This window comes from Falco cherrug, chromosome 6, assembly GCF_023634085.1.
Source record: "Falco cherrug isolate bFalChe1 chromosome 6, bFalChe1.pri, whole genome shotgun sequence".
Classification (NCBI taxonomy): domain Eukaryota; kingdom Metazoa; phylum Chordata; class Aves; order Falconiformes; family Falconidae; genus Falco; species Falco cherrug.
The window spans coordinates 42515482-42625078 of NC_073702.1; the positions used below are offsets into that span (position 1 = coordinate 42515482).

The following is a 109597-nucleotide window of genomic DNA, read 5'->3' on the forward strand; positions in this document are numbered from 1 at the left end:
ATACAGGAAATCTCATCTAAACAAAAGAGAAAAAAATTATTGTGGTATGGTGGTTAAACACTGGCCCAGGTTGCCAGAAAGACTGTGGAGTTTCCATCCTGGGAGGTATTTAAAACACGAGAGGACATGGTCCTGAGTAACCTGCTGTAGCTGACCCTGTTTTCAGCAGAGAGGATTGGACTAGGTGATCCTCAGAGGTCCCTTCCCATCTCAGCCATTCTGTGCATCTATGATCATTTTTGTCAAATAAATAAATAAATCCACTGTGAAAATTTCCTGGAGTTTGCATTTTGCTTCTGTGAAATTTTGGTTCTGGTTTTGTCTGGCTGCATGATGCAGTGATTGATGTTACTCACAGACTTGTATGCTTCTTCAGGTTGGAACAACCTTTGGAAGTCAGGTCCAACACACTGCTCAAAGCAAGGCCCACATCAAAGCTAGATCAGGGTGCTCGTGTCCCTCCCCAGGCCAGTTAGGAGCGCTTTCAGGGATGAAGTTTTCCACACCTCTCTGGGCTGCTGTCCCTGTGCTTGATCACCCCCATGATAAAAACGTTTTCTTGATATTTCATTGGAATTTCCTGTGTGGCACTTTGTGTCCATTGCCCTTCATCTTTTCACTGTGAGTGTCTCAGAAAAGTGTGGTTCTGTCTTCTTTACAATCCCATTAGGTTGTTGAAGGTATCAGTCAGATCCACCACTGCAAGCCAAGCCTTCCCTCCCCGAGGCTGAAGAAACTGAGCGCTCGAGTCCTTGTACATCCTGTGCACCAGTCTCCTAACCACTGTGGTCACCCTCTCCTTGATCCACTCCAGCTTGCCTTGTACTTGCCAATAGCACTCCACGTGCAGGCTCACCTGCGATGAAGTGCGAAGTACATCACTGAGCCCACTGACTGTGCCCTTCCTGATGCAGCTCAGTCTGTGGCTGACCTTCATTGCTGCAGGTATGCGCTTCCTCGGCACCTGCCATGTGGAGGTTCCCCCAGCTCTTCTTCTGCTGGTCAGGTTGCGTTTGGAGCTGGGTGACACAACTGGCACTGAGGAGTTACGGCAGCTGTTAGCACCCCAGGACCCGGCCCCCAGGCTGCTGCCTTTGACACAACTTCCCAATGCTGACACCATGATTATCACACTCAGCTATGATTCTGGCCTTACGCTGCTCTGGGTGCTCATTCCCACCAGGGCCACACTTTTCACTGACTTTGTGGCGCAGCTGGCAGGGTGATTGGCACAAGTCCTGCGGGAGTGCTTCCTGCTTTATGTGACATAGAAGCATGATGAGAATAGGAGCAGCAGTACAAGGCATGGCTTTGTTTTCAAAACCAGCTAAGGGCCCTCAGGCAGACTGGCTGCTCTCCAGGGGTGGGAGTTTTTAGACATCGTGGATGTCAGCTTCGCCTTAGGAAGGAGAACCGGGCTGCTGCAGCATTTACCTCATTCCCTTCTGCATTTACCTCATTCTCTTCTGCTGGAGGGAGGCAGCTCTTCACACGAATAACATCTGCCTGGTGAGAAAAAAGGACATCGGTTTTGGGGACAGAAACCATATAGCTTCTTGTAGGGAGGAACCACAAGAAGCATTTCACATTGTTCAGTGGGTTGGGTTACCTCCCGCAAAGGCCTTCAATTATCTTTCCAAGCAACACCCAGTGCTTCCTTCATCACCAAAGAGCTCTTCTGTTCGCATCCTGGGTCCACATGCTGGGCTTTGGCTGCCCCCGCGAGCCCTTGGCATTTCTCACATGCTGGCAATTGTTCCTGCTGCCTTTGAGGCAGAAATCCCAGTTCTCACAAAAATATGGTACAGTGATCAGAGATTAGCATCTGGAACTGACCAGGGCCAGACAATGCTTCAAGCGACTTCTTCGTCTGTCTTTTCCTCCCCACCCCTTCCCCTGTTGTGTTTTTCTCCCTTTCTTTTTCAGCTCTGTACAATTCCCCACCAGGCAGGACCCTGGCATCCCTCCGCCCTGGAGAGGCTTGGACCAGAAGCAATGCAGGCACAAGCTGTGCAGATTGTCCCTCTGTGGGGATCCGCCCTCTCCTCCATACCATTCCCTCAAGGATCACTCCAACAAGAAAGGAGGGTTGGTGCAACACCCCTCAGTGTCTGAACGGACACAGCATTCTCCAAGCTGGCACCAGGGGCTTGCCAGATGAAGATGTGGCTTTGCCAGCTAGGGGGGCATGGGAGGAGAGCTGACAGGCGGAAAGACCCGTCCCTCTCCCTTTAGCACCATGCAGAGCCACATGATGTCCCCTGGTACACAGCACAGTCACAAAGCTGTACAGCTATTTCAGTGAAGATGGGGTTTACCTCCAAGCAGGCACGCTGCTTCTCCTGTGGTGGCACAGCAGGACCACTGTGTCGTAGGGACAGCAGGGAAAGGGGGAAGGAAAGGAGAGGGTAGCCCATTGGTCAGGGCACTGCCAGGGCCTTGGAGAGAGGATCTCGATGGGAATAGCTTTCCTGACCCACAAGGCCTTAGTTCCCTCTTTAATCCCACCACTCTTAGATAAACAAAGAGCAAAAATAGTATCATCTCTTCAATGAACCACCTATTACCATGATAATGTGTTATCCTGCGCATGGGGCAAAGGACGCAAATGTGTCAATCAGATCACCTCAGACAGCACAGAGGACTTGCCCAGCCCAAGCGAAGGGAACAGACTGCACACCATTGTATTTCATGTGTTCCCCTGTTGTATCCTACTGCTGACTCTGCCCTGGCTCAGTTTAGCCTCAGCGAAGATTTACACTGGAGGAGAACAATGTGCAGTGCCCTCCACCTCTGCCCCCAGCACCCCCTAGCTGAGGCTGCAGAAAAAACGATGTCCTCCGCTCTTCACCCATGGTGACATCCTTGAATGGCACTGTCCCACCCCAAGGGTATTTCCAGCAGGGAACGAAGGAACCACGTCTCTGCAGATGAACAAATCAAAACCCACCTGTGGTGTCTGAACGTGAAAATGCATAATGCATTGGCCGTGGAGAAGGAACACCCATCTTTAAGCAGTAGGCTAAACCATGACTGGTGAAACCAGGCCCTGCTTTACAGCGTCAGTGGCACAAGTTCCACTCACATGTGTTAAATACTGAGCTCTGGACCAAGGCGTGTCTTTGATTCAGTAAAAGAAAAAACCCCATTTTATTATTGGATGCCTCCCCTAGAATCATAAAAAGTCACTGAATAATTTAGGTTGGAATGGATCTCTGGAATGCTCACATTCAATCTGTTGTTCACAAGGATTTCCAAGTCCTCTCATGCAAAGGTGCTCTCTGGACAGTCACCCCAGCCTGCACTGCTGCAAGGGGCTATTCCATCCCATGTGTGGGACTTCTCACCCCTTTGCTGAACTGCATGAGGTTCCTGACAGCTCATTTCTCCTGCCTATAATGCTCTGATGAGCAGCTCTGCCCTCCAGCACATCAACCACTCCCCAGCCCCCATTTAGTATCAGCCACAAGTTTGCTGATGGTGCACTCTATCCATGCACTCAATCCCATCGTCCAAGCCGTTAGATAGTATTGGCCCCAGTACTGGCCCCTGGGGTGGCTTGTAACCAGCTGTCATTTGGACTTTGCACTGTTTTTGATCACAACCATTTGAGCCTCACGACACAGCTGATTTTGCATCCACCTTCAAGTCCAGCCATCCAAGCCATATCCCACCAGTTTCGCTACTGGTTTCACTAGTGGGAGAACACACCAAGAGACTTAACGCAAGGCAAAGTCAATGATATCCACTTTTCTCCCCTGGTGTACAGAGCCATCCATCTCAACAAAGAATGTGATCAGGCTGGTCAGGCATGATTTGCCCTTGTTAATTCCACACTACCTGCTAACCACCTTCAAAAGGGAACAACACACTCACATACTTCCAAACCCTTAGAAAAAGTCGATACCTGCTCCTTTCCCAAGGAAGACTTTTTGAAAGCTAGCAATTAATCACTTTGTCAATTTACTTGACACAGATGACCAGAAAGGATGAAATAGAAATGGCACCATGTATCATAGGTTTATTAGGGAAAAAAGTTATACTTCGAGACCATATATTTGGCACTGTACTGAAGCAAAAGTATGTGAGAACAATTAAAATGTTAAAAACCAAATTACCATGAAAAATAAAATGCTCTTTTAATCACTTTAGTTCCTTTTTTGTCCCCAGACAATTAACAATAACTACAGGAAGCAACTGAAAAGGTATTAGACCTGTACTACACGTGAGCTGGAATGAGAGTGAGAGGATGGAGCAGAGACTGGATCTGTCCCCCAGGTATACTGCTACTCTTCCAGGCCGTCAGAATGGGGGAGTCTTACTAACAGGCGCAAAGGCTGTTGAGATGTTGCCATGAAACAGTAAGACCATGAAAATTACTAAGTAAACATTAACGCTAGATTGCCCAGAAGGACTACTAAAATCCTATGTTATCGTAAGCTTCCAAAAAAGGTTGCTAAAAATTATCATCATACCTTTCACCCATGTCAGCTTTTGCTTTCTGGTCTGGATAGAAGACATTTCGGTAGTATTTTAGAGGAAGTGTATCCCGATTTGTCTTCAGGACGGATCAAAGTCAAATGAGTTTCCTACTAGCTGACTCTTGCATTGGTGGCTTGGGTTTCTTTTTGGAGGGAAAATAAGTTAAAAGCAGTTTCTAATTTGCAAGTTACTTATCCCATGCCTCCACACAGTGAAGTGAAAGATACTGACAAGGAATAAATAACATACCAAATAAGATGTAATGGATTGAAGAAAAGCTCCACTAAAACTTTTAACTAGTAAAGGATAGAAAGTTTAACTGATGCTGATAAACTGCTGAATATGTGTTTTTGCTGGACTTCACAGTGCCACTCTAACATGGATAGAGGGGAAAATTCCCATTGAACGTCCAGTCCAAAGGCTGTCAAGGAAGTGGGACACAGGTCTTTGATCAACAATTCAAATGTTAGACCAACAGTACTCACAAGAAGAATACAGCTCTTTCCTTGGTTAATATATTGTGCATAGCAATATCTCAAAGAATTAACAGCACCTTTTACATAAAAATTCCAAACATATTTATCTAGTGAACAAGAAAATCTCAGCATCCCTAAGCAGTACTTCTGCAGATGTACAGTACTGTATTTATATAGATATAGATATAGATATCTCAAAGTGAATTTACACTGTGACCTGGTGATTAGTCCAGCAGTGGGTGAACCCACAGGGGAAGTCTTCAGGAGAGTATATTGCCTTTGGTGGGCGGCCAGTTACACAGCACAATTGCATAGGGGAGCCCCGGCAGGCAGCAAAGGGCAGTTTAGTATCCCATTAAGCAAGCACAGCATGCTTAGGTCATTCCTGCAAGATATAAGAAACTTCCAAATTTTCATGGCTAGTAACAGTTCTAGTTTTCACAGGTTGTACACACTGCAACTGCCTCTCTGTGCCTTAAGGACCCAGAGGAGGAAGGTAGGACACCAAACTTATACCCTGTCCCTGCTTCCAAGCAGAAATCAAGCAGCACCACAGATCTAGGCTGGTAAAGGAACCATGTTTGGCTTCATGAGGGTTTCTTGAGCAGCTGGTTTCCACTGGTTTGCCTCATTTTTTATTTTTTATTTTCTTTTCCAAATCAGTTGCTCACAGTCCTCTGGTAGGAATCATTTGAAAAGCATGGTCTGCCTAAGACAGGAAAGCAGACTGCTACCATTTCCCTGGGATGGGCACACCGCACTCATACCAGCCCACGTAGTAGTAGGGTGTTGTGTATCCAATGCGCCCAAATGATACAGGCTCCTGACGGTACTGGCGGTAATATCCTGTTGGGAGAAAAACACCCGTTTGCATTTCAAACCAAAGACCTAGTAATTTAACAAAAGTAACAGATGCAGCAAGAGTCAATCCCACAGCCCAAATGAAAATTTAGAAGCTGTCTGGTAGGGAGTTCTTTCAAAAGGGTATTTGCTAGCCATGGTATTTGGCCTAGATCTTTCCTGAATGATTTACTACTGGTTCTTTATATTTCTTATAGTTTTCCTTGGGTTTACTGTTCAAAATCTCTTGAACTATTCTGTAATGTTGTGGTCTGCCAGAGCACTTCTGCATTTCCCTCCAAAAGGTGGGTATATTTCAGCTGTGTTTATGAAGTTTGCACGTCAGTTTAAATATACAGATGACTCCGGAGCAAAAATTGTATTATAGGGCTCAAGAGACTATCAACAAAAAACAGCTTTGCACAAAACAAAAAGGTATCATTTCATGCAGTAAATATGGAGTTAAGCCTTTCTCCCCCTTTTTCTTCATCTGCAGAAAGAATGTGACTGCTTAAAGCATTAGGAGAGGTGCAGCATTCTTCTCTGCATAGCTCGTGCATTGGAATATCTGAAACGCTCACGTCTTATGCCAAGAATACAATTTCTGTGTGCTCTCTATCTCTGTCTCCTAGACCTAGTAATACACATCTGGATTAATCATCCCTCTTTTGAACTGAGAAATGCAGTGCTTCCCAGTGATGTATAAATATTAGTGACTATTTCAGTTTCTTCCTGGTAACGCCACCATGAAATGAATATCAACAAATAATTTGACCTAGAAACCTTTAAAGCTAACTGAATTATTTAAATCAATAGACTTATTGAAAAGATTGGCTGACTTTCATGATTGGGTTCATTTTGCGAAGCAAGCCGTCCCCCTCTTGGCTTATGTGAGCTGAGGAGTTTACTCAAAGGAACTCCTTCAAGGTGAAAATTTTTACTCAGTGAGATATTGACCAGGCCAGAATAAAAGTCCTGCAGTCCGACCTTACATCACTAGACATACTCCTATGTGTTTTTCATTGAATGAACTGGTCAGAAACTGTCCGCAAAAGCCATATGTGCAAAGATGTAGCTGGACCTTTGCGGCATGTGGAAGAGTTTTTGCACCTTGATTCAATGAGGCAGGTCTTATAATTAAGAGAAAGGTTTCATAAACCTATACAATTTTTTTCTTTCTGTTTTTTGCATTTTGTTCCTGTAAATTATTTGTATTATATGCCCCTCTCTTTCATTCTGTCTTCTTCTCTCTATCAACACCCACAAGCCCTTCTGGGACTTTCATAACCTGTTCAGCTAGGCCTGAGCACCACATCACCTCATTGCCTACTGCATCAGCCGGACACCTCAGAGAGCTGCCAGCCGCTGGGACAAAGAGCCCCAGTCTGCGCTCCGCTCCCTACCCCTTAATCCTACAGCTGGGCTGACAGGCACCTGGCCAGCATCCCGCTCCCCCACTGCCGTACCCTGCCGTACCTCGGATAGTGGGCAGGGCTTCAATGTACGACTGAGGTCCTGTTCTTCCATCCAGGTGTGAATCCACAAACTGACAGTGGTCCTCGCCCCTTCCCCAGCTATCCCCAATGCTGTAGAAGGTGTCTGAAAAGTGATACAGACAGATTATGTGACTCAGTATTACTTTTGTTTGGGACGCACTTTACCACCAAGAAAATAGATGTGGGAGAAAGCAGAAGAAATCTTACATTGACAAACACAGTGTTTATTACCAATTAACAAACTGTGGCTGGAAAGAGGGAGAATGCTACCTTGGCAGTATGGAAGGACAAATTATGGAAAACAGAAATGGGTTACAGCTCCGTAAACAAAAATCCCCATTTTGCAAGTCCATGGGCACTGCACCGCAGGTGACAGGCGGAAGGACTTCCAACTACACCAGTCATTTCAATATGTCATGAGAAAGTAAGAAATGCTCTGATTGTCAATACCATTGGTTTGATTGCAGTCTCAAATGAAAACTAAAAACTGTGGAGCTCTCCTTCTCTAACAGAGAAGGTCAGTCCTTGTTTGTTTCTTATTGCATATTCAAACACTATCTTTAAACTATACCAATGCACTGCAATAAGAATTAACAAATCAGCATAATCTGAAAAGCCATTGAGATAATCCCAGTACCACAGATCAACAATATGGAAAATTTTGTTCACTATCTCTCAGCAAATACATCTATATATGAGCTGCTGTTAACTCTTAGGAGTAGTGCTCACCCAGCTGCTGTAATACCAGCCTTCCCTTCACTGTTCCCCACTTCAGCCCACCCTAGGGATCCCTAGGGTGTATTGCTCTGTCTGACCATGCATAGCTGGGGCTCACCAACCCTTGGAGCAAGCGTAGGACTTCCCACAGAGACGTGTGGGGAGCAGCACTCTGTTATCACAGTACAAAGCACACACAGGCTTTTCAAGGGAAACTTCCTCCTGTTCTCTGTCTAAAGAGTTCTGCTTGAAAGCTAATGTCCAGGGTGTGAGCATAACACAAAAGCAGGGCAGTTCAGCTATCACATCAGACTTTCTCGAGAGGACTCCCAGATAGCTGTCACACAATTCTTCCACAGATGAGGTGAAGAAAGAAAGAAGATGGAGATCACAAATAATCATATATCAGGAAATGAATCTTGATGCCTACCTTTCAAGTCATCACTGAGGTAAATCTTGTACCTTAAGGAGTTGCAGAGAACCACTCCTACAAACTTGCGGTACCAAGTCCGTTTCACATACTGCTTGCCACTGCAGTCTGAATAGGTGGGGTCGTATTTAAAAGTGAATGGGATCCAGATAGGCTCACCACCTTGAAGGAAAAAAATAAATCAACATTAAGGACAGACTTCAGCATTTCAGTCTAGAGTTTTGCTAAGGTTAACATCTGAAAATATGTTTTAAAAGATGTGCTGCAGCAGATTAATGCCTGACTTTTTGACACCTGGAAATACTAATTCAAGCACAAATACAAAATAAAAATTAAAAAACAAGGGACTTGATTAAATCCCTTCTAGGCAGTAGACAATAACTGTAAAATTATGATTTCATGTACTGAACCCCAGTTTTAAGTAAACAATCTCACTGGTTTTAGTAAGACATCTTCTCTAACTAGTGACTCAGTTTCTTTTCTCAACAGAGCCTGATCTTAAGTCTGACAGTGACACCACCTAAATACCATCACTTGCATTTTAACACTAAGCACAATACTTAACTCTTTTGCTAAAGAATAGATGTTAAGAATTCTGTGGTGACTAACAGCCTGTAACGTGAAGTGAAGTCTATCCTTGCTATTTGGTTAAAAAGATCAAATAAGAAATGTACTTTTCTGTTCTCTTTTCCCACATCGCATCAAACCAGACAGAGTTTCCAATTGAGACCTTTCCTGGGGAACTCCATCCAGAGCACTACCGCAGAGGAAACTGTTTAATTGTATTGCAAAAGACTAAATGTTCCTACTGGCTAACCTAAATGTTTGCTTTATACTAACCAGGACAATATAATTCCTCTTGAAATTGCTGTTGTAGTAATGCACACAGAATCACGCAAAAAGCTTCCAGTGTGGTAACTGGTGTTTTCCTCTCTAGCTACAGCACAAAGCCCTGTTTTTACTGCGCTCTTTTGAGGTGGTTTACAAACAAGATTGAAAGTTTTTTCTGTTAGTCTTTTTTCCTTCCTCTCACTAGGGACATGGACCAAATCCTACAAACACTTGCACATGAGAAGCAGTCACTTAGCAGCACTCCTCAAAACTCCACCAGTATGGACACAAATGTAACCAGGCTGACTTTACTCAATTTAGTCACATGGTGAAAGGATTGCAGGATTTTGGCCATTGTTTTCTCTTTAGAATAAAACAATAAACTACCTATGTCTTGAATGCAGTTTTACTGCTGTGCATAGTCTGCTTTTGTCCATCACTTTTGCCCACCTCCAAAAGTCCTGAAGGAAAAACTTAGCATGTCCTGTAAGAGGACATGCTGGATGTTCAGAAGCTTTTCATTTCCACAAGTTCCCAGAGCTCTGCCACCTCTCCTTGGTCTATCCTATCGCTGCTACTGCAGCCACACAAAAATAGTTTCTTTTTGTCCATTCAAAGCAGAAACTACAAGCGCAAAAGCTATCACCTTCCAACACCTCCTTTCCATGAACAGACCCACAAAATAACTGACAGCAGAAAACCTGAAGGTGACCGGGGACATGGGAAGGCCACCACCCTGAGAGGCCTCCCACAGTGACTGCCAGAGACACAGTGTGCTCTGCAGTACCTGCATCACCAGAGACATCTGAGGGGACATGGAAAAAAAGACTAACAAGCATAATAAACACAGAAGGGAGGGACATACTGGACGCTGTTTTCATGAACCATGTAGTCAAAAAGCCCCAGAACCAATGATTTGAACTGCTTAGGAAAGCTGACAGAGAGTAATAACCATGAGGTCTTTTTTCCTGCATCTCTTTCAAGAGCACGTACTGCCTGGGGTTGCCCTACCAATGTACATGTCAGCAAGGTTGGTCCCAGCACCAGGAAATCAGCTCTTCTGGTTAGGGGCTGAACTGGTTTATTGCAAATTTGGAAATGCAAAGCAAGCTCAACAGCTTCATGGCATATCATTCAGGTCAATAACAAGTCGTTGATTTTTTTTAGTATTTATAAAGGCGATCATCAATACAGATGAGCTGGAGACAGGAAAGCCTGATCCCACTGTTCAAGCAATGCTCAGGCAACTGAAGGACACAGAGAAGCAATATATAGTGCTTACTACTCAGCAATTAAAGCTGTTGTACCAAGCAAAAGATGGGCCAAAATCAAGTGCTTCTTCTAACATATCTCTACAAGATATATTTTGAAAGACCAGAATAAGGAGTCCTAAGACAGAAAATGTTTTTTGCATTATCACAATTAATTATACTACCTGTTCCTGCTTAGAACTGTTAATTCAAACTGCATGTTACAATGCTTCTAACATCTATATTGTAACTGTTTTGCCCAGGTTTTATGCAATTCACAAAAGGAACAGCAGAATAAGACTTACCAGGTGGTCTGACAATGAGGAGTGGATTGTCTAGAAGAATGAAATAAATAAAAAACTTAGTATTTTGTTCCAAACCTTGTTTTAGCATATGAAACATACAGTGTCACTCGAGAATGCCAGTTGCAGAGTAACTGCCTTTAGTTACATTATGAACACGGGATTTACACGTCTCATCAATTTGCTGAGCTAATGAGTGTTTATTATCTCACTGTTTTTCTCAGTTGATGAAGCTTGCCACAGGATTGTATTCTGATACTGTAAAACTCTGCTGAGATTAGTACCATAGTTCAAAGCGAGCTTTTAAACAGATTTCCTTTTCTCAGAAGGTTTTCAGAGTAGGAGGATAGTTTGACCGTACACTTCCGAATATATAGTGTAAGTTATACCTGCAGGCCTACCTTCCAAAAGGAAACATAGCCTAGCTCTTGTATGCAAATCTCGGTCTCAGACATCCACCATGCTTAGCACAGTTATTTAATGCTATTCATAAATATGTGAGATTTTTGTCATAGTGGCAGAACTTTTGCAGGAGTACCCTGGGCAGCACAAGGAGCACTGCCCACTACCTCAGGAGCTTCTTCTTGTATGAAATACTCTCTTTTTTAATTCAGAAGGATGAAATATGTGTGGAGTAAGGATAACAGAACAACATGATCTAATGCATTAGTTTGTCTGTGTTCATTACACTGCAGTTCCTCTCATCTCTTAGCTAGTCCTTATTGTACACAAAATAACGTGACAACAAAGCATGGTGCTTGTCTACCAATGGGAAAGAAAACTTCCAGGGAGTTTTATAGTTTGATGAAAAAGAACAACCGTTTTCTGTTCTCTTCAGTGAGTTACCAGGGGTAAGATTGAACATTTTCAATAAGCTGCTTGATCCTACAATAGCATTCTTTATTGACATAAGCTCAAACCTTTCAGTTGCACTAGAACGCTCTGAACTGGTAATTTTTATCTTTTCTAACCTATTCCATCACTGTAACTATACAATCTGGCTTCAGATTTAGTAACCGCTTTTGTACTTCTGGTAGCTGGAAGGTCACCTCTGATCACATGACAAACAAAAGATCTGTGCTGAAAATAAAACTCTAAATTTGGTGGATGTAACCTGTAATACAGAGTTCACAAGGCAGCTGATTTTGGATGGGAAAAGTAGGTATTCAGGGCCATATACTGGGAGCCAGCTGATCAGCAAAACTCCCTGCGAGATACAGCGTAGAATCACAGAATAGTTTAGGTTGGAAAAAAACTTGAAGATCACCGAGTCCAACCGTTAACCCAGGCCTGCCAGGTCCACCACTAAACTACGTCCCTAAGTGCCACTTCTACACGGTTTTTTAAATAGCTTCAGGAATGTAAAGTCAACCACTTCCCTGGGCAGCCTGTTCCAATGATTGACAACTCTTCGGGTGAAGAAGTTTTTCCTAGTATCCAATCTGAATCTCCCCTGGCACAACTTGAGGCCATTTCCTCTTGTCCTGTTGCTTGTTACTTGGGAGAAAAGACCGACACCCACTGCGCTACAACGTCCTTTCAGGTAGTTGCAGAAAGCAAGAAGGTGCCCCCTGAGCCTCCTTTTCTCCAGGCTAAACACCCCCAGCTCCCTCAGCCGCTCCCCATCAGACTTGTGCTCCAGACCCTTCCCCAGCTCCGTTGCCCGTCTCTGGACACGCTCCAGCACCTCAGTGTCTGCCTTGCAGTGAGGGGCCCCCACCTGAACACAGGGTTCCAGGTGCGGCCTCACCGGTGCCGGGTACAGGGGGGCGATCACTGCCCTCGTCCTGCTGGCCACGCTGGTTTGGATACAGGCCAGGATGCTGTTGGCATTCTTGGCCACCTGGGCACACTGCCATATTTGTCCAATGTTAAATATTATGCTTAGATTTATACTTGAGCTTCTTACTTCTTTAGAAAAAATCTGAGTATGTTATGCAGGACCATTTACTTATCTTGCATTTTTGTCTCCCTTCTGTGAAGACTTATTTCCATGGTTCTTAACAGAGCTGCTGAAGCAAGCACTACAGGGTGAAGTCAAATGAGCAAAGGCAGAGACTGCATAAACCCCATGTCATCAAAAGGGCAAAGTTTCAAGAGACAACGAATCTTCGCTCAAGTAAAGACTGAAAAATTCGTTCTTTATTATTCAGTGGAGTCATTGGCCTCTGGCTCAATGGAACAAGAAGAAGAAGAAGTAGAAGACGACGACATGGGTAAATATAGCTCATTTAACATACTATTTTTAGAAGAGGGTGTTGCTCTTGAATGCACTATTAGCCCTATGAAAGAGCAGCATGCCTTGTCAAAAACGGAACGGAGAACTTTGCCCGTCTGATGGAACAATTGTTTCCTATATTTGTTCCAGAGACAACCGCTTCCAACTGTTCAGCTGTTCACAATTATGAAGCTAATTTACTAACTGTTTGGTCAATCTACCAAAGACATTAAACTTCCCATTGCTTCTGTATTGTTGAACATTAATAGTCTTTTGTACTTCAAATTCAACTTCCTGTTCCCCTGAAGCTCACTTTAATGTCACTTATATTTTCACAGTGGCATTAGGATTGCATATTATTTTCCTACCATTACAGAAAACAAATAATTAACCATAAAAAAAGAAATCTCAAAGCAGCAAGTTCAGGATAATCACCACTATTACTGTGCCGGTTTCAGTCATTGCCCTGCCACATCTATTATTAGGAATTCAGTTTTGAGATGAAAATAAAAAGCAAAGCATACCAGATTCTGTGATAAACGAGACTGAAGAGCTAACAGGTCCATAACCAAAGGGATTCTTTGCTTGAACTTTAAAATAATATCTGAAAAGAAAAAGAGGGGGAAAATAAGATTAAAACATTGATTCCAATGCAATGACTAATTTATAAATAATACTAAGACCAGGTGAGAACCAAACCAGCAGAATTTCGCTGAGTTCAGGTGTCCTTTGCGTTAAATGGAGTTGGATACTGAGCCAGGTATGAGCTGGCTGTTACAGATAAATTTCTTCTTTTTGCAATTGCTCCCATGCATATTTTTGGATCATTCATTTGTATCATCCCTGTCCACAAACCACACACAACTACACCTACTTTATATAAAACAACCAATAGCAATAGACTAAAATAAAAAGTTGCAAGGAAATTAAATTCTGATCTCACAAACTGTTTTAAACCACGTTAACTCCTATGAAAGCAGTGGTGTAAACTGCAAACTAAAAGCGGATCAGATTTATATGAGATCAGAAGCTAAGCTTTTGACCTTTCTAGCAGCATTTGACCTCTAGCAGCATTAATATCACAGTACTTGAGTAGTATGAGAAAGCTTCGCATGTAGCCTTATTGATTCCCCCAAAGTATTTCAATCACAAGCTTAACTCGAAGCACATGACTCATGACTTGCCACTAGAACTCCATTATTTGCTCGACAGAAGCAAAATTATCCTCACCCCTAGAGAAGAATATGTGTAAGCACATATTTTGTTCATTTCAAATACAATGATTTCTAGTTGATGCCTACCCTGACATATTTTTTCCCCAGATTAATGTTTTCTTCTTTCCCTTTCATCTTTGTATCCAGTCCAGCAGAAACCAATTAGAATGGAAGATTACTGTAAAAATTTCCAGCACAGCATTTTTAAAGTGCCTGAGTTTAGGTTTGTTTTGGATTTTTTTGCCTGCTTGCTAAATTCCATTCTTGTAAAGAAATTAATAAAAAAAAAAAATTACTGCGCCTCTGTAATATCAACATAGAATTTAGATCCTGATTGAGCCTCTCATCCCAAAAGCAGATATCTCCAAAACATCCAAATCATCCAACATCTCCATAGACAATTCACATAACAAAGCAAGCGCTTACTTGCAGCGATGGTTGGCACTGGGCACAGAATTACCTCCCACGGCCATGCCCCATCCGAGTGGCAGGCCTGATGCTCCTCAGCTGGTGAAAGTGAGCCTGCCCCATTAAAAACATCAGGCTTCTCTTGGTGGCAAAAGTCTCCCTATCCTGCGCAGAAACTTGCCGGTGTTGCTCTGCTTGCATGGCTCATGCTGGGCTGAGAGAGTGTGGTTCATAGCAAAGGTGGTCTGATGTCCCTGGCAGCTATTGTCACCTGGTGCAGTTTTTGCACCAAGTGTGGACACCATCCACATTAAAAACTTCACTCCCCTGTCTTCTCTCTGTCCACAAGAGCTGACAGTGGCCCTTGCAACGTAAGTTGTTGCAAGTGCGTAACGTGGTTTAATGTCACATAAGATGCTCGTGCTTTACAGCCTACCAGGCAGAAGGAAAATTCAATGCAATCCTGTTGCAAGAACTTTGTTGTGGTTTAGTCTGCCACTCAATTTCTATTGTGTCCACTGTCCTGTACCATGAGATGTATCTGTTCCCCAAGGACTTAGCCACAGAGCAGATCCTGGAGGTTGCTCCTGAAAGGACCCTCTTTGGCCTAAGCACACCTAAGCACATACAAAGCTATTCACTACAACAAACCAGAGGGGGGCTGGTCGAACCAGCCCTTTGGCAAAGGTGACTACCTTTTTTCATTAAAAGGAATGCCTTTTTTCCATGCAAAGTGATCTGCTTTGCCTTGAAATCCAACCAATCACTATGAAAAGGCTGAAAAGGCATGCGAATAACATCCATTTCTTCAGCAGGAGGGTGTCAGTCATGTGAACACGAGGTTTTGCTGTGAAGCAAGACTGTTATCTCCAGGGTACATGCCAGGACATCTTCTTGTTCACTCCAAAACAATTACAGACGGGTCCTCTTGGTGAGATCAATGTGGAAACTACAGGAATCGAAATATTCTGGGCTTCATCCATGGCATGAGATTTACCTCCTATCTGTGCCAGACCTGGAGCACTTGCATGCATGGTCAGACCCTCTGTGGGACACATTCCCACCCCTGCAGGGGGAACATGTCCCCTGTCCCTGCTGTGTCCCACAGCTGACACCAGAAACCAGCTTCACTCCTGCTTTCTGCAGCCAATTCTGCCTGTAATTAATGACTACACAACGTTCACAAATGACTCACAGCTTTTTTTAAAAGATACACACTGTGGCAAAAAGAAACCACATTAAGTAGCGCAATTTAGCAAGGCTATGCTTTTTGCTCATGCCTAGCACAATCCTCTTGCTCTTGACCACAGCTTCTGAGTGTTTAGCGTGAGTGGAGAAAGAGGACAGGGGAGGCAAAAAGCCTCCCGTATGCTCCTCTACTTCTGGCCACCTGAGCAGAGCACGGCAGCCTGAGAACTGCTTTAATCCCCTGAGTTGCCAATGCTCCCATGGGACACCTGCATCCATCCACACCTCTGTCACCCACTTGCACCTTCACCTGCATCAAGGCAGGGGCCAGTGGCACAAGCCTGACCACAGGGCAGCGATTCCTCATGCTGGCTCCTGAAACAGCCACAACACAGTACGAAGCTGTACTAACTTAGCCCAGCACTTGGTCTAACTACTTCAGAAGAGCAGGAGAAAAATCTTTACAGCCCACATCTTTTCCATAATGCTTTAAAGCACAGTGAAAACATCCCTATAGATGCCTGTCTTCACACTGCTTCCAAAGAGGTATAATTAAGACACAGTTGCACCTTCTGAAAAACCCTTTCAATGCACTTAATCTGTGTGCATTAATGCTAGCTTCAGAACATTCCCGTGAGATACGTAAGTGCGATGATCCACATCTGAAATAGAAGAGAGCAGCCCAAGAACATCGCGCACCTATTTAAGCGGGGAAAAACATGCAGGTTTTTCTAATGCAAAAAGCAGGAACTGATAACCTATGCAATCAGGTCAACCACGTGTGCAGGTGACCTGATACATACATAGAAGCCCGCCTGGGACACATCTTTGTTCAAGTTGCCTGTCTGAAAAAAACAGGGATGAAGTTATGAGTACATTTTTCTTTGCTAAACTGGAAAATTAATTCCTAAGCTTTTATATACACAAGAAGCTTCTAGCTGTGCCAGAAAGAGAGCCAGGTCTCATGACTTGCTGACCTGTGATTTAAACATAGATGATGCTATGATTGCTGTATTAAGAATGTCAATAAAACAATGCAGTCAGGATATATTTTTTCTCAGACATGACAAACAAAAAAGAAATTGCCAAAGCCTTTCTAGGTCCAAACATCTGACGTTTTCATTAGTCAGAATCCTTCAGCTGATGAATTTGCCAGAAAATCTCAAATCAGTATAACTAAACTGTTCTTCATCACATAAATACATGAACAAAAATGGAAAAAAAAGTAATTTATAAATTCATCATGCTTTGAGTACCCTTTTTTCTGCATTGCAGAATTGCAATGAATTGTTACTGACAGGCACAGAAGGCAACAGATGCAATACTGTTCACTGTTCGTTTTCAATACACACAAGAAAAAAGCTTTTCCACCTAAGAATAAACCTCCTTTGAGATTTTATATACCACTGCTCCTGACATGACAAGAAAGGACATAGTAGACTCTAATGGGGCAATGACTATGTAATATTTTTATTCACTTAGACTTTATGACTAATTGTATCACCATACCTGTCACTTAGAGCAAAATGATTTTATGACTTAATTCAAGTTGTCTCCTTTCTGTTTGAATTAAATAGCTCGTACTCACAGCCACAAATTGAGATAATCACTCAGCATACTAATTAGGGAAGCAGCTGGTTTTTTTAAAAAAAATTAGCTGTAAAATCCTTTTTCCAGCCTCTCCAAAGGCATGCCTGCACGGACCCCCGGCCCCACACCCTGTCCAGTGGCAGGCTGAGATGGTGGCATGCCAGCCAGCTGTGGGACGCACAGCGGCACCATCTGCATGCGCTGCAGGTGGCAGGGCAGGAGCCATAGCACCGCAACCACAAGCCAGCCACGGGAATGGTGCAATGCCTGCTGCTGCACCTCCATCAGCACTGGCTGAGAGCCAGGATGGGTGTGCAGAGGGTACAGGCTGCTGCCTGCAGGAGGGGAACTGGCCTGCCTGACCTGGTGTCTGGGAGGGAGACACACACGCTGTCCAGGAAGGGGAGGAGATGAGCTGATCCAGCAGGATCAGTGGATGAGGGGAATAAAAGGCTGGAAGGGGTTGGGAAGGACAGGCAGGTTTCCTCCCATGAGCACATGGAGAGGGCAGCAGGGGCTGAAACTCTCCTCCTACAACTGCACCATCCCTTCAGAAGAAAAACACGTAATTTAGCTGCCTGCAGATTCACAGGCTAGTGCAAAGTGTCTCCCTCCATCAAAAATGGCTTAGCACTACATCCATCATGAATACTTACAACAAATATAGTAAGACACTAGCGCAGAGCTGGAAAAGGAGCTTCCTCCACAGCTGGTGTGAGGTAGGTATGGACCACACAGGTCTACCACTTGCACAGAACAAAGGTTTCATTGACATCTTACCTCTTTTGTGCTGCTCTGGTGATACACAGCAGCCAGCTGCGGCTGATGCTGCTTGTTGGACAATACGGCAGCTTTGCTTTAATGGAGATACACAAAGGAAATAGAAATTTTCAGTGTATCTGGCCCCCAGAGCTAGAAGATCCAGTCATGAGCCCTGAGCAATTATTTGGGAGCCACCTATGAAATGCTTTTGTCATGGTTTAACCCCGCACAGCAAGTAAGCCCCACACAGCTGCTCGCTCACTCCCCCGCGTCAGGATAGAGGAGAGGATCGGAAAAGGAAAAATGAGAAAATTCATGGAGTTGAGATAAAGACAGTTTAACAGGTAAAGCAAAAGCCACACACACAAACAAAGCAAATCAAGGAATTAATCCACCACTTCCCATGGGCAGGCAGGGGTTCAGCCATCCCCGGGAGAGCCGGGCTCCGTCACCCGTAACCGTTACTTGGGAAAACAAACAGAGTCACTCCAAATATCCCCCCACTTCCTTCCTCTTCCCCCAGGTTATATACTCAGCATGATGTCCCATGGTATGGAATATCCCTTTGGCCAGCTGGGGTCAGCTGTCCTGGCTGTGTCCCCTCCCAATTCCCCATGCCCCTCCAGCCCTCTCGCTGGCAGGGCCTGAGAAACTGAAAAGTTGTTAACTTAGTATAAACACGACCCAGCAACAGCCGAACCCATCAGTGTGCCACCAACAGTGTTCTCACACCAAATCCAAAACGCAGCACTGCACCAGCCACTAAGAAGAAAATTAACTCTGTCCCAGCTGAAACCAGAACGGCTCTGTATAACAATGGAATTGGTAGCAGGCACCGTGGGATCAAAATATCCCTGGAGGGAACAAAACTCAAATGGACAGGGAAGAAGATTTGATGACACATGGAGACATGGTGCTAAAGGACAGGGTTTTTTTAAATTATGAGACTATCCAGGCACTCCCATCAGGCACTGACACAGCTTTCCTGTAAAAAGGCAGGAAAAAGCCTACCCATGCTCAAGAAGGAGACTGAAATATTTACAATTAGGCTTATAATGTTTGTGACTGCAGGAGACTGGATTTAGTGGTTGAGCAGATGCTGTCCAGCTCTTTCCATCAGTTTTCTATGATGGCTGAGAATTAAGGTTAGGGAAGGGACATTGTCAGGTCTGCTGTTTTTAAGATTTAGTAAGGTTCAAGTTAATTTTAGCATTTACATTCACATGTCACAAGGAAGCAGCTCCTGTGCCCATTGAAGCTGACCAGAGTTTTCCAAATGGAAAAACACTTCTCAAATGAGGTTAGACCTGGCCTTGGAAGAAAACTTATGACACGGGTTAAACATAGACTTCCATTTTGTTTGTAAAACCTAAACACCAAGCAGATGTTTTCCAGGATATGTTGACAGCTTCAAATCTTCTCTGGGGCTACTTCTGCCAAGATGCCAACCCATTTCTGATACGCTGTGCATGCCGCAAGATTACACCACCAATAGCCCCTCATGGGACACCCAGAAATCAATAGCATCTGCATACAGTAAATCCAACTTAGAGATTTCTCATAAAATGCACTAACAACTCAAACACACAATTTTTAGACTAACTTCAGATTTCACGCCATATTTTCTTAGTTAGGCATGGGTCTTTTCCCAGTGGTTAGGGAGTTACTTTTAAGACAAAAAATATGCAACCAACTCAGTCTGTGGATTTGGAGAATGTAAATGAGACTGGCCAATAGAAACATTTCCTCTGTTGTAAAGAACCCTCCCTCTCTAATACAGACCCCACATGAAGCTTTTATTGCCTCCACAGAACATACAACAAAGGCCAATGGATTATACCATTCTTCAGTAAATTGCTGGGGAAATAATATGCTTGAAACAGACAGCACTTGCTTGAACTTCCCTGCTTGAAAACAGAACCTTAATATTCAGCATTCGACTTACTAGGTTCGTGGAGATGCATGAATCTATAACCTTACTGTTCCTACAGAAGTCCATTCAAATACAGATAAACTGTGACCTTCTGAAGCCTGGAGTTAATGTACGTCTCAGCAGAGGTATCACAGGTTGGCAGCTCAGTTCCCACCAACTCCCCTGCACCGAGCGTGGCCAGCACAGTGGCAGCAGGGCTCCTGGGGGCTTTCACTGCAATGACCTGGAGCCCTGGAGATGCTGGGCACAAGAAGTGGAGAGCTATCACTATCACCGGCCTTCAACACTGTTCTTGGGGCAGCAGGAGAGGGAGACATGACTGAAAACAGTGAAGAGGTGAGGAGCTTGAAGGTGGAAGTGGCAGAGAAACAAGAGACGGAGGACCTCAGCCAGGGGAAGCTGAGGCATACAGGCAATGCCTTCCCAGCCTGCATGTGGGACAGGGTGAGAGTGGAGGAGCAAAAAGTGGTGTGGGGGAAAAGGGCTGGGGATATACAGGAGTCTGGGATGTGGGGACAGGAACTGGGAGTAGTAGCAGGTGGAGAGAGATTTAAGGAAAGAGTGTCTTCAGGTCACAAGGACATGGACATACAAAGGCAGGAGGGTCTGCACCCGCTTCCCTGACTATCTAGGAACAGAGTTTAGGAAAACTCAGACCTCTTCCATCTTGTTATAACAGGTGAAACTCACAGATATGGTGTCTCATACCTCCCTTCATACATTTGTAACAATGATGTTTTATAACAAGGGCACTAACAGATGCAAAGCATACAACTGCAGTTCTCTACTGTGCAAGTAATATTGCTTTAACATGTCATGAACCACTCTAATGGACTTGCACTGAATTTTAGACTATTAATCTTCAGAACAGGTTGCCTTTTTTATCTCTTGGATATGTAAGAAAAAGCCTCATGAAGTGTGTGACTGACAGCATTGTAGACACAATAGGAGAGGATAAGATGGCACAAAGTTTCTCCTGTAACATCTTATTTCTGGGGGTTTAACTCTTTGGGTGTCCTGTATGTGCTTGCCCTGCCTCTCCATATCCTTTCTGCTTGCTGATTTCCTGTATCTTTGGCACTGCAGGTGTCCTCTGGTGGACACGTCCATGGTGCACCTGCCTAAGGAACTGGTGCTAAAGTTGATCCAGTGCTGGCTCTCCCAAAGAGATGCCATGTCCTCAGAACTCTTTGGCCAGAGGGAAATCTGTGGAGAGGAGACAGGGCAGCAGCATCCCCTTTTCCCTTCTTGGTGCCTGGATATCTCAGGATATCAGCAGGAGCAGCTGCAGGGGCAAAGTGTGGGTGAGTCTATGCTATAGTCAAGGCTGTGTGGAGAAGCACTGCAATGAAGTCAGAAAAAATAATGTCTGGTTATATTTAAGACCCAAATGCTATCTATACTCACTTTTCACGATTTATTTATCTTGTTTTGTTATTTAATCTGTTAAGATTTTAGATAAAGGTCATACGCAATTGTCTGTTTTCTAGGTTGAGGCTCTCAATCAACTGCTTTTAATCCACAGAACCTTCATTTTTTCTTTAAATCATCTTGGAAAGAAAAGGTACTTTAGGTGGCACCATTTCTCTCTTCTGTGTTGCCCTGGCACAATCCCTATGTGCCTGTCCTAGGAGGGGATGCTCTGATCTGTAGCTTGTCATCAAGTGAGGTATGCTAGTCCCAGCCCAAAACCCTGGTGCACCTCCCGTGTTACCAAATATGTGAGCAACACTTGTCACCAGTGTCTAAGAGACTGTAGTCATGCAAGTGAAGAGCAATCACCCAACCCAAGGCAGCACCAAAAGTATTTTGGACTCAGAATTCGGGAGGAAACTATGAGATGCACTGAGCATCTGTCAAAAGAAGTAATTTAAATGTACTCCCTTTGTGGCCATTTACTTCCCACCCAATTGCCATTAATTATTCTAATATCACGCAAAGCATGCATTCTTGTTCTGCCATTTCAGTGAGATTTTTTGCAAGCTAAAGATCTAAAGCTCCTGCCAAACTGACTTCTGAGCAACTGCCACAGCCTCATCATATACCACCAAGCCTTCTCTTCCAGCACAAGTCATGTGAACACACAGCAAAAACAGACCAGAGAGTGGCACATCTCCCCACCAGCCTTAGGTGTCAAATCTTGGCCACACCATTACGTGGGAATGGCCACATCACATCATACCAAACATACACTTTAGTATATTCTTCCCCTCTAAATTTGATTCAGTTATGCTAAGACTAGAAAAATGCATTTTAAAAATAAGATTTTCTCTGTTACTGATATGTGGTTTAATATACAAAAAGACTGTATGCATGTACACACAGTCATCTGCTCCAGGGTTAATAGGGTAAAGATATAATGTAAGCAAGCTTTGTGGTTTATAAAACAATTTGCTGCCAAACAGAATTAGTAAAATCTAGATCAGATGTAAACATTTATACTAAGGCCAAGAAAAACAACTGACAATTCTCAAAATTTGCTTTAGTTCCCTAACAGAACTGAAGGAGAGCAGATCAAATCTTTACCGTGTGTTTGGTTTCAGGTTCTCAATTGGCAAATGAGTAGACCCTGCAGTCCTGGTTGACCACTTATTCTTCAAAAAGTCATCATAGGAGGCACTGTAAACCAGATAGCCTGCAAACAGGAATAAAAAAATCATTGTGACAATCCTAAATAAATTTTAAATAAATTATATCCCTAGGTATTGTAGTAGATTTTATTAGTTTAAAGGAGTGGAAGCAGCTTTGAATATGAAAGATTTGATGCCTAACTCTCCCAGAAAATCCCATTAGATAATAATGATGAAGCATTACATCAGAGAATGGTACTGAGGTGCAAATTCCGACTTAAAACACAGTGAAGGCAAGAAGATGATAGAGGCAACCCATTCATTGTTTTAAGTGGTACACTGGGCAGAAATTAAAATAGTTAGAAATACCAGGATAATTTTTGGGAAAAAAAAGTAAAGTTATGAACTGTGTTCAGTAAGGTACTGGATCAACAGCTGTGAAGAATCAAATGCTATGGGACAGACATGACATAGCCTGTTCAAGCGCTACCTTCTCCCTTCCCAACCATTATCGCTGCTTTGGCTCCACCATCTCCCCACCCTGCTGCCAAGGCTATCAGCTGCAGAGCTGGGCGAGGCTCCTCAAAAACTGGACGTTAGCACCAAGCAGTGGCCTTTTCCAATGCTTACTTCAGATCTTTCAGGTCCACTGACAAACAGGGGTTGATTAATTTCTAAAATATTTTGGTTATTTACTCCAGTGGTTTTGCAGCAACTTTTGAGATTCATTCTCAAAGTCACTTGGGCTTCTCTCTGGCTCTCAAAAGGTCTAAAGACATTAGAGGAGATCTAATTTAATACATTTGTTCAACATCCTACCCATCCCTGAACCTCGCTTGTCAGACTGATATTTGAGCAAAATTTCAGTTAAAAAAGGTAAGCGTAGCCTGGGCCACAGACTCCACTGGAGATAATGAGCTCATACATTCTTTTCCTACAAAAAAAGTGGACTGCCAAGCCAGAAGCCCCTCTATAGGCAGATAGCTCCTGTAGCCACGCTCACAGCCAGGCGGGACCTAGACCAGGTCCAGCCATGCAGCCGCCTTTGCTCGGAGCAGACTGAAGGTGATGTGACAGATGCTCCAAAGGCAGGCTTTGGAGGTGCCTGTGGTAGAGCTTGGGGTACTACCTGGCAGCAGAAGAGCTGAGTTGAGCAAAGCGCTTTCACAGTTACTACCCAGGCAAGAAGCGGTGCCTTCAGAACCACTGGCACAAAATCAGTGCCAAAATTTTGAGATATCTGGACCAACATGGGCTGGTCAGTCTGGCACTGAGGGATGACAGAGGGACCTTTCTCACTCCCTCAGAAAATTGTAGAAATTGTAGAGGAGTGAGAACTACAGGCACTGTTGGCTCAGTTTAAGGTAAAAAAGGTCATTTAAGAAAACTTCCCCCTTCCCCACTGCCCCATCAGGTGGGCAACCCTCGGGAGAGTACCTGTTACCATGTCTCCTCGAGCAGGTTTGGCCCAGTCCACAATGACAAAGGAGTGACAGCCTTCGACTGCCACAACAGTGATGTTGTGAGGGGCTTTCAGGGGACGCAGATCTTTCTCTCTGAGGTCATTAGGGATGATTTCATCAAGGCTGTCCACTTGGAAGTGCTCCAGGGCCTCTGTCAAGGAGCAGGGGGCTGCTGGATCTTTATTGAGATAGGTCACATAAGGAGCTGGAAAAGACAGGGACGGGTGATGTTTAGTTAGCAGTTTGGAGGTACTGCAGAGTAGCACGCAGGCTGGCAATTTCCTGAAAAGAAGAGTCAAGTTTTGTGATGCATTTTAAAATTCCTCACCTTCCAGCTCAGAGACAGTTCATTGCTGGCAACAAATCATGTAACACTCAATTTGATTGATAAGCAGGGGGAATGGGATACCCCACACTCCCACCTGTACTCAATTATGCAAAGACAGAAGGATCGTCTTTGCTATGAGAGGCAGAAGAGCGTGGTCTGACTGCAGGACCCCCTGCATGCTACCTCCAGCTGCTCTGGAAGGTGGGCTGAAAATGTCACCCAAACTCTGCCTTTCCACATGTGGGAACAGATCCCTGCCAGGGCCTTAGATTGCCTAAGACTTTACAGGTCTAAGTGGTTTGTTCTTACACAAATATCCTGAAACTGGAGTGAAACAACAGAGGGAACAAGAAGAGTAATTCCAAGGTGAAGTCCAAACAGGTTAAACAAAGGGATTATTGCTGTGGTCCCCTGGGTACTAAGGTACCAGGAGTCATGAGTCCCCTACCTTATAGGCATGTGCTCCCAACCTGTAACTTCTATTTTTAAAAGCTTTTACTGACTGGAATTGCACTTCAGTTCAGGAAAAGATTAAACCATCTTTTTATTGCCTTAAAAGTTACTGTAACATTCAAAGGACTATAAAACTTGCTTTGGAAATGTTTATTCAGTTGCAATAATACAATTCATTGAATGGTAATATTATTTCCCTAGTGCCTTGAAATGTTCATAAACCAACATTTCTTGGTTTATCTTATTGGATTTCATGCCCTAAAGGGATTCTTTCCAGATCTTGCAATGAAGTTAATTTTAGCCTTTCCAGCTAAATGAATCAAGGAGCACTGTCAGTGAGAGAGGCGAATAGAAACATCATGAAATTGTTTGGACAGGGAAACTGAAGATGCACTGGAAAGTCTTGGCATATATAAAACCAATTTTTTACTCAGCAGCAGAACTCCACACTAAGCCACGTGAAGCTTGTGGATATTGGAAGGGAAGGCAAGACATGAGTCAAAGCTGACTCTCCATCCCCTGAACTCCCATCTGAAATGCCAGGTGAGCCAGCAGCTGACCTGACCTCGGTTCAAATGCCAGAGGTTTGTAAAGGGCTGCAGGGGAGGCACTAGTCTGGGGTGAAGGCTGGAATGTGTTGCCCTGCCACCTCCAAATCCCTCTGGTCTGGCCCCCAGTTGCTTCTCTGACAAAGAAGCAGAGCAGCAATAAAGTCAGAGCTGCAACACCCACCTACACGCTTGAATGGCTCACATACACAGGGGCCAGCCTCATGGCTCATGTCAATGTATTGGGAATTCCTTCACCAAGCTCCTTCTACAGAGCAAAGATACAGATAGCAAAGTCAAATTTATCTTTATTGGGTTTACCTTTTGGAAAGTTCATACCCAAAATACTATGCATTCCTTGACCTTGAAGCACACCCTTGACATATATACTTGCACAAGGTGGGTAAAACCACTGGGGTTGCAAAGGTCAGTGGAAAAGAATCGAGTCTCCCAGAGGAAGACTCACACCTGCATGGAGACGCACTGATTGAACTACTGGTACAAACTTAAAATGATGCAGTTGAGCCGAACTGAGCACCAGAGCAGATACTCTTACTCTCTTAATGACTTCAACTAAACCAAACACAATGCAGAATACCCAGCAGAACACTTACACTGACAGAGTACACAGAGGTTTGCACTGCTTCAGTAAAATCAGTGTTGGTCCACACACAGAAATGCAAGCACTGGAACCAGAAACAAAGTCCTGCTGTTTGGGTTTCCCAGGTGGCAGCCTTTACAAGGACCACACACTACTCTGTTGGACATATTTGCATAACAGTCTCAGCTTAAGGGCTGACCTTGCTAGAAAAAGAATTCTTTGCAGCACAAGTAGTAAGCTACATAAAACAAAGGACATCCTCACCAGTGAATCGCTTCTTCCCAGCAATATCATATTCTGACACAGGGCCGGTGCCAACAACGCTAGTCTCCGGATAGTCAACTTCCAATTCTGTTGTAGTAGAAGCGGTTGTGGTGGTGACAGTGGTGGTAGTTGGGGGCAAAGTGCTCTCAAAAAATTCGTAGTCTTCAGAGGAAACAGAAGATTAAAATGTTAGCTTGTTTCATGCTATTTTTGCTTAACTATAAGAAGGGAAATATTTCTGTCACCAGCCATAGTCCCAAAGGAGTGCCATGCACCCTGCCCTAGCTGCCACACACTCCTAAGTCAGGGCTGGTCACACCTCAGTCTTGCAAGGGTTTCTACCAAACTGATGGACAGTGAGCACAAAGTCTTTGCCTTAGAATACTAAAGTTGTTGCATAGACCTCACTCACACAGTTAAAAAGGATGGCAATGAACAAATGTATTCATACAGCAATATCCCGAATGGGCTTTATTTGTCACCTCCCCTCACAACCCCCAAGAGAAGACAGCACAGTAACTGACTATTCAGCCATAGCCCTCAGATGCCAAAGGAAGGAGATAAGAGAGTGAAAAAACCACCTTTTTAAGAAATCTCTGTGTTATTATTCAAAAATGTTGGAGCTGGTTCACACTACTGTCAAACTTTCCTGCAACTTAAGAGGCATGGAGTCTTGTACGTGCCACTCATGGTTCCATTAGCACCATGAGGGAAGGAAAACTAGCCCACATAAACCTCCTGATATTCAGTCCTCCTTGACATTCAGTCCTACTAAATCCAGTGCTGTTTGAAAAACTACTGCACTGCCAGACTGACACAAAATTAAGGGAAAGAAGCACTTGACATCCCTGCTGTGTCCTCCTGCAGGTTGTGGGACTCGGCTCATGGCTTTGAGTGTTTTTTTGCTTGAAGTGCTGAAGCATTTGTCTTCTGCAGGTCACCTGCACCTAAGGGGAGGCCTGGGAAAAGATCTGTGCACTAAGGATATTCCGTTTTTATGGAGATGTAGAGAACATGGGATGTAGGACCTGTGCAGTTTTCAGTTCATCCTCTCCTCTCCACATTCTAAATGGTGGCCTTAGTAAGAAGTGATCAGAATAAAAAGCACAGAAGTCTATGATATCTTTCTCTCAGCTGCTGCACTCTCTTTTTAAATGCTTTTCTGTTGTTTGTTTGACTGAAGATCCCAGCACTGTATCCACAAAAAAAATTGCCTTTTATTATTCTAGAGCCATAGATTCTACTAAAAAGCTTTGAGTTTAACAGAGTTCCGTACTTATCCGCTTAATATGCGGGGGCAGGAGTAGGAATCTGAGGATTAAAAGGAGCAGAACATCAGAAGTCACTGATGGCAGAAAGTGAATGCTAGTTCCAGTAACTGAGAATTTGCATTCCCTATGAAAACTTATAATTAAATGCTGGGACTTGAGGCTTCCTCTTCAGCCAAGTTTTGTGTGTCCTGGATTATAATATCAAAATGGCATGAATATAACTCTGCAAAACCCCTTTTTAAATTCCACATGAATTCAGCAGATCATTTATTTTATATGTAGGTGATCTCATTCAGTATGAGCACGTTTTATAGTCTAAATGCAGACTACACATCAAAAAAAAAAAAAAAAAAGACAAACAAATACATTCACACTGCTGTAGAGTGCTAAAAATTACAGTATTTCAAGTTTCCAGGGCACAGTTATTATTTGGATTTTCTATTTTAGAAGAGGTCATTGACTTTGACTGGGCTGGAGTTAGAAACTGTGCTGGAGAAAGTAAATCTAGTAAATCTAGGCTTGAAGCAGTGACTGTATGACCAAGCTCTGAATGTAATTTATTTCTGCAGTAGGTTCATGTTAGATTGCAGGACCGATAGAAAGGGACTTTCATGCCCAGAAACAGTTGCCTTTGCTCTTCAAATGTGATGCAGGACTCTGGAAAGCTTTTTCAGCTCACCACTGCTTGCTTAAGCTCTCATTCTCCAACCCTACCCCTTGAACCAAATTCCAAGGAAAGAAGACAGGGAAAAAACCAACCCCAAACATGCCACTTGCAATAGACTTTTAAAGTTAAACAGTACCATCATCATATATCACATATGCCTCTGGAGTAGCTGTCACATCTGAATCCAGTCCTGAGAACGTATCTATTGAAGGAGAAAGAAAAAACTGCTATAAGAATTCAATGGTCTCATGTCCACCCTCCCAGTAAAATACTTCTGGAATAAAGCTTAAAATTAAAATCTTTAGCCCGTTGACTTGTAAAGAAATAACTGCCTAGTTTTCAGATAACACAGTGACAGTCCTCTCAACATATTCAGAATAACAGGTGAGTAGCTAACTGCAGTAGTGAGTTTTTCTGGAGGAAAATGGGTTCAGGGCTTGTAGAGGAATGAAGCTGGGTTAATTACCATTGATAATACACAGCTGTGGGCTGGCTTCAGGGGTGGCGGGTTGGCCGATGTAGATAAGGTGCAGCTGAGGCTGGTTAAGTTAAGTGGTTGAGAGGCAATGAAGAGAGAGCAGCTGAGGAAGAAGCAAGAGAAGAGGGAGCGTGCCCTGGCTGGGGTGAGGAGACGTAGCAGAGTGGAAGGTATGAAGAGTGTGCTGGTGTGAGATGTTAAATGACCTTGTTGCAGCTGGCTAGTTTGGAGAGTGCTGTGATAAGGGCTGCTACTCAAAATCAAGAGTAATGCACCTTTCAGGAGCTCCGTCCCAGGCCCGAGCAGCTCTGGAGCAAAAGCAGGCTGCTAGCAACCATGATACACTCAGGTCAGGATTTGACAACTTTATAGTCTCAGGAGCAGCAAATATGAGAAATCTATATGCAAAAAACCAACCAAGCAATTCCAATAAACTAAACACTTCTATTCAAATATTTTTGCAGGGGAATAAAAATCAAACAACCCACAGAGCCATGACATTTACAGACTACATCTATGCTAGCAAGTAATGCAGCCCAAAAGAAATGGATTTAGAGAATGAAGTAACTGGTGCTGGATTTTTTCGGGCTTTTATTTAGCTCTAGTCTGATCCTGAGGACTGAATGCCCATTACAGGTTGGTGCACATACATGTCATCCTGAAGAACTGCTTCTGCTTTAGTTTTATCCAACAGGAATTCAGTTTGTCCACACCGAGATTGCTCTGCGATGCAAACAAAGTATAGCAAGAAGAGATGATTGTGTGGTGCACATCGAAAACACTCTCCTGATTCACCCCAAAAACCAACGCAAATGCATCCACAGACTTCCCAGGTGCCTATCCCTACATATTATCTCAGTATCTCTACAGGTCACACACACAGCACCAGATACATCCACTATCAAGTACCTCATCTTGTGAATCCTGGACTTCCCTGCATGCTCCGAGAAATGCATTTCTCCACATGCTATTCAGAGAAGCCAAAGAGTACACAAAGCTCAGATTAGCCATGAAAAGCAATGCAAACAAAGCAAAAGCATTGTGCTGGAACCCACTGCAGGTACAATCAGAAGTCTTCAATTAAATGCTGGGAGAGAGGCCAGTGTGTGAACAAAAGACAAGAGAAAGACAGCTTTGACCTCAGGATACTAGACGGAAGCTGGGAAGTTCCTGTAACACCTGATATGAATGCAATAACGTTATTTTTACTCAGTCAGTAACAATGCAAAATTTCAATTGCCAATGTCAAACGGTTCACAAATATAATCCGAATGACATTTTCATTTTGGAGGATTTTTTTTGTTTAGAAACAACAATTATTGTACAAGATTGATGTTTTTCTACTACAATAAGTTTCTTTTAAATACACAGTAGTGATTTTAATGGCAAAATAAGCTTTGAAAACACAGGAAATAGGTTAATTCTTCAGACTGTCATATAGCAAAACCTGACATTTTCCCATGGTAGACTTCTGCAGCCACTCTTCAGATGATCCCTTGGAAGCTACTTGACTTATCTGAGGGTAGTCAGTGACAAAGCAGATCCTTTGCTGAATTCTGCAGATCTCACCATAGTTGGCCAGCACCAACTAACATCTATAATGTATGCATTTACCTTGGACTACATACAAGTAAACAAAAGGCTCAGATGCACAGAAATCTCAAGTCTTTCATGGGCAGATATCAGCTCATTCACACCTAATAGCTAGTCAGCCTTTGGCCTACTACGATCTAGCAAAACCAAATTTTATTTTCTGTTTTTGTACTTGTTTCTCCTCTACTTCACTGTCTGTGATTTTTTAGCATCAGCTGTGGCTTGGCGACGATGGGGTACTTCCCAAAAGTTCTCTCACTTTATAATTTTCTGTACGCACACCAGCTGCAGTTCTCCAGCTTGCTCCATCACCCTTTGCTGCAGCTCTTCAGTGAACCCTGCCTGTATCAAATGAGGTTGTCTTGCTATGACTGCTTGCCATAGTCTTTTGACATCTGTAAGGACAGCAGACTGTACAACCATCACTCAATTTTATCACACATAACATGTAGTTAAGACTTCACCTTCTTTTTCCTTGTGAGTTCATGATAAAAGTTTAGCTGATTTCACTGACAAATCATGCTTATGTGGCCAAACTCCTTCTTGAAAGTTAAAGACTGCTGAATCTAGTGAAATGTTGACAATAAATTCTGCTGGGTCGAGCAAAAATCCTGCCAGAGAGTAAGCGAATTTGCCAAAGCCTAAGTAAAACATTTGGCGGTGAGTTTTGGCGCTTGCAGCCCGCAGCTGTTTGTGAGTAAAGCACTTAGCAACAAATATCAAGCTTTGGCAGAAAAACTATTTCATTAAATGATCTGGAGTGTTTTCCAGATTCAGATTAAAGGGAAAGACAACATAAAAATATGATTTGGAAACGGTCAAGGGAAAACTGCATTAAATGCTTTGATAGTTCAAGTAGTAGTTGTTTATTCCTCTTGAAATAGACGCTGCACTTGTCAAACAAAACCAGCCATCATTAAATAAATACCACCAAGATGCTCCCTTTTCAAGCAAGTTCCTCTGTGGAACAGGCAGGTTGTTTTGCTGTGTTTGTCAAATGTTGAGGCCAGTCACCAGGTTGAAAAAAAAAACAAACAAACAAAAAAACGCAATCAAGAAAATCCTAATAATTACTCTTCAGAGAAACTTTCATAATTGCCAGGTAGAGACTAATACTGCTCAAGCTATATAGCAGGTGAGAAGTAGAAATCCAGCCTCATCTTTGTCTTTTCAGTCTTCCACTGTGATGCATTTGCAGACAGTGTCAAAATGTCATACAGTTCAGGAGTGACTTAAGGGCCATTCTCATTGAACACGCAGCCTGTGTAAAAAACTAGTTTTCATTCAAGCCTCAAAGTTCAAGGACTCAGCAAGACCATCTGGTTGAAGGCAAAAAACCCAAGCAGAGAGTTTTTAAATGTCCATAAAATCACATGAAAATTCCCCAGCCCACAGCTCTGCTAAAAATAATACTGCAAAGCTTTTTGCTGTCCAGCTTCTGGAGCCTATGCTCAGATTAACCCCAGCCATATTTCATGAACTCTTACTCTTCTTTTAATATGTATTCTCAGAAGAAAACCTTCAGGCATCAAATCGCACAGGTCAAAGAGGAAACACTACAGGATATAAGCAACATTTAACTGTAACATAAGTTACATTAAGAAGTAACTAAAAGGAACTGGAGTGATTGGAAAGGACTCTTAACTCTACCAAAAATCATGGTCCCTTTTAGGCAACTTTGAAAATACCAGGGTAGCCATATGTAACAATATTTGTAACACTTTTGTAAATACAATTAAGAAACAATGAAAGCACCAAAGGGAAAATAAAAAATCTTCAAAAAAATATTTACCGATGACAGTCATTGTTATATACATATGTTTATGTGTGCATATATCCATGAATATTGTAGATATGCAAGCACGCTTCTATAAATACACACTGTCAAAGATGGGTCTAATTGCTCAGTAAATATTAACACCTGTACAAAAATTCCACCTGGACAAGGCACTGACATCTCTGGTTCGTTACTTACCCAGGGTAGCTGGTAAGGGAATTTTCAGTCTTCTGCTTCTGAGATCCTTTCCAAAGACGCCATCCTTAGACTCCCTGTCAGTTGCTGAAGCCACATCTTTCCATATCTCTGCACTCTTCAAAGTGATAGCTCAGCTTCCTAGGCCATGGTTACATGGCCTACTTGGAAATCTACACTTCGGCTTCAGAGATACAGGTGCATGGGGGGAAAGTAAGGGCGTTTCATTACCCATTAAAACTGGCTACTGCAGTTAGCAGATGTCTCACTGCCAACTTGTTGTTTTAAGTCATGGCCATGCTGCTACTTCCCATTTGTAGACTCACTTGGGAATTACCTACAAATGGAAAGGATAAGGACTACCATGGTGTTCCCTGATCTGGGCTTGCAAAATAAGCAGCTAACTGGTTTCCAATGCAACATTCAAGAGATGAAAGGGTAAAATGTGGTAGGAACAGGCTCAACGCCAAAAGACTCTAGTGCATTTATATTTGTTTACTTTGGATTTCATTTTGGCACCACATCCTAAATTTGTATAACTGCAACAGGGAAATAATGACAGGCACCAACACTGTTTTACATTTTCAGACGAGAAAGAAATTAGTGTACAGCCCTCTGCCCTATCTATGCAGAGCCAGGGTTCTCTTTCCCGAGCTTCATCCGTGCTGTGCTACATTCCTGCTACACAATCTCTGTCTCCGAGGGCTGGCAAGAGAACAAGAATCTCAGTTTGCAAAAGCTGGTTCCACCATGGCTCAAAAGACAGTTTTTTCAGAATTTATTGTGAGAAATGAACACAAAATAGACAAAATATATAGCGCTTTAAGGTCCTTCCCTGGCCTGAACTGCAGTGAAGACTTCCTTATATGTGAGTGCTTTGACCACAAAACCACTGCCTATACTTGTGTTCACATGCGTGAATATATGTGACAAGACTGGATACAATAGAAGGTAAGAATTTTTCTGAAATCAACATATTTCCACAAAAAAAAATTCAGCTTTGGGGAAAGTTGACATTTTCCAATGGAAAAAACATGTAACACCCAAACACTTCTCCAGCTGCTCTAATCTTAGCTCCTACCTTATCACATGGACCAAAATCTTCAGAGGCAGATTCTTTGCTGCTTTATATTTGCATAACCACGCTGTACAAACAGCACAACCAAAGAAGCTCAAACAGCACAAAAGGAAGTTACCTTCTGCATTGCACTCTGGCAGGCCATCGAATCCCAACAGCAGGTTGCCCTCATCATCATACTGTCCATAGGTGCCTGGAGGACAGGTAGGGGGGGGTTTCTCGGTGGGTGGTTCAGTGGTGGTTGGTTCAGGAGTGGTGGTGGTAGTTGTAGCAACAGTTGTTGTAGTGGTTGTAGTAGTTGTGGTAGTTGTTGGTGGTATTGTTGTAGTAGTAGTTGAGGGAGTGGTTGTTTTCTTAATCATTTCAAGACCAATCAGAGGTTTCCCTCCAAGGCTTATTATTGGTTTATCTTGTGCACTTGCTACAGGTTTACTAAATCTGCCATGTCCAAACAAAGGTAATCCATCAGGACTCACCATTGGGGCACCCTTTTCATCTAGAAGAGAAGAACAAAACCAAAAAATCTCACCATTAATCCATTTCAGGCTTTTAGCATCGTATTTATCAACAGTAGATAGATAGAAAGTGTGACTACAGCCTCCTGTAACTAAGCTGAAGGAGAAGAAGGTTGTTATCTAGGAAAGAGCCATGACTAAGGAAGATGGGAAATGCTTCAGAAGAACCTCAGATAAACCACAGCAGTGTTCACTTATCAACTGTTTGATAAACATTTCTTAGGAGGACTTCAGGGAGGTTTCGCTTCAGGGTCACAACATGCAGACAGTACCTGCACTCTGAGTCAGTCTCATAAATGTTGATGAAAGGTATGATGAATCCATATTCTACTCCCTAAAGTCAAACATGTGCAAGGGAAAACTGGGATAAGCTGGTGAGATGCTGTCACTGCAGATAAACTTTTGTGCCAGATTCTGGATACTTCAAATATTCATGGCAACCAGTTTAATTCAAGAGATCTATACAGATGGACTGATACGCAAACAGCAGTGTTTTCACAGATCACACACAGGGGTTTTTACTATTTGTGGTTGGTTTCAGAAAAAAAATAATCACATGTATATGGCTGGTACAGTGCTAGTGGTGAGGAATAATTATTTCTATGTATACAAATACATAAACCAGCATCAATCCTTATTCCGGCTCAGTCCTGCAGCCTGCTCTAATGCTGATACAAGTGAGATGGACACGGGGTGATTCTTGCTGCCTCATACTCCAGAGCCCCACAGGATGCCCCAAAGTCTCCCAAGGTCCTGCAGTGTGCTGACTGGCTGATGGAGACCTGGGGTAGAAGCAGCTCCAGGTGACTTGCATGGAACCTGGGGATGCCTGAAGCATTCAACAGCTCTAAGACTTGTACCATATGCACAAAAACTGACACTTTTTTTCTATAAGAAGGAAGTTGTCACTTACCAACAATTGTACGTCCATCCCCTCCTAATTTCACTCGGAGAGGGTTGCCTTGGGAATCTTGGAGGTATTTTCCTTCAACATTTAACACTAGCCCTCGGTCAAGATCTACAATCTAAAAACAACAGATGGACTCAAGTTCAGCTAACACAAGAGGAGGTGAAATGAAATTTCACAGCAACAGAAATCCTAGGGGAATTCAGAAGCCAAGTGTGATAGAAAGAGCTACAACACCCACAGATTTTTAAAAGTGAGTTACTAACTGTCTAGCAATCACTGAAAAATCACTGCTGCAAAAAGTAAATCCCCAAGAGCTGGGCTCCAGAGTTGCACAACCGTATTGATAATGCCTCCCGTAGCTTTCATATGCAAAGGAGCAGATCCCTTGATTTTCCTGGGCTGTGCAACTCCTAAGGTAGATTCCTGTAATATTGCTTTGAGTGTGACCCTGAGTCCCTTTGAAGACAGGATTTTTTAAAAGTATGTCTACTAACCAAAGGAAAAGGAAAAATTAAACCAGTTAATTTAGATTGAAACAGCAGTGAAAACTAAGTAGCTAGGACTTTAATCGGGGTAGGAGAAAAGACTCGGTCTCATAAAACAAATCTGACAGCTTGGATTGAATTCAAGAGGTAACCGCAGTTAAAATCCAGTTCTCATTGCTATGTCAACCCAAAATGCAATTCAGAATTGCATGCTGTTTTAACCTGAGGTAACAGACAGGAACACTGAATACCGAATGCAAAAGTTGTTAAGTGCCGGGAGGAAACTGGGAAGAGGATGTGAGCATCAGTTCCAGGCTGGCAAGACAGACTTACATTTGGTACTGGGGAAAAGACTGCAGCAGGAGGCCCCAGATGTTGACACAGATCCTCTTGCTTTACAAGGTGTTCATCCTGCTTGCAGCAATGCCCTCCTCTCATGAGGCAGAGAGAGCTGTGCTACAGCCTCACAAGGACCTTTCTAGCCCACTTTCTGGAAGTCTATTGAAAGGGCTTTGGGCATACTTTTCAGAATGGCTGCCTTCAATGTGACATACCTGATGCACCTTTTCATGTTCCCCTAATGCAAATGGTAAGACTGAAGTGGCCATAAAATAAATGTCTTTTATGTGTCACGCCATGTGTGAGCAGCTGTAGTGATTCCTGAGAGGCTGTTCACAGTCTCCTCCAGCTCAGCATTTGGGCAAACATGCAGGAAACACCAGTTCCTTCCCTGCATTGATTGGTTATAAACTCACTGGAAAGGATTTTAAACTACAAGGTCTGGGCATGTAGGCACCTAGTGGGGCTTTCCTATCAATGGCATCTGAGCTCTTCTGAAAATACCAGTAGAAACATGTCTGTACAAATGGCGAAATGCTTAAAGATACCTGTGTATGTGCTTTTAAAGCACTGTGACACCTATGCAGTAACTTTTTATTTTGATACTCTTGCTCATGAGCTTCTCCCTGGAGTGTAAGTCTGGGAGAAGCCCTGCTGAAGACAGCTTTCACAGCAGCTATCCTGAGCAGTCCTCACTCACACTGCACAGCAGAGAAGCCCTGAGTCACTGGGGAGTGTAAGTCCCACTGACTTCGAGGAAAAAATGTTATACTAAGTTTATGGAAGTATTGCTATATTTGAAAATTCAAGCCATCAGGGTTTAAACCAGACATTTAAAACATTCTAATAAGGAAATGCAGAATCTGTCATTAGATTTCAATGGAACAGTGGAAAATAGTTCACTAAGTATGACCTCACTTTTACAGCTTCATTGACTGAGGCTACTGTTCTCTTTCCTTAATGAAAATGTAAGTACAATAAAGGCCACAGCATCTTGAATTTGGAGAGAAGGTCACCCTACCCACTTTGTTCCTTGTGGGCCATTGATTACTCTCTGTCCACTTGGTTTTCCATTATTACCAGGCATTATTTTTCCATTTCCGTTTCCATTTTTCGTTGTAAGATTAGGTCTGCCATTGTAACCTGAACAGAGAAGAAAACACACTATCCTGAAGAAAGCTGTGCAACCTACAAACCACATTTTAAAATGCAAAGAAATGCATTTTCTGACCAATCTGGACATAAATGAGAGCAGAAAAAGCCCTCACCACACTCAGCACACCAGGCATTTTATTTCTGCTTGGAGAAACTGTGGTGACACTGTTAGATCCCCACAGCTGACATAAGCATCTGGAATGGTTTCTTCTGAAGACGTTGAACACTCATGGTTTGTTTCTACCATGTTTGCTTGGTCTCTTTATTCCCTCTTAGTTTTTTTTAAGAAAGCAGGGCAACATTTCTAGATGGTACTACAGCCATTAAGATGTTTGTGACTTTTGTAAACATTCAAAGAGTGGGGTGAGGGAGAAGACCATTATTAAACAAAACCACTTGTTCATTTCTATCCTTAAATAAAGCTGAAGTGACAAACTGAAAGGAGAGGGGATGGGAATTGCCTTCTTTTTATTTTTTTAACCTGTAAAAGGAAGGATTCTCCTTCTCTAGTTGAAAAAAACACTGCTACACAGAGGCAAACTCATCTCAGAAGTAGAGAAGCAGTAGCGCTGAGCTGCAGGCCCCCCAGCTCAGAAAGGGCAGCAATTTTCACATCCTATCTGAGAGACTTGCCTCCAGAAAAACAGATATTAACTTAAAAATAATAATTACATAAATCTATTAACAGAACATTCTTTGGCTATTAACTTCCCAACGGCATGGCTAGCAGTAAGCTGGTATATAAACTCCACAGAGAAACCTAGAGAAACCTGTTATTCTGTCATGCCATGCATCTCATCCTCCATGGTATTATTTAAGGTCCACTCCCATCTTAAAGCTCTGCAAGCTGGTGGACCTCTACACATAGCAAATACAATAGCCCAGCTGCATGGTCCTCACTGTATAACAATGAGACCACACTGAACAAAACATTGTTATCTACATATAGCACAGAAGTTATTTACTAAACCACTCAGGTTACTCAATACTGTTTTGGATGTCCATGCACTGGAGGGAGAAGAAATAATTCTACCTGGCAAAGTCACTGGTACTGTCTGGGATTTTCCATGAGGAATCAATAGGTGACACGCCCTGATGTGTAGCGGACGCTCTCTTCCACTACTTAGGGTCAGCAGACATTCTGCCAGAAAGCAAGCCTCTAATATTTGTGGTAAATCACAGCCACAAAGGAATTAGAGGGCCTGACTGTGATGTGAGCAGTTCCTCAATAGGAACACGCAACCCTGAGCTGTCACTTAGAAAAACGAGGAAAGTGGCTTAAAAACTAATTAAAGAAAACAACGCCAGGACATCATGAGAAAACACCTTACTGCCTAGGCATGGGCAAGGTAGCACTATATAACCTACAAAAGCATTTCAGTAATTGGTACGATGAAAAGCAATATACGTGAGAGGTTGTCATATTCTGAGTACAAATGTGCTTTCATTGAGCTTTCAGTGAAGACACCACTCAGTAAGGAATGTCACCCTTTTTCCAAGTTAGTACCTAACTCTGTCATCTCCTGTGCGCATCATGGGATCCTGTCCGGATCAGGCCACAGGACCAAAGGTCTGGGGCACCACATTGCACTGATTAGGCAACATCCTCAAAAACTGGGCTTCCTGAGAACAACCAAAACAAAAAGTAATGCATGACACTAAAAAACTGAACCTGCATTCTGATGGAGGACTTTTCATCTAACTGCTGATCTTAGAAAAAACACATTTCAGTGAGATCACTACAACAAAGACAAGATACCTTGTCTATAAGGAGGTCTAACAACTTGCCGCTGGGAAGGGCTCCGTAGCCTAGAGTTCAATAGTCGCTGGCGAGGGGACAAAGTGGAGGAAGAAACTGTTGGAGAAACAGTGCGTGCGGTGGTAGATGCAGAAGAATGTGGCCAGACAAAGCTGGGTTTAGATGGGGTATGCTTGTTAGAGGACTGAGTAATCCGTGATACTATGGCAGAGCTTCCTGGCGATTCAGCAGAAGACATTTTTAGTGTTGGAGTTTCTTCCTTCTCTTCCTCTTCAGAGCTTACTTTGTGAGGTAGAATAGTGTCCATAGATTTCCTTTTATTGCCAGTAGTGTCATCATATGTGTTTTTGTTACCTCTAGAAAGAGAAGGGGACCATTTTGCTGCCAAAGATGTGGTTTTCTCTTCCACTTCTTTCTGATCATATTCACTGTAATCATCATCCTCTTCATTAGAAACTGACTGATGAGATTTAGATGAAGAGGAGGAAGAAACTTTTCGGGGAAGTTCGGCTTTGGACATTTTTGAGGGCAACAGGCCATGCTTTTTCTCTGTTTGGGACACTGTTCTTGTAGCAACCCTTGAGCGAGTAGGTAATGAAGGACGAGCTTGTCTTGAAGAAGTGGATGACAACCTTGGATTATACTGCTTGTCTTTTGCTGTATCACTGGCAGAACTGGAGGCTGGTTGAGTAAGTTTTGGTTTGTAGGAAGGTACCTGAGAACCTGGTTGCTGTTGCTTTGATAGAGATGAACTTGAGCTTCCCTGAGAGAAAGATGCAGGTAATCCCCTAGAAGAGAACACTTCTTTAGGAAACACAGAACGGCTGCTTGCTCTGTCATTGCCTTCTGTTACATCCTCATCATCGTCTTCCTGCAATTCTTCGTTACTCTGGGATGAGACAGGAGACGGGAGGCGCCGGCCCCTTGAATGCAGTAAGGAAGGACTTGTTTGTGCCCTCTGTGGAGGATCTGAGTGGGAGGTCTTCTCCAGTGGAAGATGAGAGGGGAATGTCTTTTTAGGCAAAGATGCACTCGGTTTTGATCGAGCAAGCATTTCTTTTACCTCTTGACTGTCCTGCTCTTCAGGCTTATGTTTGGAAAGAGAAGACTGCAAAAGAGAATGCTTTTCTGGAGCCGCCACTCGACTTCGTTGTTCTTCTGAGTCAGAGTGGGGTGACTTTTCGCTATGTGTCCCTCTGAGCTGAGAATCAGAATCGGCATGAGGATTTCTTCTCTTGGAATAAATTGCTGAAGAAGACTGCCTGGAAGAGGGTAGAGAATGAAATAAGGGGTTTGCACCTTGTGAGTCCTCCCTAGAATTTTTATCAACATCCTTTCCATCAGATCTGGCACTGGTGGAGGAATGAGAGTGAGGTGAAGTGTGACCAGAAACAGCAGACCTCGATGAGACGGCCACTGCAGCTAACTTCAAATCCTTCCATGTGCGAGAACTGGAGCCTGGCGGAAGCCTTGTTTGCTGTGACCTAGAACTGGGCTGTCCTGCTCTGTCCTCTGCTTCTTCACTATTAAACTCATTATGACTGTCACGAGCATGGGATTCTGCTGATTTGGAAGATGATTGATGTGAATGACCCAGAGATCCAGACCTACTGGGATGGCTTGGGACAACCTCATGAGAGACAGCAGACTGACGATTTGATGGCAAAGCTAGGTGACTAGGCTCTGAAGTTTTAGAAGACACTTTCACCAGCATGGGGTCTGGCTTTCCTTCCACATTATCCACAAGATCATTATTTTTGGATGGCAGAGGACGGGAAGAGGTTTTAGAAGGCACATTAGCGTTGCTGTGTCTCAGTTGCTTTGTTTCATTATCTGTGTATTTAGGAACAGACGAAGTAGAAGAGTGTTGTGCTGCCGATGGTAACAGTGCTGGTGGCTCACGTTTCTCTGTGCTCATCTGCCGTGACACCTCTGATGTGTGGGTTCGAACAGAGGTCCTTCCTGAGGCAAGGACAGGGTGGACTGGCCGACTAGGGGACAAGGGTCTAACATTCCTCCTCTGATCCTGGGCTTTTGGTGGCGTCGTTGGAGCTTCTTGGGAGGAATCGTGATCATGTGTCACTTCAGTGGATTGGAGATCAGGTTCCAGCTCTCCTGTCTTTCTAGAAGGTAACTGAGATTTACTTAGGACCCCTCGAGTCAATATTTTATTCTTATATTCAGAAAGAAGATTCTTTTTATCACTAACATTAGGTGAACGAACAGACGACTGCTTAGAGGAAAGCGAAGGCTGGACTTTTGAAGAAACAGACAAAGTTTGAGAAGGAGATGAGCCAGCGTTCCCATTTTTTTTAGCCTCTGAATTATCTTGAACATTTGTTTGTTGCTGAGCAACTGAATCCTCATGAGCGGCTGAGGGGAAAAAAACATTGTTTATTCACAACCACAGAAGCACAAAAAACTGACCAAGAGAAGAAAACAGCCAGGTAGCAAGAACAAATCAACTTATGAGAATATGACATAATAATTATTTCTGTATTAACCAGCCTGTGGAGTCCAGCTGAGTAAGTTTTGGTTAGTAGGTAGGTACCTATATGGAATTATTGTAGCTTGGGTAGAAGTTAGAGCAATTAAAATCAAGTATCTAAAAGCAGGAACTGCATCATCCTATCAGTGGAACCAGATCTGCAGCAGAACTTAAGTCATGTTGATGGAATGGCGCTGCATTATCCCATCTGAGGCTGTGGCCCACATTTTTAGTTAACTCAGCAAATCTCTTGTCCTCACAACAGCATCTTTTTGGCAAGAAGCAAATGCAAGTAGTATCTGAGTAAGTCGTTCTAAGTGACTTTCAAGAGCAGGATTTGTCAGGAATAGTGCAATCAAAGACCCAAAGCACTGTATTCTTTGGCCTTTGGATAAAAAAAAGCACATACTGTTTTCATGTAGGAAACAGTACAGTATGTATTTATTTAAGATGTTAAAATGTCTGTAAAATGTTCTTTTGCATGCTGCAGAGTGACAACCACTTATCTACAAGCATCTCTTTGGACAACACAGTGATGAAAAGAGCCAACAGAAACAGTATTAGGGAAGTAAAATCCTACAGGTTAGATGGAGTGCAGAGGAAGTTAAGCCAGTAAGAATTAACACCAATGGGACAAAGGCAAGAATGGGCAGACTATGCAATCAGTGCATGTCTTGGTGCTCACCTGCTGGGATCGCAACGCTGAAGGCTTTGGACTGAGGACCTGGTCCCCTCCTGTTTGCTGCACGAATTTTGAAAATATAGCGCTCCCCGGCCTGCAGACCATCTATTATGGCTGATGTTGTAGCTCCAGAGTAGGTGATGGACTTTGCTCCAAATGGCTTGAGAGCCGGGGCGTATGAAAGAATGTATTCTGAAATGATTTGGCAGACGGTTGGAAGGAGGAAACTGAAAACAGTCCTGTTTCCAGCGGACAGACTGTATGGGTAGGATGAATTAGAACGTGCATTACTAAAATTAATACACTAGCAATGCACACTGAGTCAACAGCTGGAGTATAAAGACACGAGAGAGAGAGAGAGACATATAGATATATATATATATGAAGGTAAGTGGAACATTTGCTCATCTTAACAGACAAAGCCAAATCACATCAATAACCTAATGACTGAGACAAATTATGTTATCTATACCTTTGTAAAAATACATAAGCAACAATGCCCATCAGAGTGAAGTGTCACCAACAGGAGCTGGACAACAGTTGTGCGCACTTCCAGAGAAGGTGTGAAGGACGTAAGAAAATTACAGCACCAACTACTGTGTGGTTTGGTGTGCTGCACTAGGAGGCCTTTTTTGTTTCTGGACACCAACTAATAAAGGGGAAAAAAATGAGTCCTCTGAAAAAAATTAACCGCCCTAAATCAGAAATAACAGAGGAACCCTACAAAGAGAAAATGCACTGGAGGCAGAAAACATAAATGAACATTGCCAGGAAAACATGTCCTGTCCCACTGCTTGTGGAAACATAGACTGAAAGACTGTGCAAATGTTAGGTAGTGCGGATTGCTACGATCAGAATACCTGTGTTGTTTCAGCTGATGAATCATGAGAAGATTTTACACTTCACAAGAGAAAGAGAGATTTTGAACTTACTGATTAGCTACCAAGATATTTGCAATCGATAACACATGATCCAGAGAATATTCTTCCAAAGCATAACTTGCTCACAATGGTGGACAACACACAGTTGTGTTGCTGACTGTAGCTATGTCCACAGCAAGTAAGAATGTTAAAAAATTTTCTTTCCCACAGAAACTATTTGGAAGAAGAACAAAATGGTGTATTCACATAATCATCGTTCAAGACATCAGTATTAAAATCAGGTGACATTATTCAATACTATTATTTACTTACTTATCCTATGTTTCCAACAGAGCCTTGGCATAGCTGTAACTGCACTGTACTTTAAGACCCTAGTCACGCAAAGGCCACTGTGCCAGTCTGCTGTGGTGAAACTCTACCAGCTCCAAAGGCCATATACTCATTCCTCACCAGTGCTGGAGCCTGAGGAGCATCCCCATGAAAACACCAAAGCACTTACTTTAGTCTTGGAAACAATATTACTGCAGTCAAACATGTTTCCAGCTGAGTCTTTGCTTAGAGGGGTTTTAGCTGCAATCTACAGGCCAGTAGGTAAAATTCATGCCTGGATGATTGAGGTTCTTACACAGAAAAGATACTTCTACCAGGAAATATCAGCACTGCATATTGCCAAATGGTAGAAATAGCACATCTGTCCAACAAAATCAAAATCTGACACATTGTGCTTAACTATAGCCAGGGCCAACCACCACTGCAGTGAGCAAAGCAAGGTCTTGCTGCCACTTCAGAAACTCACCCTGCTCTCACCTTTCGGTTTAGGATTACTGTGGCACCTGTGCTCTGCATTAGCCCTCTGTATTGAGAGAAATTTCACCCCTATAGGAGAAGTTGTATGCATGAAGTGGAGCTTCCCACTACGCTCCCAAGGATTGCAGATAAGATCTCAGCCATGGGCAGGCTTCCTTTTCTTTTCAATCCTCTGTAAGAGGCATGGGTATCAGACACAAACAGGGTTTTGAAAATAAATTCCAATTGGGTTAAGAAATAAGCCATGCATAGGTCATCAAAATCAATAAAAAAATATTTCATCAATATTTTATATGCAAATGCATTTAATGCCCAGTGGAAAAAGATTTATTAGAAGGCGTGGTAAGCTTTGGATTGTTTTCTTTTTGTTTTAAGATGCACAGGAGTTGCTTTAATCGCAGTGGCACTGGTGTAACTTCTGGTAGCTCCCAAACAGCTACTGGAGGACATTTTCTCCCATTACTTTAATATGTGGCATAAATATACAAACGGACAGGGTTGAAAAATAGAAGGATCAAAAGACCAAAATTCCTGATTACCATGTGCTATCAAAACAACTGTGAAGTGCTAATTCAGTGATTTCATTTAGCCAGTATAAATATATTTTTTGTCATGTATTTAGTTTAAAAATAAGACCTCTTCTGTACTACTTCATACTCAAGAAAAACAATGATATATTAGACACATGTAAGTGTTCAGCCCTTGAATATCAGGTATCTTTAAAATGCTTGCCTTGGATGAATCATCTAAAGATCAGCAGACAAAAAAGGACAAAGGGCTACAGACTGCTCAAAATTACGAGCAGATTTGAAATTTCTGATAATGTCCCTGCATGACCCTGCTTGAAGAAATAATAATTCTTGGACACAATTGTAGTTCCATTGAAGCAACTGGCAAGACTCCTAGTGACTTCAAAGAGGATGGAATTCCACCAGTGCCCTGAAGAACACATAATGTAGGTCTTGTATGCAAACATGGTATACTTCCCTCCTGGCCAAAGGTTTTTTAAATCCTGAGATGCTATAGTGCTGATAAGGCACCTCCAGAAACTTGTGTAACTTGAGTACACAATCCTGTCAACCACTGGAAAATGGAAGCAGCCCAAAGAATCAGCCTGTTCATTTTGAGATAGAAATAGGAGAAAAAAAAAATCCCAGGAAGATATTTTTCAAAATCTTACGCAAGTAAATAGCCACTGACAAATTAGCTTTATAACCATGTACAGTAACGCTATAGTAGACAAGGCTTCTATGTGGTATCTGTTGCAATCAGAACTTGTGCATGCTTCTTAAGCTGAGGCTTTCCTTCCACAATAAACTAGAAATAAAACACATGATAAACCCACTCACTTTCTTGGCAACTACCTAACTTTTCCTTCTTCACCTAATTGTTACAAATCCTTTGGGAAACTTCCTTCTTGAGCTCTGTTTTGACCTGCTTATTAATGGAAGAAGAGGTAAGCGTGCACTCCGGGAAGCTCTGTGACATCCCAGGCACACGGTGACAATGGCTTCCCAGCGGTGGTGCGGAGATACTGGGCTGGAAACAAGAAAATTTTGCTCAGGTATAAGCCATTAACAAGTGAAAAAATCCTGGCAGTCAGTGGTTCCAGCCTACTGTGGAGCAGCAGTCTGGCTTTGAGAAGACCAGCCCCTTGAGGGGATTAAAAATTGACAGTGATGACTTACCTTTGACTTTTCCTTCACTCTCTGGGAGAGCATCCCAGGATGCTGCTACAGAGGTTGGTTTCCCCTTTAGCGGCCAAACATCCAAATTTTCAGGTGCACTGGCAGGAGCTGTGAGGAGAAGAGGCAGGTAAGAAAAGCTGACCTACATAGCATACACCTTTTGTTCCTTCTTCTCAGAGCAGAAATTCTTCTACAGCCATTTCAAAGATAAATGGGAAGAGCACACATGGCTCAGGTCCGTGCATGCCTGTATTACATGTCTCTATCAGTCTCCTGTGGTGAATTTTTATTCCTCACTTTTAGGAACAGGCTGTCTGCACGAGACTGCTTACTATGGCTTAGCTGGAATGATGTGGTAATTTGGGTTTTATGGACCACTTCCCTGTACCAAAGGGGCCCCACACCTTCTCCATGGTGGATGCAGGATTTAAATTTGCTGCCCACAGAGAGGGACAGCAGCCATGCTGCTGCTCCCAAAGGAAGGGGCACACACAGCTGCAGGGATCCCAGGTGCTGACCAGTCCCCCAGAAATACCCAAACCACCTCCTCCCAGCCTCATTGCACCACAAGAGCAGCCCTGGTGTGCTCTCCAGAGCACTGCTGCAGGGACGCAGGCAGCAGCATGAGGCTTTTCCCAGGTTCCCAACCTTCTGCTGCCTCAGGCAACCACTTATTCTGGCTTTCCCTCAAGTCAGCTCTATTTCACAGCTCAAGCCCTAAGACTTGTGTTACCCTAAGGACCCTTTGAATACATACCTGCCTCTGGGGTCCGTTGGTAAACAGACACGCTCCATTTGCCTTCCTTTTCTCCCTCCAGGATTTGGACGGCAAACTCATACATGGTGTCTGGCACCAGATTCTCCACCAGCGCCCTCCGGTTGGACACCTGCTTGTAATCCCACCTTGCTGATTCCCCCTTTTCCCGATAGCGAACACTGTATTGCCTGAGATCAGAAACACAGGAAAATAAAAATTCACTTGTCAAAACCTAGTATTAGCAGAATCAGAAAGGGACAGGGCTGCTTTCCCCTCAGCTAGCCTGCTGGAGCTTACTGGGAAACCTACCAAACTGTAAACAACAAAGTAGCACCCCATCAAGACCCAGTGTCTTTTAAGCAAGTATTTGTGCCTTCTGCTAATGTCTGATTGCTTTCACCCCAGGGGACAGACTGCCCTTTCCAGCCTCTTACTCAAAACACCGACTGTCCCAAGGGGAAGCTGCAGGGCTTTCCAACCCGAGCCAGGCGCCCCATGCCACCACCTCCCTGCCCCATGGCTGTGAGCATGGCCGGACAGCTGGGAGCCCCTTGCTCCCAGAGCAGCACCAGCAGCTCAGTTCCCATGTGTCTGCCCAGATAACTGCTTCCACAAGGAAACTGAGAAAACTGGAACAGCTAAAATTGCCACTTCTCCTGCTGTGCCCCTCGGGGTCTTTCAGCACTGGGTTACAGAGCTTTTTGGTGTTCCCAGGCTGAGCAGCATAATCCATGCTTTCAGACCTTTGGCTGTTTCCAGCCCATTTCTCTGTTTATTTTGGTCTCCAACTGCTGCAGCATGCTGCAAACTCTCCCACTCACAGAAGCCCCTGACCTGCTCAGCCTCAGCTGCAAGGTGTTTCTGGTGGGTCAGTAGATGCAGGGGGCACTGACAGGCATCTTTCCCATTGCAGCAATGCTTCCTTCCGCTGCCATATGGTCGTCTCAAAGTTGTAGTCTGTTCTGACAACCCAACTCAATGTCTCACCTCTGTGGGCTGTGCCCTGTCCCCCGCCCCTTCTTTCTTCATGCACACATGGGGATTTGCTGACTGTAGTGATATACCAGCATTTGAATAGCAAAATATCCCAGTTGGTGCTGACAACATTTCAGAAGGGATGTAAAAAGCTGTAGTCCAGCACTTACACAGACCTCTAAATACTAGAGACCAGGGCACTGGGAGGCAAGGAGGGTACATCACCCCACATCGGGTTTCAAACAGCTGCTCTGAAGCATCCCCTACCAGCCACTGTCATAGGTATGGATATGCAAATTTCTATGCCCTAAGCTAAATAATTCTCATAAGCAACTGTAATTAAATAAATGCAAAAGCAGTAAGTAGTGTGTTGGCAGCAGTTCACCTTCAGTATGCATTCTGAAAAGAAAACATGGCACAGGGGTAACTACCTATTTGCTGCAACCTTCTGTTTTTCATGCAGTGGGTCTGTCCAAGCAACAAGCACAGACTGAGAGGACATAACTCGAACGGTTATGTCTTGTGCCACCTCCACCTCTTCCTCCTCTGAAATGGCGAAACAAAATAGCGTATCATTAACAACATAGAGTTCTCATAAAAAACAGTAACTGTCCAACTGACAGTAAAATAGGCATGCAGCAGAGATGAATAACAAATACAGTAGTAGTGGAAAACCAAGTACATTGGTTACTGATGGTACTCCATGGAAGCATCATTTCTTCTGTTGGTTGTCTGCTTACCAGACCAGAGCACTACTATAGTCTACAGTCCTTCAATATTCTATCAGTCCCCAAACTGTCACTTACAGCAAATGTCTTATTAACGTATTGACATTCACAGTCTCTGGCAAACTCATTGCTAGAGCTGCCTGCAGAGCAGAAGTTTTAACTTATGAAAAAATTTGAGATTCTAAAATTTGTTTCATTTTGTAGGACAATAAAACCAGGGACTGTCAAAAATTCCTCACAAGAATTCCTGCATATTTTACATTTTTGAGTGCTTCAAAGAGGTTGTTTCAGTTCCGCTTTTCATTTTTTATGGTATATAAGGCAAAAATAATTTAAAATTTGAATGAAAAAACCAAAATCATTGAAGTGGGCTGTTTTGACATACCAGAATTTCTTTTGCAAGTAGTTTAAAAATTTACAAATTAAGTGAAACTAACTTGCTCTTTGAGGTTTTTCATTTTGATGATGCTCCTTTTTCTCTGTCCATCAGTTTTTCCAGTCTAGTCTATCTACCACGCCATGAAAGATTTATTACTCTTCCTGTTAGTGACCATTCCCAAGTCTCCCAAAGGCACAGAATGCACGAAGTGCAACCTTCCAGCCCAAGATTTACAGAAGAGTAACACTGGAAAAATATTGATGTGTCAGGAAAGACAAGGGGCCAGTAAAGTCTGGAGTATGATTTCATCCTCTAGGGACCTTACTGATGTATGACTGAAGTCCAGGGAAAGATTGCCCTTCTCTTCAGCAGGTGGCATGTTACACTGAAACCCAGCACTGCCCACACAGAAGGCAGGCAGCAGGAAAGCACATATCACTTCTTCCAATCAAGTTCTTAATGTAGAGGGTTCTCATAAAATTTCAGGTTTTCCAAGGCAAACAGTTACTACGCAAAAGTGGCTGAGAGGACCCATCTACTGCTCACAAGTGGCTTAGTGGACCTATTCACAAAGTTTTGCAATGGGAGCACCTGAAGAGAGAAAGTGAACATGAGAAATGGATGGTATCACCTCCACAGAGAAGGTGTGAGGTGGGATTTCAGTATATCATAGTTCTCAGTTCTGACAAGGGTGTTCTCCATCACCATCAAAATATCCAAACCACTCTGCCACCCCCACGATATTCTGATCGCTGTGCAAGGGGATGACAAAGTGGTGCTGGCATGGAGATGACTCAGAATGCTTTTTAATCTTGGCAGCAGTATGTTCCAAAAGAAAGTGAAAACTTCTGCTGACCAGGTTTAGGCTTCTGGAAATCAACCCTTCAGAAAAGGGGGTGAAGATCTGACAAGAACGCATACCATTGTGGAGGTCCTAGCTTTGATTTAATCAAGTCTTCTCATGTGGTTATTGCAGTGGATAACATTTCCCAATAGCTAGAGAGGAGGACATTAAAAAAAACCAACAAACCAACAACAAAAAAAACCCAAAACCAAAGAACAAAACCAAACAAAACAAAACCCCCAAACCCAGAAACCCAACCAATCATGGTGCAGAGCTGTATCATTTTATTAACTTTGCTTGAATTAGAGAAGCCATTGGAGACACCTATCAAGCTCTAACAGAGAGAAAAACCTAACCGTTCCAGCAACAAAAGACTGCAGTCTAAAATCACAAAGCTATCTCACTGCATTCAAATGTCTCCATGAACTGACAGCAGATGTGAAAGAAACATACCTGTGATTTTTCTTTTAGTTAAGGATGACCTGTAGACAGGTTGGCTCCGTCCTTGGGAACTCCTTGATGGCAGCGAAACCACATGAACTGACTCAGAGGCTGTACATGCGGGGGGAAAAACACACTGTAACCTTTTTCACTGAAAAAAAGTTTTGCTCTTTTCTGGTTTATTCTCTTCTGAGATACAAAAGGAGAAGCTTATTTGAAAGTTAATTTACCTAGAGTCAAAGCACTTACATCAGAGGGTTCTATATGCATGCAGTAAGAACAGTAAATTTGGTATTTTAGAAACAGGAAAGCAAATTATTAACATGAAAAGACCATTACAGGAGTCCTATATTCTAGGATTGAGTTTTTCTCCTGATAAATTTATTATTTAAACATTTGTTCTCCTTCTTAAAAAAAACATATTATAAAAGTAATGACAACAAGAAGCAGATGCTCCAAATCATGTTTCACAGTATTTCTCATCAAGATTAACTTAATTACTGAACTTCCACAAAGTCTGTGACAAGATTTCCATTGCTTTTTGTACTGCCTGGACAGGCTCTCAACCTGCAGAGCAGTGGTACAAGCTGGGCATCAGACAAGAGTGTTCCCTCTGTGAGCGGTGCACAGAAAGGTGAAAAGGTGAATACCACAGAAGGGATGAGAAGTAAGAGATTCCTTTTAGGAAAAGGGGGAGTAACTGATAAAGGTGACTGAGGAGTTCCCTCTCTTTGGAGAAACAGAGATAAAGATATGCATTTCATACAAAACCTGCAAAGCAGAAGGGGAAACTACATTGCAAAGCTAGGAATTGTGGCAGCTATGTGGAATTTTGCAATCATCACCCATTTTGTAACCCAAGACCAGACTACCTGTGGTACAGGCTTTCAGCCTACAGGAGAGATTTTGAGAGAAAGAAGCCTAACCTCGAGCAAACACACCCAAACAGTACAGGAGCAAAGTAAGACTCAGGAGTGCAGACCTAGTGCCCGCTCAGGCGAGAGGAGCTCAGGCAGCAGGACAGGGACAGGTCAGCCACAACACAGGCAGTGACACAAACAGAGCAAAGGGAAATGCTCAGCCTCTGGGGATATAAAACTGTTGCAAACCCCACTGACACCATTAGATGGGAATTCCTTCAAACCAAGGGCAGGTGATCTAGGGCACGAGTGCAAACCATCACAGCACAGCAGGCCAGCGAGCACAGAAGAGGCCAACCTGATGATCTCAAGAGCCCTTAGTGACCACGACCTCACGAAGGAACTGGAGAGAACATGGATGCATGAGTGTTAACACTCTAGTATGGGGCACATGAAACAGTTTTAATGGTAAGTATGGATAGATTTAATTAAAGCATTATTATTTTTCTCCACTGGCTTGAAATAACATATGGACACAAAGAATAAGAAGGGGACAAGAAACAACAGACTTTAAAGAGGTCCCACCACATGCAAGGAGAATCAGCTATGGCTCTTCTCCCCAGCCCCTCCCTCTGCTGTTAATATGAGTACTTGCACATGGTGTCTTTAACACAGCATCAAGTTCTGCTACACTTTCTACCCTGGTCATCCTATTTTTCTGTTAAGAACATGTTACAGAATGCAATTATAGTGAGCATTTTCATTTATAGAAAGAAGTAATTTTGATGGCTACAACATGTGATCTGTGATCACCTAGCGGCCACAGGGGATTACAGAAGTGTGCTAGACCAGCGAGTTGCTATCAGGGAAATCTGACTCACCTAGTTTTCTCGCTTCCTGGTTTTGTCGCTCCTGCAGCAGCGGAGCATAGCTCATCCTTCGGCTGCTCTCTCCATACCCACGCAGGTAACCTTGGGATCTGCTGCGTGGACCCCTGAAGCCTGCTCCATAAGGTGGCTTCCACCGAAAAGGTAACTTGCCATCTGGAGACTGGGCACGCATTCTCAGAGGTCTGTTTGGCATGTCCTTCTCTTCAAAAAATAAGCAAACACACACAAACCCCATCACAGTTATTATGAAGCACATGACATGTATAGCAGCCCAATATGTCTGTTGCAAGCACATCTATTAAATAACATGAGGATAAAGGGCATAATTTTATAGGCATCTATAGGCATAATTATAAAAATAATTTTGCTATAAAACCCAACCACAGTAACAAGTTTTCTAAGTGGGATATATAACACTCAATAGTGTCTTTTCCCAGGCTCTTCAGACAGACTGGTGCAAGACACCAACAGTGAAAACATATCGTAATACAAGGACTCCTGCCAGAAACTGGGGATGTCTCGTAGCTTTCCTGTTTAATCTTTTCCTTTAAAAAATAAAAATAAAAATCCCCTTTCTCCAATTCAGTCATACCAGTACATTAGTTTGTTGGCAAGTGCTAAAGGTCAGTGTAAAATGAAGCACAGAATAGTTTCACTACATTTAAACTTTCTTTTAGAACCAATCCACATTAAAAGCAGGTTCTTCCCTAAACCCATCATTAACGCTTCTGCTCTTGTATTTAACAGGTCTGTTCTGCACATGCTTCAACTCTTGACTTCCCAAGCTCCCATTATACAATCCCTTGAGCATCCAGCACTCTAACAGGTACCTTACACAAGTCATTCATTTTTACATTTGCTGGCAAGTTGGCAGTGTTCTTTTAAGAAGTGATACTGACGCAACAGATTACTCAAGCAACCAGTCTGGTTGCTCTGAATGGCATTTACAGTTTGTGTGGCATTCTCCATTGCATATGACCTGCCCTCTGCTACTGCACAGTCTGCAAGCAGAGCAGACAGAAGGAAGCAAGGTGCTGGTGGCACCAGACAAGACTGAGATCTCCCACACTTGTAGCAAATTTCGCCTCTCATCTTTTACATTTTGCACTCAAAGCAGGTCTCAGTCTCCTCTAGCAATGTCATGCCACCAAGCACAAGGTTGTGTGAACCTGCCAGCACAGAGGTTACACACTATATTCAAACCCTCTCACTCTCTGGCTAAGCCAGTCATTGCAATCACAGCAATGTCAAGGGAACAAGAGACTGGGACAGCAACAGCTGCCAGACACCTGGAAGGACAGTGAGAGGTTCTTTTCAGCACCAGTTCAGGAGCTCATATTTATTCAGGAAAGCACTTAAACTTGATACTTTAAGTATGTATTGATGTCTGCATGTCCTCATATACACCAAAAGCAGGTCCTTTCCCATTATTTCTGCTCAGTGACACCTTCTTTAACCAAACTGCTCACTGATCCTGATCTGCTGACAAGGTTGCATCTTCTGATGCAGTCCCAACAAGCATTCTTCTGTTAAATTACACTTTGGAAGGGATCACAGTGACTCTCAAAAGCTGTTTGCAGAGCTTCTCTTGAAATCCATATGAGAAATGCAATGTTTCAGTGCTGATGAGCTGTACAACATATGCAGAGAACCACACACTCCCAGGGAATTCTGCTTTTCTACTGAAACACTGGCCAGCAGCTCAGCACAGTAAATCTTGCCTTTTTATTTTGCCTACAGAGAGACAGACCATCAGTTTAATTACATGGACTTCACCAGCTTCTCTCTTCTGGCTGCTCTTCACCACCCCAGCAAAATGAAGCAGCTCTATACCAGATTAATCAGCCAATTAAGCTGGTTTTACAGACACCTTGTGCTGCCAGATCAGTGTATACTAGCTGGATCACAGCAGTAGATCTGGTTCTAAGTGTTTAACAAACAATAAATGCTTTTTGCTATACAATGAATATGGTTGCTTTCATAAGGCTCCATGACCACTTTCCAAGGAACATTCAGTCATGCACTCTATTAAAAAAAAAACACCTGCTCCCCATGGTTTCTTTTTCTTGCTCAACACAGATTTCAAAAGCCTATTAGTTGTTGATCTTGTAGACCAGGGGTCCTCAAACTTTTTAAACAGGGGGCCGGTGCGCAGATGAAGTGGCAGGAGGTCATCTGCGGCTGCTTGGTTTCCCCCCCCAACACCCGGCGGGGGTGTGTGTGTGTGTCTGTAAATACCGGGGGCCGGATTGAGGACCCTGGGGGGACTGTATCCAGCCTGCGGGCGGTAGTTTGAGGACCCCTGATGTAGACACACAGCCTTCATTCACAGCACCACCATGGAGAAATGAAAGAGGGCAAAATTCAAGCTGGATGGGACACCTGGAGGTTTCTTCTCAACTTCTTCCTCAAAGACAAACTATCTCCAACAGTGCATGAGGCCAGCCTTGGTTTTCCCTAACTCAGTCTTCAAAACCTCCCACGACGGACATCACACAGCCTCCCTGTGGACCTACTTCAGTGCTGCACCAGCTGCCCAGGGCAAAAGCTTTTATCACAGAATCATAGAATAGTTTAGATTGGAAAAGAACTTTAGTATCATCTAGTCCAACCATTAAGCTAGCACTGCCAAGTCCACTACTAAACCATGTCTCTAAATGCCACATCTACACAACTGATACTTCCAGGGACAGTGACTCAACCACTTCCCTGGGCAGCCTGTTCCAATGCTTGGCAACCCTTCGGGTGAAGAAGTTTTTCCTAGTATCCAATCTGAATCTCCCCTGGCCCAACTTGAGGCCATTTCCTCTTTTGCTTGTTACTTGGGAGAAGAGACCGACACCCACTGCACTACAACGTCCTTTCAGGTAGTTGCAGAAAGCAAGAAGGTCCCCCCTGAGCCTCCTTTTCTCCAGGTTAGACACCCCCAGCTCCCTCAGCCGCTCCCCATCAGACTTGTGCTCCAGACCCTTCCCCAGCTCCGTTGCCCGTCTCTGGACACGCTCCAGCACCTCAGTGTCTGCCTTGCAGTGAGGGGCCCCAACCTGAACACAGGGTTCCAGGTGCGGCCTCACCGGTGCCGGGTACAGGGGGGCGATCACTGCCCTCGTCCTGCTGGTCACACTGCTTCTGATACATTTTCCTAATGTCCAGTCCAAACCTCCCAGACAGCAACTCGTGGCTGCTGCCCAGCATTACGGCATTACACACGGTGTGCCACCACCAAGAAGTGGCTTCCTTGCAGCCCCCAAGCAAGTAGCCACTGGCTGCTGTGCGATGCTGCCCTCTCCTCCCGTTTGTCAGACTGGGCCAGCCCCGCTGCTGCAGCCTCTCCTTGTAGCCCATGGGCCATAGGTAGCCACCACCTCCCCGGATCTCAGCATCTCTACACAGCAGCCCAGCCCTGGCCGGACGGGAGGAACGCCTCCCCCAGAGCAGCCAGCTCTCCCAGATCTGCGGCTGGCCAGCCGCGGTGCAAGCACACCCTTTGGGATTCCTCCCGATGGCCCATATGCCCACGGGCCCGGGGTGGCCAGGAGGGACAGTGAAGCCCATCAGCTCTGCTCCCCCAATCAAAGCCACAGCTTCCAACTGGAATTAAAATAGACAGTTGTAAGGGACAAAGGATACAAAAGGAACCAGCCCAGCCAGAAAGCCATATGGAAAGTATTCAAGCTAAAACAAATGTGGCTTTAGGCAAGGAGAAGTTGATCGACCCTGATGCTGAATGCAGGGGATTAGCTGAGATTTTAAACCCAGGGCTTTCTAAGGCTTCGATTACTTTCCTCACAGTAGCACTTCATATGAAGTTTGTGCCAGGCTTGACAGAAAGAGATTTCTCATTGAAAACAAAGAGCAGCGGGAGGAGCTGGCCCATCCTGCTGTAGCCCACAGCCCGGGAGCCACCAGCCTGGGCTGGGCTGAGGCTGAAGGCCCTGACCCCCACCACAGAGAGGAAGGAGAAGCTGGGCTCACGCCACCTCGTATGAGCACCCACAGGGCTGCTGTCCTGCCAGGCTCAGCTGCATCGTAAGGCCAGCACTCCCCAATCAGGGCATTTGCCACTCCTCAAGTGTCCCACGGGACAGCAAGTCACTGGCTCCTGCCATCACAGCCCCTGCACCTGGGCACGCTCCTGCCCTGGTCTCCTGCTCACATCTTGGCTCCAGGAAATAGACGGGACTCCCACAGGGAGGATAACCCTGGGGCTGTGGAGGCTGAGCAATGAGAAAAGCTCACTGTGTCCTAAGGACCAGAGTCTGGTCCTGCTGACCAGGCTCATTCATCTTCAAAAAAACCAAAAACATTGTACCAAACAAGCTACGCTCATCAGGGAAGGGGTGGGAGGAGGAACACATAAATCCCATGCATCATTTAAGTTATTCAATTCCCAAAGTAGACCCTTTTTGTGGGGACACTGAACTGTCCAGGAACAACAGTCTTGAATAGCTCACAGCTAACAAGAAAAGAATTGGATGATGCTGTCAGCACAGGTCAAGCAGTAGGAGGACACATCCCATCACCTCCCTACATCACTAGGATCCCCTTCACTGCATATCTAGGTGCTGGATGTGAACCTGGAGATTGCAAGATCTGAAACTGCTCACGAGACTACAAAGTGGATTTTTTTGCCGTGCTGGGCTAAAGAAAGCAAAACCTTTTGAAAAATCAAGGTATCATTTCAACCCTAGACCAAGCGAGACAAGAAAAGGTCCAAGAAAAGGGGTGTGGAAAGGAGAAGTTGAAACAGGGAAGATCAAAGTCAGTGAAAGAGCTACTATAATATTAAAGGTGACAACATGGGAATAGGAACACACAAGGAAATCTCATACAGACAGGGAAGAAACTTAGTACTGAAACTGAGAAAAGGCTAACAGTCAAATAGCATAGGTGGAAATGAGGGACGGATTAGAGACAGCTGGATGCTGTGGCTTCATCCACCTTCAACAGGACCTTGCACATATCCTTCAGCTCTCTCCAAACAGATTAATGCAACAATAAAAATTGCCCCATTTAAGATCAAATATCCACTAGAAATGCAAGTACACCAATCTCAGCAACAGTGGTGCAGAGATCTGTAAATAAAACCTCATCCCCACAGAGGGGGAGTGATGCAAGAATTGGCAGATTTACCAACAGGAGGACCAAGCACAAACAGAAACCTCAGTATCTTGTTCATGACCTGGCATAACACATCCCCATGTCACAGGATGGATACATTGCACTGCTGTTCACTCCCAGCATCCATACCACAGCTCCATCCAGGCCAGCTGAGTCCAACTCAGATAAATGGGCATCCAGGTATGTCCCAGGACACCAATGGGTTTTAGGGTCCCTGAGCAGTAGGGAACATTTCCACCACTTCCCTGGAGTGCAGTCTGATCCTGCCAGGCATCTCTCCCTACCTTGTGCGATGGTCTAAACATAGGCAGTTTGCCTGAATCCTCTGCAGAAGATGGCCCTAACAGGTCCCAAGATAAGATTTTGGGTAAGCATGAAAGCTGCACAGCTGATAGTTACTATAGTGCCTGTGGCTTCTCCTATCAGAGACAGTAGATATGACCTTTATGAAAGCATACAGCACGGCAGCTGTCTGTTCCCTGTTTAACACCTACTCTGGCACACCAGGAACTCAGCTGGATTTCAGCAAACTGGATGAAGTCCCAAATCAGAAGCAATGAAAAAGCTAAGCCTTCAGATGCATCCACTCCCAATCCCTTTTTTCCCAATAAATTTTGGGAACAGCTACCAAGTGGTTGATTGAAATGAAGGTTGATTCTTCCCCATCTCCCCACTATTTACTGCTGTAAATATTACTTCTTTTTTTTTTTCACTTTTGGTTCTAAAACTGATTTAACGGTTCTCTGGACCTTTGCTCTGGCCAAACAAAATCAAGTGGTAAACATCTTCAGACCTCATCTGAAGAGCTACCTGCAATTAAAATAAAACAAAATTCTCTTCTATGTTCTGGAAAATGAGAAAGAGTCACTCCCTTGTGCTTTCTTCAGCTTAGAAATCCAACATTACCTACAGCTACAAGAATTTGTATATATTATCTTGGCCCCCCAAATGCAGGGCTGATTAAAGCCTCGGTATTGACTTTTTGCAGCTGAAACGTACACTAATGTTGCCAAAGTTTCAGGACCGTGGGAGAACATTTTACAAATGATGTAAGGAGAGAGCATGAGGTCTAAGCTGAGGGTAAAACATCCTCTAAACAACCACACAAGGAGGCAACTTGCACTTGCCAAATCACAGATTCTTCAGAGTGCCTCATCAATTATCTAGCAAAGGAAAACACAAAATAGCTCCAGAAGAAAAGGGAAGTACTGACCCCTAGTATATAGCATAACTGCGGGTAAAAATATCCCAAGCAACATAAACCTATTAATACATAAGTGCATAAAGTATTTGAAATATGAGGTCACAAAAAATTAAGCATGTCAATTTACCACCACAAGTCTAGATACAAAATCTCTGCTTTTGCCCTCTCTGGTCAGCAAAAACTTTTCTACATTTTCCTTCTGTGTGCCGTTACTTCAGTACTGGAAAACTGGACCTATAAAACACATTCCGCTGCAGAGAGAACACATACTTGGCAGTCTGTATACAACATTCATATAGTCGATAAAAATCTACGAACCTCTCTTTTCACTTCAGGCAGAAGTCTGGGAGGCTAAGCACAGTGACCCAGCCATGGGCAAAGTCACAGCTTGAAGAGAGAAGCTGTAGCTGCTTAAAGAGAATGAACTCATCAGAAAGTGATGAACTGCCTTCAACAGAAAAGGCCAAAAATGTCAGCTGGCAAATGAAATCCTGCCATGGGCAACCTGACCAAAAATCATCATAGTCTACACTGCAACAGCAAACTGGTGGGATTTTTTGCTCCCCTCCCACCCACCCCCCTTTTTTTTTTCAGGGGGTGTGTGTGTTCTGGGTTTTTTTATTATTTTCATTTTTAAAAATAAGTTCTAAGCATCAAATGCGACTGATTGACTCTACCCTGGATTTGAGGCTACTGTTGCTTTACCAGACAAAACAGAATGGAAGATAAATAAAATGTGCCAAACTGCTCAGTTCATTCACCCTCCTGAAAGAGGAGATCCTTGTCTTAAGAAGCCCTTAACTGCTCTCGAAGCACAACCAATTGTCCTCTGAGATCATAACCTTGCACCACTGTCAATCTGCAATACAGTTTCAGAGCTGAGCAACTGGGTTTACGAACACACTGCAGCATCCCTCCCAAAACCCAACACTAGGGCTAGAAAAGTACCTCAGACAGCTGTGGTTCCTAGATATTCCTTTAGGATGTAACACTCTTGTATACCATGCACTCCCATAAGTGTCCAAGCCCTACCACCATCAAGATATCAGCTGTACTTGTAGCAAAAAATGATAGTGAACAAGTGAACAGAAAAAAAAAGAGGCACTACATTTTGATTCTTCAGCTGGCAACTCTAAAATTAATTCCATTTGTGAGGTAAGACCCTTTGTAAAACATCCACACTCCTAAAACCTACTGTGTCAGCCTCTGCTAAAGGCAACTGCTTAAGTGGTGACACTCAAATCTATAGCATGTGGCAAACAGATCCTAGGGCACCTCTATAATTGCCATTGTTCAACTTGTGAAATTGAGACAGGCCAGGGGTGCAGCAAGACTAAGGGACACCAGCCCCACAGGAGGGACCACGGAAGCCAGGGAGGAAAAGCTCCACACTCAGGAGGCAGTGTTCAGGCACGGTCTGTATCATGGCCAGCCTTTCATCAGGAAAAAGTGTATTGCATTCAAAAATACTTTGCAACGTGATCATGCATCCCTTCTTTATGCCTGCAAAGGGTGTTGTTTTCCACATGGTCTTCTACCATCTTCCAGCAGGTAAATCACTTTGTGCATTGGCTTTAAGGATTGGGACAATTCCGATACATCATTTTATTTGTTCACCTAATTTGAAATAGATTACAAATCAGGGTGTATTTGAAAACGGAGAAAGTAGAGCTTTACTAGCAGAGCGAGGCATCTAAAGCTCTGTAGTCCTTTGTCAACTCCAGGCTTTCGGTTGTTATTCATGAACAGGAAAAGAAAAATGGCATTTTACCATAACTGAGAGGCACAAGAGAAAGAGAATACCCCACCTTTCTCATCCAGCAGTGCACACAGGGTGGCTGCTTTGCTCCTTGCCTTCACATACTCTCACCGTTACACATCTCCATACAGCTATATGAAAGTCACATCAGCAGATAAGTAAAGAAGAAAGAGGACAGACAGAATACTACAGGAAGATACTTGTTTTCCACCCCAAAATTGATGCACCGTGTCACTTTGGCAGAGAATTACTGGGTATTAATTTTTTTTCAAGCTGACAGTTTGATCCAAGCTCCGTTGAGAAAATAGGAGCAATTCCACCAGTTTCAATGAGGGCTGGATTGGGGCCATCCTGAGAAGAGTTCACTCTGCAAAGATATTTCCTGCGGTCAGTGAGCCAGCTTAAACAGTGCTGATGTGGCCCTCTGAACCAAGAAGTGCTGACTGCTCCAACTCCAGAAGACTCTGGGCTCAATGATTTACTTCAGACCAGCCATGGCACAAGCATAGCACTGGGGCTACTGTGGATCTTTGTAGCATTGCAGCAGGTAATGTGTAAAAGCATAAGTATACTATCAGAGAAAGCAGGACTGAAATGGGAGAACAAATCCAGCCTCAGGCTTACCGGGTTGGTAGGTCCCCTCGCATTTTAAAATGCACCATCAACCTTGCCCCTACGTGAGCTAACCAACTTGTTTAATGCCACTAATTTATACACCCAGCATCAGATCTTCTCCTGAAAATAAGCCAATCAGTTAAAGCAGTGGAGGCAAACACATAAATCCTTTGTTTCTCACAGAAAAAAAAAGTAATCGCTCAGCACATTTCCCCACACTTCTGCTTGGCACAGAAACTGGGGACTGGAACACTTCAGTTTCTGCAAAGCACAATGGAAAGCGCGCCATAATTCACCGGTTTCTGGCCAGGAGTTTTGGGCAGGGGACCAGTATCCAAGGGTAATGTCTGATTTAAGCAAAGCGATTCATTATACATCTGTAGAGGAGTTACCTGGCATCCGGAGGACATTCTTTAAATTGACAGCATCAACAGAAGTTTCCAGCTCCCTTTGAAAAGCCCTCTGAATGCTACGCACAGTAGGACTAGGGCATTTTCCAAACTCAACAACGTGTTTCTACACCATTAATGCATGTATTATGAATTAAAAACAACCGAGTTATTGAAGGCTTCGCGTTCTCCCACTGACGACCATGCACAGGTTTTCTTCTGCATCAGCACCCTTTGAAGGGAGCCCACCAAGCCTGGGCTACTCTCCTTTCTCATACCTGCTGCCTTTGGACACTTCCCAATACGAGCTTCTCCAGTGACGAAAGCACATAGATGTAAAAACTCCCAGCAACCCCAAAGGGGCTATGAGAGCACACCACAGCTGTGGCCCTGGTCTGCAAGCATCCATCCAGGGTGTTGTCCAACACCTGCCTCTTCACTGAGTTGGAAGAAAGGCGGCACTGGAGTGACATCAGCTTTGCAGCCCAGGCTCCTTGCAGGGACAGAGCAGGCAAAACCAGTTGGCAAATGTGCAGGGTTGCCCTGACCATGGCTGACCTCACCATCTCTATAGGGGCAGGAGGACAAAGGGGCCACAACCAGCTTGTTTCAAAATACTTTCCATCACAGATCCCCTTCTCACACCCTGACCCTGGTCATTACCTCCATTCACCCCATGCATGGCAAAGCAATCATGTTCAAAGTCAAAACTAGTCTGTGACCTCCTTGGTAAGCTTCACATCTCCATTGTCAAACACATGCCCTGAAACAAGATGTTTTCTTACCTCAGTAAGCTTGGAGAACAAGGCAGAAGGCCTGTGAGCAGCACGGCTCTGTGGGATGCCACATCTGTACAGACAACAGTTTCATCCCTGCCTTTCCCAACACATCCAAAATGATAAATGGACATACTTTTACTATGATAGTATCTACCAGCAAAAATAATTCTAAATACTATTCCAGACCATGAAAAAGAGCCTGGTAGTTGGTCCATAAATCACGATAACAATTTAACATTTACCCGCAACTGATTTTTTACTTAACCAACCAACCACACCAACTGGCTTCCATGAGCTCAGCTGCAGAAACAGTGATGGGCTGTTCCCTCTAATGCAGACAGAGGACTTGACGTTCCCAGCCTCTCTGGGACAGACTTCAGCACCGCTGTGGGGACAAGACTCCAATTTTAACTTGGAGTTGCCTAAACTTCTATTGTTGAAGGCTTTTTAACACTAACATTTGTGAAAAATAAGATATGATAATAAAGACATACTAGTAATATGCATATACTTGCAAGCTTAACATTTTCCTATAGTTACATATACATGGATATATAACACAGATATATGACTCACAGATGAAATTTAGAACAGACAACACACATTGGAAAAATCAAGAAAAGGCACCATAAAGAATCAAACATCAAATGGAGAACACCACACAAAGATTTCAAGACAAGGATCTGGTGGCTGTAGCTGCTCACAGATTAACCAAAATAACAATGCGATGTTGTTGAAAAAAATCAATATAATCCTGTCTGGATCAGTTGGAGATTATTCTACTCTACTGTGCAGTGAAAACTCATTGCTGTTAGAACTGTGTCCTATAGGCAGATTTATCAGGTTTGTGGCGTAAGGTTTTGGTAGTTGGTGGGGCTACAGGGGGGGCTTCTGTAAGAACCTGCCAGAAGCTTCCCCTGTGTCCGATGGAGCCCACGCCAGCCAAGCTCCAAGATGGACCAGCCAATGTCCAAGGCTGAGTCCGTGTGTGTGTGTCTGTGTGTCTGTGCATGTGTGTGTGTGTAAAACCCACAACATCTCCAGGAGAAAGGAGTGAGCAAATGTGAGACCCTGCAGACATGCAGGTCAGTGGAGAAGGAAGAGCGGGAGGGGCTCCAGGCCCGGAGCAGGGGTTCCCCCCCAGCCCGCGGTGAAGCCCAGGCTGAGGCAGGCTGTCCCCTCAGCCCCGGGAGCCCACGGTGGAGCAGATCCCCCCCGCAGCCCGTGGGGACCCCACGCCGGAGCAGGGGGATGCCCGCAGGAGGCTGTGACCCCGTGGGCAGCCCGCGCTGGAGCCGGCTCCTGGCAGGGCCTGTGGCCCCGCGGAGGGGTGAGCCCAGGCCGGGGCAGGGCTGCTGGCCGGGCTGTGACCCCGCGGGGACCCGCGCTGGGGCAGGTCATGGGGGACCGTGTCCGTGGGAGGGACCCCGGGCTGGAGCAGGGCAGGGTGTGAGGAGCCTCCCCCTGAGGGGGCAGGAGCGGCAGGGACAGCGTGTGAGGGACTGACCCCAGCCCCATGCCAGTGTCCCTGCACTGCTGGGGGAGCAGGGAGAGAAACCGCCAGGGAAGCTCAGACCGGGAAGAAGGGAGGCAGGGGGGAGAGGTGGTTTTAAGGTTTGGGTTTATTTATCCTACTCTGATTTGATTGGCAATAAATTAAAGTAATTTCCCTGAGTAGAGTCTGTTTTGCCTGTGACAGTAATTGCTGAGTGATCTCTCCCTGCTCTGCCTCAGCCCCTGAGCCTTTCTCTGTATCTTCCCTCCCCTGCCCAGCTGAGGAGGGCAGTGACAGAGCAGCTTTGGTGGGCACCTGGTGTCCAGCCAGGGTCAACCCACCACACCAGTCCCTATGTTTTAAGACATATACAGGCCCACTGACTACAGTCAAGAGGAGAATTATAAAGACAGTAAGAGATCTAGAAAACATTATCTCAGAGCAAGAAAAAAGGAGAAGTATCACCAACACCTGGGGACTGAGGCACTACTGGAAGTGTAATGCTAAATGGATACTTGAGTTCCCAGGAGGAGCACTGGCAAAATCTTTGCAAACACCTCCTACTGAATCCACATATTTTTTGAGGAGTTACCAGCGGTCCTCTGCTCTATATAACACACCCAATTCCTCAGATCTCCCAGGCAATTCAGTGTATTCAGGAAATTACAAAAATATCTTTCCCTTTCAACTGCTCATGTTTTGATTTCATTTTAATATACCAACAATAAGTTCCACAGATACCCTATGTGTTGTATAAAACCCTAAGTCTTCTCATGGGTTCCAAAAATACAATTTTCCAATAAAAAGAGTTGGTCCTCTCCTTTGTGTTGTAGAGGGGTAGTTAAACACAAATTATTTAGTTATGCCCTTTACCATATCTGCTATTGGTGACTCTAAGCCTCTTCATTTATTTCCTCGGTAATTTTTGGAGAGATTTGCCCTTTTTCCTATGGAAATTCTCTGCTTAAAGACTATAGCCTTCCAGGCTTACTGAAGATGGTCTGTATCTCAAGCTGAACATGATTATCTCATAATTAACAACTAGTGCCTCTCTGAGCTATAAGAACCAAGCCGGATTCAAACGGACAAGCACAGAAGAGTCACATTGCTTTTCCATACTATGCCCTACAGGGACCTGGAACTGACTTATACACAGTGACAGAGAAGTCACTTCTTTCCATTGATTTATTGGGTTTTAATTGTCTGTCTGTTCTCCCTGAAGACTACACCCTTGGTAACTTGCTTCCAATCATGATGTTGCTCATCTAACTCTGCTCGTGTATTTATACAGCCAAAAACTTTAAACTGCAAGAAGAAATCAGTGACCATGTTGCTCATCAGGTAGGTACGGGCACTACAAAGAACACCAGCATCAAAACAATGAAGTGTGCAGCAACACGAGAGGCAGAGACAACAGGTATTCAGTTTGCACATTCCTTGGCAGGATGTCCTCCTCTTGTCTGTCACCATGAGGACAGAGCTGACCTCTAAACCTGCTGCTGTGTAGATCTGACTGGTTGGCTTGAACTGTCACTGCAGGAGATGGAAAAGCTTAATTTGTATCAGTGTGGCTATCTGGAGCATATCTCTTGGGAAGGGCTTGTCAGCCAAGATTCCCAGACAAACCCAACAATGTACCAAGCACAGAAACACAGGGATGGATTAAAGCCCACCTTCAGATACCTGCGGAATGACAACTACAAAAGGCATTGATAAGCTTTCACAAACAGCCAGCATGACAAAGGGATAAAAACATGACAGTCAGCAGGAGAGAACTGAGACTCGGTAAGCTGTGCTTTGCTGCATGCATAAACCAAGCAACAAAAAATTCATGGAAACAGTTCCTCCACCTGGCCCCAGAGTAGTAACATCAAAACCCATCCTGTTCTGAGCAATACTGTTACAATTTTTAAAAAAGGAAAGCTTTCCCTTTCCACACCCCTCTTGAGATGCTGCAGAGAGGTATGCCTTAAGAAAAGCCCCTTTGCTTTACTTTACGTAATTCTGTCACTACAGTGTGTACTTTTCACTTGTGGTCATCACTTGGAGACTGACATCTGTCTCACAAGCACTTAAAAATATCCCTCACTGCATGCATTTGAGTTCTTTGACTCAAGACTTTATCCAAAGCTCTTTGGTGCACTCCCAGCTGAAACCTTGGTACCACCCTCTGCCTCCAGCTTATTCGAAATCTATTCTCGCTCTGGAGGGAGGGGCATCGAGTCATTGCTCCTTCAGGTCCACCAAGACAACAAAAAAGCCACTCTGACAGTCCAGAAGAATTGAGCAGGAGGGTTGTGAGCTCTCCTGGCTGCACAGCTCTGGCCCCTGGGGCTCCTTGCAACCACCCACACAAAGTGCACAGCCTGGGCTCCAAAACACATGGTTTACATCAGGCCACTGTTTCAGTTTCTGGAGACCTACAGCCCACTGTTCAACTGAGCAGCTACTTCTGAGAGAATAAAACATGAACCCATTCCAGCACCAGACTCCTGAAAACCTCCAAGCGTAAGGCGAGGTGGAGATGGACGGATATTGCATAGACTCTAAAATCAGGTATGGTATGTAGAGCTGTAACCCTTCTAGAGTAAAATCTTCAATTGCTAAGAGAAAATGGAGCGACATTCAGTGAAGAATGTACTTTGTATGTCATAAAAACTTTAATTATTCTCCACTCCCTAATAAGAAAAAATAGAAAGAGCTGAACATTTGGCAGACCCATTTCGGAAGTGTTTTTTAAACCACTACTTCAAAAGCAGTATTGGAAAGTGGCTTTTAAACCTGCCACTCAAACTACCCCTTTTTCTAGATACATCTCCTCCACCTGGCTGTCTAATACTAACTCACATTGGTACTACTCTGCTTTTCTTGCTAGAACTGCTCTTTCTGATTTTCCTTTGGGATTCTCTTCAATGCATCTTTCAAGGTCCTGATATTACTAGCTCGCTGACATTTAAGTATTTAAAGTTCATCTGGCAAAAATGATTTTTTGCTGGTGTATTGTGCCCTTTGACACGGCTCAACTGTATTAGCCAGACGTACTGACAAAATGACTGACAATGTAAGGATTTGTCTTTCCATGCAGGAGAGAGCCACAACTCTGACTACAGCTGTTCCTCGAGAGTCCAGTGAACAGTCACAGTATGAGAGCACAGCTGGATTAGGTGGCACCACCAGCAGAATGAGGCTTACAGCCTTTAAGCTTTTGATAACAAGTAAATGTCAAATCTGTAATATTTGAGTGAGTTTCAAATGTATATGCAGGTATCCTTTTAATGCTTGTCTACTGACTTTAACCTTTTCTGGGCTTAAAAATGGATGTTTATAGCAGAGCCAACCTATTTCTTTTACACAGTCCACACGACAAAGAGGAATAGCATGAGCTGTCAACAGGCCTGATAAAGCCATTGATCCCAGCCCATTCCTTCACACACATCCCTTCAGTCCCTGGTCTTCCAGAAGGAGGGAGTATTAGTGCTTCTCCCCCGTGACACACCTAATGTCTCCCAGTGCTGATACCACACTGCCAGGCAGGATTCCTGGCTGTCTTAGCTGGCGGCTACCATGACGCTCAGACCTTCCCAGTGGGCAAGAAATTCACATTCCTTGGCGTCAGTGGATATTCAATTGCAGGAATAGCACAAATCAACTTACAACATCTTAAACCCTGTTTCTGAGATAAATCAGAGCCTAAGGGTGCTTAAAGTGGTGCAGTCTGAATTTAATCTGACTGCAATCACAAACATGACAAAAGCACGGGATAAAGTTAAATGAACTTGTTTTCCTCTAGACAATCTTTGTATAGGCTGTTCTTTAGCCCAAGTCAGAAGTTCAGTGACAGGAAGGAAACCTGCCTGAGAAAATCAGAATGTGAACCCAGCACCGAGCAACTCATGCCATGGCAAGACATTGTCTGGAACAAAACACACCCCTTCAAAGCTTATGCCTTTCCATGCTCTGTTAATGACTGTAGCCTCTACATTATTTTCACGTCCAATTTGTTCTTGTTTTCATATTCACATTCCTTATTTACTCAAAAGTGAGGTAATTTCTGTGTTTCTGACAGTCTAAAATGAAGCATACCATACCTCAAAACCATGTCAGAAAAGCAAAGAGCAAACATAACATTGCCACAAAGCTAACAGACCTATAGTTTTGGTTAGCCTCCTCTTTAAAATCAGGGTCACCTGACTCATAGTACTTTTTAATGCATATTTTGCTGTCAAATCAAGTATTGAAAATAAATTGTCCATTGAAGAGAAGAGATGGACACCACAGAGGAGAACTCCACCATACAGTGCTGAATACCTGGAAGCCACGTCACTCCTGGGACATCCCTGACTTCCACCTGCATGTGTGCATCATCTTTATGTGCTTCTCACGGCCGCCTCTACGAAGCCTGGGGTCTTTAACTGCATTGGCCCTGGATGCACAGTTTAACAGTTGTTAGAGCAGCCCACTGGTATAACAAGAGGCATCACTTCCTTGAGTGGAGAGAAAGTGACTTTAAGCGCACTTCACATTGCGCTCTCTGAGTGCAAGAGAAGGCAGGAGAAGAAATGATCCCATGAGAGATTCCCAGGGCAGCAGGATCCCCCTGAGAAACTCCATGGCTCCTCAGGGCAGACCCAAGGGCACACACACACAAGCGTATCTGCCTGTGTGGGCAGGATCTGCCACTGGTGCCCAGAGCAAACACATGGGTTTCAAAGGGCCCTTCCTCTGCAAGGCCCTGCAAAGCAGGGCTCCCCTTTGCTCCCCACTGCTCCAGTCTGCTGCTTGTGCCCCAAACAGTTCAAAGGCTGACAGGGGTGTGGGGCTACTGGAGGTGCCCCTTGGACCCCAGGCAGGATTTTGGCTGCACAACCTGTGATGAGCAGCAACACTCTCATTCTCCTCTAACAACCTGGCAATTTTGTCCATGACAAGAGCAGAAGGTGGCACAAAGGTAACACAAAGCTTGCACCAGGATGGGTATTATCCTTCTCGTAAAATATACTGACTTCCACACCAAGTGCTGCCACTTCTGAGCCATAATGTCTATATGTTTTTCTATGAGAAAGAGTTGACCCCTGGTACAAATGCACACGGTAAAGTCCATCATGGCAGTAGGAAGAAATGACATCATCTGCTAGCACTGCTCCATTTATCTGAAATTTCTGATGGTTTCATGAAAACATGGAACAAGACAAAAAATTTGCTCAGACTGACTTAATCTCAGTGGTTTTCTCATATTCTGTGAAGCTGCCACGGAGGGAAAGCTTTAGAGATTTGCACACAAAGGAACATATGCAGATCTTGCTTTAAGTTGAAGATGAAACCGGCACTTCACCTGCAGCTGATGGCCAGACAGGTATGGCTAGATAGGAAGGGTGACCCATCTGTGCAGGATCACAAGTCCATGGATGCCCTTCTCTCCAGCACTGACACCAGCATAGAGTTTGCACGATGCCACTCTGTCCAGTCTGGACTTGGGACCTGAGTCTGGGAGTCACTACATTGCAGCCTACCCACACATACTCTCACCCCTGTACAGATGGCTTGCAGGTAAGCCAGCCTATTCTCCTCTAGGTGGGCCTCAAAGGATGCCTGCAGGCAAGGTAGTAAAAAAAGAGAGAGTATTGTTTCTAGGCTGTCACGCATCCCCTCCACCACAGCCCCCCTCCAAGCATCCCAGCAGCCAGAGCTAGCTTTGAAGTGGGTTGGCAGGGGACATGAGTCACAGCCAGAGCATGCACTCCTGTGAGCCAACCTCTGTCCTGCTTCCTGCAGGTACAGCCATAGATCTGCAAGAATGAAAACACACCTACTAAAACTGCACTGCTCATTAGGAGGCTAACTAAACCGTGGCAGCACCTTTATGCTGTGCACCTGGATTACTTCTCATGAACCTAAATCTTCACTCCATTGCTTTGCTTTCATGTTAGTGCAATCTCGTTAAAATCAGTGGCACGTTACAGAGGCAGTCAAGTGAAGAATGAGGCCCTGCTCCTTCAAAGGCTGAAGAAAATGTAATTATCCTGATGAGAGATAGGGACTAGGCTTATGGAAAGTCACAGCAGGGAGCACAGCTCTCTTTCTGCACCAGCTTTCACTACAGCCTCATGGTTACCCGCATCCATAAAGCACAAAGCTTTATATGCTTAGTTCATATTATTCACTTTATATGTGAAATGCATTTCTAATTAAATACTCCTATTCAAACACCTAATTTGCTTCCAAAACTTGTTCAGCTCTTGGCTGCTGGGATGTTTTATGGCAGATCCTCCAAGCAGGAGACAAATGCTAACCTTCTCCATTGATTTGGGGTCTTGGGTTGGCGGGGGGAACTGACAACTCCCAGCCACCTTCCCATTTACATCCCCACTCTACAGAGCCTCTGAAAAACCCATTCACCTTGAGCACTTTAACACCCACCAAGTGGATTACATCAGTCATTTGTGGAAACAGCAACAAGTGTTAACCAAGCCACAAGAAGCCAAAAACTCATGGCTTCAACTCTTCTTCAGATACCCCAGATTTTGAAAATCCCAGAAAACTGTAATTTTCACTCACAGAAAAAAAAAAAAAGAAAGAAAAAAAAAGAAAAAAAGAGTCAGTGAGACACTTCTGAAGCGAAGATTAGCTTTGGATTCAAGGTGTTGGCAATCTGGGTGGTGTGGCTCTGCTTTTGGTTCATTCCTTTATGCGTATCACAGACTTCACCAAATCATCCTACTTAAAGGCTCTGAGTTACTTGCATTTGGGGGGGCTGGTCTTCACCTCTCTCCAAAACCACCTCAATATATCTAAACCTGCTCCCTTACCCTGTAAAGTAGCACAGATTTTTTAATGTACTGAGGATTCAGATGTTTATGTAAAGTCTTTCCATTCCATCTCTAGTTGAAGTGCACATTCAACTTTCCACTAGAAACTGCCAAAGATGCCTCAGACTCACAAAGTCAGAGAGTAGGAATTCAAGTTTCATCATGCATTGAAGCAAAAAAAAAATATTGAAACTCTCCATTTTTATTTCATAATGCGAACCTTTCATAAATCAGTAAAGTTTGAGTGTTTCTAAATGTACAAGTTTGCTAAGAACAAACCACTGGCTCAGCATTGGCGTCCGCTCTTTCATTAGCAGCTCTAGAGATTAAGTTTCTTCACAGGGATTGGTAAAAGTACATCCTAAATTAACACAGTCTTTGTTTCCTCCTCTTAATGAAAAATGCAAATAAAAAACTCTAAAACATTATTTATCCAGCTGTAATACAAAATTGTTTGCAATTCATATCTTAAATAACACTAACACTGACTCTCCTAAATAAATTTGTTCCACAGTTTTTACTGCGAAAGTCTTTCGGAAAGTACATATGTAGCTTTGTACCCTGTAAAGGGAAGCTGGTGGCACACACTCCAAGTCTCCCAAAGTGCAAAACTCGTAGGTACGAGATAAAACGCATGCCAAGGAAATGGCCAGAACAGTATTATCGCTACTCTTAGCAGCTCTGCACTAGGCTGGGTTCAGGTAAGAAACAGATAGGCACAGATTTTCATTACTGACAAATGGCCGCCTTATTTTCAAAAAGCAAACCTCTGCAGTCATATTCAAAGCAATGTCTTCATGCAAAGCCCTGGGCTGTATTACACATTACTCTACAACTAATCCTATCGTAGCTGAGCAGACATGACAGGGGCAAATGGCAGCAGCCCCCTGCAATCCCCACATCTTACACGTCATGGTCTGTCAGCTACTAGCTGGGATGGCCAGCAAAGATTTTAGCCAATTACTACCCTTGAAAAGCTGCTGAATGTACCGAAAAGATGCAGTCACAGCTCGGCAGGTTTGTAGAAGGGAATTCATGTTATCTTCCTCAGTTTATCCCAGGGATATCTAGAACTGAAAATACAAGGATCTACAAAGCAACTGATGAACTGGCCTCCAATGTGGAGGTGCAAAACTTGCAGCTTCTCCCCATGCAGCACATAGCATCCCTGCCCAGTGGGATATACAGCAAGGGGGACATCTGGGGAAGAAAATCAACCCTTCAAGTCAACAAAGCCTCTGCAAAAATCAGTACAGCAAGTCTCAGGAAGGACCATGGTAGACTTCTAGAGTCTTCAACACGCCACAGCTAGCAGCCTGCCAGACCCATACATTACCAATGTGCATGGGCTCCTATTTTGTGCTATTCACATATCATTGTTTGAACACCCAAAGTGGAAGATGTGGAAGAAGGTCGCACTGACTCTCTGACTGCTGCTAGGTGACCCTCTGAGGCTGAGCTGGCACTGGTGCAGGTCAGAGGATTGAAGCTTTCAAATACCGCAACACCCATCCAGCATTGCCCACTTTGCTTTTAAGCTCTGAACATCTTGTCACCAAGTTAGCTAGTACCTATAATGAGCTCCTGCTGAAAACCAACGTGACAGTACTATCTTCTACAGTCACAGGGCTTCAACTAGACCTGCATGGCATGCAAGAAGATGTTACTCAACAGAGTTACGGGCAGCCTGGGTCTGGATGTTCTGCATGGCCAATGCTGGGGCACCAGCCCTGCAGTGACAGCAGAGCCTAAGCCCTAGCTTGGATCCCTCAAACCAAGGCTGGCTGCTACTAGCAAAGCAAAGAAATTTGCACTGCTTTACAAGTAGTTTTAAGAAACTTGCTACTGCCTTCTGGGTTGGCCACCTGCTACCGTTTAGTAGCACAAACACTTTGCTAGAGCAGCAAAGCTTCCTGACACACAATGATTTTCTTCCATACAAAGGGGCCCCAAATTACTGAAAAGCTCCTACAGACATTTCAAAGTTTAATTTGCCTTCTTTTTTTTTTTTAAAGGGACAGCTGTAACCATAACAAAAGTGGTTTTTAAAAAAAAAGTATACTTATACAGCATGAACAGCTTAAAATACATATTTGCAAGAGATCCCTCTTGCTGAAAAAGCCAAATGGCTCCTTTCTCATTGCCAAAAATCTTGCAAAATCTATGGCTAACTTCATGGAGGCTCTTATCTTTAGATTTGCAGGGTCCATTTCTGCCACCCTTACTGCATTTATTAGCAGCTTGTTCTGCAAGGCTCTGGTTTTAAGAAAAAACTTGTTTCTCCCCAAGGAAAGCAACAGGTAGAATGGCGGGAACTTGCCAAAAATAATCCCCCCTCTCTTCACGCACACCACCTTCATTCAGAAACATTCACATTAACTCATCAGCTATTCTAATGCTTACCCGCACCAGAGCCTGAGGTCCATCACTTAGGAGTTCTCACCTCAGCTCTCTCTACTGGGCTGACATCCTTCCCCTGTCCCTGCTGGTGCTAGAAAAAAACCACCTTTTTTTCTCTTGTATTGCCTTCTCCCTCCCCTCCACCATCACATACATGGGTGGTTACTTCCCTCCATTCTCAATGGAGAGCGTAGAAACCATCCTCTCCCAGACATGTTCCCACTGCACCACTGTGCAGGCACAGTTGCGCCCACACCAGCCTTCCTAAACAGCTATGACTGCCCTGTGCTAGCACAACGTGGGACAGCTGGCTTGTCACCACCACAAGGGAAAACTTAAGCCAATACAAAGCCATTTCTCTTTTAACTTTACTAAAGTAGTGGTCTGAAATTTCTTTCCACCCCTCCAAGATGTCACACTCATTCCCATTTCACATCATCAGCTGCAGGTTTCCCAGCCAACATGCACAGCATGGTACCAAACACGGCCAGAACCCCCCAATGTCTCGTACCACTCATCATCCCTCCCCGAGGGTAATTTAAACAGCTGTTTCTGCAGAGGAAAGCAAGTGTGTTTGCAGAGGTGTCTGGCCCACAGTGATCAGCACTTCCAAGAGCATAGCAGGTGTCCTGCATGGGGACTGAACAGCTGGGAGGGCAGCTGAGGAGTACGTATGGCCTGAGACATCTCATGGCAATAAACAGACCTTGCACTCAGCAACTGACACCCAGCAGCTCTGACCCTGAATGGGAAGGGCTTTCGTGAAGATGCACGTGGTACCCGCTGAGTGGTCAGTCCCCTGACACCGATTTAAGTATGCACTCATGTTCCCGGAGGACCAGCTTGACTTACATTAGCCATTAAGAGTGAAGAACAGGAATTCAGTGCGCTGGCATAGCAATCATGACACTGTAAACAAAAAAGTACATTACTATGCACATCTAACAAGAAAATCAGGCTTGCTAATATTGCTGTTTTAAGGTTTAGACTTTCTAGGCTTTCAATACTGTCACTGTGCTGTCACAGAACAGCTTATTTTTCTGTTTAATTTAATTTCCTGTTGGCCTTGTTTCTTTGGGAAGAGAGCAATTTCTTCTGTATCTGCAAGCACCAGACACTTCAAGGGATGGATGCCATTCAGGACCTTCTTGGTGGGTCATCATGGTAGGAAAAGATATTCAGGTCTTTACAGCCATGCACTCCAAGTGCAGCTCTTCCCCTCTCCCTGGCGTACATACAGCTTCGGACCTGAGACTTGGGAGTAGGACTCCCCCATCACCAAAGCTGCCCTAAGATCCTACAACATACAAGTATCTAGACTAATAGTAGTCATTTCACTAGCAAAAGAAAAGTTAAGCAACACAGAAGTGAATAAAAAGCTGGAATTAAAATAACTTTTTAAATAGTCCCAAGTAGACTCCAAAGTTTACTGAGTGGAATAAATGGAAAGCTGAAATACTTCACATTTTCAGGCTCTCGAAGCCTGTGCTCACGGTCTCTTTCACCAGAGAAGGGTGACCTGATCGCCAAACTGAATTTATTCTCAAGCACTCTCTGTGGTGCAGCTGGATTAACATCCCCAGATTAGAGAGGCAGACACCAAGCCACATCCGTTTGAAGGTTTGATCCAGCAAAATAATATGCATGTACTTCCTTCAGCTGTCTCCAGTGATTTCAGGGAGTATCACTACATGCAGCACAGAAGCATGCGTGTAAGCATGTTGCAAATCACAGCCCAATACACAATAGACCAGAGGAAGCCTACAGCAGGAGCAACATCAGAATCCATGTTCTGCGTCACAGAGGGCAACTTGAGCCCACACACCCCTCTCCACCTCAGGGGGCAGTCAGCTCACTGCTTTGCAGGGATGCTATGTGCAATGACAGTGCAAAACCACAAGACTCTTAGGAAGCGTTGATAAAACCCTGCAGAGATACTACTGAGCATCTCACAAAAGAATTCAGTCATTACTTCTTGTCTGGAACGTTTCAAGTAGAAGAGAGAACAGCAGCTTAGGTTGGGCAGTTCTCCAGCACCACAGCGTGGAAAAAACATTCACCTCATTTTTACAACAGAGCCAACGGAGCCCAGGGAAGGTGAGATGTCACTTTGAAAGTTTGTCTCAGACCTATGAAGGAAACCATGTCTTGTGATCCCAACCCCACCTCCCCCATAATAAGACCTCAGACACTTAGCAAATGCATATATTAAAAATACATGCAACCTGAAATCAGACTGAAATCTCAGTCCAGATGAGCCAGATGGAACCTTTCCATCACTGCCATTAGCTCTTAAATTGTTTATAATACATTTACTTTGGGAGACCAGAAACATCAAACGAATGGCACAGCTAGGAGAGAAGCCTATGTGAAGCTCAGCTGACACAGAAAGGCTGTAAACACATAACCCCGAGCACGCATTGCTGCAAAGGGCACCAAGCCTTCTGCCAAGTTCCCGGAACACTGTCAGCTTCACACCGCTACAGCCTCTCCACGCGGGAGCTGTGGGGCCATCTGCAAAGCATGCAGCACTAAAGGCCACACAATTATGTCGCCAAACTCGGTATGGCTTCTAAAGGTGAAGAAAGGGAAAGACATTTAGACTATGTGAAAGTGCAGCTCAGTTGCTCATGCAGGACTGGATTCTGATGCCATTAGGTATTTCAGCAGGACTGCCACGTGAAGCAAGACACTGCCCAGCAGGAATAACAGCATCTAAATCCAGCCCTGCATCTATCTGGCCACAGGCTGCCCACTGCGGTGCCCTCAGAGCTGGCCCAAGGACCTCAGCAGCACAGGCAAAACTAAATGCTGACTTCCTGAGGCCGAAAACATTCCTGAGGCTGAAAACATGAGGTCTGCTACTTCTCAGGCTGCTGGAGGGGTGGCAGGGTGGGCATGGGGTGCTGCTCCCACACTCCCCTACCTCGGCAGAGGGAGCATCTGGGAGCTCTTCGAGGACTGGCCAGGCAGGTGGCAGGGCTCGGGCTGGGCACTGAGCATCCAGCCACAGCAGCATGATTTGCCAGTCACGTCTGCTGCTTTTTAAGGTAATTTTAAGGTAATTTTAAGGTAAACTCAGTTTTTGTTCCCTGTTACCAACTAAACCCTTTCCCACTCCATACACCCTGCCAAGGATGACACTCTGAAAGAGGGATAAAGAAGTACATTACGGAATACCGAACAAAATTATGTTAACTATTCAATTTCTCTTATTTTTGTCTTCTTTTTAGAGGCAAGGAAAAACTAACGCTCCATCTCCAGCAGTTCTGCACTTCTTCCAAAAAAAAGTTCCAGCCAAAATACTTCAGCCAACTATACAGTAAACATGATGACAAATAACCATTTGAAGAGTTGCCTCTTACTTTACAGATGTATATATTAAGAATGACCAACTCCTCCAGTGGAAAAAATAATCAGTTTAATGACAGAACACAACAGTTAGCAAGACTTGCTGGAACGGAGACCATTGCAAGATGCCCAAGAGGACTTGATGACTGAGTAACAGTGAAATAGCTGCACTGGAACAATGAAATATGAACACACTCCACAGTCCTCAAAGGGTAATTTGCTCAGTTTAATGAAGAGCTGATTTGATGATCACGTTACTCACTGAAGAGGGGTGATTTAAAATGCACACTTCTCCAGACCATTTTCTAATACATACACAGATAAATTTGGATGTACCCTTTAGGTTTTCTTCCAGGGTGAGGAGAAGCTTGGACTGCCTTCTTTACATCAGGATTTCACTATTTTATCTGATGTAACTAACAATTACCCTTTGCTTCGGAAAAGTTCTCTGTTTAGAGCACACAATTTCTACACAACTTGTGTCCTTCTTCCACCTTTCTTTGCTTCTTGCTTTAAATACAGATCAACTCTGCCAAACACAAAGCACCTACACTGACATAGAGCCACACGTGCAGACCAACTCCAGAGGCACTGAAGCACGGTGAGTTCTTACGGCAGCACGGTAGTGTGACACAGCCAGGGTACGCAGCCCGACCTGGCACACGGGAAGAGCTCTCACATCCCATGGCACAGGTATGATTTGTGAAGAGCTAATGGTGGGCCAGAAGTTACAACTTCGGTGACAGTGAGGTACTGTGACTGTCGCTCAGGAAATACAACCTACACGGATTTTAGCCACCCTGAAAATGCTGTGAACAGTACAAAGCATGCTAAAGCTTGAACCTAACATACCTTTGCAGAAACTCTGAGGGGCAAAGGAGGAGAGAAGACTTTACATTACATCCCAGAGAGCAGTCCCAGGGACCAGCGGAGGAGGAATTAGCGTCTGCAGAGCTACATGTGTCAAAATCCTCTGGTCATGTGACTTAGGAGGGCAGGACACAGGACAAGAGGTCTGGAGAGAGGTGGGTACCAGGATCCCCTCGAGGACAAAGGAGGCAGAGGGAGCTCGGCAGCCTGCACAGGTCTTGCTGGGGACCAGAGGCACCTGAGCTGTCAGCACAACCTCCCATCTCCCCAGGCAGGACAAGACCATGCAATGAAGGAGCCACCGTGTAAACACTGTTTGATGTTGCTCATGTTAACTCTGCTACCAGTATAGTAGTTAAGCACTCAGCCGTGTGGTCAACTGCAGAAAAAGCTCTTTTTCATTACAAGCTTGTCTGAAGTTTCAAGAGGAACCAGGGAAACCTGACACTTTCCAGGTGTTTGTACATCCCCAAAGGAAATGAATCCAGCTACAGAGGTGCTGTGGGCAAAAAAAGAATAAATGTGAGAGCTGGGATCAGAGCATCAGGAGTCCCTCCAGCCAGGTACAAAGTCAGTGCAAAATCCCCTCCTCACTGGTCTAAATGCCTTTTTGGTAAGAGGCAGGCAGTGGAGATGCAGACTAAATCATACTGTCCCTCTAAATCCCTAGACATCCAGGGTGTGGAGGAAAGGTTAGAAATGTGTGTCCTGAGACTCAGAGAACAGACAGCAAAGCAAAAGATCTCAGCAGTTCTTGTTTTTTAAATCTTGTGCTTTTTAAGCCACTGTCTTGATCTTGGCAATGCTTATTTTGGCACTGCACTTTGTGAACATTCAACACAGACTGTGGGGTTTGCAGCCAACAGCGCAGCAGAGTAAGTGACAGTATAGCACACACATATAAGAAAATGTAAACATGATTTCAAAGGCTTTATACTGGGTCACGCATAGTGAAGGATCTTTCAGACGACCTCACATTTCTTCAAGATACCCATCACTCCTCCATTGCCCTGGAAATGTAAGCCGTATCACTCCTCAGAGGCTATGGTGTCAGTGCAAACATAGCAAAAATACAAGTTCTCAGCCCACATAGAAGCAAAATACTTGGGCTCCTCATCAGCCAGAGGGAAAGGATCTCCCCAGCTTCAAGATTTGCTGCTCCCCTCTGCATTCCACTGCCGTACACCCCGGCAGGCCACCCCTCTCTCCCATGCTGGGCAGGAGCACCGGTTGCAGAGGTGTAGCAATCTTTCACCTTGGGGAATAACAAAAACACTCAGTTCCAAATAAATAAAATTTCAACTGCATTTGAAGGAACAAAAGCAATCCTGTAGTGCAACACACCAGTGAAACCACTGCTGCTTTGGGGGACTGTAAACCAGAAAAGACAACTGACAGTTTTGGGGGGGGAGAAAAGCAGAACAGGGAGCACCGGTCTCTGCCTGAGAGACCAGGGCAGCATTTGCAGGGCTGGGAGTGCCCTCTCAAGGCTGCACAACCCTCAGTACGCCTGCAGCCTGGGGGAGAAAACAGCAGCATGCTGCTTGCTGAGAGGAAGGCACATTAATGTCTACGCCATTCCCTCTGGAGAAGTAAGCACTTCACCTGCTCAATGCATTAGGGGTCTGCGGGAGGCACAGCTAAACACCCACGTGCCCTCCTCCCCCTCGGTAGAAACCACACACACACCAAGCGGTAAATGTTCCCAAGATACATGCATACACCTAGCTATGAACAGTTCGCTTGGGCAGATGAGCGGGGAGTTAAGGAATGCTAATTTAAGAAGACAGGTAACTCAAACAAGACAAGTGAATCCTGACATTTCAAAACTAGGGAAACAAAAAAAAAAAAAAAAGTGCTGGCTTGGCTGCAGGTTTTTGAATATTTGGGATCACGCTCAGACTACTAAACACAGGCTCACTCTAGAGGTCTTTGGTAAGGAAAAGGTTCCAATCATGCTTATGCCTGAGCTGCAGCAGTGTAAATTTAAAAGACCCAGTGCCTGATGCCAGCACACCCCAATGCCACCTTAGCCACAGTCCCGAGCACTTCCCCAGTGATGGAGAGAGCTGGGTAACACAGCTGCCAGCTGAAGAAACCATGGGTCCTAGAAGTGCACCAGAAACTGAGCCTGGTGAAAATACTGCTTTGCTTCATTGATCCGAAGACAACAGACCACTTGCAGACAGCTACACACAACTTGGAGCAGACATGAAGACCAGCCTCCATTATCTCGAGACTCAGAAGCCACATTTACCATTTCAGTGGACTGCGTGAGAAATATCAATGTCACCTGAGCACTGAATGTGTCTGAGGGAGCTGTATTTTGGGGACATATGAATGTTCACTCAACACACTGGATTATAGAGACAAGATCCCATTCCCTCTGCAGGCAGAGAGAAAGCATTCCATGTGGTTTTTTCGCTGCATGATCTGCTCAGCCCCCTTCTATTTTCTTTCTGTATAGATCAGCTTCTGAAAGCATCTTCTTAACTACGTGTCCAGCCAACCTCAGTCCATGTGCTGTCTGAGGAGTTGGAATTATAGACTTGGACGACACAAGGGCATTCATACCTCTGACACACCCAGAGGCTGGTACAGAGCTATACAGTTAAGACCATTACAGCATTGTCCTAAATAACTGAGAAGATACATTCCTTAGAGCTAAACAAAGTGGAAAATTCCCTTGGAGTCCCTTCTGCTTTCTCTGCGTATGGCACACAGTCTAGACGAGGAGGGAAAATGAGAGTTAGTGCTGCTGTCAGAAAGGCTCTCACTGAGCACAGCCTCTTCTTAACGTTCCTCCCAAATTTCTCCCACTGGCCACAGGTGGTGCTTGAATATTGTTTGTATAAAAGCAACCAAGGAGGGTTTCTACAGGACTGCTTTCCAAAGTCAGTATCCATCCTTCCACACGTGGGATCTGGCAGCAAACAACAAAAATCTCTCTTGGCAACACACAAATGGGATCTGCCCCCTAAGCTGGCTCCAGCACAACATCCTTCTCTTTTTTTGGCCTGAGAGATTGCCCACAGCAATCCCGGGCACAGGCCCCACACCGACTTTCCATTTTGATAAACAGAAGCACAGTCAATGACAGGACCAGCCCAATGCCAGACCCTCACTGAGGAAAAATCTTTTCTTTCTTTCCATGGACAAAAAATGAAGGGCTCTTTCACTCCCTTTGTCGGAGCCCCTCTGCTGAGCCAAGGCAGCCTCTCCATCTCCCAGACACGGCACTTGGGCAAAGGCTCCGAAGTGCAGCGTTTGGGACAGGTCACCTAGACAAAGCATGTGTTGGAAAGGTGATGAAAGGAAGACGAGAAGAGTCCATTTCAAACATGGCTAGAAGGTGAGAAAGCAGGGCCAAGGGCAGCAAAGGCACTCAGCAAAAGTTTTTACCTCCTGAGAAAAAACTCCAGCACCCACCAGCACTTGTGCACTTGTTCAGGGCATTGCCTGGGCTTAGTGGCTTATAAACTACTCTCTGGACTAGAGAAGGAATGTGGTGCCCATTTGGCATGGCCGGCACACCGCCAGCGACAATGAACACATGTGCAGCTCACACTCAGTCCTGCACAGCCACTCTGGGGTTAACAGCACAGTGTTCCCACTCCAGCAGGTTCTGGTGTGCTCCAGAGGTCCGTAGCTGGGAAGCACGCAGAGCTCTGTGCAGTGCTATGCCAAGACATTTGGATTTGTTCAGAAATTGGCTTGGTTTTACAGTACATTGGTGTGGGACTGCAAACGAAGAAAGACTGCACGGCTGTTACATCCAAAATTTTCAGTGAAGTTTCAGACTCCCCTAGAATGACTTTAGACATTACACTGCCAGAGAAGCAAAAGCCTGCCTGAGCTCAACAGCTAACACTTTTCCTCAGAGGCTGTGACATTTCCCATGGATGTTGCCCGTGCTATCAGCACACAAACTCCCCTGCTTCCCTTCTCTCGCTTGCCAGCAGGCAGCCCCAGCTCGCCCTCCGCTTCCCACCGCCACAGAGCAGCGCTACTAGAAATCCACTTCCAGGAGAGTGATCCCAGGCTTAACCTGGATGGGCACAGAGCATCACGGAAAGGGAGACAGCAGTGGATACGGGGGCACCTGCCCGCAGAGCTGCTCAGCACTCAGCCTCACAAACGCACCCTGCTGCTGCCCTGCGGCGGCGCACCCCGCAAGCCTCGCACCTCCCGCAGCCCGCCAGGAGGGCTGTGCGGGTCTGCAAACCGGGCTCAGAGAGCTCCGCCTTTTTCCAGGTGAAGCAGATCTTTGTTAAGCTGCACGCTAAAGCTCACCAGGAGCCGGGGGTGACATTAGGTCCCGGGCTCTCCTGCCCAGCCCAGAGCTGCCGGGGGGCGAGATGCTATCGTCCTTGGCCGGCTCCTCTGCAGCGACAGCACCGGGCTGGAGGTGGGACAGCCACCACATCCAGAGCCAGGGAGCAGGTGTCCCGGGGGCTCTGCCCTGGCCACTCTAACACCAGCGGTTAAAATCTGGTGCTGAAATGCCTCCATACGTCCCTTTAGACCCTGTCTCTAGCCCGGTGCCTCTTTGCCTCTGGTGGGCACAGGCTGAGCCAGGCTCGGGGCTCAGCGCTGCCCGCGGTCCGAACGGTGCCGCGGGGGCTGCAGAAAGGCCGGGGCAGCCCTGCCACCGCCCCCCACACCCCCACCTCCCGCGGTTTAAACCAGAGGCTGAGAGCCGGGGGAATCCGGAGAGCACCCCCAGCCTCGTCCAGGCTGATCCAGAGTCCAACCCACGGGGCTCCGGCGGCGGGAATGAAGAAAGAAGGGATCTCGCCTGACTTCCCGGAGAGATGCCCTCTGTCCAGCGCCGTCCACCGCGCGAGCGGGGCTCCTCCGCCGAGCCCAGGCGGGACGAAGGGACCCGCACCCGGTGCCAGCGGGACTAGGGCACCCGGGGCGGACGGCAAGCGGGAAGCAGCTCCCCGCTCCCCGCAGCTGCCGTCGGGCCAGCAGCGCCATCGCAGCGGGCTGCAGCCCCGCGCCCCGGAGCTCCCCAAGCGCAGCCCAGCCGCAGCGAGCCGACCCGCCCAGGGTCCCGGTCTGCCGGAGCCGCGGGGGTCCCCCTGGCCCTCGGTGCCGGGGCTTGCCCTGATTCGCAGAACCCCCCCTCCCCGCTCGGGTCTCCCTCCCCTGCCTGCGGGTCGCCCGCCCCGGCCCCGTCGGAGGGACCGGCGCAAGCCCGGGGCGGGCGGCAGGTGCCTCCGCCGCGGCGCCGGGGCACGGGAGGCGGCGCGGCTCGGCCCGGCTCCGGCGGGGTGTCCCCCGCGCCCCCGCCGCGCCACGGCGCCCCGAGCAGCCGGCGGCCCGTCGCCGGGCGCCCCGCAGGAGCCCCCCGCCCGCGGCACCCGCGGAGGCGAGCGGGGCCGGCAGCCACACGCGCGCCCCGCCAAGTGCTCGCCCACGGGCGCGCAGAGCGGCGGCACCTCGGGGCGGGCGCCCGGGCCGCTGCCTACCTGGCGCGGCGGCGGGCAGCAGGGCGGCGAGCAGCAGCAGGGCGGCCCAGGGCCGGGGGGCGGCGGGCCCCGCCATGGGGCCGGGGGCGCGGGGCGCGGGCGGCGGGAGCGGCGGGGCGCGGAGCTGCCGCCCGCCCGGCGTCCGTCTCCGCGGGGCTGCCCCGCTGCTTCCTGCGCGCCCCGCCGTCTCCTCCTCCCGGGCTGCCGGGAGACTGCAGCGGGGCGGCCCCGCGGAGGCGGGCGCCGGCCCTCCGCCCCCCGCTGCGCCCCGCCGGCTCCGGCCCGCCCGGCCCCCGCTGCCCGCCCCGGCCGCCGGGCCCGGCGGCGCCCCCTGCCCCACCCCGCCGCGCTCACCTGGCTCCTTCGGCACCCCCCGGGGAGACGGCGAGCTCTGCGCCTGGCCCTGGGCACCCCGGGAGGCGGCAGCCGGCCCACGCGTGTCACTCGCGCACCGTCCGCCCCCTCCTCTCGTGCCCGGTGCCACCGAGCCTTCCCAGCCGAGGTGGGTGTTCGGCCACGGGGGTTCACGCGTACGAGCGACCGTGCAGAACTTGCTGCAGAGGGTTGTCTTTCCTTCACACCGTCTTCGCTCTTTCTGACCTTCCACCCCACACCTGGCCAGGGTTTTTGCTTCGGCCGCCTTGCGCACGAGAGGTGCACTGTTAGACCTACAAGGCACTTCTCAGTCGGACTTGTCTGGTTCTTCCCCCAACCCACACCCCCCCATCTGCTTTTTGAAGGATACCCACCTTTTCATAACAATTAATAATGGGTCCTCTGCTGTGGAAACTAAGCCAAAAAAAGAACAAACCAAAATGGGCATTACAATTCTTGCCTGCCATGGAGGGAGAGGTAAGATAAAAAGAGTTTCTGCAGGCACAGGGAGAAATGAACACCACATTTCTGGCAAAAATCCTCAAACAGACTGAACAAGCAAAAGCACAATTCAAAGAAAGGCAAATAACACGGGCAGGCTCTGCACAGGAATCTGGCAGGTGCCGGCTCCGCACCTGCTTCTGCCCAGGCACCCGTCCTGGCACGTTGCTGCACAGCCCCGTGGCTGAGCGCGTGGGGGACCGGCACGCAGCCAGCTCCGAAATCTCAGCCGACACCTCTGCTGCTGGACATACCTTCTGCCGGGACTCTGTCCCCACTGCTCCGGCCCTCCTGGCCGAGCCGCTCAGACCACCCTGCCCACGGGAGCACGCCGGTGGTGCCTCTGCTGCTAAGAGCACGCATGTGGTCTCCCTTGGGCCCCAGGTGTTACATGCGTGCATTTTTGTCAGCTTGTGGTGTCCAAAATGAGGTGAAGACAGCGTTAACTGGTGAGCTGAATGGTGCTTTCCTAGCAAAACACTGTGGGCTGCATATCCTGGTGATGTTACAGCAAGGATGGTGTTAGAGGGCTCTGTGGGATACAGGGGGCCAAAGCTGGTGCCTGCTCCTCCGCACTGGGTATGGCGCAGCCCCCTACGAAACTACACCCGGGTTTTGTTTCAGAGCAAGGTGCTTGCCGCTCCCCAGATGGAAGCCTAGGAGCAGGTGGAGGGGCAACCATGCGCAAGGTGGGGACTGTAGCCCAGAAATGAAGCGGGGAGCCAAATGATGCAATGGCATGGGCGCGCCGTGACAAGCAAAGGGAGCTGGTCCCAGCCCCCTAGCTGTGGTGGTCTCCAGAAGACTGTCTTTCACCACTCCTGGAATACTTCTTCCTAGAACCTGACTGCTACAGCCTGGAAGAGGCTTTTAAAAACAAAGCAGCGTACCAAAGAGAAGGAGCCTCTAGACGACAGGGTTTCAGACAGCTCAAGGTAAGGCACACCTGTAGCACTGCATGTTCAACATATTGTTGCCTGTTGCAGCCTCTTGGCTCTACGTCAGGAATCTGTAGAATCCATCTTGAATTCAGACTTGAATCCATCAAGTCTGGCAACATGGGTAACTTTCTCTCCACTTTTCACTGTTCCCCCCGTTGCTCTTAACGCTGCCCAAGTTGCTTGAGCATCACTGCTTCATTATCCCCTTTCAGCTTCAATTCTCCTCTTCCTTGAGGAGTCTCCTCGAGGATGTGGCCTGCAGCACAATAGCAGCAGTCATGCAGTGAGGTACTGAACTTAGCTAGCCTTTTACATTAAATGCCACCTGTGCCCCGACAACTTTGAAAGGCCTTTTCTGGATAATGAATCAAGGAATGGCTTGAATACTGCCTAGTAAATTACATACACAATTCTCATGTGGGGTACCAGCTGTTCCTGGGGGAAGGTAAATTCCACTAGCAAGGCATGACATGTAGAGAAAAAAAAAACAACCAAACAACAACAACCAAACTGAGAGATCTGAATATTAGAGTCAAAAGTTTTTGGAAATAAATCTGGGTAAAGATCCATTGCAGTGAGGGATCTCAGCATCACAGAAATCCAAATCGTGCCTAACATCTGTAGCAAGAGCCTTTCTGTGTGAGGAATATATTGTAGGACACAGTGGCCATTTGGGAATTGCAGTGGATGTAGATGCGGAACAATGTGGCTGTGCCAGTACTCCCTGACAGGGATGTCTGAGCTTGCCCTCAGGAGCAAATGGTACCTGGCAAGTCAGGAGGCACAGCCGCAGTGTGGCCCACCAGCACCCATATGCCCCTGCCACCTCCCCCCCAGCTGGTCATGGGTGGCTGAGACAACGCAGGGGACCCTCCATGGGAGCTAACGTCCCTCAGCAGGCTCAAGTCTTTTTGCTGCTCTGGAAATAATAGCTCTGAAAAGGGAAAACCACTGCACTTTCCAGCTGGAGGCAGAACAGTGTAGATGTACTGGAAAGGGCAAATCTTTGCAGAGTTCACAAATCTGGAAGGGTTTGTATTTCCCTCGGTTGTTTCTTCGCTGCTCACCCAGTGCAAGTGCATCCAGGGGAGGCAGCAGGTTGAACATGCAGGAGTGGAGCCATCTGCCTGGGTGAAACTACCCACCCTGCTCACCCATGTGTGCTGTGCAGCCTTGGAGGTTTTTCATTTAAAAGGCAAAATTCCATAAAAACCGTGAATAACTCAGGAATCAACCAAGATGCTGTGTTTCAATGAGTACGGACTCATTCCTATAGTAATGCGGAATTGTTTTGGGTTTTTTTTTTCAGGAAAGGCATTTTCTGTAATTAGCCCAGCTGACATTAGTGTAACATCTAAGATTAAATTATAGCCCAAACGAAGACAAGGGGTAGTTGGGATTACCTTTGTCTATTTAAGCAAATTGCTTCTCCTTCAAGCGACATGAGGCCAGACGAATAATCACTGTACGCTGGAGAATCCCCAGCAGAGAAGCAGCAGCACAACAGCACCTTGCTTTCTGGATTTTTAAAAAACTCACTGGAGCAGGTCTTCAGCTGGAAAAATCTGGCAGAGCTTCTTGCCTCATCTCCTTTCATCTTCTTTTCAGCTCTGCAAATTACACCAGCTAATGAAACAGCTTTTTGCATTTGGCAAACAAACATTCACTCTTGACTTGTAGGAATATTTGTCATTAATGCAAAGGAGAGGTACTTGCAAGCTCTGGGACAGAAATGGTAATCCCACCAGTCTGTAGAGCAGGTTTACAAATAGAAGAGACAGACAGAACCGTGCAAAAGAAGGATTTTAGTAAGCCAAATTGCCCAGATATTTATAGGCAACCTCAAGGGTTCTGTACAGAGAGTTTTTCTTCTCTGCAATTGGAAGCACTGGCTGCAGCTCGCTCGGATATAAGCAAGCAGGATTCAGCCCCAGCATCAGTACAGGTACGGATGTGGCAGCATGGGCTATGATACAAGCGTGGTTCAGCACCCAGCAGCTAAAGCCACATCTGCTGTGATGAGTGTCTAAGAAAGCTAGCTCCCACACAAGCTGCAATGGCAGCTTTGGATCCAAGTGAAAATACAGCAGCCTTTCACTAAATTCCAGCGACCTTTGCTTTGTTTATGCACAAGAAAGTAGGAAAGCTGCAGTAAACACCGCTAAAGGAGTTTCTGACCACATTCTAATGGCGATTATCACTCAGTACAACTTTGCTTAAATTGAGACACTTGTCCTGTAAACATTAAACCTGCATAAAGTGCAAGGATTATTTATATGCAAAAGCCTAAGCATCTATTTCATTTCAAGATGAACAGAAACAGTTTTAAGCGTGTTAATCATGTAATGCTTTTGAGGTGAAGTGTACAATTCTGTTGAAGGCCACTGTCAGAGAGACAAGAGGCTGGAAGAGCCAGGAAACACCTTCCAACCCTGTAAAACTCCTATGAGCACCTGGTAACCCCTCCTCTTCCTTGCAGGTTGTCCTGTTTCAGCATGAGCATATGCATAAGTTGGTAGAAGTACAGATACCTACATCACATAAATAAATGCATATTTTTAAAAAGAAGACAGTGTAGAAAATATACTTGTTATGGGCAAATCACTAGTAGCTGATAATTTATTTGCTGCATTTTGCCTCTTTTTCTGGTGATTACTTGGCTGCAAACAGTTTCTTTAATGTATTTGTTAATTACTTCCATTTATATGCTTTGATAACCCTCCCACTGAAACCAAAAGAAAAACTTCCACTGTTTTAATAATAAAATGATTCGGCCCCATATTCTTGAAGCTATTTGAGGTATTTACCCAATTCAGCTTCTAGATAAAAGTTTTAAAATGTCTGAAGAAATTGAGAATTTATGTTAAATGAAGTTGGCAGACAATGCCGTTTGAATTCTTGTGTGCCCATCTGGTAGACTCATTTAAACAAAAGCTGAAGAAGCAGAGATTATGTCAATAAAGAATGCCGGCACATGAACAAGGAGCAACTAAGGTTTTTCAGGCAGCTGTAGAGCTGGCATGCCTCGCTTCTTGAGTCATTTCCATCTGAAGCCCTATCTTTTCCATGCCATTCTCCTACAGAAATGCCAATGTTTTGGCTTCAGTTGGACTCAATGATCTTAAGAATCTTTTCCAAACTAAATGATTCCATGATTCTATGACTTGTAAGGGCAACATGACCGACACTACTTCTGTTGGGCTCTGTTTTAGCAGCTCCCCCTTCCCACAAAGCCAAGGCAAAGCAAGGCAGTTTAGTATCCAACCCTGTGGCACCGAATGCCATGACACAAGCTGTAACTTTCTCCCGCAAGCAGACACCATTCTGCCTGCACATGTTGTGTAAATACACCTTGGTCCAGAGAGTAAACCCCTTGAAAACGGCTGTTGAGACAGCTGTTCAGGCCTCCCAGCCAGGAGGGCTTTGGTGAAGGCTGAGCCAACTACACGAGCAGAGCAGTGCGGGCAGAGCACTTGGGAAGCACCGTGGCTTCATTCAGGCCAATGGTTTTACAGTCCAAGCGTGCTGGGAGCTGGGGGTTTGTCGCGACGGAGGGAAGACACAGTCGCTCAATATGAGTGATCAGCAGACTTCGTTTATTGTCCCTTACAGTCACCTTTTATGCCTTGTTATAATTAGCTCATACATATTACAAAAGTTAAGCTCATTATTGGTTAGTTGCCTAAATACCAAGCCCACCCCTAGTTTCTCTTCTGTAGTTTTCTGTTCCCACCTGCAACATTCTTTTCCCACCAAAATCTTCCTGTTATTGTGTAACAAGGACAGCCAAAGACAGTGTATTTTGCTTTACTTCAGATAAGCTGAGAGCGATGTGCATTTTTGTCCAGCCAGCTGGACTATGTCTATGTGAACTTTTTCAGCTAGCCAGTTATCCACAGGGGTTTGTGGGGTTACAGCCTCGGAAAGGTAAGGCATCCCAGCCTGCCACCTCCAGAACTTAGTTATGTTAGTCTGCTTAGTCTAAGATTCTTTCATTTGGGCATTTTTCTTGCTTTTTTACCAGCCTGCTTCAGGAAGACTGTCTCGGTTATTGCTATGACAGTAGCATCCACCTCCAAATCCTGATTCTCCATGTTCTCTTTCCAGTACTCTGCCTATATAGACACTAATTATCTGACATAATCAGAGTGGGTGTGTGGTGGGTTGACCCTGGCTGGACGCCAGGTGCCCACCAAAGCTGCTCTGTCACTGCCCTCCTCAGCTGGGCAGGGGAGGGAAGATATAGAGAAAGGCTCAGGGGCTGAGGCAGAGCAGGGAGAGATCACTCAGCAATTACTGTCACAGGCAAAACAGACTCTACTCAGGGAAATTACTTTAATTTATTGCCAATCAAATCAGAGTAGGATAAATAAACCCAAACCTTAAAACCACCTCCCCCCCCGCCTCCCTTCTTCCCGGTCTGAGCTTCCCTGGCGGTTTCTCTCCCTGCTCCCCCAGCAGTGCAGGGACACTGGCATGGGGCTGGGGTCAGTCCCTCACACGCTGTCCCTGCCGCTCCTGCCCTGGCCTGGGGGCTGCAGGGCTGCTGCTCTCACACAGTCCCACTCTCTTCCACACGAGTTGCTGTTGCACAGTAACTTTTCCCTCTTCTTAAATCCATTATCCCAGAGGTGCCACCACCATGGCTGATGGGCTCGGCCTGGGCCAGCGGTGGGTCCGCCTTGGAGCCGGCTGGCATGGGCTCCATCGGACATGGGGCAGCTTCTAGCAACTTCTCACAGAAGCCCCCCCTGTAGCCCCCCACTACCAAAACCGTGCCATGCAAACCCGATACAAGGTGGCAGTAAGAGATTACCGCTCCTCTTCATTAAACAGCTTCAGCTTCTAGAGTGAATGAGTATTTTCCTTTGAGTGTCCATGGATATGGAGATAGTGCTGTGTTACTCTGTGATGTGATTTTGTCAGAACAGTGTTTGTCAAAACACAATGGCATGATCCCCAACCCCCATATCCTGGTGAGACTGATATAATTTTATGTAATTCAGTCCCATAGAGTCACAGCCTTTGCTGCTTCACCAGACACCTGTCAACACTGCATCTAGTTGGCAATAAGATAGCAGAATACAAGTGCTGCTTATGAAAGTCTTGGCAACATTTACATTTAAAGACTCAAGAACAAGTTCCCTGTGCTTGGGCATGGTGTCACAAAACCTGAGACCAGCTCTGGGACTGACAGCGCAATGAAAAGCAAGGTGGGTAAATGAAGCAAGCCTTGAAGCCTGTCAAACCTGGGTGCTGTTGACTGCCTGAAGCACACAGTCCCCAGAGATATGGGACCTCTGCTGTTGTGTTGTCTGGACATCAGTGTTCACACCCTGGGAACTGTCAGGAGACAGGCTAACTGGCATGAACTTTGATGGTGGGCACCATCGGAGAAGCGACATTGGCTGACTAGGTTCAAAACTGTTTCAACTGCTAAGGCTTACAGTCAGCACAGGGAAGTATTGAGTTCTGAAAGCTTCGTCGTGGCAAGCTGCAGTCTAACAAAAGGTGTGTCAGCTTGGCCACTTTTGCCATGGGTTCTTCCAAATTAAACATAATTGTGGTTGCTGCTAGAACAGAAGAAAATGCCTCATGCCTCTGCACTGAGCCCCCCACAATCGAAGATCACTGAATGGGAAAGGCACATAGAGTTTCAGAGCTGCAGTTCCTGCATGGCTTTTGTGTGTCCCCATTGCAGCTGGTGGTAATGTCGAGACACAGCACTGGAAAAAGCCTCAAGCAGAGGTAGAGGTTAGGGCTCTACACAAAACCCTGACCTATGCCACTTTGCCAAATGTCCTAGTTTCAGCTGGGATAGAGTTAGTTTTCTTAGTAGCTGGGTCAATGCTGTGTTTTGGATTTATTATGAGAATAACACTGATAACACACTGATGTTTTAGTTGTTGCTCAGTAGTGCTTACTCTGAATCAAGGACTTTTTAAGTTCCCCATGCTCAGCCAGTGAACAAATGCACAAGAAGCTGGGAGGGAGCAGAGCCATGACAGCTGACCCGAACTAGCTGAAGGGATATTCCATACCATAAAACATCATCCTCAGTATACAAACTGGGGGGGTTGGCCAGGGAGGGCAGATTGCTGCTCGGGGTCTGGCTGGGCATCAGTCAGCAGGTGGTGAGCAGCTGTATTGTGCACCACTTGATTTTTTTCCCTTGGGTTTTATTCCTGTCTCTCCCCTTCCATTACAATTATTATTGCTATTTTTGTTGTTATTATTACTTTATTTTCATTTTTAAACTGCTTATCTCAACCCCTGGGTTTTAACTCTTTCTGATTCTCTCCATCCCACTGTAGGTAGGAGTGAGCAAGCAGCTGTGTGGTACTTAGCTGTTGGCTGGGGTTAAACCATGACACCAAAATAAATGGATTTTCATCACAGCTCCAAGGGCTAGAGGACATCTGAGTTTCATGGATGGGCCCTGCAGCACAGCCTGGCTACGTGATAGAGAGTTTGGGACTTCTAGACCCCCATTTTCACCCTCCTCCCCTTACCTGCCACAGCAGGTGCCATAGCACTTTGCCAGAAATTAGGAGCATTGAGGACATAGGGGTTGCCCTTACGTGCTGCTCCTCTTTGCCTGGTGACACCATGTCCAGCAGCTCAGAGCAGCAACTGCAGGGCAACACTTATGTTGCTGGCCCAGGGACGGTGACCAGGATGGGGACAGGCACAGGGACAGGGAGCTCTGGTCCTGTGAGGAAAGGGCTCTCATCAGGCTTGGCACTTGCAGGGATTGTGAGAGGATCAGATAGGCTTTGTGAAGATGAAAGCCTCAGAGGATTCATCTCTCAACTCTAATAATGTCTACTGGACCCATATAAACTCCGCTGGTTTAGAGATTTGTCCACGCTCGTTTTCCCTGGTGTTCCTCCTGCTCCCCACCAGAGAGCAAGTGACAGCCTGTTCCCAATAGGCACCTCCAAGAAGCTCACATTCCTGGAAGCTCAGGAGTGAGAAGACAACTCTATTTTTACAGCAGTAGAGCATACTCCTTCTCTGATGCCCTTCCGTTAAAAGAGCAGGCTATTGTTATGCCTCCATTCAGCAAGAAATTCTAAGATTGATCAATGGCTTGGGGTTACTGTTCCTTTAATGACTGCCACTGCTTTGCTCTCACAGTGGTTTTTTTAGGGATATTGTTTACTCCAGCTTCAGCCCTACTCAGAACACTTGGAATTCAAATAAACTGCATTGCATCGCATTTTCTGGCAGGCACCCAGTGCAATTCATTTCAAACTAGTGTTTGATTTTGTCAGCTACAAGGCAGAGAGGCATCTCACTAGTCAATACTAATTCTTCCAGTTGCTACACAGCATGACCCCATGATTTTGCTGCCAGTCACATCATTGAGGTCATGTTATCCCACAGGAACAGTACCCCGAAAACATGGTAAAATGCAGATGGTGATCTGCAGAGTTAGGAGACTTTGAACCTGTGGTATTTAATACCTGGAATTCACTGTGGGTGTATCTACTGACATTTGGAAGAAAGATAAAAGATTTTCAACCTTTAGGGTGATTCACAAAGACAAAATATTTGGAGTTGTTTGTGGTTGCAGATCTTAAGCAGATAATTGAAAAAGTGTTGACCAGACATGACTTTTCATTAATCAGATAGATGAGAAGAACAAATTAACTTTTTTGAGGTCAAGATCAAGAGATTTTTCTAAAAATATGATACCCTTTCCCCCCACAAAAATTGATGTTATATATATTTTCAAGTCAAAGTTTTCCGAGGAGATTTACAAAATGCTACATGATGAGCATAAAAGCAAACTATCACTCAGCCCTATTAAACACTGTCACCCATGCACAGCACAGGCTATTTAACGCTATAAATCCCCCCTTTAAAGGGGGATCCTGACCAACGCCTCCTCCTTCCCACTTATTTTGAGTAGAGGAATTAGCTGGAGCCCCCCTGGCTCCTCGCACTCTTCAAGAGAGTATCCTGCAGCAATGAGATGTTTGCACTCCCCTTCCTCTTCAGAAAGAGCCCTCCCACCAAGCAGCCCGATTGCCTCAGCCTTCATGTCCGCACAGTGACTGCAAACAATACTGCTGTTGCACAAGCCAACTCCCAAAACATTGAAGGGTTGTGCCTGATTTCTTCATGAATGGTCTTACTGTCACCAGGGATGTGAGGAAGGCCAGATCCCCACCCCAAGCCCTGGCTGCCACCCTGCAAAGCTGGGTATTTCTGCTACAGTGCTCAGCAGCAGACGCTGCTGCTATTTGGCTCTTATGACTTGTCACCTGAAGAAAGTTTCCCTAAATGTGCAGTTGCCATCTCCATTGGACCCGTAGGTGCAGATGGATGGGCCCACAGTGGCACGGCATTGCCCGACTGGTCTCATGCGGCGCAGCTCAGAGGGCAGCATGCCCTCCAGGCACAGCTGGGGCTCCTGGATATAGCTGGAAGATGCTACCAACACATTCCAGCTCTGCCCATGACAAGGAGGACAAGGAGGACACTTGGCTGAACATGAGACCAAGGCAGTGTGAGTGGCACGGCTCTGCTGCTGTTGCTTCAGGAGAAGGATTTTTTCCAGGGCATGATGACTGCATACTTGAAGCATCAATTTGGAAACATAGCATAGGGCTGCCCTGGCACAGCTCTTCTGCAGTATTTGTGTCATTCAGGGTGTTTTACCCTTCAGCTTTGTATTGATGAAGTTCTTCCTCTGCTTCGGGGACAAGGTGCTTTTATTTGAGACACTTGGCCTGGGACTGTGGATTATAGACTTGTCAGGATCCAGGTGCCACAAACAGAGCTGGAGCTCAGCCTAGCAGAGGAAGAGCTAGTGATAGTTTGAGCACACTGGCTGCAGGAGGCACCTCTGGGTCTCAGGCACCCGCTTTTCCCTCCCTTTCTGTTAAGAAATGCAAGCAGCTTGGAGTCCAAATAGCATTGTCAAAAGGTCTTCTCCAACTGCACCCACCTCCTTGTCCTCTCCAGCACTGTAGCGTTGTCATCCCTCCATTTTCCTTTGCCTAGTCATATTTCCTCCCTTTTTACCATTCATTCCTCATCCTCAGATAGCATCTCAACATTTCTTCACCCTTATGGCACTCTTACACCTTCCTTTTCTCTCCCACACCTTTATTAGCAACTAGGTCCAGTCCTCTACTCCAGGGAGAGGAAGTGGAGCAAAGCTGCCGGGCTTGTCTTATTATTACTAACTCCAGCACCTCCCTGCTCTTACTCACCCTCTTCCCATCATCATCACTTCATCCAGCTCTTCTTTCTGCCCCATCCTGACACTGCTGTCCTATGATAACTCTTGGATGACCTCCCTTGGACTTTAATTTTCCCTTACATCATTGCCTCCCTACCACACCCTCACTAACTCTCACCTCCACACTGGTACCCATTTGACTACCTGGCATCTTTCCTCTTCTCCCTTGATTTGCCCTGCAGCTGTGATCTATGCTTCATACCCACTGAAATGCATCTCGCCTTTGCCATGGACCATTCCCTCGCTGGTCTGCTTGACTGTGATGTTGATATCTGCTTTAGCATTGCTTTCTGTGTCTGACAGGTCAATACCAGCTTCCTCTAAGTTGCCTGGGTCCTTTTCCTGGATACCATATTTCATTTGCTCCCTCATCTGGATATGACTGTTTCTATGTCTCAATTTTCTTCATCTTCTGCAGCTTCTCTAAAATGTTTCATTTTTTCTTGCATCATTTCACAGCCCTCCACCTATCCACCTTCATCTGCTCTTGCACCTGCTCCTTTTAAAGCATTATTCTAAATAATTTTCTGAACTCTATTTTTGTCCTCTTGCTTCCAGCACCCACTGGCTCCACCTTATCAAAGGCTTCTCAACTTTCAGACCTTTCCTAGGTGTTCATTCTCAGCCTCTATCATCCCCCAGCCTTTGATACCACATTGCTTTCTCCCACATAGACTTTCTGCATGCTATAAATTGGTGTAAAAGGATGGACTCTTCTCAAGCTTAATTTCCTTAACAAGGTACTCATCTCTCTTGTGTCTGACCCTGTCTAAGCAGAATGACTCCTCTTCCTTCCATCCTTCCTCCTTCTAGACTCATCTTAGAAAAGGGAGTTGTGCCATGGCTTGTCCACGTTGGGACACTAAGAAAAAATCGCTGGTATTCATGAAAATTGTGAACTGAAACTGGCTTAATAACATCAACTGAGTCATGTTCACTTTGAATGAGAACACCCTTGCACAAAGATGGAGATGAGATTTAATGATTTCACTTTGCATTTATACTTTCAGGTAATACAGATTACCTCCGCAGGCACCCACCTTTGAAAAAACCTCACCACATGGTGGTCATTTCTCAGCAGTGCCTGGTGCCTGGCTGTTGTATGTCTTACCTTTTTCTGCCTGTAAGCATTTCTTGGCAGAGTTCATCTCTTTTCTCCTCCTGTACAACACCCAGAAGAACAAGACCTTATCCACCAGTGCCCTGGGTGCAGGGACAGAGCGCACCCTCCGCAAGGCTGCTGGTGGGACAGACCTGGCAGGAGCGGCTGATACAGCAGAGGCTGCGCGGCCCTTCAGCGAGACCTGGGCAGGCTGGAGAGCTGGGCAGAGAGGAGCCTAATGCAGTTCAACAAGGGCGAGTGTGGGGTCCTGCAGCTGGGGAGGAACAGCCCCCTGCACCAGTACAGGCTGGGGCTGACCTGCTGGAAGGCAGCTCTGTGCAGAAGGACCTGGGAGCCCTGGTGGACAGCAAGTTGCCCACGAGCCAGCACTGTGCCCTGGTGGCCAAGGCCAGTGGGATCCTGGGGGGCTGTGAGGAGGAGCATGGCCAGCAGGCCGAGGGAGGTGATCCTCCCCCTCTGCTCTGCCCCGGTGAGGCCCCATCTGGAGTGCTGTGTCCCCTGCTGGGCTGCCCAGTTCAAGAGAGACAGGGAGCTACTGGAGAGGGTCCAGCAGAGGGTCCAGAGGTGGTGAGGGGGCTGGAGCATCTCCCTGGTGAGGAAAGGCTGAGAGAGCTGGGCCTGTTCAGCCTGGAGAAGAGAAGGCTGAGAGGGATCTTATCAATGCGTACAGATCTCTGAAGGGTGGGTGTCAAGAGGATGGGGCCAGGCTCTTTCTCATGGTGCCCAGTGACAGGATAAAGGGAAACGGGCACGAGTTGTAACACATGAAGCTCCATTGGAATCTAAGGAAGACCTTGAGGGTGAGAGCATGGGAACAGGTTGCCCAGAGAGGCTGTGGACTCTTATTCTCTGGGGATATCCAAAACCTGCCTGGATGTGATCCTGTGTGACCTGCTGCAGGAGAACCTGCCTTAGCAGGAGGTTGGAATAGATGATCTCCAGAGGTCCCTTCCAACCCTGACCATTCTGTGATTCTGTGACCTCAACCTCTGTTGGGCTCTGGTGGCACCAGAATTAACATGGTCTATAGCTGCTGTACCTCAGAGTCAGGGCTCTACTGGGTGGCAGTGCCCCATCCAAACTGTAGTGCAAGGGGAACTGGCATCAATTTTCTGGCAGGAGAATAGGCTGCCTGAGGGGAAACCACTGCTGCAAGTAGGATGCAGAACTCGCATTTCCTCATACTCAGGATACTTGGCACAGAAGTTATGAAAATAAAGGACAATCAACTCTTTTCCAGGGAAGTGGGTACAAAGATAATTTTGATGCAAATTCTTTTCAGAAACCAATTTTCCTCATGAAAATGCTGGCATTTAAATGCATTTTAGGAGCTAAGAAAAACCCTTGATTTGTTCTCTGCTGCCAGACAGAAACACTGTGTTTCAGATTTGTCTCAAGAACTTCCTGGGCAAATGGGTTTGATGTGTTAACTTCACTCTTAGTTGTGGTTAACTTCTGCTAAGTGCCAATATTGCTACGAATCTGTTGATTGCTTTTCAGGATGCAAGAGAGGAATGTTTTGAATAAGCAGTGGGTCTTACCTTCACCGTTAATAAACCATGCACTAATTGAAATATAGATCAGACTATACTGTTTTGAAATAAAATATGCAGAAAATGACTTCTCATTTCTTTTTCATGAGAGGACACTGAACCACTCATTCTGATTCAATAGGTGAAATTTTTGGCTACCCCTCTTGCATTTTGCTATCTTTGAGCAAATGGGTTTGTACCATTCATTGGAATGGTGTAAAACTGGAAGAACTTGATCTTCACTAATGTTGCCAGCACCTAGATGGCTAACCAAAGGAATATGTTGCATTCAACACTGATGTGATTCCCAGTGGGTCCATTTTGGTTAAACATTTTTCAAAGTGTCTCTAAACTGAGGTGTGGGAATTTAGCCTTCAGACAAACAGGGGCTAGGAAAACTGCCCACTAGAACTGGTCAAAGTCTCTAAAAGGGCACTCAAACATCAAGGCATCAGCTCTAGTTCAATGAAGCCCTCAGCTGGAAATCAATGATGGTCAGAGGAGTACTGCAGGGAACAATCACTATACATCTGCTCTGATCTTATCCTCTTCCCTAGGATTGCCAAAGACAGGGCACTGATCTAGGTGAAACTTCGGTGTGACCCACAAAAGCCATTTCTGTGGCTGTGATGTGAGTTGCCGCTATAGAGAGCAACTGCTCTGGTTACCCAGTTTCAGTAGAGAGTTCACACATGGGGAAGGTGTCAATGCCTCATCCCCACCCACATTCTCTAGGAAAAGGATCTAAGTGAACTTGCACCAAAGATATCTGAACCCAAGCTGCATCCTTCTGGCTTGTAAAAGAGGACAATGAACAAGGGCTGTTCTGAGTCAAACACTCCTTGCGTTGTGCAGAGAAGGCAGTTACCCTTCCTCCCAAGCTACAGCTGAAGAAAGCTGAGGGAGATGCTAGTCAAGTACTGTTCAGTATGAAGTCTTAGACCTGAGCACATCCAAAAAGCAGCTAACCGAAGCTAGCCAGCTTCCAGCTACCTACCTAAACATGACCTAGCATGACCCAGAGTGGACTTGAGCAACATGGTGTCTCTAAGCGGAAAGCCATGAGAAAGTTCCTTTTCATGCAGCCCATTGCTGTGCAGCATCCCAGTAACGTGGGTCACTGCAGACACCCTCATCCACCCCTGTTGCCCTGCCATGGCTTCACAGAGAATTGATTCAGGTTCAACACCTGAGACATTTCTCCTTGAAGCACTGTGGGGTTTGGGTCCATGCTATCCAAAAGGCTTCCTGCTACTGCAGCATAATGATTGCAGTTGATGAGTTAACACCTCAGCACAGAGGCACTTTTCACTGCAAGGCAGCAGTGGTTTGGGTGCCTGAGAGAGCCTTCTTGAGAGCTCATGTGAGCCCAAGATTGACAAGAGGCACCCAGAGACCAGCATTGCCACCCACCGCGCAGGAATCAAGCTGACCAGCTTCTGGCCCACAGTACGCAGGGGCTGCGTTCAGTGTCTGCTGGGACAGGGAGAGAAACGTGAGGTGAATGCTCGTCTCTCTCCTATTCATTAGTTTTCCAGCAATCTCAAGCAAAGTCAGTAGCATCTTCAGGGACACAATGATTCTCGCTCTTGGCACAAGGATTCTGGACTTTGATGTGTCTAAGGTGATGATATTTTGGCTTAATTAGATGGTGCTGGGACCAGACAGGCTGGAACCATTAAGACTCCCTAGTTTTAAGTTTTATGGCCTGGGGAGCTGCCGTGCTGATGGCAGCAGAAGGATTTCCTCTGCAAACCAAGGAGGAGAGAAGGCATATTTCAAGCCCTTGAAGCCAAAGGGCTTTGTAAAAATTCTTTCAATCCTAGTTTACTTACAAGACATTAAGCTCCACCTTCTGGTGAATGGCTACCTTGCAAGAAGAGACAACGGTCTAGGTCAAGTAAAAACAGTGGAAAGTTTTCAAGACAATAGTATTCAAGTAGAAAAATGCCTTAACTACACTTGAAATCTTTCGGGAGAATACACTGACCTTCATCAAAATGTCAACAGAATAGTTCTAAAAGGTGTCATAGTGTTGTTTTTCAAATGGGTTTATTAAGTTGGATCCCATTTTCTTCCCTTGGTGTAAACTGTCATACTATAAAATAAACTTTATGTTTCAACTATCCCTAACCAAAACAGTTTGGGATACCTTGTTGCACAAGACTTTTCAGTATTTTTTTCTTCCATTTCACTGAAGTGAAACAAAATTATTTCAACAAAAATACATGTTGAAATGCTAAAGTTTCTCTGAGGACAGGGGATGCTCCACAGAGAACATCCCAGAGACCTGGACGTCTTGTGTTGCTCATGGCCATTCACCACTTCTGTTTTCTGCATGCTGAGGCAGGTGCAGAGATGGGCAGATACTGCTGATGTGGGGGTCCCCAGCTTGTCAGCAAAGTCTGCATCACTGACCTCCTTTAGATGTTCTTCAGCAAAGACATAGGTAATTGAAGTGTGGAGACCAAACCAGGGCACTCGGTATGGATGGCACAGATATGGGCAGCAGGATGAAGTGCTTAAACAGGCGGCTGAACACCTCAACCTGGACCATCAGCCTGGGCCTCTCCCCTCTTGTGCTTCTCCCCACACCTCCTCCTGCCACCTGGCCCAGCCCAGGCTGCTGTGAGCACCTGGACCAGTCTACATCCATCCTGTGGCCAGAGAGCCCTCTCTGCCTCTTCCTCCACCATAGCTTTCCCTTCCCAGGCTGTGCCAGCAGCCAGGAGGTACCAGGAGAAGGGCAAGGGTGGCTGAGGAGAACCCTCCCACACCCTGCTCTTGCAGGAAGGTAACAGCAGGGGGAAGAGGGCACGATGCTGCTCAGCACAGCTTCCCCTCGCCACTTCTCCTCGCCACTTCTCCACGCTGCTGGCTTGGAGGTTTGTACAGCGCTGCACAGCTCGGGCAGGGAGCTGCAAGCACCGTCGAACTAACTTTACTCTGCAGGTCTTAGAAAGGGGTTGTGTACGTGTATGGGGGAGAAAGATGGGAACAGGAAGGAAAGAATGGGAACCGTGAGGGGGGCAGCCCTCTTTTGAGGCAGCTGCTGGTGCAGCTGCTGGTGCAGAGATCGCTGGCTACAGGCCTGCTGCTCGTGTGAGGGGATGTGCTGGCTCCCTGCAGCAAGGAAGTGGTGGCAGTGGTGGTGACTGGCCAGGGACGGAGGGAGCAAAAGGAGGTTTCCTTCCCATGAAGATCCCAGAGATTTGTCATGGTTAATAAGATTAAAAAAGGAGAAGAGCAGGAAAAGGAGGAGGAGGAGAAGAAGAAGGAGCAGAAAGAAGAGAGGGAGGAGAGGGAAAAGAAAAGAAGGAAGAGGATGAGGATGAGGAGTAGAAAGAAGGGGAAGGAGAGGGGTAGGAGGGAGGATGAAGAGGAAGGGGAAGAGAAGGAGGAGAGAGAAAGAGGAAGAAAAGCAGGAGAAAACTTTTTTTGCTGTCCTTGTGTGCAACATAGTAAGTAACAATCTGGTTTTTACAGGAGAAGGATGTCCTAAAATGCTCAGGTATTACACTGGCAGAGCCCACAAAAGACCTGTTACAACACACTACATTTTGCCAGGGCCATGGCACTGACACCTTCTACACTCAGCCACATTGTCAGCTTTCCACTAAGAGCACAGTGCCTGAGTTCAGCCACAGTATGTGCATGGGCAGCTTGGCAGTGGAGGGCCAGAGGAGAGGTCTCTCGGCTGCCCTTTGGCCCGTGGAAAGGCCCAAAATGGGAGAAGTATAGGAGGGAGAGAGGAACTGGGGTGATAGTTTTGTGCCACCCATCCAGGGCACAGCAGAAGCCAGCTGCAGGGATGAGCAGCTCAGGAGATGCCTGGGTTCTGGCCTGAGCCGCGTTGCTGGCAGGGTGGGTGTCAGAGGCCAGTGGCTGTGGGAGCCCCCCCTGTGTATGCATCCAGTCCCCTGTGCAGGAGCTGTCACCAAGCTCCAGCAGTGGGGACCAGGGCTTCCAGCTGCCACGGTCTTGCAACTCACTTGATGATGCCACTGCAGCTGGTGGCAGCCCAGCTCATCGCATCTCAGTGCATTAAATCCTGCCCCACCAGTAAATGAGCTCCTGGGCAACTGGGTGGTACAAAGCAGGGACTGTTTGAATAAGGAAAGACATGCAGATAACGCTGTTGAACCAATAGCTCAAAGCCTATCTAGCCAACTACCCATTTAACTTTATCTAGCTACTTTAGGCAGTTTTCTCTCTCTTCTCAGTAGTAGCAATGAGCACACACAAATCAAAAGCAGCCCCATAACTATCAAAGGTCTAACCACAGGCTTGGGCCCAGGATGACTCCAGAAAGATGTGGAAGAGCATGAGGAAACAAGGAGACAGCCCAAGAGGTGGCCATCTCACTTAGGATCTAACCTTACTGCCAAGTCTTTTAGAAGTACCATAACTAAAAAACATTTTAAGGAGGGATTTGAAGCTTAAAACAAGCAGATGTAGGTGTTACAGGATCCTCCTCCAGATATACACAGCAACAAAGGAGAAATCACAATGGGAGTAGCCTTCCCAGTAGGTACAACAATCTCATTATGTTAAATCAACTAGTTCGAAAAGCAGGCTAAAAACAGAAGGACAAGAGCTGCTGTTGCTTCCGAGTGCTCAAGCTCTTGCATTGTCTGTGGTGCAGACTCCAGTCCTTTTTGAGGGTTGGGGTTTTTTTGGCATGTACTTGTTTCTGGCACATGTGACAAGCGGTTGCAGTGCTCTTACAAGAAGGTGAGGGGTTTGTTTGTAGGTTCTGCACATCTACAACACATCTCCAGAATGTGAAACACTAAACAAAGCAGCATCCTTGGGAAGAGTGTGTTTTCATAAGCTGCAACTTCACAGTGTCTAGAAGACCAGAGTTTCAAGATTAATCACTCTTCTTTTGGTTTTGAAAGTGAACAATAGATATCTGGGGTATGCCAAGATGACACATGGAAGGAGTAGCACTTAAAAATACATTATCCAACTGCTGGCCCAGCCTGTGTATAATACAAACACACAGAGACACACACAGTGTCAGCTCATCATGAGACTATTTTTTTTTACCACTGCTGCTTCTAAAAGCCTGGAGGTTCTCTGTTCCCATGCCATGAGGGAGAAAATAATAAAACCTAGACAGTTTTAAAGAGCAATTTGAATGTGTTTTTTGGAAGGTGGGAGAATGACTGAATCCAGCTGCGCCATGGGACACTGAGGCTGGACTGTGCAGCCTGTCCATTACACTGTACAGACTGGTGTTTTCACTGCCTAGTGCCCAAGGCTAAAAAGGGCCTTGTCCTCACCTCTCCTCTCCTTCTCTTAGTGCTCCCTCTCCCTGTCCCAGAAAATCCACCCTGACATAAAAAAATTCCCTCCAGCTAATCAGGTTCAGTCATGTCCCCATTGATACCTTCTGACTGATTTCCAGAAACAGGACATCTTTCCCCTGCTGCACCCCACCTACCCGCAGCGTGTGGGAAGGAGGTGACTGTAAAACTGCCCTTGTTAAGAAGGTCAAAGATGTGGGCAAATGAGTCAGGGCGCTGTGGGGAGCTGAAGGATGCTCCTGTGGCCCAGGAAATTACATGGCCCCATGGGACTGGCTTATATGCAAGCAAATGCTGCATGATGCTATAGATATCAAACCTGGTATGGAGAATGAACTGTGCTCCCAGGGGCCTGACTGCAGGATTTGGGATGATCTCCAGAGGCACCACAAGCACAAAAAGCAATTAGAGCTGTATACCTTTCATTCAGCTAAGTCTCTCAAAAGAAGCCAGCCCTTTGCACCCCAGCACGGCACCCACAGCTGGCAAAGCACCTGGCCTTCCTCCCCTTGCAGCTGTGCTCCCCACCAGTGTGGCAGCCGCCAGCTACCCAGTGCAGTGAGAGAGGCAGGTTCTGATGGGATGTGGTGCACCAGCAGGTGACTATGGGCTACAGCACGTCACACCAGTGGCCAGCCTTGCAACAGGGGCATGTGGGTTTAACGCTGCCTGGAACAGGACAGACTCTGGCACCACAGAAAAGCTGCTCGGAGTTACTGCTCCCCATCTAGGCTGTATGTATAAATTCTATGTATAGTATTTTGCTGTTTACTCTAGCCACAGTGACGGGGGGGGTGGGGGTGGGTGGGTAGGATTCAGTTCTGAAAGGTCTCCAGTCTGGATTTGTATCTACAAATGTACATAGATAGATAGATAGATAGATAGATAGATAGATAGATAGATAGATAGATAGATAGATAGATAGATAGATAGATAGATAGATAGATAGATGGATAGATGGATAGATGGATAGATAGATGGATAGATGGATAGATAGATAGATAGATATAATTAGTTTGGAGCTGTAGTCTTCCACAAACTATTCCACTGGGCAGCTGTCACAAACCAGTTGCTCACTGACAGCTCAATGTAAAGCAATTACCCATAGGCTAATGGGCTTTGCTGAAGAAAGATTTTTTATTTTTCTCCTCAAACATCATTAGAAGAAGGAAACTGAAGTATCATCATCAGGAAGCAGTGTTGTGTGGATGTCAAGCAGTAGCAAAACAGTGCTCTTGCTGTGGGTGGTGTATCACAGCATAACTGGCTGCTTACAGGGGAAAGGAGCGACGGAAGACTGAGGAAGGAGAGGGATGCAGTGGTCTGCAAAGAGGCTACACCAAGGCCAACAGTCATGCTCAATGCTGACCTCTCACTCTGAGTCCTGCTGACATCAGGGACACAGTGAATGAAATGACACATGAAAGAGGTGAGAGAGACGCCTGGAATTCATTAGTTCTCCAGTTTGGGGGGAAATAGTGGCACTTTGGCTCTGCTCCCTGGGATTTCAGCTGCAATGTTCTCTCCTGTACTGCAGCAGCAACAGTCCCTCTTGTTTAATCCCCCCATGCACTAACACAGATGGGACATGACTCTCTGATGAAACCCTGGCAGGGTAACAAAAAAACCCGCTGCAAATAGAGCTGCAGGATTACATGAGGATATTCTTCAAATCAAGCAAAGAACTGGAGAAAACCCAGTTAATCCCTCAATTCACGCCATGCACCCTGTGCTAGCTCAGCTGGAGGCACGTCAGAGAGGCTTGACCAGCAGGGAAAAGGAACAAGCCACCAAAGGCTGTAGCTGTCCTCTGAGGTGTGAATCCCTTCCCTACGATTACAAAGATTTACAGAGTTGACCACTGGCTTTCAGGTGCCTCAGGTGGGTGCCTGCAACTTGGTGGGGTAAGCTGAGTGTTGGGAGAGCGTGTGGGTGCAGCTCAGAAACACCCAACGGCACCCCAGGCCCATCCTGCAGAGGCCAAGGCAGTCACAGACCCACCCCGCCTGGTGAAAAACTAAACCAGCACATTCTCGTGGTGACTGGCAGGTACTGCTTTCCTAATAAAAACTTTTTATGACCCACCAACCACCCCCAAAAACAACCAGATGAAGCTGTGGCATACATGAAGGGAAATATTATTTTGTGGGTGTGTAATCCTGGGTCCCTTGAACCATCTTCTCAAGCAAGGATTGCTCTGCTGTCTTGGCTGCCATCCCCTACGTCTTTGGGACCCAGTCACAGAGCCCTGGTAAATTCTCTGCAGCCCTTTGCTCCCCGCTCTGCTGGGGCACTCTTACCCTTCAGCAGGAGACACTCACCCTGAATTACTGCACTTGGTTCCCTAAACGGCTCACACTGAAGACATGTGAGTTACAGCAAGGGAAATCAGGATTTGCACCTGCAGCACACTGTAGCTAACTACTCTGTGGTAGCTGCCTGAGAGGGTTTTTTCTGCCCTGGTTTGTTTCCACACACACACCCCCTTGCAGTTCTCCAGTGATGCAAGGAAAGTGCCTCCAAGGAAAGAGGCAGAAGACTTGTATCTGACACTAAAGACATGCAATGGGCACTAGCTACAGAGCAGCTGATGTGTCCTTACAGTTAATTTACCACAAGTAACTTCTTCTTGAGTCCTTATCTTCAGTTTAAGCTATCTTTATTGCCGGAAAAGAGCATCCCCACAGAGTGATAGCCAGGAACAGGCTTTGCTGTTTACTTTGCATTCACATCCTCCCTTATTTTCTTTGTGTAGACAAGATCTGAAATTCTCTGCTCAGCTTTGCCAAGAAAAATGCACTGTTCCTGGTTCATGACATTAGCTTTTCTGGTAGTGTCCTTGGAGAAGTGGGGGTGCGAGGCCGGGGGAGATAAGCTTTCAGCAAAAGGCTGATAGCTAACTGCCATGAGAGCAGCCTGAGAGACGAAATCTCTTCCTCTAAGAATTAAGCACCGTAACCTCTCAACCCTACTGCATCTCACCTCCCCATTTCCTAGTAAACATACATCATGTCCAAAAGATAATGCCTTAACACCGTCCTCATACACAGCTGACTCCAGCCCAGTTTCTCTCTGCCAGCGTTGGCAGCCTCACTGATGAGGTGCATGTGCTGGGGAGTGATGCTTCGATTCGTTTTCAGAGTTTCAAAGTTTGACTTTTCATTGTCTCATCTGCACCACAATTCTTATCTGAGAAGGAAACAGCAGCTCGGAGTGATACCCCTTGGCAGGATGAGGCCCATGTCCTGGAGCTCTCAGCCACAAGATTTTGGTGTGAAGTTCATGCAGCTGGAAAGAGACTTCCCTGGCTCTTATTTCATCAGCTTTCCTAGACCACCTTTTCCACTGGGTTTCACATATACATTCACATACACATATACATATACATATACATTTCTTTTGAATAGATGGCAGGCCCTACTGGGGCTTCTCCCTTGCCTGCAAAGCACCTAGCAGGCATCACCAGGGGCGAGAAGTCAGCCAAAGGCCTGACCCAGAGGGACAATGAGTACTTGAATTCTCTCTGTGATTCAATGGGAACCTCCAGCTAAGATGGCAAAAGCTGTATAAGATCCAGGTCTGGATGACTAACAGTCCGAATATCCAAGTGCCCTGCCCGGGTTGGTAAGTCCTAGCCTGCAAGTGAGCAAAGCCTCGTAGGGCCAGCTTGTGGCCCTGCACCACCTCAAGTCTTGACTTTCCACCAAGACAAGTCACCCAGTGCTGCTGCTGAGATCCCACAGGCCTAGCTGCTTTCTGTGGCTTGCTTGATGAGCGTATGGATCATGTCTTTTCCTTAAAGCCTCATCATAAACAAGCAGTCAAAATACTGGAAATAAAATCACAAAGCAGAGCGTTGGGGGAGCTAGCTGTCTGCCAAAGTGCTAGCTCTCTCCAGCTTCCCAGGGTCATCCCAGGACAGCTGCAGTTAGCTCTGCAGCGCAACAAGTTCAATTGCTCACAGATTTGTCTGCAAATAGCTGCTTCAGAACGCGTGTCTTAGAAGGAAAACATTTTAACAAGCAGTGAAAAGCAGTGTATAACTCTTTAAACAACACTTGTATGAAGGCCTGTTGCAGCTCCTTAGCAAAGTCCCAAAGTTCTGGTGTGGGCACAAGCCACTTTCCCAGCCTGTGGATGGGTCTGTCACATGCCCAGGACAGCCCATGGAGGCCTTGCTCAACCGAGTCTGATCCAGTGATTCTTTGCAGAGTTCAGCCCCATGCATTGAAAGGTGCCCCAAAGGCACTGTTGAGCAGTGGTAGGTGAAGCAGCGAGCTTAGCTGTTCTCATTATTGTCATCTCTTAAACCAACATGAACAGTGGTCTAATAATGCCAAAGGCACTTTTAATATATGAAGCCTTTTAATATATGAAGTACTGAATCTGCATGCATGTCACTTGACATCCAAGTGGGAAGTGATTTATACTAGTAGTACCCTGTCAGCAGTAAACAGAAAACACAAGCATTTACTATTCTCCATTCATTAGCATCATACATTTGTTTTTTCAATACTATTTATACCAAGCAGGACATAAAATATGAATGCTGCAAAGTTCAGTAAATCCTGCACCAGGCTCAGCTCAGCCCAGGGCTAACATCAGCCTTATCTGCAATCACAAGAGTGTGTCAGGAAATCATGCTGTCATGCTAAGATAGCAGAAAAGAGCTTCGTTTGGCTTTCCCCAGATGTAGTTTACTTTACAAACATACCAGAAGAACAAAAGAAATACCGAAGAAACATGTTTCCCTCTAGTTCTCATGGGGTTTGCTACTCCATAAAGTGAACAAGAGTTTTTAGACACTAATGTGAAGACTATTTGTGCAAAAGTAAGAGGCAAGGAGGAGCAGGTGCTACGTATACTTACATCTTCAATCTTTTAAAACTTGTTTGATGAGTTTCATACTACAGTTGTTCTTCAAAATGGATATCAGAGAAGTAACAGCTAAAGGCCTGAATGTTTTACATGCAGTGTTACCTTGGCAGTGACACAGCTGAAGGACAGTTGAAGGACAGCTGTGTCCTTCAACACAAACCATGAAAGAATGTTCTTTTTACAGTTAAAATGTAATACTGTCACATGCCCTGTGCTGGAAAACATGAGAGAGGCAGTGAAAGCACCTCCATAACCTTAGCAACTGCTTTGATCCTTACTAGAGCAAAACAAAGTGCTCTTCATTTTGCTCAGCTTGAAAGGTACCAACTACAACACTCTAATAGATCAGATTTTTCTCCACTCACATTAGAATCATGGCATCATAGAATAATTTGGGCTGGAATGGGCCTTTAAAGGTCATCCAGTTCCAATCCCCCTGCAATGAGCAGGGACATCTTCAACTACATCAGGTTGCTTGAAGCCCCATTCAACCTGACCTTGAATGTTTCCAGGGATGGACATCTATCACCTTTATGTGCAACCTGTCCCAGTGTTTCACCACCCACATCATAAATGTCTTCCTTACATCTAATCTGAATCTACCCCCTTTTATTTTAAAACCATTACCCTTTGTCCTATTGCTACAGGCCCTACTGAAAAGTCTGCCCCCATCTTTCTTATAAGCCCCCTTCAGTTTCTCTTCCCCGACAAATGTGGACCGGTACCATATGAAAGGGGTTGCTTTAATTTCTTCCATGCATTTTCATTCCAGTTAGTAAGACAGTAACTGTTGAAGTCACCGTTTTCCTCATGTTTCTTGTTCCTCCAGGAAATTTTATCAGAATAACATTACAATGAATATTTAAACACTTGGGTCCATGCTGTCACAGGAAAAGGTAATATGAAGAAATATGCTTCAAATTTTATGCTAACTAATTTTATCTATGTCCTGAACATGACATAGGAATTTCACTCCTTGTTCTTGGGAAAACTACGTTTAACAAAACTGTTCCATCCCCTCTAAATATCCTTTGGCTTCTCCACTAATTCTGTAGCTCAGGCTATAAGCAAAATAATTATTATTTTTAGTAGGTGACACGTATTAAAAATTTGAGGATCAAGCATAGCTGCTGATAAATGATGGGAAAATTGCTAGGCTGGTAAATATCGGGATTGATTTCCCTTTTAAAAAACTAGAAAGGAGATTTTTTTTTTTATGTTATATGAAAAGAATAATACTTACATTCTACTTAAACATGAGGAAATGCAAGATCTGGCTGCCTATGCCATCCAATGTCTGCTCTGTTGTTGCACTGTGATCAGTGGTCAGTTACAGTGGTTTTATTCTTCAGGCTTTATGCAAGTGTGTTTAGCGATGCATGTACCCAATTACATAGCAGCCTGCAGGTTATTACCCTATAGTTTCTGCAGATTGTAATAATTTATGGCTCATAATATAAAACATGTTCAGTTTTCTTCCTTAGCAAAGCAACTTAGAGCCATTCTTGCATCTAGTTGGTTATTCTCAGTCTGTCCACAGCAGTTCACTATTTAGTTACTCCAGTTCTGCATCTGATCAAGCTATAAACCTGATGAGAGAAGTGAGATATTAAATGGAACCTCAGGATGTTGTAGGATGTTTACAAATCCTAACTTTGCAAATTGAATCTTAAAACCATTTCAGCAATGTGATTTACATTGCAGCCCCACAAACACTGATACCAGCATCACCCAAGAGACATCAGACTGAAGAGCTTCCAAGCCAGCTGTACCGCAGAGAAAACATGGGGCAAGTGTGCCTCGCTTGAACCCAAGCGAATGCTGTTGTAATTTACCTGTTTAAAAATTCTAATTTCACAGGAATCACCTCAAAATGGATTTTTTTTTTTTTCAACTTACATGAAGTTTGAACTGTCATTCATCCATGATCGGAGTATCGGTTCTTTGGACTAAATTTCCTTTTCACAACAACCAACAAGTCTGAGTAAACATATCTGAGGTGGACTATTCCAGTTGTTTGAGGTGGGTTTCAAAATAAATTCCAGTTATGAACTATTTTTGGGAGAGACTGTTCTGGTGTGTGTTAACGGAGGGCTGGGTGGGGTGGGGTGGGTTGGGGTGTTTGGGAAGTCCAGCGTATTTTGTGTGCTACTGCAATAAAAGGTAATTATCAAGCTGGACTGAAAATAAGAAAGCAAAAGGTTACAGTTCTGAACCCAAGACAAACATTGCTCTAGTTGTGTCTTTAGAGCAGTCGGAACCATACAGGTATGCCAGCACCCTGACACATTTCTGCACCATAGCACAGAATGATGGTTCAGTTTCAAAGGGCAGCAAAGAACATACTGTACTGTACTACATTTGTCAGGGTTTTTTTTCCAATTCAAATCTGACTGCATAAACAAAAAGAAGAATATAGAGGAGAATGGCAAATAAAGGAAACATCGATGACATTTTCAAACAAGGATGTCTAACTTACGGAAATGTGCCACAGTTTAATCAGTTTTAAATGCATTTAAGTTGTTTTGGGCAATAAAGCCAGCCTCAGGGCAGCGGAAAACCACACAGACCATATATTTATGAATATATTATAATAATAGTACTAAAAATATTGCATGGTTCAATTTGAATGACCAACTAAAAAGTTGTAAATGTGCATTTAAGCCCCCTTTGTGTACTATGAAACCAGATAGGCCATTTGGCTTTTTTTTTTTCTTTCATTTTGCTTAAGAAAATCTGTGGAATTAGTGGTGCAACAGCACAGAATCAAAACTCTGATGAGGATTCAGAAACCAGTGATGCTTAAAATAGCCCAGCTTTAAACGGGAATTATCTGATGCACTAAAGTAAAATCCTGGTGCTAAACAGGCTACGAATGTTACCATCCATGAATGTTTAATACATGCAAATAATCCTACAAAACAACTGAGTTTTATGCTGAATGTAACTGAAGTGAAAGTGGCCCAAGTTTTACAGTTAGCAGAAAATTAACTCACTAGTGCAATTGTTTCACTGTGCAAATGTTAACTCATGTACTGCTATCATTCTGATTAATCAGAACATTAAAAAAATGAAGGTATTCAGAACTACAAAGCTATGGTATTGTGCTAGGGCTCCCATACTGCCCTATTCACCCATGCTGATTAAAAGGTATATGTTTGGAACCTTAGAACTATTCCATTGAAAAAAATGAAGTATTTCTGCCCATTGGAAAGTTTTACCAATTTTTTAAAGTATCCTTTATTTTTTCAAAGGAACTTTGCAAGATAGCATGCAATTCCATTAGCCATCTGTGCCTTCAGTTGAATAGCAGCATCATTTGCTGCCCTCTGGTGTAGCATAAAAAAAAAGAAAAAATCACTTAAAATGAATGAAAGGTAAATGGAATATAGAAATCGAATAAACTGCCAAGATTTCTTAATTTATAAAATAATTCATAAATCTCACACTTACGCTACCTGGTGTAAGAGACAGCCAGATTACCAAGGGAATGGTAACAACCATAATTTAAAATGAAGGTGATAGTGCACTTCCATGGTATTACTTTCTGGATTAAGTATAACCCATTTATAAGTAAGCCAAACCATCTCAGCATGAAGCTTTGCATGCTTTTTCTGTCAGAGTCAAGCTTGGTTCTTCTTCTCTTGAATCATACATAAATAAGGCACCAAAAGCAAACTTTTCCCCTTTCACCTGCCATCCCCATACTAATCACTGTATCATACATTTTAAGATATCATTGTTTCAGTATTCTATCCTTAGCTAAACAGTAATTAAACACTATATATAATTAGAAATTTTTAATTAAAATGGCATACATATTCTGCTGTACAGAGAATTTAAAAAGATATGTTACCTAGCAGAACAAAAGCAGGTGAAATTCCTTCTTACAAAATAAGGTGTACATTGTGTTGGAAATCGTTTATATCTCTCTCACTTCACACTATGTGAAATTAAGTTACAGAAACTCAGGAAAATAAGCCAGAGGTGACAGTGGGAAGCCCAGTTAAAGCCACACTGCTTGGATGGAAAAAGATCATGCAAACATCAAGCCAATTTATAAACAAAATGTACTGTTCACCTTTCACTCAGGATAGAGGTAAAACAGATGTGTCCCAGTAGGACAGGTAACTAACTCTATTCTTCGGATGCTTTACCCTTTCCGGGACCAAAATGTGAAAGAGCTCACTGCTTTCATTGGTTTTAAAAATGCTTTGGGAGTCTGGAAAAGACCATAGTCCAGAAACACGCTCATCAGTGTCTCCCAGTTCTCTGCAAGTTTATCTTGAATTCTTAGGAATTCTAACTTCCCTTCATTTTTTTTCCTATTTCTTTGGGAAGTGCAATGTTTCACAATCGTTACTTTGTACAGACACTCTAAAAACCTTTTCCGACCACACTAAAACA

General features: G+C 45.3%; 1 protein-coding gene across 1 annotated transcript; it reads right to left on the reverse strand.

Moving 5' to 3' along the window:
* Positions 1 to 4006: 4006 nt before the first annotated feature.
* Positions 4007 to 81451, reverse strand: FNDC1 (fibronectin type III domain containing 1). The gene is made up of 20 exons (XM_055714638.1): positions 81273 to 81451; positions 50998 to 51207; positions 49269 to 49367; positions 47296 to 47410; positions 45890 to 46077; positions 45133 to 45240; positions 41760 to 41948; positions 38587 to 40959; positions 36694 to 36815; positions 34852 to 34963; positions 33542 to 33919; positions 28439 to 28504; positions 26365 to 26526; positions 24145 to 24375; positions 22664 to 22772; positions 13567 to 13646; positions 10828 to 10857; positions 8442 to 8603; positions 7275 to 7397; positions 4007 to 5804 (listed from the first exon to the last, which is right to left on the reverse strand). The coding sequence occupies exons 1-20, from the start codon at positions 81346 to 81348 to the stop codon at positions 5689 to 5691; spliced, it is 5049 nt and encodes a 1682-aa protein (XP_055570613.1). The 5' UTR covers positions 81349 to 81451; the 3' UTR covers positions 4007 to 5688.
* Between the last annotated feature and the right edge of the window lie 28146 nt (positions 81452 to 109597).

Coding starts and splice junctions, on each gene's coding strand:
- FNDC1 (XM_055714638.1), bottom strand. CDS start 81,348: ATGGCGGGGCCCGCCGCCCCCCGGCCCTGGGCCGCCCTGCTGCTGCTC. Junction 40,960..41,759: donor CAGCGTTGCGATCCCAGCAG/GTGAGCACCAAG, acceptor TTTTCCCCTCAG/CCGCTCATGAGGATTCAGTT. Junction 10,858..13,566: donor CTCGTTTATCACAGAATCTG/GTATGCTTTGCT, acceptor TCATTCTTCTAG/ACAATCCACTCCTCATTGTC.